Raw genomic sequence first — 135,128 nt, 5'->3', positions numbered from 1 at the left:
ATAAACCTGCTTGTCAGATTTTGAACTTTTAAAAAGTAAATGCAAGCTGCAGTGCTATTAATTTTTTTTCTGCCATATACATATATGGGAGGAACACAATATTTTTATAATATGTTTAAAAAGATTGTTTCCCAATGAATCTAATTGCCAAAATACTGAAACAAAATATGTTGCAAAACTAGATTAAATTTATGAAAATAAAAAGTAAAGGCATGTATACTGGAACAAATATACAGTTTGGCAAATTATAATTTTCCTTTTCAATATCTTAGAAAAGTCTCCTGAGGTAAAAAAAAAACAAAACTTTTTCATTAGCTTCTTTTTTCACTGAGCACTATTAACTATGACAAGAAATCATAACACTTACCCTCACATAATAGTATGCATATCACATATTCCACTAGACTACACAATTACTCCATGTACTGTAGAAATAAAGACTATGAGAAGGTTTTACAAGGCAACATTTGTGTAGGTACTTCTCTAAATAGCCATGATTGGAAACAATTGTGAAAACAGTTTTCTTGCCTGCAGAATCTGAAATCAAAGCAAAAGTGCAGTAGTTGATGGTCTAAAACCTGATTGTTTTTGGAACCACAGTATGGCCAGTACTGCATGCAATATACCTTGTTAAATCAGAGCTGGCAAGTAGAATTTAAAGACAGCTGGTTTCCTGAGAAAAAAAAAACCATCTGCAAGGTCTAAATAATATAAAGGAACAACAGCAGATCTCACAACTTATTTGTGTTAGAAAACATTCTGCTTTTAAAAGGAAATAAAATGGAACCTATCAACAGCTGTCCCCTGGCTCTGTAAAACAATTTGTTACATATTACACAAGATATCTTAACTTTTAAAGTTAAAATTCTGTAATGAATTTTCTGGGAATTGCCTCAATTTCTAGAAAATGTACAACACTGTACTTATTATCAAGGGTTTTCTCTTCTACTAATTGAAATGGATTACTACATCAATGAGAGCTCTGAGTTTTTACTAGCTACTGTTTGTTAACTTGTATAGTGATTCTCATATGATTCTCATATTAAATTCCTGCCATTTTATAAATCCAAACAATTTTTACATTTACATTGAATTGCAAAATTATTGTAACCTTATTTTTAATAATTTAATTAAAACAAATAGAATAAATCATCTCTGCCTACTTTCCTTTTTTACTTTTCAAGGACACTTGGAAGTTTGATTACCATTCAGATTAGTTTTGCTCACTGACAAGATTCATTTCTTGTGAACACAACTGTCAACGCTCTTAAAGAATGTGTCAAGTAATTTCCCATCACTTCATAATTCTCATTTTCTATCAAACAGAATATACTTTAGGTTCCCATTTTCAATGTTTCTTAGCAGGTTATGCTTAATGAAGCCACTGGGCATGTTCATGAGAATTGAAAGCACACATCATTAAAGTTAGTATATTTGTATCATCCTTGCAAAACCTGAATTTTTGATAAAATATGTAACTGACGTTCTACATGGTATAGCAGAATGTGAAAATATTGCTGTACATTGACTGCAGATCTGTTCTTGAAAAAAATATTCTTCTGCTTCAAATTACTGATTTAAATTGAATTTGTTGTGAGAATGAGGAATAGCATCTGCAGTATAAGAGAAAATAAACCTGAAATGTAGTTTATTTAGTAGTTAATTTTGAAAAGATGGCTAATTGATTGTGATACTATAATCACGTAACAATGGCTTGTACTGCAATTTAATTAGATGAGGAATAACAAAATCAATTCTGCTCCATATTAGGGTTTCAGAGAAAACAATGTAAACACATGGTGTTTTATGTTCTGAAAAGTATGCATATAAGAACATATAAAACAAAAAAATTTGGAAAACCTCAGGTACCATCTTCACTCAGTGAATACTTCACATTTCATCTTCCTGATCACAACCTGAACAAAACAGTAATATTTTTCAGGGTTCCGGAGTATTCTGATATTTCAGCAAATGTCTTCCAACTTGAACAAGGGAGCTCCACAGAATACGGTATATGCTTCTTCACCACAGACATAAAATGATACTGACAGAAAGACCTATATTCACAGGTCCTTTAGTTAAAGATCTGATATTGGTACTTGAAAGGTATTTTTCCTGGCGTCTCTATTCCTGACCTCAGACAGTTCCACTCTAGTAATTTTTATAACCTTAGTATACATCATTTAGAGTAATGAGCAAAAACCTATGTAAGATTTAGCCCTCACGGATCAGAGTTTTATTAATTGCTTAATTGATCAATAACCTACAAGTGTTCCCCTCTTCTTAGAAATAATAGATTTAGGATGACCTGTAAGATACACTAGACTGGAGCCTGCCAGCTCTAAGTTTACAGACTGTATACTGCATTTCAATAAAAAATTATATAATAAAAGACAGTTGAGTTTAATTGCTGTTAAAGGGACTCATCCTCTTAGCATTACAATGTGAAAGTATTAGTTACTTTATGCTTTCATGTGTATCAGTTTCTAGCCATTATTTTGTACTATAAATTAAATATTCATATAAATTGAAATACTAATAATGATAATAAACAACTTTATCTTTTATAGCACCTTTAAAGGTGGCTTCCCAAAGTGCTTTACAGAACAACAAGAGAGAAAATACACAAGATATACAACGAGAGGAGACAGTACTGTATATACCTTAATAAATAGGACAAAAAAGATAAATAACAGAACCAGTTAAGTAAAGGCCCTTCTAAAGAAGGTTCTGAGTCTAGATTTGAAAGAGTTTAGGGAAGATGACTCTCTCATATCCTTAGTGATAGAGTTCCAGAGCTCTGGGGCATAACAGGAGAAGGCCCCATCACCCATAGTGTGTAGACAGGATTGCATGATAGGAGACCAGAATTAAGCCGGCGTCACACTACTGTATATGACTTCTCCTACGATTTTCAGTCATAGCCTTCATTTACATAATCATAAAAAAATCACAGCGAGTTGTAGGAAGTCGCAGCGCGCCCATTACCGTCCGTTGTGTAGCGTGACACCCCCGCTCTTAACAACCCACTTGTTAACATGTGCTCCACGTTGATTGGCTGCCGAAATGAAGCGACCTTGCAGTTCTTTTGCGGCGCGATACCAGATTTGGAATCCTGATGAAAAGTCGTGAGGGAATCATGTAATTAAGTCACCCCCTGCTACTCCTAGTCATACAATTTGATACCTTCTAGGACAGAAAAAGCAGTGAGATTCAGCAACTGCAGTTGTTAAATTTGACATACTCTCTGACTAGAAGTCGTGTCGGGTTATGTAGTGTAACGTCAGCATTAGAAGAGCAAAGGTTGTGGGGTGGGGAGTAGGACAATAGTAGCTCAGACAGGTACTGAGGTGCCAAGCCATACAGAGCCTTATATGTGAGCATGCAGATTTTGAAGTCGACACGAAACCTGACAGGAAGCCAGTGCAAGGACTCCAGGATAGGAGTAATAAGATCACTTGCACTACACATGGTCAGGATTCTGGCTGCCAAATTTAGAACATTCTGGAGTTTGTTCAATGTGTATTTAGAAACCCCAGAGAGTAGAGCGTTACGGTAGTCAATTCGAGAGAAGACTAATGTGTTGATCAGCTTTTCGGCCACAGTTAGCGACAACATAGGACATAGTCAGGCGATATTTCTGAAAGAATGATATGTTGACAATATGTTGCACATGTGGGTCAAATGTCAAGACTGAATCAAATATCACCCCTAAGTTTTTCAATTTAGACTGAAGCTCAAGTACAGTACCATCCACAGATAGCATGACTTCAATAAGCATGACTTCAGTCTTGTCACAGTTTAGATGAAGGACATTTTGAGTGTCCTTGAAATCCATGTTTTAATGTTGGAGATGCAATTAGAGGGAATAGAGACAGCCACATCAGTGTCAGGTCTGGTATGGATGTAGATTTTAGTATCATCAGCATAGAAGTGATAGTTGAGGCCATGTAACCTTAAAAGTTGACCAAATTGAAACATGTAAATGCTGAAAAAGTAGGGGGCAAAGTTTTCAACCCCGAGGAACACCATACATAACAAGTCTAATTTCAAACTCCCTAATTTCAAATTTCTGCCAAGAGAGACTAAATAACAGTGATCAGTGAGGTAAGACTTGAACCATTTAAGAGCAGTGTCAGAAACTCCAGTCTCAAGATGAGAAAATAAGAAATCATGGTTAACAGTGGTAAAAGCAGCACCGAGATTAAGAAGAATGAGGATAGAAAGAGAACCAGTATCAGAAGCTACTAGAAATTCATTAGTTACTTTTACCAGGGCAGTTTCTGTGCTGTGAAGTTGTCGGAAGCCAGATTAGAGGGATTCAAAAAGGTTATTTGTAATGAGGCGGTTATTTAACTGAATTGCAACAGGGTGTTCTAGAGTTTTTGCAAGAAAGGGTAAGTTGGAGATGAGGAGAAAATTGTTTAGATTGTCCAGAGCCATGTTTGTTTTTTTTGGCACAGGGAAATGGCAGCAGTTTTGAGGACCATTAGTACAACACCAGTGCTCAAGGATTCATTTATTATAGTGAGGACAAAGATATTTCCTTCTACTTCGCAGACTGTAAGTAGCTGAAGCATTTCTATTCTGAGAACACCTGAACACCTTCTCAATCTTGTTTTTAATCTATGATTCAAAGTGATTATTTACAGTGCCTTGCAAAAGTACTCAAACCCTTTCTATGGTATATCTTTTAGTAATATTACAAAATTATGACTACACATTTTTTTATTTTATTCAGCACCCGAACGCACAATATTGAAGACTTCTAAGGGTAAAATAAGTTACAGTAAATGTAATCAAAAGCTAAAGGGTGAATACTCTTAAGCAAGGGACATTTCAATTTTCATATTATTCAGAACCATGAACTCAATATTTGGTGGAAGCACCTGTGGTAGCAATTACTGCTTTAAGTCTTTTTCGGTAAATCTCAACACAATCAATTTTTGTCCATGCATCTTGGCAGATTTGCTCAAAGTTTTCATGTCTTTCTATAAATTCTCAATAAATTTCAAGTCAGGATTGACTAGACATTCACCATTATATTCTTAAGCCACTCTGTAACTTTGGTCTGTATTTTGGGTCACTGTCCTGCTGAAAGGTGATTTTTTTTGTCCCATTTTTAGGTCTCAAGTAAGTTTTAAGATGTGCCAGGACATGGCACATCTTCTATGATCATATCAGTCTTGCCAAGCTTTATAATCCCTACTAATGAAACACAGAACAATAACATAATCCTGTTTCCTCCATCTTGATGGTGTTGATTGAGTGATGCACTGTTTTGGGCTTATGTTAGATGTAACTAGATTGCATTAGATACAATTTTGTATTTTTTTTACCACAATCCTTTTGCCATGTTTGCAGTATTCACTTAGGTGCTTTGATGACAACCCCATGTGTGATATGAATAGTTTTTAGTTCTATAAAAGTTCTTCATGGTTGAATCCTTGCTTGAAAATCACTACCTGACTGTGGGACCTTATAAAGATAGCTATAAAAGAGTTTTTATTCCAAAATAATGTTAACCACTATTGGCTACTCATCAGATTGTTTGGCTTGTAACTTAACTAAATTAATTTAGGCTTTCCATAGAAAATGGTTTAAATACTTACGCAATCATGACTTTTAAATTTTTCTTTCATATTATCTATTTTTTTAATATTAATTGCTACTAAAGTATGACAACAATGTTTAAAGCAACAAAACCAAAAGTATTAAGAAAAAAACTTTGCAGCTTAATTTTTATGTTAACTAAATGTTTAAGTTTTATTAGTTTAAGTCAAGTCATTCCCTTCCTCTTGCTTTACTTATTTAAAGGATAATCACAAGCATTTTTATCAAAATAGAAAACGTGTTAAGCTTCTGAACATGCATAGGGAAGCCCATTCTTGTATACAGTTTCAGTTCCCTAAAAAAAAATACAAAACTGTTTTAGGACTTATTTTTCAAAATGAAATTACATTAAAAATGTTAGATATTACACAAATCTGTGAATAAAAATATCAACTTTATATGGTTTCAATTACAAGCAATAAAAATGTTCAGAAACAAATTACTGATTAAGAGAGTAATATGACTCATCATACTAACACAAGCAAATACAACTGTCTCACTTTAAGAAATACACAAACAGAAGGCAATTACACATAGTGGCGTTTATTATGAAAAGCTTGAAATTATTTTATGGATTGGCCCCAAGTGTCAATAATATTGATTTATTTTCCTGTAGACAGATCTTCATCATGCCACACATCCTTGGATCTCAGTGAACTGTGCTTTGCTTCTTCAGAGCCCTAACAGTGTCATCACTCTCCTCCTTTCCTCAGCTGTCAGCGTGGGCTTCTCTTCTGCTTACAGTTTCTTTTTGAAATGTCACAGAGATAGATACTGTTGATTACCTTTATCTCCTCTCATTTCAGTTGTAGTATGACCTGTCAGGATTCAAAAAATAGATTTTTGTTAGGTGAAGAAAAAGGTAAGGATGAAATAAACCTAATGAGACACGTATTGTCAGTACCATTATTCTTGATATCTGTCAGCTGTATTTTTGTAAAACATATAGGTAATGAGACTCCAATATTTAAGCATAAAGAGTTTAATAAGTAAAGCCATGTAAATTATAAATAAGAGTTACAAGGTTACATTTGATAAATTGCAGTGTCTAACCATAAACAGAATGATACAAATACAAATATTAAATAGTCAAAAATAATAGTTTCTACAGTCACCCTGAGCTCTGTCTTTTAATAAAAATTCAAGTGTACCTACAGTACCATACCTCCTGAATGTACTCACCCCCTATCCATTTTTTCACATTTGCATTTGGCATTTTTAGTAGCAATCTCAAATAGAAAAAATAATTCTATATAAAATATAGAATAAAATATACAATATAAATATATTTATGAGCATTTTTATGTCATTGTGGAGTGAAAGTCTGTAATTTAAAAATACAAAAATCTCTCAGTTCCATAAATATTTGCCCCATTTGCTCTAACACTCCAAATCCACTTATTTTCTTGTCTCTCTAATATGTGAATGAAGTCCACCTGTGGTCAGTTCAATTGATTGACACAATTTTAGAAGAAATATGTCCATATAAAGTCACAAACTTCAAAGCTCATGTCAGAGCAGAAACCCTACCATGAAGACCAAAGAGCTGTCTGTACAATTCTGTGATAGAGCTGTGAGGAGGCACAGATCTGGGAATGGGTATAAAACACATCTAGAGTGTTGAATATTCCCAGGAGAGAAGAATGGGCAAAAATCCCCAAATCCAGATCTGTAAAGCTGATACAGACATGCCCAAGAAGATGTATGAATATAAGAATGGTGTAAAATGTGTAATTCTGTAATTGTGGGAAGAGGTGCTTCTAAAAGACTCTTGAAAGGGGATGAATACTGTATTTCTAAGACATTTGGAAACAATATTTTTTTCATAATTTTTTGTTACATTATATTTTTGTTCCTTTAAAGTGTTTATTTTGTGTGAAACAAGGAGAACACTGATTTCAATGCATTTAAAATTCTGGTCACAACAACATTTGCAATTGTTGGGGTGAATACTTTCTGAAGAGACAGAATGAAAGTCATCAGAAGTCAACCTTACTCTAAGCCTGAGTATATTTGTCTTTTTTAAAACAAACACATCACTTAGAACATATTTTGACTCGTATGCAAAAAGGAGTATCTGAGTCATTCAGGGGTGAGAAAATTAAATTCTATTTTTATTTTCCAAAAATTCACTTAATTTAGGTTCTATACAGTACCTGAAATGTAATTAGTTCATAATGAAACTGATCCAACAGTAAATATCCTCATGTGACTGAGTCTATGAACCCTTAGATTCAGTAACCTGTGGCACTTCATAAAGCACCAATTACTCCAACTAAACATTTTCTTTAATTGTCTATCATTTTTGGCATCAGCTTTTATCGCATGTGCCATAAAATTTCAATAGGATATAGGTCCAGAATTGGAATTTTAATCCCAAATTCATCCGTTATCTGCTGTAAATCTGCTTGTATGTCAATGTCTTGGTGCATGGTCCACTTTCAGCTCAGCTTCAGCTGAGGAATGGATAGCCTGACATTTTCCTTTAGAATTACAATGTCAAATTAATGTTCATATTATTGATGGTAAGCCTTTTTGTCTTGAGGCAAAGAGACATCACCAATACATGAACTCCCACTACCACTGTTTACAGTCAGGATTAAGTTCTTGTGTTATAAGGCAATGCATGGCTTAGCTTATTGTAGTATACAAAGGAACAAGTAATAGGTTTATTCCATGCTGAAAAAAAGAAGAAAGAGAACACAACGTTTCGGCCGTGGAGCCTTCTTCAGGTGTGAGAGAGACAGGGCAGTAGGCAAAGGTAAAGTAGCGGGAGAACAAAGGTTGGGAGGGAGGAGGAGTGAGAGGCGGGAGCAGGGGACAGAAAGAGAGGCCAATCAAGAGGTGTGAAGTCAGAATGGGTGCAGAGAGGTGTGAAATGAAACTACCAATGAATGGAGAAAATTTAAAAGAACAGTAGTCTGTCGTTAAGGGAAGGGAGAAGGTGTGATCCTAGCTGCAGAATAATTTTAGTTTCGGTGGTCTTTCTGATGTATGAGTTTGGAAAACCGTCTTTGAGAACACAGACGGAGAGATTAGAGTGGTCGTGGCCGTCAGAGGTGAAATGAGAAACAATGGGCTTGGAGAGATCTTTAATCTTTACAGCCCTGACGTGTTCTCTGAAACGGTCTACGAGTCTCCTTCCTGTTTCTCCAATGTAGATGGCTGGGCATTTACTGCAAGAGATACAGTAAATAAGGTTGCTGGAGGTACAAGATGCTGTCTGGGTGATCCGGAATTGTCCTGAGGGGCCTTGAATGAGTGTGGTGGTGGCTGTGTATTTGCAGGTGATACAGCGAGCTCTGTTGCAAGGGAAAGTGCCTGGTGTGGATGGTTGTTGAGGGCGGTCAAGGGAGCTGTGAACAAGGAGGTTACGCAGATTAGGTGGTCGACGATATGAGATGATAGGGCGATCAGAAAAGAGGGCCCCAATGGAGGGATCATCCTGTAGGATGGAAAAGTTGTGGTTAATGGTCCTGGGGATAGGAAGTGTGTTAGGGTGGTAAGGAAGCACCAAAGGAATGCGGATACACAGCCACCACCACACTCATTCAAGGCCCCTCAGGACAATTCCGGATCACCCAGACAGCATCTTGTACCTCCAGCAACCTTATTTACTGTATCTCTTGCAGTAAATGCCCAGCCATCTACATTGGAGAAACAGGAAGGAGACTCGTAGACCGTTTCAGAGAACACGTCAGGGCTGTAAAGATTAAAGATCTCTCCAAGCCCATTGTTTCTCATTTCACCTCTGACGGCCACGACCACTCTAATCTCTCCGTCTGTGTTCTCAAAGACGGTTTTCCGAACTCATACATCAGAAAGACCACCGAAACTAAAATTATTCTGCAGCTAGGATCACACCTTCTCCCTTCCCTTAACGACAGACTACTGTTCTTTTAAATTTTCTCCATTCATTGGTAGTTTCATTTCACACCTCTCTGCACCCATTCTGACTTCACACCTCTTGATTGGCCTCTCTTTCTGTCCCCTGCTCCCACCTCTCACTCCTCCTCCCTCCCAACCTTTGTTCTCCCGCTACTTTACCTTTGCCTACTGCCCTGTCTCTCTCACACCTGAAGAAGGCTCCACGGCCGAAACGTTGTGTTCTCTTTCTTCTTTTTTTCAGCATGGAATAAACCTATTACTTGTTCCTTTGCAGCCTACGCATGCTGACGCAGCTACCCACCTGAACTATTATTGTAGTATATGCACCTTAATAATAAATGCATATAAAGCACATTTTTTAAAGAGTCAAATGAAATTAGATGTAGTTTCATCCATTTATTTTCTACCCGCTTAATCCAATTCAGGGTCGTAGGGGAGCCAGAAGCTATTCCATCAAGCAATAGGAGAAAGTGGGATACACCCTTAAAGGGACGCCAGTTCATCACAAGACAGAGAAGGATGCAGTTCATTCATTTTTTTATTCCAAGTTTAAGGCACTCTCCACTGTCCTCTTTGCATTATATGTTTCATAAGGCTTTCTTTTTCAAACTTTAGGAGTTTGTTCAGAAGCCATTTTTAAGCATCTGAGAAAAGGTTAATCCTTTCATGCCAGTCCAGTCACCTATTGACATTTCTCATGAGCACAAAAAAATTCTAATTTAAATTTTTGTGCTGGTCCATGTTCAACCATGTTATTCAATTCCATTCACACATTTTAAAATGCAAATGTACTTATTCATCTCCACTTGATATGAGACTGGATTTAATTCTAGACTAAACAAGTCACCCCTGTTGTTTTAGTTTTCAACTTATAGTTTATTTCCAGCAACATTAAAGAATTTAAAAGACTTTAGTGATTCAGTTATGTAATAATGGTAACTGAAACATGATTTACATTGAGCCTTTTAGAAACTGAATGAAATTTATATTTGGAATGGTTTCAATTGTTGTTAATACTACAGAAGTTGTGATATTGATGCAATTCTCCCTTATTTACAAATAAAAACTGTATCCAATTACAACAAAGTATGTAAATTATGTAATTATAGACCAATAAATTGACCAATTAGGTTTCTCACATTCAAAGAAGGAATTTACAATATTTTAGTGATTGCTCTGTGTGAACACCTCCATTAAGCTACTGTCAATGGAAATCTGATCAAAATCAGCCAGTGGGAAGTGAAAAATGCTGTCAAAATGATCTAACATTAAGGAGAAATATATATTAGGTATATTTTGGACTTATGAATTTGTTTCTTAATGTTTCACCTAATTACCTTCCTGGAAACCCAAGTGGTCGGTAAATACTTGATTATAAAGAAAAAAAGGGGGGTTCGGTTCCTGCTATCTGTGTTACACTCATCAATGGCTAATAAAACTGGCATATTTCTCCCTAAAAATTAAAAAATACAATTAAATTAATTCTAATTCAATATCTGAAAGTGATAAACTTGTAATGAAATGGTTAATGAAAAATTGAAATGCATAAATGAAAAAAAAGAATTAAATTACAATGAAAGAGCACTGAAAACACTAATGTGTAAAGTACTTAACTGGACATCTGAAAGGGTGGAAAAATGTATGGTATGTGAAGGTGATGAATGAGAGAGGCAAGAAACAGCACATGGTTTCGCATTAAAAAGCCTACAGTAACTTACCATAAGCGTTTTATCTCCTCGCACATCAAACCTAATTCTGAACAGTCTTGTTTTTCCCATCTTAGCTCTTAACTACCTAAATGAACTAGTTTTCTGCCTAATGAAGACATTTCCTTTCATTCTTCCCTAAAGTGGTAAAAAAATAATCTGCTCCACTGTCACCACCAAGGAGCATCTTAGGGCCTTAGGAGGATGATTTTTATTAGTCATACTCATCCACAAGATCCCTTCAGTCATTTTTTTATGTAATTGGATACAACATTAATGTATACCTTCTCTGTAAAAGTATAGTCTTCTGTCATTAAGGAACTTATTTAATTTTGCTTCTGAGAACAATGAGAGCGATTTAAATTTAGGCACAAAAAAGATGTCAAGAACATGTTAACAGACAAGTCCAAGAACCAGCCTGTTTCTGTGATAAAGTATCCTTCTAGTTAGTCTAGGTCTCCTACAGCAAAAAACAATTTTTAAGGGATGCCAAAAGATTGTCTGCACCTGTATATTCCATAACTCCTTGTATTCACCACCACAAATAGTGCAAGGCACTGGGGACTGCTGAGAATGACGTGTCAGAGAGATGGAGAGACAGAGTGTGTGAGAAGAAGAGGCTGAGAGAATTTTGCAGAGCAAAAGTGTTCCCGAGTGAATATGGGAGGATTAAATATAGATAAAAAGACAGCCTTGAAATCTCTACAAAGTATCTGAATACATTTCTGATATATAAACGATGATACACACGCCTACACATAATATCAGGAAAAAATATATATTCCTTTTTCCCTACTTTTAAATAGAAGAGCATAATCTAGATTTTTAACAAAAAAATAAAAAATAAATATGCAGGCTTTGTAGGCTTGCATGGCTGTTTTAATAAATATGGAATTCTGTTTTTCAAGTCATATAAGATTATTAAATGTTTCCTGAATCTGTGTTAAGTTTATTTTACATTTTAAGGAAGTTTTGCAAAAACATAAGAACTGTAGCAGATTAAAGCCCTGTATGTATAATAATATATTTCATTACAAATTTAAAATTCCTCTGCTTTGTAACATTGGTATAAGGCGTCACTTCATACAAACTCAGCTAGTCACTGCTTCAATATATCAGATTTTGCTAGAAAAAATAACCTGGGAGTTTTCAGGCTCACTGAGTTCAGAAATGCTCATTTCTTATGAAAAAATACTGTTCCCTGTGAGCAGTCATCTGGCAAGACTACTCTAAAGTGAAATTGTGACCTTGACCAGAAGAACCATCCTGGGCTCAGCTTAGAGCAGTGGCTGTCAAACTTTTTTATGCCTTTCTGTAATGTAATTCCACACTGCCATTAGCCAAAGAGTGCAAAGATTAGCTACTAATCTCAAAGTTTAATTTGCAAAATGTACTTTCAGAGAGCTGGTTATGTTATAAACTAAAAATTAATTTAGCACTATATTCTCAACATTTAAATAGCAAATGGATGCTGTAGTAACTACAGTTAACAATTTAATGATGACAAATAAAACGTACATAGATGCAAACTGAAACTATTACATAAGACAGAAAGAAGTTACATTGTCTCAAAATCAGAATAAAACCATTGTTTTGATATGCTATCTGAAATCACAGACTGTCAAACTGTCTTACCATCTATAGGCACAGTGACTATTGGTAGGAGGAAATTAACTAAAAGTTTTTTACTGTAAGTTTGTATTATATCTTGTTAACTATATATCCTTTAAGGATATCTGGTCTCAAAAGATAACATAGCCACATGATGCCTTTACGCACAGCTGACATAGTTCTCAGGGAAATGACTGAATGACCTCTCCTGGAACAAAGGGTCAATTCAGCAGAAGGGGCTGCTTGTCATGCAAGCTGGTAGTAAAGAATATATATGTAATGGTAGGCTTTTTAGAATGACCATATAAAGCCACAAATCAAGCAGAGAGTCATGTGGGAGTGTATCTTGTATTGTTTGTTCAACTATATAAAAGAGCACTGTAAATGTTGGTTTTTAAGTCTTGTGCCACACGATGCAAGACTTCCATGTGCATATGAATAAAGATGACTTTCAACACACAAACGCTTAGCTGATGCCATTTTTTCTGGCACAACAATAGTAATGCTCTTACATTTGATTTTAATTGCCAGTAGAAAAAAATCTGAAATTTAACAGACATTATATAAGATATGAATTTGACTGCATTAAGAAATTTAAGATCAAAGTTAATTTCAGACTTACACTATTTTGTTGTCAATATTGTTGAGCAATTAGTATCACATTAAATTAATTCAAATTAACCATCAGCCCATATAATCACTAACTAAACATGATAAATTCTAGATTCTCACAACAACTGTGACTGAATTGGTCCAACAAATGGGCCCAAAGATACATTCCATTCTAAAACTAGTTTTCATTAATCAATAAATATTCCCAAGGAAAAAAAGAAGTTTGGGCAACAAAAATGTTACCTTTTAATGAAATGCATGAAAGGCATGAAATGTCCGTGAAGTAAATAAAGTAACAATCTGTTTAACAAGACAGATTTGCTAATAAGAAACACAAATGGAATGAAACTGAGGTGAATAAATGTTCAGCATCCTTTATGTTTTATTGCTCTACTCTTCACACAACTGTTTGCATTTTACTTGCTCTTTAGCAAATTGCACATGGCAGTTTTTACAGCTCAGAGCTGTCACCTTCAATACCACACACCTACATGGGCCGTTCAACCGGCCATGTCCTTGCCACTGCCAGGACACCTTTGAAAACTGTCAGGGCAAGAACAGCAGATTTCAGCAGTGAACAAAGGCTTAAACACACATCTGCTGCTACAGTACATCCCCAGGCACTCCTTACATCTCATTGGCACTTTATGGATTGCCTGCTTTTTTGAAGGAGCTGACAAATATAAAAAAACTTTTGATAAACTTAAAATAAGCTAGAGACACATTCTGAAACAGTTATTTTCGTACTCAGAAGCTGAATGTCTAAGCAAGCAAATTCAGAAGTTCTTTTTGAAAAGAAAACTCTAATGCTATCCCAATCTACAATATATCACAGGTGGAGTTACTTAAAAGCTCATGTGACGTTATTAATGAAAGCAATCCGATACATATTAATCAAGTTTGTTTTTGTGTACTAGACTTTTGTGTTTCAAGGTTAAAATCTAAGCCACTTTGCAACCCAAGAGACAGGCAAGGTAGAATAAGATGTGTAAATAATATATATAATTCTGTAATTGGCCACTCCCCTGGATTAGTGAAATGGTTATAAGAACAGCTAGGAGGAAAAGGACTGAAGGACTGAAGTCTGTGTCCTGGGTTTAGTAGGAGAGGAAATAGAGTGAGAGTTCCACAGGGAGTTATCAAGTGCTAAAGGTTGAACCGACATACAAAAAGCTTATGGGACTCAACAAGCAAAGGAGACTTGAAAAAAACTGTTTTTTAAGCTGTTTTTTTTCAAGTCTCCTTGAAAAAAACAGCTTAGGCTATACTGAGGGACGCCACAAGTGCTGGACAGAAAGATTCTGTGATAGTTCATTCGTCAAGCGCAACAGGGTTAAAGTGGATTGCTGAGGAACAGGCTTGGTCAGCTGAACCACGGCTGACAGGAGGCGTAAGTTCCTGGAGGGATAGGACAGTAGGGTAGTGGAGTAGCTTCTCCCCACAGATAAGATAGAAAGAGTCTAGACAGCACAGCTGTAGTCCTGTGTAACCCTGTGCTATTCCCAGCACCAGACAGGTGTATGGGTTCAAACAGGGTTTGTGAGAATGAGTGTGAAAGATAAAAAAACTTCCTGCTGCCTTGTCAGGGACACAGGTGGAAAGAAATCAGAGAACTGCGTCCCTGGGCAAACAGCGCCAGCTGGTACAGTTAGAATATTGTATAGCATAGTAGATTGGAGGGTTTCAAGATTGGGCGACATGGACTGAGTTGGATTGAATACTCTAGTAAGAGATTAGTTGAATGAGAGATAATAATAATAATAATAATAATAATAATAAACTTTATTTTATATAGCGCCTTTAAAGGTGGCTTCTCAAAGCGCTTTACAGGATGACAATAACAATAAATAAGAAGACTACAACAATAAATAAGAAGATTTCACAAGATAGGACACAATTATAATTACAACAATACAACAATAACAATAGAGGAGACCGTGAAAGGTGGTATTAAGAAGAGCAGAGGGGTGAAGAATGGAACCAGTTAAGTAAAGGCTTTTCTGAAGAAGAAGGTTTTGAGTCTGGATTTGAAGGAGTTTAGAGAAGGTGACTCTCTAATATCCTTGGGCAAAGAGTTCCAGAGCTTGGGGGCAAAGCAGGAGAAGGCCCTGTCGCCCATACAATGTAGATGGGCTTGGGGGACAGTAAGGAGGGCAGAATTTGAAGAGCGGAGGTTGCAAGGTGGGGAGTAGGGCGATAAAAGTTCAGACAGGTATTGAGGTGCCAAGCCATGTAAAGCCTTATAGGTAAGCATGAGGATTTTAAAGTCTACGCGGAATTTGACCGGAAGCCAGTGCAAGGACTCCAGGATAGGAGTAATGTGAACACTTGCACTAGACCTGGTCAGGATTCTGGCTGCTGAATTTTGGACATACTGCAGCTTGTTCAGAGTAGATTTAGATACCCCAGGGAGTAGAGCATTGCAGTAGTCAATTCGAGAGAATACAAGTATGTTGATCAGCTTTTCAGCCACAGTTTTCAATCACAGATGATTAAGGAAGATATGATGGAGCTAAACACAAGAGCAATATCCCTGAAAAGAGAAAGACGAACCAGATAGTGGTCCCGAGGGGTTGCATCTGAAAGACTGAAAGGCATAACACTAAAAATACAAAAAATGATGGTGACCATAATTATCTGTGTGTATGTCCTGGCATTGCTGCACCAACAATACAATTGTTTATATCCTCCTAAGGTCAATTTTTGCTTGCTTTTCTCTTGTATCTTAATGTTTGTGTCTTATTGTATGCATAGGCCTTTTTAAATCAGTGCTTTCTCTCTAATCAGGGTATAAGCCTCCACTTGCTTTAATGCAATTTAAACAATGACATATGAAAATAAACTTTCCATGAAACAGCAGCTGTTTCCTACAAATGTTAATGATTGCTTTTCACAGTTGTCATACACATTGTGCATGAACCAATTTTTCAATATAAATGCTAAGCATAACCCTCTCTACTATTTCTGCATTCTCTTTTGTGAACTACAAAACACGTGAACATGTGGTAAAATCTGTTTTTATTTAAAGTGGTGCATTCTTTTGCATGTAAATGAATTATTGAAATGCTTTTGTTATACATATTGCATGGATTACATATAGAGTGCCACTGTTCGCTTTGCATGACATCTGCCATTTTGCTTATAGGCACTGACAAGGTTTTGGTATTACTTCCATACCAGTAAGTACTACTACTGTAAGAAAAAAAAAGGGGTTTTGGAGGGGGGGGAGGTGTCTTTCGCTGGAAGACTCGCCGCCTTCTACTTTGGAAATACCTGTGAAACCGGTTTAATTCGTCACACCCAGCACTCCCGCAGAGAGTGATGAAAACCGCGCAGCGCCAGGCGAATGCACATTAATATGTTGGGCTTTTGGGTTCGGGTGGATTTGCGCCCTACAGTTCAACTTGCGGTACCGCTGTGTACTGTACATACAGTACAGTACGAACGTGTTATTTTGAAATATAAAAAATGTCAATATACTGTAGAAGAAATTGAGTATTGGTGTGTATTTTTTCTTTAAAATACCAATAACAGCAACATACAGTTTACATAATATGTTTATGTTCATAAATTAATATCGTTTATGACCTTTATGACCTTCGTTATGCTCCTCTGCTTTTTATGCTTAACTACTAAAATTTCCCTTTAGTGGTAAAATTCCATATAAATATTCAATACTAAGTGGATTAAAATATGCACAGTAAAGAGATTAAATGATAAAATCTTTTCACTAACGACCAATACACCACATTATCTTCCGTGTCGCATTAACATTGTAATGTTTTTTTTACAAGTATCAAAAGAAGCGATACACGACCTGTCTCCTCTATAACTCTTCAGTTTACAGAGAAATTCCACCAGAGCCTCACAACACTGTCCAATAATACTCTTCTTGTGTCTAATTTTTAGTTAAGCAGGATTTGAGCCATAGACCATAACAGACCAAAAAACAGAATCCACCTGCGATTCGGGTGTTAACAAAACGTGTTTACAAAGAAAGTGAAATACAGTAATACTACCAGCTATATAGATACATATGTTTAGATATTTAGATCCTTAAATTAATATCATTATTAATTTCTTTAGATACGTTATTACATATTCTCGATTATAAAACAGATAATTCCGGTCCTGGAATCTGACTAGCTGACACCCTTCTGAAGCGGTACCATAATCTCTGGTATACAGACGCCCCAGAAATTTGACTTTTTACTGTGTGATAAATTTTAAAGACTAATTCTTGGCGTAGATAAGAAAGCGTAGATAAAAAAGCTTGGATTCTAATGTATCTGATGCAAGTATCTTTTGTTGTCTCTTGAGGATCCTTGTGATGTTTTGAGCTCTGGTTGAATGATAGTGATGATCTGGTTGAATGATGATCGCAGTTTAAATAATTTTCGTTGTTAGAAATTATGAAACGCTCTGTTAAAAGCAAGGGAGTTTTTATGTCTGTTATACTAAAAGAAAATGCCCGACGAACTAGGGATTGGACAGTTTTTCAGTGCTTGTACAATCGATGGAAATGTTCAAATAAATGTGCTAAAGAAATAAACAAAAAAAGTAATTTATTCCTTTATCCTATTGGCTAGCTAATGTCCCGTCCTTGTTAGTTAGATCAACGAAATGCTGTGGTGTTACTTTTTGTTGATGAAAAAATAAAGTATTTTCATTTAAAATGACGGTTACAAATAATGTGGAAAAGCGTAATGTTTGTCCAAGGTCATTCATTATTAATACTATTAGTAATATCTTCGGTAAAGGCTTTGATGCATAAAATATTTCTGCATAATTAAAATATTTATGATAAAGGTAGGTTGTGCACTTTTGCCCAACTGAGCAATAATGCTTTCATAAAATATACCAACTTCTTAATGACTGATGATTAACATGCTGTAATACACAGTTTAAATTTAAAAGCTCAAATGCTTTACATGAGAGGTTAAACTTTATTGGCTCCTCCTGGCGGTTTTACAAGGTGATTCCGGATACTTTCCGATATGACGTCATATGACGCGTGATACTGCGTCATGCCGCGTTAGGATGCGACATGCCCACTGCATGGTACCGTGGTGTACCTCACGCGTTTTGAATGGCTGCATCTGTATCTGGGTGACAACAACACGGAATTGTGTGTAACCCATTTCCATGTTTGTTAACTCCTTGCCTGAACACCTGTCACGTGATGTAAATGCACCTGTCTCATGAATAAAACAATCTTTCTGACTGATAAACTTAAAAAATAGTGGAGAGGCAGTGAATTCACACTCTCATTGTGTTCAGTGACAAAACATTTGCATTGCACGTTTTTGCATCAATGAAAAATACTAACAACTACACTGTTTTACCACATTGATATAAGAGATGCTCCTAATATACGTTGAGCAATTTCCATATATACAATACACATACAGTATCTACTGTATGTACAGTATATTAAAAAACTCACCATTAAGAGGAAGATGATTATCCCTATTAATTTGTGTAGCACAATTCATACTACAGTATCTTATTTACAGTTAAACTATTTTTATAAACCCATAGCTTAGTTCAGCTTCTCAAGGCCCTAATGTGAAGCAGAGGCTGGGTTTTGTAGCTCTGGTACCTCTGGGTTTGTAATTTGCCCATATTAAATGTGAGCTCCTGAGATGCAGTTCTCATTTGGCCAAGTGCTCGAGTTGTGTGGTTTTTTAAATGAGACAGGAATTCCTCAGATAACTAAATAATAGCACACTTATAGATGGCTGAGCATCTGTAAACTTTCAGTGTTATCATGGCAGCTGATATCTTCTATCTGATGCCTTAAATTTGTTGTTAGTACTGTAAAGCAGATGGCATGAACATTCACATTTGGGAGGATGCATCCATGTTGAATTCATCTCTCACGCTTATTTGCAGATTGCAACAGAAAGCCAAGAGGATGATCAACTGGGGATTCCAAATGGGTTTAGCATAAAGATAAAAAAAATCTTATTCATATTTAAAAATTACAGCAGAACTACAAAGTTTTAATTACAACTAGCAATTAAAACAAAATAACTGAAATAAGACTACATAATTCTTAATTTTAAAAAAGCCACATTAATGGAGTTTGGAATATTAGATATATTACAAAAGTAAATAAAATATGACCAAGAACCAAACATTTTAGCTAACAGCTAGCAGGTTAACACTAACTGTCCTTATAGAGAGACATGACTTGGTCAAGCAGTGCTTATAATGCCTTCTAGGTCCCTGAGATACATAACAATACAGTATTATGATCAAACGTAGCACTCAGAAGAAGTTAGCACAGTAGATGTAACCAGATCCATCAATAACACATTGGATAACTCAGTTAATAGACTTTTTGTAGTATTTTCAAGACAAAAACAGACTAAAGGGCTTTAAAAGATATGTACTACACAACTATAAATAAAATAAAAGATTCTATTTGTATTTTCAGCAAGCATATTCCAGTTCCCCTTGCACATTCATGTTTCACACCCTCTAGTAAATGTGTTTTCACAGAATTTTTACCCTAAATTTACAGCTTACTTTCTATTACCTATTTATGACCTGTAAAATGTTTATTTCTATTCAGATCAATCCAGAGTTTGTGCACTTATATTGTGCACTTACACAACGTCTCAGGTGGTTATAGACAGTGATTCACTTTTTCTTACACAGCATGTAACATATTAATAAACCCTAGAAGTGCACTGGAGTGCCAGATGTTAGACAATACCCTATCTAAAACACTTATGTGCAGTATGAACTTATGAAAAAAAAGGAGTTTATATTTAAGCATTACTATTTTTAAAAAACATATCTGCACACCATAACAAATAAATGCACAGGTAACTAACTGTACAACTCCAGATCCATATTTAAACCTAAAACTGGACTGATGAGAGGCCCAGATTACCCAATGTGCACTTGCACAGTGCCCCCAGTTCAAAAAGGTGGCCCAAGTACTGAACAGTAGAGAAAAAAATGACGTGTTTAAGCAGGTTTTCACTTGGCGCACTGATGCTGCTGTAGCTCAACTGAAAGACACATACTACTGTATGTAATAACATACAGCACTATTTTATCTTAAAATGCAGTCAAATATACATAAGCGGTTATACTAATTATTCCACACCTCAATTTCCACCAGGAAAAGGAATGGCGTGATACTGTATAGGTAATTTAAATGCCAATTTGTTTTTTCCCTTCAGCAATTTCATTTAATAAGCTCCACACTTGGTTGAGTTTAGTGGAGCTGCCCAGCACCTGGATATATTTGTTAACGTACTGGAGAGATCAGTCTGACGAATTTAAAACTAAAGAAAAGACATAATTCTGTAACTGTAATTCAGACTTATTACAGAGAAAAGAATGAAGCATCCAAAACAAACAGAATCTAGAACATAAATCTGCAAAGTCAGGAAAAAATCTGCGCCATTTACGATTTACAATGATTTGTGTGATGTTTTAGATGTACCCATGGTATATGGTATAGGAGAGCCACTTCCCAGTATATACAGTACATTTTTCATTTTCTGCAGACAGTTCAGGAATGTGTCCCCCATGAATAGAGAGGACTGGACATACCATAATTTATCTTACCTTTAGAAGCCTTCAGTTTGAGCATTCAGCTTTTGAGTAAAATCTTAATTTAAAAAAAATGTCTATGTATCATTTTGCATTACCCATAGGAAGGATATGAATAATTTTTCCAGGCACTATAGATGATTTTTCAGAGATTCTGATTCGGAAAATTCAAATACTCCAAGATATACAGCTTAGTGAATATATTTGATGCAAAACATGGACAGTAGACATGCATTTTATTTGCAATTTACAAATTTAAAGAAAATTTGTGTATACACATCAGCAATGAAAAAATAAAATAATGTGTGAAAAATCAAATTATGCAGGAAATTGCACAAATTCACATCTGGCGCAGCACACAGCTGAGCTACACTTTGGGAACTACTTACAGAGACTATACCATGCTGGTGCTTTCTATATCTTGCGGCATCACACTCAATACGGCTCATAAACCAGAACAAATATGAAAGGTCAAACTAATTCAACAAAGTCAAATAAAACATAAATTTCTTAAACTGCATGTCTCTATACTGATCTAAAAGCACATCTCTACTACAGTATTAGTACCTGGGAGTGCACATCAACGGGAGACTAGAATGGTCAAAGGACACTGAGGCCATCTACAAGGGGGTCTTTAATTCTTGAGGAGGCTAAGGTACTTCAATGTGTGTAGAAAGATGCTCCATATGTTCTATCAGTCGGCTGTGGCGAGCCCCATTTTCTATGTGGTAGTGTGCTGGAGTTCTGGGATTAGAGCAGTTGATGCTAAAAGGCTGAACAAGCTCATCAAAAGAGCAAGTTAAGTCATTGGGTCTGACCTGGACCCCCTGGAGGTAGTGTCAAAATTAATGGCCATCATGGACAACGTCTCCCATCCCCTCTATGACATGCTTGTGAGAATGAAGAGTGCGTTCAGCAATAGGCTGATCCAACCACGGTGCGACAGGGAGCACTACAGAAGGTCATTCTTGCCTTCTGCCATAAGACTGTAGAACTCATCCACTAATGGTCTGGGCAGGGGCAACATTGACATTGACCTGTTTTTGGACTAAACATTAAACTCTCTGCTACATCTGGTTTTTCCTGTTTACAACTGTTTTTGCACAATATATGCTAGGGACTTGTGCAATATATTTTTATATTTATAATGTGCGATACAACTTTTTGTGTACTGTTCTGTTTATTTTTTATATTCTATTCTAGCAACTCTTTTTAGTGCACTTCTCACTGACTACTGTATGTATTGTATTGTTATATTATTCTATCATTTCATTACACTGTGCTGTGTTGGCTGTGCTAAGCTGCTGTTGCTCTGCAATTTCCCTCACGGGATCAATAAAGTATCTATCTATCATCTATCTGTTGGAGAAATACTCAGGAATTTGAAGAACACTGAAGTTTTCAACATCAAAAGAAGAACAACTGAATGGAACTGTTGTAGGCAGAGGGTCATGGATGCTATTACAGTCTCATTTCCATAATTACTTCAACCAAATCCTGTCTGAGGAAATACCCCAAGGCATTAGCAAACTTTAGACTTTTCAATCTATCATCCATTCATTCATCAATAATTCTCAGATTTTCTCTATCTTCCAAAATCTGTGACATCCTCAGCTCTTCAATGCTACAATTTCCACCTCACCTATCGCTCCCCATTCCAATCTTACTAGTTCCCCACATTCTCCTACTTTCACCATTGATTCTCTGTTCTTCGCCATCAATCTCATCATTAAAATCAAAGTCTCAAAGACTGACATTCTTTTCTGCCCTTTCTTTTCTTTCTCTCTACATGGGCCACTCTAGAGCTTTTGCACTTTACAGCACGAAGTTACTATTTTCCTCCTCATCCAAAGATTTTGGTGTCACTCTTGTACTCCCAACACATTTCATTTCTGGCATAAACTTGTTGCTTATTCTTGTTGAACAAGGAGAATATGCTTTTTTATTCTACATACATTGAGTATATAGTTGCATCAGCATGCAAAGGCTGCAAAGGAACAGGTACATGAAACATTATGTCTATTTTCTTTACCTTTTTCTATAAAGTATATTAGTTTATTTTTCAAAACACTTTTTCCAACACTCTCACCTAAATCCTAATTATTTTAGACCACCTCACTCCAATTTAATCTGTATTTACTGCTTCATTTCTTTAATCCAGCATTTGCATTGCACCTTATTTTAGGTTTATTTTATTGTTGTTGCGTGCTATCATATTCATTCTTTCCTTTGTACTTATATTTAATGCATGTTTGCTAATTTTATTAACAAGATTCTGCTAATTTTATTAACAATATTGATAATAATTCTCCTGAACTGTGGAGCTCACAATATGTCAAATGACAAATGGCTCTGACAGAGAAGGTCATGCACAGGTCCTCAATCTAATTGTGCTTTGTCTTCTTAAGTAATGTGAGAAGGGAATGCAAAAAATAAGCTATGCTAACATGTTCTAACATGTTGTACCATGTAACTTTTTCTACCATAGTTATAGGAGGTACTGCTCTTTAAAGAGTAGAAAGCATGAGAGTTGAGAAATTCCACACAGAACAAAAGGAATATTTTGGAGATAAGGAAGGAAATTATGAAGGAGAAATTCCCAGATCAATTCAAAACTTTGATCTCACTCACCAATGATATTCTAAAAGCTATACTGCATCACAAATATATAAATATATTAAACGTAGGTTTAGCGAGACAGTGAAGAGACGAGAATCCAGTTTAGTTACTACAGTACCTTACATTAAGGTTCAGGGCTACCTTACATTAAATGTAGATGGCATGAAGCTTAGCTTACAGCCATCTTAAATCTATATTTTTAAGATAACTCTTGTAAAATGCTTAGTAAATTAACTACATTAATATGTAAGCAAATGTTTGAGTGATTGAAATTAATCTTCTTTGGTTATTTACAGTGTGATGACCCCCTAAAACTCTTTTTAAAAAAAGGGTACCTTGTTTGCTGCCTCCAATGAGTTTATTAAGTTCTGCAGCTCCTCCCGATTCATTTCTATGGACAGAGGCTTAAGAACTCCATTCTCTTTGATGTCCAAATCAAGGTTGAGCAGCGGTATCTGCAGTGACGAGATCTTATCACTTGACAGCGCCAACTAGGCAAGAAAAAAAAAACAATAAATCATTATTCAATGGAGTCTCTAATGTACCAGACACAAATCTAAACATTTAGCAATATTGTCTTAATCAGCACACAATGAAACAATAACTGAAGTAACAGAATCAACAGTCTACATTACATAGTAAGTCACCTGCAGGACTTTTAACTGTTGTCTTCATTTTACATACAGCTGTATGTTACCTTCTGTGGTTTAAGACTTACGTATTCCAATAGGGTGGCACGGTGACACAGTAGTTAGCATTGCTGTCTTGCTAGCCCTATGATTTCCAATTGGTTTTCAACCAAGTCTGATGCCCACATCCTCCCAAAACACATGAGTTATAAATAAATTTTTAACTAAAAGCATTAACATAGGCCTTTTTTCATTTGGTTGAAAGTAACCAATTCCTTACAATCTTCTAAATGTGTGGTACAGTACCTTTAAAAATTAACTTGTATAGAAAAAGTAATGTAAAAATGGTTACTAAAAAAAGATGAACAGGGGCTCTTGCAGGGTGTTTAGTTTAATATTCTTGTCAGCAGAAATGTTATCATCAGAATATATCTCTTCATAAGATTGCGTAATAGCACCGTCTAATATAGATTATTTTATCTTGCCTTGCAGTAGCACTAAGATACTTTAATGTTGCAGAAATCCATTAGCTACAAGAAATTCATTTCCCTCTTGTGCCAAACAGCTACATGTTCTTTTCATAACAGAGTGCAATGACGTGAATAGGAAAGTAACGCTTAGTGGATGTGGCAGTAATTGATGAATTAACCAAAGATTTTGCCTAGTTATGTTACTTAACCACTGCATGACTAACCTTTGCATTTCAAGGTTCCATTACCCATGAAATCCAAGTTTTCATTAATAAACTTAATTCCTCATCAAGCTACTGCCAAGTTACATTTTCAGGACTGCACCCTGAGGATACAATTCAGCTATTAAAACTTTCCCCCTTCTTACAATTAATCAGAGTAAACATGACCACATGCTTTTACCGACCAGGTGTTAAATGACATGACCACACACTCATCCAGCTGTTGAGAGCTTAGCTGCTGGATTCATTTTTTAAATAAAAAAAGGAAATACTTATCATAGATACTGTAACTGTAACAATGCAATATGAAAAGATACTTTATTTCATAATAAGCAAAAAAAAAAATACCTTAGTCCAAAACTATCAAAGCTTAGAGAGTAAGCCCAAATAATAAAAATGAGCCACAGGGTAATGTTAACAAATTGATGATGTTATGCAGTAGTTTATCTGTTTAAAACTTTGGTACCATTACCATTTTTTAATATTACAGCTTCAATGATGATGAAGAAAACAATCACATTTCATTTTAGTGCATCATTTAAGGAGAGGTAATTATAATATTTTATTAGGTGAATAGCTGACATCAGTAAATATTTTTGGTTTCTACAACGTGTAATTTCCAAGTGTTAATATTGAAATTAATGGCAGACTGTGTCTCCCTGTCATGTACATAGATATCTTTCAGCCACATCTATCCTCAGTCCAATAAATGATTCACAAAGAAAAAAGCCTCCTGGCTTATCTTTAAAATTAAACATGTTGGTAATGCTTGGACAGGTTGCCATGGAAGCAGAGAGAGCATACTTTTCATTTATTTCTGGTGCTCTTTTTGGAGGGAATAAAGTTCTTCCAAATATGGGGGGAAAGAAGTCATTTGGGTGCCACTAGTGATGCGTAAAGACAAAAATCTTTTTTTGGTAGGGTCCAGAATTAGAAAGTTAGTTTACTACAAAGAAAAGTACATTTCACTTAGAACAGTAAAGCAGAATGTTTCCAAAATACCAAACTATTCATACTTTCCTAGCTAATGTTGTTTGTTCAGTTGTCCTAGCTTACGTATTAATTATACTCCGTTTTTTGTCTGTGTCTATTTATTTCATAAACTATTTACAATGAACAAACAAGTGCATCAAATATAACTTTTTGGCAAAGACAAGAAATCGCAGCACAGATCAGTAGACCACATATTACAAATGCAATGTGGTTATTTAAACTTAAAATTTTATTTTCTTCTGATTGCTCCATGGCAATTATACCAGTAAACTTTGACCTGATGCAATTTTTGAGTTTCTGTTACAAGCATATCTTGTGACAAACATCGTAGCTAAATCTAAATCAACCCATTAATTGGAAATCATAGAGGGAAGAAGAGAATAAGGGGGTTGAGCTGATTCTCGCTTGCCTGCTTCTTTAATTCTGACATGAATCACTTTTTTTCCCCTTATGACCCTCCTAATTACGAATTACTCATTTTTCTTACCGACACAGGGACACGGGGGAGATGAAGGCAATAAAATGTATATTGGCTTTTCAAATCCCCTTCACAATCTCTGCAGAGCCCCAGCCAGTTGTGCACCACTAATGACATGAGCCAGATCCGAATTACTTATCTCTTAACTACAGGGCTCAATCTTTACTCCTAGAAGAAACCTTTTGTAGACTGTGCTACTTATAAGCCCTACAACATTATTTTATGTGGTTTTCTAAAATAATCTGAAAAAAAAATAAAGCCATGCACTTTGTGTTTAAAGCTTTGCATCTAGTGACTGCCTTTCCTAGTTTTTCCACAGACATTTCTATACTTTCTTGAATCCCTCTGCACATGGTGCTTAGGAAAAACAAAACAACAATTGACAATGTTGATTTTCTGCAGGACAAAAATTCACTTTTTACCTACCATTGATTGTGACTATTTTCTTGGCAGTAATAAAACTAAAATAGATCGCAGTGTCCCTCTCTATAACACTTTGTCATACATGAAACACTAATTTCTCCAAATAGCTTATTTATCAGAATTCCAGTTAAAACACCCCAGATAAGCACACAGCAAATATCCAAAACATGTTTTTAAGTTAACAGTACTTTTTTACTTCAGTATGGCTGCATAAAGCACCTGAAGTGTTTATATATAAACCTTTTTCCACAACTAGAGCACTGTTTGAATGTGTTCAGCCACTTCACAAAACACTTGGAATGAGGGGAACACTCAGGAGGAAAACTAAGGAGTGATTTATTCTGTGCATCTTGTGTCATCTGTTTCGTTGGGATTTGGCAGTAGACCAGTGTATACTTCTTTAGTTATCATGAACCATAACAAAAATTGGATGAAGAAGATGCATCACCTTGTATATTTTTTTCTAGAAAAAAGAGAAAATGCCTTCAGGCTGCCCTGAAGCCTGAGAACAGACACATCATGTCTGAATGCAGCAAATGGGCTGTGAGCTGATTCTAAATGTTCTTGTGACTTTCAGCATCAAGGCTTTTGTGACCTTCAGCATCATGCCATAATCTATCCTTTCTGCCACTAAAAAGTAAGAACGAAACATTTATTTATTATTATTTAAACAGACTGAGCTTTTTTTCAGAACCTAAGCATCCTATTCCATTACTTTCCTATTTGCAGCCTTTTGGGTTTTCTTCAGCCCTTTAAAAATAAACTTAGGTGGTTTTCAGTAATATCTTTTAAAAACTATCAACAATTCTATGCATAAATCTTTCAGTGCATTTCATGGAAAATGCAAACATCACCACCACTTTGATAACCTGATTCCATATACTTTTTTCTCACCAAAATAATGCTTGTTCATAATAAACAACGTACATACTTATGAAATTCTCAATTCCCTTACTGAACTCCCTAATTCAGAACATTAGGTTCTAACCCTAACCAGAAGAGGTTACCAATACTGTATATGTTATATTACAAATAATTATAAACAGCTACAAGAAAACTGAAAACCTTCACAGGGACGTTTTGACAGAAATAATCTTTAAATATTAATGCTTATTTAGCAGAACTGTGAAATGTATGGAAAAACTTTTTTTTCTTATAATTAAAACTTTGCAATCACACAAATGAAGAATTCAAGAGCTTCTGTAAAGCCTCATCATCCATAATCAGAGAAATATAAGGGTTATAGGACACAATGTATTGTGAACACAAGTTACTACTCCTGTTTCCTGTGCTGATTTATTCTAAAATATTAGGTTCATCACAATAATTTTAAGTCACAGGCTTTGGGAACAAAAATGAAAATGAACCATGCATACAAAGTTAAATAATGTGTCACCATTAGAGATTATAATTATAAAACATACAAAGATTTATCAGATTATAAAACTAACAATAAGCAAGGCTTTTACCTCCTGAAAGTTATGGGGTTGCAGTGTTCTTACCACTGCTTTATGTTGACATGTTTAGAACCACAACAATGAGAAAAGACTTTCTCTGCTTAGCATTTTGATACACTGGAGGTTGAAGAAGCTAAACTCTTCTACAAATTGGAACAGTTAAGTATAGTGTAATACCAGTATCAGAATATTTAATATGACAGTCAATTCATATCTATCTGCCATACTGTATGCATATTAAAAACAAAAAACAAAACAAATAAACTGTCTTATTCATTGCCTACATAAATCTGTTGCAATGGGTCTTATATGTTTCCGTGAAACCCATACCAGTACTGCATTAAGAGAATATTATGATTTACATTTCTATGACTCACTTTTAAATGTTATTTAGCATGCTAATTTGAAATGTACAGTGGTGTGAAAAAGTGTTTGCCCCCTTCCTGATTTCTTATTTTTTTGCATGTTTGTCACACTGAAATGTTTCAGATCATCAAACAAATTGAAATATTAGACAAAGATAACACAAGTAAACACAAAATGCAGTTTTTAAATGAAGGTTTTTATTATTAAGGGAAAAAAAATCCAAACCTACATGGCCCTGTGTGAAAAAGTGATTGCCCCCCCTGTTAAAACATAAATCAACTGTGGTTTATCACATCTTTGGAAAGCTGAGTTCAATTTCTCTAGCCACACCCAGGCCTGATTACTGCCACACCTGTTCTCAATCAAGAAATCACTTAAATAGGACCTGCCTGACAAAGTGAAGTAGACCAAAAGATCCTCAAAAGCTAGACATCATGCTGCTATATATAACAGTATATAACAGTATATAACAGTAGTAGACATCAAAACTTTTGTTTCCAGCAATAACTTCTGTTTCATTATTGAATTATAAAAAAAATCATGTTTGGGAAATTATTGCAACCTTGAAGCTTTAAGGTTACATGTTTAGCAACAAATGGAAGGGAAGCATAACAGAATTATTAAAATATAAACAGCTCTAATGTTTGTAAAGGACTGGCATGATCATTCAGTAGTTTCTCAATAATCAATATAACCAGCACACAGCATTTGGCCATTATAAAGATGTCCCATTTGTATCCAATTGACGTTCACCAGTCTATTTTAAGGTACCACTTGTTCAGCAATAATTACATAATGCTGGTGCACTACAGAAAAGAAATTCAAGAAACCAAATAACAATTTAAAGTGCTCTGTGGACTAATTCAGATAGTATGCAGACACTGCATTTTTGTTTGCTTTCTGCCTAGCACGTGGATGTATTTTATATGTGCAGGCTTGGTCCTTAACGGTGGACTCTTTTTCATAACATGACAATGCGACAGCATAATCACATTCCATTGGGCCTTTGAAGTCACAATAACATTACAGTTTGTAGGGGTTTTGTGCAGTTACTGGGACAATTAATTGTAGCAGTAAATCACAAAATGATTCTTCGATGGCTATTAGAAAACCGACCTTGCAGAACAACTCAGCAATGCACACACGGATAGCAATACATGAGAATACATTTATTAATACATAAAATGTGCACATAAACAGAACAGATCTCATAGTGAGGGTTAGCAGAATACAAAACGTATATATTCAATCACGAAGAGTTACAAATACAAAGAGATACATACTGTACATTCAGTATACCATTCTACACTAGATACTCAAAAACAAGTACATCGCTGATATGAATTAAATTGACATTAACTGGGATGGAGGTAACAATTGAATTCTCGAGCGGCAATGTAGAAAGTTAAATACTCATCCAATTTATATGGATTCAGATCTCCCACGGACACAAAGGAACAGCGACATGCTGTTGCTGCGTCCAACAGGCCTCCTCTGGCTTGGTGACAACCAGTCCTGGTGAGGTTGGAGGTGTGGGAGAAGGAGGGAGAGATTCCTGCTGCGGTGCACTGGCAGTGCATATTTGAGGACCTGGCTAGTTAGTCCTGGCTGAACTAGCAGAGTTTGTGCACATGAAAAGCGACTGCGGGTCTGAGTAAGTCACAGGTTTTAGACAGGAAGAAGACCTGATGTAGCGCTAGTCCTGAATACTAAGATTCAGCTGTCGACAGTTCCTACGATAGTTCACTCGTTGATCAGGTGAGCACTCACAGTGGGTTACCGGAGGTTCACAAGGCTTGCTGCTGGGCTATACTCAGGCAGATCCTTTGGTTACGCACGGACTTAGAACAAGGTAAAGTCCTGGCATTCAGATACACTGGCCGTCATGTGATTGTCCGAGCTGAGTCTGAGAATGTCCTGGAGGGGAGCCCTCTGGGCCCTGTGCTGCCTCTTTTATCTGGAGGAGCTACAGTCGTTCATTGGTTGAAAGTTTCATGGGCATTCGAGACCCACGTGGGGTTACCCTACTCTACCAGTTCATGATTGGCTAATCAAGGTGGAGGATGAGTAACAATGCTCTCTAATATTAGGGCTGTAAACAACTTGGGATGAGACTTTCCCTCAGAATCTCCCAGACAGAAAGGCGCCAGAGGTGACCACTCATTAAGGTGGCTGGAGAATCTCAGCCTCGGGAGCTGTTCCTTATCAGAAAACTCTATCAGACAGAAAAACACCTAAACTCTGAACCACATGGAATGGCCTCTCTGTGTCCAGCACCACAGAGATGAGGGAGAGAGACCGGAATTATAGCATTGCTTCTACAAGTTAATCTCAATAGATAGATCCAACTAAACTGGGAATTTTTCAGTTAAATACATGCTTCATATGTCTGCATATTAAAGTGCATAAATATGTCAAAAGGCTGCTTTTCATTAGATAGGTCTTAATATAATTCAAAGTGGATTTATAATCACCATTTAATTTAAATCAACAGCAAAAGAAAACAGAGCCATGAAGATTCCAGGCAGATGTCGTAAAGATTTGGAAGGGGAAAATGTTTGCAGTTTTGATGTATAAGATCATTTAAATCAGAAGTGTAAAACTCAACTCCTGAATCATATGGTCTTTTAAATTTGTTTAAACCACAATTCCTTTTAAACGATTGTCCTCTTATTTAATTACCTGGAAAAAATATCAACATTTTCATCCCAAGCCAAAAAAGGATGAACAGCTATTGCACCTTGAGTCAAGTGCATCTTTCAAACCTTTCAAGCCCAAATAATTTCCTTTGACATACATGTTTAAAACTGCACAAAAAAACACATTAGAAATAAATGTTGAAAAAATTTTTTGGGAAGATAAATATGCCAAATGGCATCATAGGGGTGTAACGTTCAACTTTTTTATTTTCTAGACCAAAGAATTTTTGCATTCCCGCTTCCAGTTTGGTAACAAAATAAGCATTTTAACTTCATCATTATGATTTGATTCAAAATTATTGTTAAAATGGTTTAAACGCATCTAAAATATATCCTTTCATCGATTTTTTTTAAAAACACAACTATAATGATAATGATAATGTTGCTTTATTAGCCCTATTCAACTTCTTGCATTAGTAATTCATCTTTTCGCACACCCCAGCTTGCTCTCCATGAGACACAGACACACAGACAGGGAGAGAAGCTTGGGGTCAGAGTGCAGTGTCAGCCATTGGACAGCGCCCCTGGAGCAGCTGGGGTTAAGGGCCTTGCTCAGAGGCCCAACAGAGTAGGATTCCTCTGCCGGCTGCAGGATTTGAACCGGCAACCTTCCAGTCACAGGCACAGATCCTTAGCCACAGAGCCACCGCTCCGCTATTTCTCTCTTTCTAGAGAGTGTAGTACTTGACAAGCAATTTCTATTGCAGGTTATGTGGAGGACCGCATTGCTTTTCTTGCATCTCATTTGGGAGCAGTTTTTTTTTATGCACAGCTTAAAGCTGCTTACTTTCCACTAGCTCTGGCCAGTAAAGATCTGATCCATGCACGCATCTGCAACTGGGCTGGGTGCTGGGGCACCTGTATGCAAAGTGGCTATCAAAACATTTTAAGCATCTCGTATCTAAAGAAATTATTAACTATATAATTATATTCAGGTACTGTAGCACAAACAGTAGTATAAGACTTTCTATTGATATGTGTACGGCTGTTTCACTGCTTGCAAATTTCTTTAGATACACGATTCCATATTATATTCCCTATTAATCAAATTCTAAAAGTATGCTTTTGTTTACTCTGATAACGAGTGTATTCGCAGAAAAGGTTAAAACTATCACTCTTCTCACAAAGTATATAAACGTAATATGGTCAGGAGGAGCACGTAAAAACGTTTCCGAAATAACCACATGTAAGACTTTGATGCTTAAAATGTTTAGGGAGAAATGGAATACTGGTGTGTATTTTTTCCTTAAACTACCAAGACCAGCAATATACAGTTTACATAATATGTTTATGTTCCTAAATTAATATTGTTTATGAGTATGTGAAAGGCATGGTGAATCAGAGATTCTCAAAACTTACTTTGTATGATTGGAAATGAATATGTGATTGGATCAACGAAATGCTGTGGTGTTACTTTTTGTCAATAAAAAATCATGTATTTTCATTTACAAAGAAGGTTACAAAGAAACTGGAACAGAGTAATACTTTGAGTTTACAGCTTGTCCAAGGTCATTCATTATTAATACTATTAGTAATATCTTCGGTAAAGACTTTGATGCATAAAATATTTCTGCATAATTAAAATATTTATGATAAAGGTGGTAGGTTGTGTACTTTTGTCCAACTGAGCAATCTTGCTTTCATAAAATATACCAACTTTTAAATGTTTAATGATCAACATGATGTAATACAAAGTTTAAATTTAAAAGTCCAAAGAGTATACAACTTAAATTCTTAATTGAATAAAGATTGTCCCTCAGCAGTGATCGGGATTCGAAACCGGATGTTTTCTGGTGACAGCTCCACAATGCTGTACATGAGAGGTTAAGCTTTATTAGCTCCACCTGGCGGTTTTACAAGGCGATTCCGGATACTATTAACATCATCTAATTTGCATGCGGTAAAATGTAGTATGACGCGAAATGACGGGTTATGATGCGTTTTGATGCAACACGCCCACCGCGTTGTACCGCAGCGTACCCAGCTCGTTTTGAATGGCTGCATCTGTACATATCCCCCAAAGCACAGTAAAGTTCATCATAAGGAAATTGACATCAACAGTAAGCGCTACGTTTGGCGCAAGAGTAACAGTGATCATCAACCCTAGAATACTTCAGTCCCTACTGTGAAGCATTGTGGTGGCAGTGTAATGCAGGGGAAGTTTTGCTGTATCAGGACTTGGAAGTCTTGTGACGATAGAAGGAAAAATAGATGCAGCAAAGTACAGAGAAATCCTGGAGGAAAACCTGCTGCAGTCTGCAAGAGACATGGAACTTATGAGAAGATAAGATATTCTTCCAGTAGAACAATCCCCCACAACATACAGCCAAAGTCATGCAGGAGTGGTTTAAAAAGAAAAAAAAAAGTGAAGGTTCTGGATTAGCCAAGTAAGAAAAAACAAACCTCTACACAATCAAGAATCTGTGGCAGGAGTTGGAAAATTGCTGTTCACCAACAGTTCCTATCATTCAACCTGAATGATATTGCCTCAAAGAGCCTAATTAGGTGTGTCACAGCAAAGGGGGTGAACACTTATGCAGTCAGTTATTTTCCATTTTATATATAATCAATTTAAGAGGATCTGTAGGAATTTTGTATTCACTTCTGTAGGTATCCTCTCACGAGGCACCAGTAAATGCAGGGGTTGTGCTTAACTGGGACAATTATTAATTGTGGCAGTAAGTCACAAAATGATTCTTCTGATGGTATTAGAATCCAACCTTGCGGGATAACTCAAACAACACATACACACGGGTACTAATACACGAGATACATTTATTAATACATAAAATGTGCATATAAACATAACAGATCTTATCGTGAGGGTTAGCAGAATACAACAGGTATATATTCAATCACAAAGAGTTACAAATAGCAAGAGGGACATACGTTCAGTATATCATTCATTTAGTTTCGTAAATGAACTTGGTTACAACTTCTACACTAGATACTCAAACAAATACATCACTCATAGGAATTAAATTGATATCAACTGGTTGAGGTAACGATTGAATTCTCGAGCGGTAATGCAGAAAGTTGAATACTCATCCAATCTCTGGGGATTCAGATCTCCTGTAGACACAAAGTGGCAGTGGCAGGCTCGTTGCTGTCCAATCGGCGCTCTCTGGGTTGGTGCCAGGCAGTGTTGTTGCAGCTTGCGATGTGGTGGGAGAGATTCCTGCGATGCGCTGCTGATGCTCTCTGAAGACCAGCTAGTTCGTGTTGGCAGGTCAGGAAGAAGACCGGTTCGTTCCTGATGAAGCGCTAGTCCTGAATCCTTAAATTCAGATTGGGTTCACGATGCTTGCTGCTGGCTAACCTCGGTTGGATCCTTTGGTTACTCGCTGGCAACCTCCGTTCTCGACTCTTAGAACAGAGGAAAGTCCTGCACTCGGACACACTGGCCGTTATGTGGTGATCCGGGCAGAGTCTTAGGATGTTCAGGAGGAGCCCTGAGGCTGAATGTCCAGCAGGCGCGCTGCGAGAATGTCCTGCTCCTGGGAACTGTTCTGCCCTTGGGAACTGTTCTACAGGGGAACTGTTTTGCGCTCTGTGTTGCCTGTTTTGCCTGGAGGAAATGCAGGTTGTTCATTGGTTGAAAGTTTCATGGGCATCAGAGACCCACGTGGTGTTAACCTGCCCTACCAGTTCCTGATTGGCTGATGATGAGTAACCATGCACTCTGACCTTAGAGTTGTAAACCAACTTTGAATAACACTTTCCCTTGGAATCTCAGACTTTAAGGCGCCAAATAACATTTATTAAGGTTGCTGGAGAATCTCAGCATTTGGGGAGCTGTTCCTTATCAGGACACTCTATCAGCTAGAAAAAACACCTTAATTGTGAACCAAATGGAATGGCCTCTCTGTATCAAGAACCACTGAGATGAAAGAGAGAGGGACTGGTAAGGGAGCAGAAAACTTAATTCCTGTATTTTAATAAGCCTCGCCGCTACACTTCAATATTATAGAGTGTTTTCTGTCAATCAATAGTAAAATCTCCCAGTTAAATATATCATGAATCCATATTGTAATACAATAAAATGTAAAAAGTGGGGTGGAATACTTTTGTTAGGCACTGTACTCTTTTTGGGCAGCCATCCATCTTTATACAGTCTCAACAATAGTTGAAAATACATTCCGTTTTCAATATAAAAAATAGTATCCGTTCTATGTAACGTTTTGTGTTTTTGAAGAAATTTGAAAGCTGCATAAAGAAAATAAATATTTCTTTCTATAAAACTACAAAAACACATTTTTCTGAATACCCAATTACTTGTGTTTTGGTGGTAACTGTATGCAATATATTATTAATTTATGCTTACATTGATAAATAATATACTTAAATTAATGAAAGTATGCAAGTTTAGTCCAAGAAATCATTTCAATAAAGCATGCTTTGCACTAGGTAACAGAAAATAATGCAGGAGAAGATATCACTGCTTTTGGACACCATGCAGACATCTAAAAAATTACAAAATTACAAAAAGTTCTCAGTTTACTAATACTCAAGGTCACTTGTAAATTGTAACACTGAACTATATGTATTTTAGGCTGGAAGGTATTTGTGAAAAGACAGCTGGTAATCAGAGATGTCCATACCTTCAAACCAAGCTGTCCTGAAACGTGTTATGACTGAAAAAACCTCCCCCACCCCCAACTATTGGCTAAATCTTAATAGTGGCTTTCAATTCTAGTAATGTCTTCATGTCATGTCTTAAAGCAGGAAATACTGAAAAACTGTACTAAAAATGATGAGGCAATATGGCATCACCGGGCCAAAATGGATAAAAGACCTAGGAAAATGTTAGATACGTTTGAGCAAATATTTGCCAGTTTTATATTGGAACAACCTTAAATCTATTTAAATAAAATAAATAAAATTAGTTCCCATAAATTTATTAGGATCCATTTAGAGAGGCTGATTTAGTCCTGACAGAGATCCATTTTATTTATTAGAAACAAGTTCTATCTTTGCCTTGTAAGGTATTTAGTGTCTATATTATACAGTAGAATTTGTGGCTTTCGACATTTGGGGAAAATCACTGATTACTCAATGACCTGTATATATCTGTTCATAATGTTCATAATGTGTTGCATAACTGTGTTATTGATTATTTTTTTTTAAATGTCAATCCTGGTCATTACTCTTTTATCAAGCTGCTCAAGAGTATAAAATAACTGTACATAGTGCTACTGTACATAGTTCTTGGCATTCCTTGACTTAGGGGAAGAAAAATTCAATTCATCTTTAATTTTCTTGCATAGAAATTAAATCAATAATCTTATATAATAGTTTTTATCTTAGTTCATTTATATGATTGATTCAATAATCATTATTGTGCAATTATAACCATCTATCTCATTGCAATTGGTTACATTAGTTATTACCTGCCATTATTTTTGCAATAATATCAAAATGACAATGAAGAAGAATTATAAACTCTATGATGATAGATGCTTTACTCAAGCTTACGGGTACTCTGTAATCCCAAACAGACCTGGATCAAATACAGTTCTTTAAGTATTTCAGGATTTGAAATACAGACAGATATGTTATTCAAATATACTGTGTATTTTTCTTTGAAATATGTTTCTTCTTTAAATGTAAAATTTCCAATTTTCTCTGGAGTTAGAAAAAATAAAGTGACTACATGCATAGAAATTAAAAAAATGAAATGAGCAAAGTCAACTGTATCTGATAAATTGTGAGGTATAGAAATTCCACCAACTGACATGTATAAATTAAGCAACTGAAGTCATTCAAACACAATATCATACAGATATTGCCATACAGATATGGTTTTCAAATGCATCTTTACATATACCAGATAACTGCTACTTTTCAAGTATAAGTCATAAGGTATTTTGTCCAAGGACTAACATTTTAGTCCTTGTAAATTCAATTTAAAACAGTATTTGACAGTATTTCTCAAGAGTATTGACACAGGCCTAGTTCCAATGTACACAGAATGTATCTCTTATTTTCAAAGGATTAATAATACAGTATATACAGTGGGTATAGAAAGTCACCACCTCCTTTCAAAATTTGTACCTTTTGTTGTATGACACTGAAAATAAAAACAAATTCAATTAGACTTGTTCCATTTTTATTTACACATAGTAACCCACATTCTTCTTCTTCGCATTTTCCCACTTTTGTGGGGTCTGCTTGTTTGCACCGATTTTTCCACTTCATACGGTCTGCAGCGTCTCGGCAGGTGACTTTTGCGAGGCGCATGTCGTCTTTCAGCCGATCCAGCCAGCGCGTAAATGGTCGTCCATGGGGCTGGCGGCCTTCCACATTCTATTCGAGGGCAGTCTTTGCCATTGATGTGTCATTGCTGCAGAGCACGTGTCCATACCATCGCAGGCGCGATTCCCTCATTTTCTCAGTGATTGGGGCGACTTTGAGTGTTTTTCGCACCTCTTCATTCATGGCATGGTCTAGTCTTGTCAAGCCGAGGGTCCATCGCAGCATCTTAATTTCCATCGTATGGAGTGCCTGTTTATGTTTCTTTGTCGTTGGCCAGCATTCAGTTCCGTATAGGGCCACTGGTCTGACCACTGAACAGTTGACTTTGGATTTTAGGCGCAAAGGGATCTTCTTGTCGCACAGTACTCCAGTGACCTGCCGCCATTTCATCCAAGCGGCGCTGACTCGCGTCTTGGCGTCCTTGTGTTCCAAGGAGCTTCCATACTTTGGCTGGGATGTTGTCCGGGCCAGTTGCTTTGCCACTTTTCATCTTGTTGATGGCGGTGGTTACTTCTGCGATTGTGATGGTGGGTACTGGGCTGGAGATGGTATCAGCTGCTGGTAGTGGAGGATGCGGAAATTCCTCGTTGCACATTTTCTCAAAGTAGTCCTTCCAGCGCCGGAGGATGTCTTTTGGCTTCTGCATCATCTGCCCATTTTCATCTTTGATGTTGATAACGTGTCCTAGGTCTTGTGTGGCGCGGTCGCGTGCGCGGGGGAGTTTTTAGATCTTGTTTGCCCCACCAGGCGTGTCCAGTTGATCATAAATTTTGTCTGCCGCCAGGTCTTGTAGGTGTCCTTTTTTGCCTTGGTTGCCTGCTGCACATCGTCTTTCCACCACCAGGTCTGTTTGTCGATAAAGCACCGGTTTGGTTTTGTGGTTCCCAGGGTGGTTGCGGCGCATGTCTTGACGCGTTCAGCCAGGTCGTTCCAATCTTTACCGACTGTTGATCTTGGATTGGGCACCAATGGTCCTAGTGTCGCCTTCACAACAGCTCGATGTTCTGGTAATTTCCACCATTTGATGCATTCAATCTTGGTGGTTGGTTGCGCTGGGGTTTGGACTAGGAGGACTTTGGCTTCCAACACCAATAGCCGATGTTGTGGGGCGATGCTGTTGTACGGGATTACTTTGGTGTCAGTGACCATTTTGAAGTCTCGTCGTCTCACCATCCAGTAGTCGATCTGAGATATTCGACCCACATTAGCCAAGTGAAAATAAAATTCTAAAACATTCTGAAAATTAATATTACAACAGTAAAATACCTTATTAATAATACCTTATTTGGATAAGTGAACACCCCTTACAATTGCATTTGTAAACTTGCTCAGGTATAACCAATCACCTTACAGGTCACACAACAAACTAATTGGCTCCCACCTGTGATCAATTGTGGTGATTTTTGATTAGTTCAGAATAAAGGCAGCTGTTTCTAGAGGATTCCAGTGCTTGGAAGTGCATTTCAAAGAAATCGACTATGGGCAGAATCGACTATGGGCAGAAAGGTGCTTTCAAAAGAACTTCAAGATGAAGTTGTAGAAAGGCACAAGTCATGAGATGGATATAAAACGATTTCGAAGGCTTTAAGTATCCCATGGAGCACAGTCAAGACCATCATTAAGAAGTGGAAGGCGTATGGCACCACCTAGACCTTGCCTAGATCAGGCCGCCCTTCCAAACTGGATGACCGATCAAGAAGGAGACTGATCAGAGAGGCTACCAAGAGGCCAATGGCAACTTTGAAGGAGCTACAGGCTTTTATGGCAAAGACTGGTTATTGTGTGCCTGTGACAACAACATCACAAGCGCTCCACAAATCTGGCCTGTATGGGAGGGTGGTCTTGTTTATGTTTTGCTAAAAAGCACCTTAAAGATTCTGTGGCCAAGTGAGACCAAAAACTAACTTTTTGGCCAGAATGCAAAACTACGTCTGGCGAAAACCCAACAGATCTTACCATCTAAAGAACACCATTCCTACAGTAAAGCATGGTGGTGGCAGCATCCTGTTGTGGGGGTGTTTCTCTTCAGCTGGGACTGGGGCACTTGTCAGGATAGAAGGGAAGATGGATGGTGCAAAATACAGGCAAATTCTTGAAGAAAACCTGCAGCCCTCAGCCCGGAAGTTGAAAATGGGAAGATGGTTCACCTTTCAACATGACAATGACCCAAAGCACATCGCCAAAGCAACCATACAGTGGCTGAAAGATAGGAAGGTGAATGTACTTGAGTGGCCTAATCAGAGCCCCGACCTAAATTCCATTGAAAATCTTTGGAATGACATGAAGAGGGCAGTCCATCAACGGTCACCACGCAGTTTGACTGAGCTTGAACAATTCTATAAGGTGGAATGTGTAAATATTCCTACCTCTAGGTGTGCAAAGTTGGTAGAGATGTATCCAAGCAGACTCAAGGCTGTAATTCAAGAAAACGGTGCTTCTACCAAGTATTAACTCGGGGTGGGGGAGGTTATCCAACCCAGTTAATATATTTTTTTTCTAGAAATTTTGTTTTCTTTTTTCACTTGGATGTTGCAAGGTACAATTTGTAAATTTGAAAAAGTTGGATTTTATGCGTCTTCTTTTGGGACTTTAGGGCAACAAAAGGTGAACATTTTGAAAGGGGGTGTTGACTTTCTATACCCACTGTATCTATCATGGTACACACAGTACATAATAATGTAATTAAGGCTGCTTTGCGTGAAATGCTACACATAGCAGTAACAGCACAGCAGAGCACTAACAGAATATATTACTAACAGTAACAGAATATTTTGAGTTACTGTATGCATTAATTTAATACTATATCTCACATTTACATTCACCTGAACTACACAAGCTTTTTAAGATGCAAAGCAGCTTTGAGAATATACAATTTTATTTAGGAAATATATTTAATGCCAATGAAAGACAACTGAATGAAAGATATAATACCAGTTACCTTACATTGGCACTATTTCGACATTTATCTTTTTCTGTTATTCATTTAGCTGCACACATTTATATTTTAACTATTATTATAACTGTTATAATCTGTATAATAATTATCACATGCGGTTTCTACAGAAGGGCTCACAGAACATGAATATTCTCATTCTTATCTGTAGTGAAGTTGACTGACTTCACTACTTTATACATTTTCTACTCTATATTAACTAGAAGACCGGCACCATATTAATACATTTTTAAACAATAATGCAAAAAACTGCATTTACAAATATTTATTTAACTGCTGGTCTTGCCAAATCCAAGTATATCTGACTATGATCATCTCCAATGAAAGATATCCAGTGGAGTTTTAATAAGCTTCAATGTTATATTATTTCTTACCTACAATCATCAGCAATTAGCACAGACACTGCATTTAAAATTAGCCAGATAAACAGCATCCAGCACTAATGAATGCTTCACATTGCCTGAATTATTCATTGCGAGCTGTACGTGTAATGCAATGGCAGCACGATGCACACCACTAGTTCCCTAAAGACTGAAACTGTCAGGATAGTATTTTAAATACGATCACGAGTTCAACCCAGACCTAAAACAACAAACAAAAATGACAAGCAATTGTTGCAAGTGGTAAAATCCCTTCAGATACAGAAAACTATTTTTCAAAGCTGTGTCATTTTCTGAAAACAAAGCCGTTCAAAAACATTACTGTTGCATTATTACTAGCCCATTTAAACACGGTAGATCTGCATAATGCTAAATTTGGCAGGGCAACTCTGCATGTCAAGCAGACTGGAACAATCAGCACAATAATATCCACTTAACATCTGTTCCCACTGCGTGCTCTCTTTTCCCGAACATTCAGGTCTCTGCAGTGTTTACAATTTCCTGACAAGTGTAAACTACAGCGTTAGATGCTTGCAGCATAACATTTTTACCCCAGCCCTTAATATGGAGACCTTTAGTTAGCTTGTGAAATCAATATAATCAATTTGAGAAGAGATGAATATAACCTTTATAAAAACACGCCATTCCATTTTTATAATGCCATACAAAATCTGCAGTATGAGAAGAAAACAACAACATTAACCCAGCAGTCAATGCTTCTTATTGTGCTTCCACCATGTACACAACACATGCTCCATTTTAAAATTACTAACAGTTCAAAACCTGTATCCTACCTTTATCTGCCAGTCAAAGTCCTGCAGCTGTGTTGAAGAAATTGCATTTGTTTTTTCAACCAATGCTTGTCGGATTTCCTCCTTTCTGCCCTTCAGGCAAGTCAGAATTGCTTCTTGATAGCCGATGTCAAGCCAGTTTATTGATTGCTGCACCTACACATTTAACACACACAATAATTGTATTTTCATTTTATTGCAACAATGTGTATTTTAAATCAGTATTGTCTAAAGATTTTGTTAGCACAGTGCAGCCACATTTCTGTTTACAGCTATAGCTATTTAACTTCTTCAGCAAGGCTTGGATAAAGACATTTTCCAGATAATCAATACATTCAGAAATATCTGTTATGCTATGTCTGTATTTAAATCTATATTTAAATTTAGATCTCTAATTTCTATTAAAAATACCCTAGCCTAAAGTTTATATGTAAAACAAATACTTCGACAAATGTGAAACTAAATTTCTGTCATTAATGTAAAAAATCTTAAAACTATACTCATTTTAAATATAATGCAGGCATTGTGTTCTCGGAAAATAACCGATTGTCACAGGTGTACATCAAATACAGTTTCATAAGTAAAATGGCAGAGATAAAAAAATGCATTTAACTCAAATAAATGAAGCTGTCCTCATTTTCCAAAACACTCCTAACCATCTGAGTCAAGACAATTGAGTAATGTGACTAATTAATAATTGACAGAAGCAACACAAGAAAGAATAGCTTCCTGCAAGAACATAGACAAGGCAAAGGAAAGTTTCACTCTGAGAACAGAACTAAAGGTTTATAGGGTTGACAGGGTTCTGTGTGACAAAATGACAGGCACAGTGGCACGGGTTTGAGCATCTGTAGACAAGCAGTTACACTCCAAACAGCATTGACTGTAAGCCAGCTGCTACAGTGATTTCTTACAGTGGTAGTCCTGGCATGGTTAACAGAGCCCCCAAACCCTACACTTTACTATAGTACTGTATATAGTTAACTATGCACTTAGCATCGCCAGTTTGCCATTAATACCAGCACACTAAATTTACAGTATGGTCATATTTTTTTCTGTTATTATTGGTATCCTATTATTTCCCACTATACCTTATACTGTGCTCTAACTCATGACACAATCCATCTATTTGTGTGCATGTGTTCAAACTAGTTTAAAAAAAGGCAAAATATAGTGTTGAGCAGAAAAGCAGCTGGTCCACTCCTCTTGGGATTCACAAAGACCACAGAAGGACAACAGAATGAACACTAGTTTAGGGAGAGGAGAACAGAAACATACCCTCAAAGTAAACAGAAATGAAGGGAAAAAAAATGTTCTGAAGAAAAGGCATTTGATCATTGTGGAATTTGAACATCCTGGCTTCTGGTATAGTAGTTAAGGACCTTTGTACTTTGTTATGGCATTTATGAGAGAACTAGTACCATAGGCATAAGTGTATCCAAGTCATACTGTGCATAAGAAAATTTCTGCAAATGAATGCAACCGTTTAAAAATTTTGCCAGCCATTAGCCATCACTTCAAGGGTATCTCAGCTGCCAAACAACCTCATTAGATTTTTTTGGCTGCAATTGCAGTATACCCCACCAGCAAAAGACTCCAACAGTAACTGGAGAGTCATCATTAAGCAAGAGCAGTCGGGTGCTCAGTCACTCAGTCATAGCAGTCATATTTGAAAGCACTTTAGAAGAATACACCCAAAAGTGCTTTATTACAGAACACTCCCAAAATGTGTATCGAGGGACCAGGAACAATGAACGTATTTCATTGTGAAGATTTAAGTGATCAAATTTGTATCTTTGGAAATAATTACTTCTTGGCAATCATATACTCGGAGAAGAAACAGAGCTGATTCTTTCAGGTTTAGTGATCACACAGTGGTTGTTTCACCTCTAAGCCAGGAAGATGAGCCCCTGCTGGAAATGATTCAGTCTGCTAGTTCAATGGTTAGTTTGAATGCACACCTGCCTTCACAACAGTAATATAGTTCCAGTGAGCACTCTGCCTTCTGCATCCTAATCACTATGTTGCTAAGCCTTTCCAGCAGCACTTCCAACATTTCAGGTTGGTGTTTACTAGCACCTTCCATTACTGTTTCTGTTTGTTCTTTTTTAAAAACTAGACAGGAGGCTGTACTAATCAGAGAAAATAAAAATCTCAATGAACTATACATGCACAAGTTTTTCAAGCTTTTTCAGGTGGTTCAATCTGGCTTATTATGACACACATTTTGAAACCTTTTTCAATTTTATTCAGCAGGACTCCCAAATGGCTTAAAACATAAAGGCCTCCTTTTCCAGCAAGGTTGGGCCCTACATCTCAGATTCCACTACTTTTAACTTGATGATTTGCTTTGCAAAGCAGGTGGTGTGACCCTGTACATTTCAGAAAACTAAAGCACCTACCCTTCATCTCTCTTGTGCTGACTGTCAAGGCCAACTGCTGGATCCCAACTGAGGGTTTGTAACAGGAAAATAATTAGCAATGCTAAAAATAATACTGATATTCTCACCTCCTCGTCAGACATTTTCTTTCCAATTGCTGTTCTGAATACTGAAGAAAGTGTATCGACTAACTCCAGCCATTCCCTCAAGCTCCAAACACTGCTGTAGTCATGCAGTCGAGGAGGATCTCGCCCACACACACCATCTATTACTCTGTGAAGAAACTGGAAGAAAAAAAAAACTGTTAATCACATCCCAGCATTCTTAATCCTCAAGGTTACACTGTCCAACTGCACTCTGACAGTTATGGGTCAAGGTTTCCTTATTTAACCTGAGCTTCATCAAAGGCAAATTGTGAGTGGTGCTGTGGACAGATTTTAGATTTTCTTTGCAGATGAATTTAAAGTATCTCAGAACCTGTAAGGCAAAAGGTGAAGCAGGCAGCACCATTTAAGAAGAGATAAACAATTCCCTTCTAGAAAGAATCTAATTGGAATATCATGAAACCTTAGATTCAAATAAAATTGTTTCTTACAGCAATACATCTTGTCTTATTTTCACTTTACATTGAGGAAGACATGAAAGATTTTACAACACACTAAGAGGCTTATTATGATCCTGAAGCATTGTGTCTCTCATTTTGCTATGTCTTATTCTGTTAAGGAAAAATTAGTGTTCAGTTTTATCACCCGGCACATGTATAGCAAGAAAGAATGCACGTGAATGTCTTTTTTTTTCAATTTGCAAGACCTTTCATTTTTTGAGTGAATATCAGCTAAAAAAAAGCAGTCAGCTATTGAACATGGCTTCACCCTGAACCAGAAACATAAATTCATTTGATCATGAAAAAAAAACAAAGGAAGAAATGCAAGTAGAACAAATTTTTAAAAATCTGAGAAGAACAAAAATAAATATTGAAACATAGTGCAAGAAAAAGGGCTGCAGTTGACATGGCAGCTATATTACAAGGCAGTTCACGGACATCCCTCATCAAAGCACATCTGCAAAGCATGGCAAACGGTTACTATGGCAACAGCTTTGGCAAAACATTCACTTAGACAATTACTTTGGAGGTTAGTATTTTCTGTTATTAGGGTCTAATTGGGTACTTTATGAACATTCAATTACTTGCTTATGTATCATAAGTTTAAACTACAGTGTATTAATATTACCAATAAATGACACCATGTGCAAATTAAATAAAATGTACAGCAAATACTGATTTCCAGAAAGTGTAACTATATTTTTACATTTTTTAATAAAATAACTTCTTTGTCAGACAGTAACTATGATCCTGTAAATAGTTCTGACAGTAGTTTATGAGTTAAATTAGTAAATAAGCATATAAAGCACGTATCCGAATTTAAGGTGCACTACAAGCATAGCATGCTTCTTCACATTTTTGTTAACATTATACAATACTTTTTTTTAAGTAATTCACTATATTATCCTTACTGGAAAATCACCAGCAACATTAACAGCTGTTAAAAAGCATTCTTAACAAATAATATATATTAAAATTTAAAAAGATTACTATCCCATTGACCATGATATATCTTGGAATATTCATAAACAACAAAAACATCTGACATTTGATCTGGGTGTGTTGGTGGGGCTTTTAATGTTTAGCTGACACAGAAAAAAAATCCTCAATTAAAACATCAACTCCTACTCTGGGAAAACTAAAAGCCTAAATATGTTTAACAATAACCATTTTATTTTTTAATTCATGAAAAAATAGTGCTCCTTTTGAAATGCTTCACAGTCACTACATTTTTCAAAAGATCACTTGTGCCCCCTAGTGTTTTCACTACAACACTTTGGTAAATATAAAATATATACTGATTCTGCTATTTCTATTTCACATCCTACTTTTATTTAATTCAATATCTTTCCAAGGGAATGTTTTATTCCTATAAAAGCTCCTATTAATTAGAAAAAATCCTGACAATCATAATGTCTACTTTAAATACAAGCAGTTTGGATATGGCAAAAAAAAAAACACTTCCTCTCTCCTAAAAATATATGACTTTTGCCCTATTATGTAACCCCATTACTGTAAAGGGTAAAGAGTAACAAAATGCCATTTGCTCAACACAGATCTCCCACTTTCAATACTTTCCGTAATCTAAAAGATATCTAACAAGTTTTGAAAAATCCTAAAAAAGGAAGCTGTTTTCTTTCATATTGTTACAGTTAGGTGGGAGGGTAGTCAAACACCTAGCTAGTGTCAACATTTCTGGTTCTCTTCAAAGCAAGAAAGAAACTGAAGTGATAACAGAGTTGTATTGGGCCTGAGGCACATTGATCAAAGGAATCCTGTTTACTTTGGTTGATTAAATTTTTGGTAAATAATTAAGGGTCTTGCTATTTTGTTGTTCTTAGAAAACTCTGATTTCTGGTTAAAAATGGTCTCTTCTGGTCATTGGATGCATTTTTAGAATAGATTTCCGTGCATTTTGTAGCATCCAGATTTATCTCTAGATTGTATTTTGTATGGTATAGAATGCATGTTAATTATCCCTACTTTTGGCCTGTTAGTCATTATGTCATGTTTGTAGAGTAAATTGTATGTTGTGTTTTGTCTTATGTGTTGTTTAGTGTGTCACTGTCATTGTTAATACTTGTTTAACCCAGTGTGACTGATTTATTACTCTTTTCAACAAAACTGTGCCAGAATTTGGGTGCCTGGAGTAAATTAAAGTAAAGATTGTCTGGCATTACATGCGAGGGGAGTGTTCAGTGTGGAGGCTAAACACAGCTGCACTGGCTAAATCACTGATGAGCCGCAGCTGTGAAGGCTCTTTAAAGGCACAATGAACACCCCCTGAAGGACGAGCAGGGCACCCCCAGAAGGGGAGGATCATTACACCGGCAGTCCCGGAGGTGATTATACCCGAGCATGAGGCAGTATTTCTTCTTTTTATTTTCTTTTAGCCTGTCCCTCTTTCTTTAAGCCTGTACTGTATGTCTACTGGGACAGGCTGACCTTTTCCCACAATTTGAATTTTTATTTGGCCTTGGCCTGCTCTCCCAGACTGGACCCCTTTAAATAGGGTAAATCCAGTCTGGTCCCCACCGCCAAGCGGAGTTTTTTTCCAGGCTGGACCCCATTAGATAGGGTAAGTCCAGTCTGGGCACCGCTCTTCATGATGGTGCAGTGCCACACTTACTTAATGGCACATTTTTGTATTTTTCCTTTTTGTTTTGTTTTCTTCTGGTTCTCACTAACCACACATGTCCCTTCAGACGGGGCGTCGAATTATACCGGTACTCGCTGTGGCTTCTCCAACTCCTGCATTGCTACAATTGGAAGAATCATTACAATATGGTGCTTATGATTATTTATTTTATGATTTTATTCAGATTTTAATTGTTAATTAACATGCTCAGTCTTTTACTGGTATTTTGTTGTATTCTCCATTTTCTTAACCCCCTATTTATAATGATATATTCATGTTGGCTGCTTCTTCAGTAACCATGCTGTCTGATCCCTGCATGGTGGTGTATCTGTGTTCCAGCAATGTACTGATCTGATCCAGCTCTCTTTCCTTTGACCATGGGCCTTTTTGCTGTTTTAATTGCAAATTTCACCTTCCCATTACTCTCTGGGTACCCTGATGATGATGTTTTGGGTGTGAAATGCCATACTTTGCTGAAGACTATAAACTACTCTGAGTTCCAAACCACTGTCTGGAATGCCACGTCTTTCAAAATTTTAGACTTTCTAACAATTGCCTTTGTGTTCTTTAAATAGTTTCCCAAAAAAGTTTAAGAACTAGTCCACTATAATCAGATTGTTTTGACAATCAAATACAAATAAGTCTGTTCATTTTCAAAAGGAAAAACCACTGCAGATGGTGCATTGTTCTATGTCTGACTGCAGTTGTGTCTCCATACCTAGCCAACAGACACATTCATATGCTCTGTTCAAGCAACCATCCATGAATGTGTGATACCTGATGACTGAATTCTGTGCGTTACATCTCTTCTGAATGAAGCTGGAACAACCACCCTTTATTTTTTAAAGATTAACCTATTCTGCACACAGAGCTCATCTCTCCAGTTGCAATACAGTATGTTTTCACATACCTCATATTTCACATAACTCCAGTAGTATGTGTTTTTTGACCTCAGGCTATCCCTCCAATATCATCTTCTTTGGAACTTGGAGTTCCTTATTCTGTTCAGTGACCTTCTGGATGGACTTTAAAAGCTTTTTTGTGTGTGATTTGCTTCAGTGGCTCACATGTCTCTAAAATGTGGCTGTAGAATTTGGTAGCTCACCTTCCTCAGAAACCGTCAAATCCCTTTTACATCTATTGGTCTAAGGCATCTGTCATCTGTCAGAAGCTCTTTTCCTCTGATCAACCAAGGAAAGGGCAATTCTTTCAGTTGGAGCCGTCAATTTGCATTCAATTTAATTGTTCACCTGCTGTATCTGTCAAGGAACCTCCTCTTTTTCATAGCTGAAACACTGCGTTTTCTCTCTTTTCTTTTTAGCATGGAATAAACCTATTACTTGTTCCTTTGCAGACTATGCATGCTGATGCAGCTACCCACCTGAATTACTTCTCATCTACATGCCAGAAAATGTTCTTCACATCACAAATGGAAAACATTCTGATTTTACTCAGGTCTGGTAAAGTGTCTTCAATTACTGGAAAGGGATAATGATTTATTTAAAGGTGGTTTGAGGTTTTATTATTTTATCATTCATCCACCCTGAAAGCTTCCACACAATGACCAAGCTGCTGATCCTGTTTGAGCTCTTTTCAACTGCAGATTTCTCTTTTCTGTAGGCTTGCCAAATCTTCCCTGAAACATCTCTGTCTCAAATTGTCCATCCACTTCAACAAAGTTCAACAAAGGTCCTGTTCTCTGCTTGACTGCAGTTTTGTTTTTTTGTTAAAATGTTGTGCTTTGTACTGTGATCAGATCCATAGTCTTTATGGCAATACTTCCTAGTATAGACAGGTGCATATTTATGTTGACTACAATGAATAACAGTTTGTATTCTCTGTTGTTGCAGGAGTATTAGTATAAGAAGCTTCCCAACATGCTTAAGGGTGCTATTATATATCAATAAGATCTGTTTGCACCTCTCCAAGTGAAGCCTTCTATCTAGTTCACTGAAATAACATTACAGCTGACACCATAAACAAGCAGGCAACAAATTGACTTGTTTTTCAAAAGTATGATTGCATAAAGAACTGATAAAAAAAATAATTTACCAAATTCTGTTGGCCTTTGAATTTGATTCCTGGATTGTGATAACACTCTCAGATTGAAGTTTCAGGGTGACACAGAGGTCTCTCATCAATATCCAGTTCTGTTGCTTAAATATTTCATTGCTAGAATAATTTTTCTTTCTCGCAGCATCACTTCTATGTAGTAAGTCTATGACTGAGTTTTCTACAACACCTATAAAATCTATCCATATGCTGGGCATTTCTCATTCTTCCACTCATGTTTTTCCATAGTATTTGCACTGTTCAGGACTAGTGAGGGTGCTACAGACCTGTTGTCTCTTTTGCTACTGCTTACACTTGCAATGTTATTTGTTCTTCCCAAGATCACCTGAAATTATATTGACATACACCGTACGTTGACATTACTCCAAGACCTGGAATCAGTCAAGACTTGGAAGCTCAAGGAACAACCTCCCAGGTTACCACCATCACAGACAAATGAAAATCAGGCTCCAGTCAAAAGATCTTCAACCAGTCAGTCAGTGCCACTAAAAACAGTAGAAAAAGAGAAGTGGTGGTTGTTATAGGCTCTGTTCTCAGAAACACTGCTCCTGAGATTTTTAATGGGAATCATCAACTGTATGTAATGTCTCCCTGGAATTATGGTGGCTAGTACTCTCCAGAGAGCAAACAGGCTTTTAAGAGCAGGTAAAATCCCTGTAGTCCTTGTTCATGTTGGGACAAACCACACTGATATAGAACCAGCATGCTTTCTATATGAAACAAATTAAAAGACCCTACATGACTACCTGAATGGCAGGATCAAATCGGTGGCGATTTAAGAGATTGTGCCTGCATCATGCAAGGGTGAAGAACTGCAAACACTAATCTAAAAAAAAATGTATCACATCTCCAAGAGCACTGTGTGCTTGAGAAGACTTCAGCTATGTCAGTCATTGAAAATCTTTTTATACTAAAGCAATGGATGACATACAAATCAGCTTGGGGCAAGGATCTAAAAAGAAACAAGAATGGAAAATGGAAAAAAAACTGCAAGACAAATACGTTATGAGTAAAGACAAAAAAGAATGCAGAAGGACTACTGTAGGTGTTTAAGTATTTGGACCCCAATGCAATCAATGTTAAGAATAAAATGCAAGAAACAGAAGCTACTGTATTATCTTGTAACTGGAATTTCAGACACATTGCTAAAGGAAAGTGATGACAAGGAAAACAGCATTAATGGGTTCATAGCCTTTTGGAGAGACATTAATGTTAGAAGAGGTGGAGGTGTAGCAGTATAAAATAAAAACAGCATTCAGGCATACTGAAGAACTTAAACTAGAGGAATCAAAGGCCTCAGAATCTATTTGGCTCAAACAAACCAGAAAATATTTAAATCATCCAGTGTTGGCATGTTACAAGCATGCATCAGTTATAATGATGTTTTATCTGATGAAAGCCAGAATATACAACATGTGCAAAGAAAGAAATGGTTATCATTGGATATTTCAATTTTCCTCACAATTTGGGTTGGGAGTTGGGACAAGCTATTCAGGATTTCAAAAACTGAAATTGAAATGCAAGACCTGACTAATGACCTTTTTTTTATTCAGCTACAGTGTAAAACCTGGAAAAGGATAAACCTGTATTGATCTAGTGTTTTCAAACACTCAAGAATGGGGTGTTAAACACCTGCTTGCACCTAAATTTAAACAAAATGTGTTTAAGGAATGGTTTTATGAAACTAATGAAAACATGATAATTTTATCCTTAAAATAATATTTTACAATATCTTTACCCATGAGTATATGTAACATGTTTAGCTTTACTGTGCCCCGGCCAGGATTCAGCCTAAAAGCTCAGAGCCACATAGTGCCACTCTCTAAGCAGCAGTGAACTCCACTTTACCAGAAGACATCACCTTTATAATATGTTCACTACAATAAGCCCTGTCACATATGCATTGTAGGCCAGTGGAAGATCATACAAATTCTAAAACCTTACAGACCCAATGACAGGTAAGTCAGAGTGCATGTTTCAAAAATAGATTTGGTCTAATAGCATATGATTGTGGTATTTAAAAAATAATAATTTATAATTGTTAGGTTACCCTGTTAGTATGTTATCAACAATGGTGGCTTAAAAATGCATATTGATGTCAATCTATATGCAAATATCCAGGTAAGCACTCTAGTACTTCCAGTCCCATTCACATGCCTGCTATCTTCCATTCACACTGAGCTTCGTCACATTGTGATTTAAAAATCAATCAATGCAATTTTTTGCCCATTCTTTCTGTCAGAAATTGAGCAATTTTGCCAATTTCTTTGGAAATTGCTGATGGATTGCAATCATTGAGTTTTGCAATACATTTTCTATTGAATTCAAGTCAAGACTTTGATTGTCAAGGCTACTTAAGGACATCCATCCTCTTTATGATCTTCTTGTCAAATCACTATCAGCTAAGATAAAAATACTGACTCAATTTAAGATTTGAAGCTTATTTAAAGTTTTTTCTCAAGGATTTGCCTATATGCACCACCCTATTTCTTCACAATACTCAAAAGCTTTCCAATCCCTGCCAATGAGAAGCATCCCCATAACATGATGCTGCCACCAGCTGCTTAATGGATGGATTTCAGATGGTGTTGACTATTTGATGTGTTGGGTTGGGCTTGCACAACATTCTAAGCTTTAGAACAAAACGTTCGATTTCTGATTCTTTACCACAAATCCTTCTGCCACCTGTATACAGTATCATTTACTGTCTTTGTTGCAAAGTCCATATGAGATTTTAAGATGAGCCAGCCATACAGGTCTGCTTTATGTAAGGACCAGAAAATTGTTGTTGTATGAACACTCTTATCTATGAATTGGCTTCATTACCTTGCTGTCCTCTCCACTGATAGCTGATGTGTGGTGAGCGTTCTGGCGCACTATGGCTGCCGTCGCATCATCCAGGTGGATGCTGCACATTGGTGGTGGTGGAGGGGAGTCCCCATCACCTGTAAAGCGCTTTGAGCGGAGTGTCCAGAAAAGCACTATATAAGTGTAAGCAATTTAGTATTATCTCTGGGACCGAACACTATGTTATAAGTGTAAATTCTTAAAGATAAATTCATTGCACTAAAAGTGATAATCAGCAACTTCAATTTTTTTTCTTATAACTTTCTTCTGGTCATTGCCTCCTAACACTTTCTGATGTCTTTCACAGATAGTGTGTCATATCACTATGAAAATTGTAACTTAATATTTGATTATCTAACTGAAGAACTTACAGGACCGTGCATTAACTGTGAAGTTATGTTAAATCACTCTGACTACACACAGAGAACTTTGCACTAATTTTCTCACCTTTCAAACTAAGGTTTTGACAGCACATTAATATAGGGTTGCTGTGTTAAGACAGTTACTATCTGCATCTTTTAGCTTTATCAGTTTGGAGCAGACTGTGTAGATTCCAACAATGTACTATTTGACAACATCTTAATTGCAAATTCAGGTGGCAAGATAATACAGAAAATGTGTAACTGGGTAAATATTTTGCATATAATGTGTAAAAGTGAGAACAGCACGTACTCTTTTCACATAAAGGATTGTGGGTGTCTTTCAAGAACTGGGTAACCTGTCTAATGTTATCATGTAAAAGAAAACCCAGGAAATTTTTTTTCACAAAGTGCCTAAAGGTTACAACATTTTGTTACACGGTGTAAACTTCAACTCATATAATGTGAATACTTAATACTCTTTCCTGAAGCCATTATCTAAATAATATTTAGCAAATATCTGTCATAGAACATCAAGAATGTCAGACCGTATGGCAGAATGTATATTTTGCATATTGCTATCATTGTTATTTCAAGTACAGATAAGAAAGCTAACATTCAGCTAACCTTGAACCATGGCTAAATAACCATTCAATTCATTTGACTCACTCAGTGAGTCAGACATTTTGGATAGCCACTTTTCCATGAACATTTAACTACCAGTATAACATTCAATACTAACACTTCAGTTATTTATAGATAGGCAACCCGAGAAATGCATGACTATATGCCTCAGATTTGTTCTGCAACGCTAACCAAATGAAAATAATTCTTCATGCATGACCTGCAAAACTTCCAAGACTTTACAGCATACAGTGATGCACAAATCAATAGTTTTCATTAGTATAAGATAAGTTGGCTTGCCATGACAACACACGACATCATCAATCAATTATGTTTTCTAAGCATTATATTTAATTTGTAAAATGGCCTCTTGTTGGAATTAAAGAAGCCTGGGTAACTGAGTTTTAGAAAGTAATAACTGAACATAAAGGAGGATGCTGGAACCTATCCAGTGCACTACTTTTCAAAATCACACAAATAGTATTTCAATTACTCCTGTATTGTACTTCGGCTGCAATGCACTCCCACAAATTCAAGTGCTCTGCAGTAGTATGAGGTAGTCCATCATGCAATTAGTTTTTTATGGTAATGCAGATTTAAGTCAAGGTCAAAACTGCTTTTATTTTTTTAAAGTATTGGGTGAATGTCTATAGAGTCAGATTCCTGACAAAAAGTCTTGTAAATACTGAGGATGAGTTTTGAGGATGGAAACTGAATTAGAACTTCAATCTTTTCTCATACAATAAAATCAAACTATCAGTTGAAGTCATAACTTAAAAAAGCAAGAAAGAAACAATACTCTGGAACAGTACTGCTGGCATTTTCATAATGGCTCATCAGGCACTTTAGTGTATGTCTTATGCCTTAATTATTGGGTAATGTGAACCAAATGTGAAAACTCAACATTTTTAGTTTCTTAGTGACAAGACTAGTATTTTATTACAAATTTATGGAGATAGAGTATTATTATCAATGTCTTCTAGAAATTTCTTGTTTTTTTCCACAAACTGTAATAAATGCATCAGATTGTCATTTAATGCCTTTAGTGGTTTGCTTATTTAGTCAACACACCTGCCTCCATAATGTTGATTTTATTGCGCTAATAACACTTTTATGCATAGTGCTGTAAAATGTTATTTTTTCTTTGTGTAAATTACTACTTTTATACATTTAATAAACCATATTTACAAAACACAAATATCAATATTATGTAAATATCTTCTTGTGTTTGTAACTGTGTTGACATCTAGTGGTGGTTTTGGAAGTTGCCAGTGATCTGAACCCCAGATATAAAGAAATTTCCTGATCAAGACAAAAAAGCAAAGATACATGAAACGTTACAGTATTTATTTCTTTTTTTACTTTCCCAGGCTGTATTTCCTTTTTGTGTGAAATCTCAAAATTTTCACATGGGAAGGTGGCAAAGAATTTTCTGTCAAGGTTCTTAGTCTTGGTGGCACCTTGACAAATGACTAAATGAATAGCACTGTTCTTTATGTTTCCATTAGACTTCCATCATTCCACAGTTGCTGAAGTTTATGAATGAACTACCTGTCACTGTAGTATAACAGATTAATTGTACACATGAGAAAGGATAGACACCGTTAGGCCATTTTGACTGCTCAGGATGACCCGGTTACAGTGAATTATCCAAGAAACTCCACCTGGTTTAGCTGCACACTTTATTGCTGAGCAGATACCACTTAGCAAGGCCTTAGAACACTGAATTAGACTGAAGCTTGACATTTTTACAGTAGCCGTTTCCAGCATTTTTTATTGGGATACCTTTGTGACAAACATGAGATATATTTTGAGGGACATGACTTATGGCACCTAAAACCTGTACTTCACATGCTGTCTGCATGGAGTTTGTTAGTTTTCCCTGTGCTTGCATGGATTTCCTCTGGGTTTTCTGGTTTCCTCCCACAGTTACAAGATATACTGGTAGGTTAACTGCTTCTGGGAAAACTGTCCCTTGTGTGCGTGTTTGCATGTTTGTGACTGTGTGTGCCCTGGGATAGACTCACATCTCATACATGGTGTATCCTGCTATGCAAACATTGCTTTTCCGGGGGGGGCAGTGACTATCAAGACCCTGCATTGGATTAAATGATTAAAAAATGGATAGATGGATAATAAACTCAATTAAGCAAATAAGGTTATAAGATTTAAGGGCCAAAGGCTATACTTACTCAGCTGGTACATTCTTGTATATGTTCATACATTAGTCATTAGTATTAGTATTGAATAAATGCTCATTATGTTATTAAATATTGGAAATAATTATGGAAACAGTGAAGAAAGTGGCACATAAGTGCTGCATACAAGCCCCTTAAGAGGGTTTATGTGACTTGTACTGCTGACAATAAAATTGGTTTATGAAGAAAACCAAAACTGATATAAAGTCCAAGAGCAGATTCTATACATGGTATGTAGTCCCGTAGACATCTTGCAAATGACTTTGCTGCATATACAATTGTCAACATTTCTTTGAGAACATGAGGAAACATTTTAGTGCATTGAATTTAAAGGCTGAGCAGATGAAAACTTTACTGAGAAGAAGCAACAAAACTTTGCCAACAGATATAAGTAAATGCACTGTGATGATCAAACATGGAATAATGTAGCAGTTTGTCAATAATGAACAGTAGTATGTCTGAAGCTATACTGCTGGACAGCAAAATATTAAATGTTCAACATCTACAGTAAAGCATAAGTGTATATTGGGCTGCATTCTCAGCAAAGTATGTGCGTAGTTGCATAAACAGAAGATACCCTGGCTTGCCTACCAAACCTTTTTTGCTTAGTAGGAATTTATATTTACAACATGTACAGTAAACAGCCCCCAAAACACAAATTAATCTAGGAACACAAAGGATCTAATGGAGTACTCACAAAGTGGCCTACACAGTCTCGATATAAACACCATCAAGGCAACATGAAACTGGATGCTGAAACAGTTAAACAGCAATAAAACATCTTGGATGAATTGCAGAAGGTGTTACAAGGTATTTGGCAAGACATTCCAGAGCTCCCCATAGTTAAACTGTACAGGGGCATGAAAATGTCAAGTTCTGTATAATGCAAAAGACTCACATTCTAAATAGTAACGTTCTTAACAATGTATTCTTTTGTCTTTGTTTATTTTCTGCAATATTGCATTGTTCTTATGTTTGTACATATTTAGTTAATATGCACCCACTTTGTTTTTCAATTCCATGTACCATATAAAAGTAAAATAGGCTATTGCTATGTTTAAGATAATCTTAACAATAATAGTGAACTACTGTATACAAACATCAGCCACAGTCCTACTGCAGTAAACTGTCTCTTCAATTTAGGGAACAGAAAATAAAAGTCCAATGTCTCATTTCTACAATATAAAAACTTCAATACAGGGTTTTGTAACTGTGGTACTAGAATATCACTAGGCGTTTCAAATGAGTTATAAAACCAATAACCTGAAATATTCTTTTTTTTATTTTAAGCTTCAAGATGCCTGTAAAGAGTTTGTCCAAAAATACATTACCAATTCCAGAACATACATAAATACATTTTCCAGGTATTCATACATAGCGAAAATAAAGCTCTGTCTTTCCCACGTAAGCAGCACTTATCAACTATTTGGCCACAAGGTGGCAAACTTGGCAATGCAAGCTTACCTCTGAGCATTAAAAAAGACAATTATTTGAACAGATACATACTTTTAACTATTGAGTTTACAAAAATATAATTTTTCTTACATATACAAAGACATTAAAAGCATGCTTTATGTATAGATATTTGTAAATTACTTGCAAGAATTAGGCTGCAGCATTACCACCTTGCATCTGATTCTTTTATATCTTAGAAGCTAAACAGACCTGGGCCAAGTTAGTACTGAAATGGGATATTTCCAAGGAAATACTCTTTGGATGAGGATTTCAAAATCAGTGCTCCAGTACGGTGACTTGGGACAATATGCAGTAGGAGCTGCTGCACTTCTCAGAAGGGTAAATTTAACTGTGGGTTTGTACAATCTGGCCTTCCTAAAATCCCTCCTTAATTCAATTGGTGGGGAAATTTCTCACATCTGTGTGTGATCTGTTGAGCTGATGGTGAGTAATGGCTGCCACATATTACCCAGTGCTACATTTTATGGAAAGTTCATCTGTTTTAATGTCTTTTAAAATGCAGATGACTATAATGTAAGCAAAGACTGCTGAAGAGAAAGGAACAAATTAAAACAATGTAGAAAATGGTCTAAAAAGAAGTCGCTGACCACCTAATCTGCATAACCTTCTTGTTCACAGCTCCCTTGACCGCCCTCAGCATTCATCCACACCAGACACTTTCCCCTGCAGCAGAACTCACTGCATCACCTGTAAATATATATATCCAATACCACGCACATGCAAGGCCCCTCTGGACAATTCTGGATCACTCAGATGATATTTTGTACCTCCAGCAACCTTATTTACTGCATCTCTTGCAGAAAATGCCCAGCTATCTACATTGGTGAAACAGGTAGGAGACTGTGAGACCGTTTCGGAGACCAGGTTAGGGCTGTGAGGATCAAAGATCTCTCCAAGTGCATAGTTTCCCATTTCACCTCTAACAGCCACTGTCATACTGATCTCTCTGTCTGTGTTCTCAAAGATCAGGTTTTGGTACTCCTATTGCAGAAAGACATGTGAAACCAACATTATCCTGAAACTATGATCACACCTTCCCCCTTCTCTCAATGACAGACTCATTTCCTTCTGATCCTCTCTATTCATTTGCAGGTTTTGACTTCACACTTCTCTTCACCTTTCTCAACTTCACACCATTTGAGTGTCCACTCTGCTTCGCCCCCTCTCCACAAGCAGCTTTTGTTCTCCTGTGCTTTATCAGTTGCTGATTTTCCTCTCTCTTACACACCTGTGGAAGACTCCACAGCTGAAACGTTGTGTTTATTATCAACTCAGATCACTACTTTGAATCTTTGAACTAGTACAGGAGAGATGAGGTCAACATACACCTGCACTCAGTTTTCACAATAACAATATGAACAACAGAACAAGGGTTTTAGAGGTAGGACAGAGAGAGCTCTCACCAAAAGCACCATAAGATTATAGCAGCCTTGAAATCCACGGGGGTCACTGTTTGGAAGTAACTGAAACACACAAAACTTTGCTTTAGTTCTGTCACTTGTGTGCTGATGTCTGAGAAATCTTCTTCACTCTAAGCCAGTGGTTCTCAAACTTTTTGGACCAAGTACCACCCCTGATCAAACAAAAGCATCCAAGTACCACCTACAAGTCATCTTCTCATAGGAAACCCAGAAATTCGCAATGACCAATAGGAGCGTGCGTGTGCGCACACACATATAACACATATAATATTATAATAATAAACTTTATTTGATATAGCGCCTTTAAATGTGGCTTCTCAAAGTGTTTTACAGAAAAAAAAACAGGAACAACAACAAATAAAAATACATAATAAAAAAGCACCATTTCAGTGAGAGGGGTGAGCCCGTTTAGTCGAGCACAGCAGATGTGAATTCGTTTTTCGAGCCTTGATACAGTTCACAACAGAGTATAACAGATTTTAAATCGTCAGGCATTTTCTTGACGGCAAAGGTCTCCCGGTGGATGTTGCAATGCGTCCATTAATTTCTGGAGCAACCTCTCTAATTCATGCAACTACACCGCTGTGTCGGCTTGTCATCACTTTAGCACCGTCTGTACAAACTCCGACGCATTTTATCCAGTCGATGCCATTCTTTTCGATAAATTCATTCAGAAGCTGAAATATGTGCTTTCCTGTAGTTCCTGTTGGTAGTGGTTTACAGAACAAAAAGTTCTCATGGGACGTACCCTCAAACTCGTATCTAACGTAAATGAGCAAATTGGCCAAATCAACTACAGACTCATCTAATTGCAGTGAAAAGTATCTGCTCATCTTAACGCGCTCTGTCAGCATACTTTTGATATCATCCACCATTTAAATAATTCTATGAGTGACTGTGTCTTTCAGAGGGGGCAGCAGGTCGAGCTGTTTAGCAGCTTTTTCTCTACACATAAGGTTGTTCAAAAATAGTGTGGGGCTTACCTGCTTTAGCAATCCGCAAGCTTGCATTTTTCCCCGTTTCAGTTTCAGGAGTCTGTCTCAGAAGTTAAAAGAAGTTTTTATTTCATGCGCATGAGAGCGAAACACAGAGACGCTCGGTGTATTTTTCTCAAATTAACCTAGAACAGTTCTTAAATAATTTTCTGTTATCTATCACGCTTTCCTGTGCTCACAAGATTACCAGCGTTCCTAGCACGCACATCTATGCATTCCTGTGTTTACAACATTGTCATTGTTCCAAAATCATTTGCTAGAGATAAGATTTTTAAATACAATTGGTCACTTACGTTCTTAGCACACATTCCTATAGAGTGGTATAGAATTACATTGTAGCTCTGTGTCCACTCAAGTATTAGCGCGTGCTGTATCGTTGTATGTAGGCTGCGTATTCGACACGTCTTAAAATTAAAAATATGAAAACCCGTCCCAATTTTTCAGTGCACACAACAAAGTTCCAGGGTCATATGGCATACCAGCTGGTGGCGCGCCGTGTACCACTGTTTGAGAACCACTGCTCTAAGCTAATGACATAGCAGAGAGTCTTAACAGAGATGCCTACGTCTGTGCTTTAAAGATGCTATTTTAATATTTTAGGCACACAAATGTTAACTTTTATTATGCAGACTCAAAGTTTCAAGTAGGAGGGAGGCAGACTAATTCCCCATAAGGGTAATTATTAAGGTTGGGTATCACCTCTGGAAAACATACCTCAGTATACCGCAGTACACATGCATGCACCACGGTATACCATGAACTATTTTGCATGTTTATATATGGAGACTCTCTCATAGTTTGATTTCATGATTACTAAGGCATATTGGGTTGTATACAAAATAAATTAACGGTAATTATGTTGTTTTGTTGTTTAATTGGAACCAAAGAACTAGAAATAACACTGAACAGTGTAACAGAACAATTTAACAACATGCAGATTTTTGTCAATCGTTAAATGATTATATCTTTTTTTTCATAAGGTATTGGAGGTTAATTTTCCATTGCAAGATAATGTAAAATTCAAGATATGACAGGTGCTTAAAGTTGATATTCACAACCTTATGAAACGTTTAGCATGTTCGATTGCCCTTGGCTATTTCATCTAAAACTTCAAAGAATCCTCAATACTAGCTTAAAACACTGTTTTGACGAGACATTCTATATTGACTTAAACAAATTAAGAAAATCTTACTTTCAAAAACAGAAAAAAAAATCATGTCTAATGCTAGTAATGGAATTAACAACATGATCAAGAATAGACTTCCTTCCCAACTAGAGTTACATTAGAATCAGAAAAACTAGAAAAAACAGCACATGTTCAATGCGTCATTGAAAATATATAACATGTACCATTAACAATGTCAATGGTAAACAACCCTTAATATTACAACAAACGTACCCTATGGATTTGTAAAGGAGTATTTGATGATAATTTTCTCTGATTCTCCATAAAAGTATATGGATACTCTTAGAAATTAGAATTCCCTCAGCAAGACAATTCTAAAAATAACCATATGTTTTTCAGGAGAAATAAGAAAAATAATCCCGGTGTTATCATCAAATTCTCCCCAATTCAGATTAATTTCATGTGATTTCCAAAATCACATCATATTTCTAAATTTACTAGCCAATGATATGCGGGAAATACCTTTAGTATGACTTTTTTTACTCACCCATTTGAAGTTAATGGCATTTTTATCGCAGTCAACAGTAAAAATGTTTGTTAAAATAAAAAAAATAAAACCACTGACAAAAATTGCAGGAAATTACCGAGCGTACCGGTAGGGTCTTAAACGAACAATGGTACGTACCGTATGACTAAAGAACCGCTGTTTACTGGTATAACAGTTTTATTGTGCACCTCAAGTAATTATCCCATAAGGGTCAATCCAATCACATTTTTGTTTATGTGTGCCTAACATTCATATGCTATTCCTGTTATGTGCCCACTGTAGTCAATACTGCACTGGACTGTTTTTTTTACACTTCAAGTCTACTGTTATGTATCTAAGCATCATGACACACAAATACAAAAATCAGCTATATAATGCAAAGTAAATATTTCATTTTTTCACCATGTAATGCTAATATGGTGTCCCAACAGCCCAAAAGCTCCCAAAAGTTATAGGTTGCTTGAGGGACCAGTCCAGTCTATTTGCCACTGGTTTCCCTGAGCTGCAATTTGAAAACCTGCGACTAAAATGTGTGACCAGTTGAAGATGTCATGGACCAAATAAACAATGGTGATGTGAAACCAAGTCTCATATCATTTGTTTTCATTTAAACATTTCAAGAATCTATTGAGAACAACTTAAAAATTATTTCTCAAGTAGAGAAATACAAAGCGCTCTATGACACCAGCAACAACACAAATGATATGGTAGAGAATATGTTATTCCTTACACAGTTTTGTCAATATCAATGCTTTATTGTTGTCAAAAAGAAAAACAATGGCAAATCTGGTAAGTAATTTGTGTTTTTTGCACAATAGGCAATTGGAGATGCAACTAGTGTAGATTACTAGTATGGACTGTAGTTATCAAAAACATTACAAGAGCAAAACACACATCTAAAGCAGTGTATATTCAACTTAAGTCTCAAAATGCAGCAAGAGTAGAACAAGCAAAGTCAATATCTAGAAGGTCAATTTTACTCAGTAATGTCTAATAAAAGCAATCATTCAAAATCAAGTTGACACTGCCTTTCCTTCAAGGAAGACAATCCATAATTCTCTCAAAACCTAACTTTTACTCGATTGTCTTACTCTATATTCCCAATCAGCTAATCATCTTATGTAGTGTCTGCCATTTATACCACTGCATTGCCCTAAATAAAATTTAAAATAAGCACAAATCCCAGAGGTTTACAATAATGTTGTAGTGCAGCTCACAACTGGCAACCCACTGAAGCCAACTAGGTATGAGTCTGGTCAGTACCTGGATGGGAGACCTCCTGGTAAAAATTACATTGCTGCTGAAAGAAGCCAGTAGGGGGCACTCACCTTGCGGTCTGTGTGGGTCCTAATGTATGTATACAGTATACTGTATGTGTACATCCTCCTGTGGCATGGATTACACAGTTGTAGGAATATAAGCAAAAATGTTCATTACTATGTCTATGGTCTATGTGGATCCTAATGCCCCCAGTATAGTGATGGGGAAACTATACAATAAAAAGGTGCCATCCTTCGGAATGAGATGTAAAAGCTAAGTCCTGACTCTGTGGTCATTAAAAATCCCAGGGTGTTTCTCCAAAGAGTAGGCATGTTATGTTACCCCGCCGTCCTGGCCAAATTTCCCATTGGTCTTTACCAATCAAGGCCTCATAATAATCCCCATCTATGAACTGGCTTCATTACTCTGTTCTCCTCTCCACTGATAGCTGGTCTGTGGTGATTGTACTGGCACACTATGGCTACAATCACATCATCCAGGTGAATGCTGCACATTGGTGGTGGAGGGGAGTCCCCATTACCCATAAAGTGCTATGAGTGGAGTGTCCAGAAAAGCGCTACAGTATGTAAGTCTAAGGAATTATTATTTATATCAACAAGTCAACTGTGCTAACTTTAACCAAGCCCTGTATTTGAAGCACATGTTCTTAATGTTGTGAAGGTGTTTTGTTACAGCATGCTTTTGTCTTTTCCAGACCGGAGTATTCTAATGCAATGCCTGCTGGTGAATCAACATACAGTATGTGCTTATTAAGTTGCAACATGTTCAGAACCCAGCTGCACATATCTTAACTATAACTAAAATACAAGAGCATACAGTACATCTCCTGTTTTAACCCAATTACACTATTGCCCTGTAGATTTAAGAAAACAAATCAAAATACTGTTACTCCTTTACAAGAGTTTTTCTCCTGACTACATCAGTGAACTGCTGACACCCCTTATAATCTCACATTGTTTGCTATCTTTGGATCCTGGCCTTTTTTTCAGTTCCCAAAGCCAGGCTTTAACCTTTTTCTTGTTCCAAGGTTACAGAATGATTTCCCAGCCTTTACTAGAACTTGCATCTCAGTCAGAACGTCCTAATCATGTCTTAGAACTCTTATTGATACTTTAGCTTTATATTTACTTTCCTGTTTATAACCCCCTAATAATCCCCATCTACTGTATGAACTGGCTTCATCACCTTGCTCTCCTCTTAACTGATAGCTGGTCTGTAGTGAGTGTGTGCTCCTTAGAATTATGTATTTTTACCAGCATGATCACATCATCACATCACTTCCAATAACCACTTATGCTATTCACAGCAGCCCAGAGCCTCTCTTGGGAAGCACTGGGCACAGGGCAGGACACACTCTAGACAAGACACCACTGCCCACACACAGACACAAACACGAACATGGAGGTTAAACTCCTGATTTGGTCAATTCAAGTTTAAATGCAAACATGATGTTGATGTTTTGTATATACTGAAAAAAACACAAGATATATATACAATAGTTGTCTTACTACCATACTTTGGCCTATATTGTTACAGAGAAAGTCAAAGTATGCAGATATTTAACCTGAGCTCTGCCAGTGCAAAATGATTTGTAGTTACAAGGTTCTAGGTGTTTGTATATACCTTGAAGTAAAAAAATAAAGATGTATTCCCTCAAGTCATTAGAAAAAATACTACTGTACATATACATGCAAATACTGGTTGAGGGAACCTGTTTGTTTATAGTTCTTGGAACACCCAGTTTTTTTTTGTCAAATGGCAAACTATTTGTAAATGAAAAAAATCTTGAGTCATCCTGAAAGAAGCTTTTAAATTATTGTATTTCCAGATTTGCAGGTCTCCATTTGCACTTTGCTAACTTTGTAATGGTTTCTTACTAAAATGCATACAGTTAAAAAAATACAAACCTGCTTTTCATCTATTATACCAATGTAATGAATAAAGAAATATTTATTGTTTTAAAAAAATACAAACCTGCTTTTCATCTATTATGCCAATGTAATGAATAAAGAATTATCTATTGTTTATGTATGTACTTTTTTAATAATGTACTGTATTTGGGTTTCTTTGGCAGACCACTATTGATTACAAATGGATACCAACACTGAGGATTACTAAGTATTACGGGGACTAGCTTCAACCTTTACAGAATTTAATATTACCATAGCACTAAATATGGAAGGATGTTCCATTCCAACAGCCAAAAACTTCTAAAAATCTATAAGAAGCATTATACTGGAATTGTTTTGCTTTGTTGTTACTCTGCTACTTAATCTGTTGAAAAAGCAGTAAGAAAAATATTATTTCTGAAGCAGACTTATTACAGACTTTTTAAACCAAATCTCCTGAATTCAAAACAAAAACCTTAAAAAAAATTAAATCACTTCAATCAGTCCCACAGCTTCTGTATCTTTTGATGTTGATGAGTGGGCAGATCACGTTACAGATGCTTTACCATAATAAATACTATAATAAACCCTGACTTTATTTAAAACACAATTAACTCCTTGTGCAGCCATTAAGCTATTTCTCCGTTTCCTCAAAGTCTGTAAAATATTATTACGTCATGGGGATGAAACTCCTGCTAGGAAACAACAGATTGAAAATTCTTGGTAACCTAAAACTCAGTTTGACTGAAAACAAAAGCAGGAAACCTAATTACAGAAAAGAAGTAGAGCATGGCTTATCTCAGCATACAACACAACCTATTATAAAAAGAAGATTAGGCGCCTTTTCATTTCCCTTTTTATGTCTATTTTTCCTCATTTTTCTGCATCATTTAATGTTACAACACGTAAATAAGTAATGGAAATAAAAGGCTTTACACATCATGTAATTTGTAGAACAGAATGTTTAGACTTGCAGAAATTAAATTAAGGGATCATACTTCTCTATCAAAAGTTTATAAGCCTAAGTCTTCAAAGACTAATGTGTAAACTGTGCATTATTTTATGGCAAGCCTGTCTTTGCACTATTTTGCATACTTTTCTCAACAACATTCTCAATGGGCAGATTATCATCACCACCAATTTCAATAACAGCTTATCCTATTGAGGGTCACGGACGGTACACTCTGGACAGGACACCAGTTCACTGCTGGACAAACACAAACACACACTCAAACCAGGGCCAATTTTTTAGAGGCCAAATAACCTACAAGCAAGTCTTTAGATTTTGTGAGGAAACTGGAGGACCTGGAGAAAACACTACCAAACATGGGGAGAACATGCAAAATCCACTTATATAGCGCCCCAGGAATTGAACCCAAGGCCCTAGTGCAACAATGCTATCCACTGTGCTGCCCCAGGCAGTTTATCTCATGTACAAATCCCAACAACTGTTTCTTATGAGCTGGACAGTCAACTGAAGAAATTAGCCTCTACTTTCTAGTACAGAGCTGCTCCTCTTACATTACAAACTGTGTCTGTTTATTCTATAAAACATTCACTTAAACATTTTTTTCATTATAGCATATCATGAGGCAGCATGGTGGCATAGCAGTTTTAACTCCTGCCTTGGGTCTTTGGCTTTAATTCACCTGGAGCACCATCTATATAGCATATTCTCCCTCATGGGGTTTTCACTGGCTGCTTCAATTTCTTCTCACAAGCTGTCTAGGTTAATCGGCATCTCTAAACTGTCTAAACTGCATTTAGAACTAGAAGTTCAAATTTTTACTTTCTTATTCTCAAGCCATTCCACATTTCACTGTCCTGCTGAAAGATGTGCTTTTGTGCCAGTTTGAGGTCAGAAGCAAGTTTTACTCTAGGGTTTGCCAGTACTTTGCTCCATCTATGTTTTCATCATTACTCAGAGCCAGCAATGGGTGACTATTGAGTTTTTCTAATTGCACTCAATATCCTTTTTCACATATATTTCTAAAAAAAAAACTGGATCGAATCTTTAGTTGTAAGATTTATCACACGAAATAAATGTGATTTAAGAAAATATATTGTGAAACATTTTAATGCATGCTTTGCCACTAACTGTAGATGTATATTAAATATACATTTTTTCACTGTCACTTTACATTGCAGTTTTTTTCATATTATTTGTATTTATAAAATGGTCCTAAGTTTTCAATACTGAAACTCAGTTAATTATTACACATAATATATATATATACAGTACACAGCACCATTTATATACTTCTGAACAATATTCACAAAAATGTTAGTTCAAGTAGGTAGCTGCATCAGCATGTGTAGGCTGCAAAGGAACAAGTAAAGGTTTATTCCATGCTGAAAAGAGAAGAAAAGAAACAACTTTTTGGCAATAGAGTCTTCTTCGGGTATGAATAAAAGTTAGTTAAGTACTGTTAAGGTAATGGTCATATTTTAATGTCCCACCTATAAATAACCACGAATGTGCATTGGCACCTATTAATCTATTGCCAAATTCAAACAGAAAATCCTCAGGTATAGCAGTAAGCAGAAGTGTTTGTGATATACGATTGCTTACTCCATATAACATCAGGTTAAAACTGCAATTTTAAAAACGTCTAACACCAAATTTGAACCTATTTTTGTTGATCTGCAAACCGATTGGATTTTTCAAACTCCCTTTGGTATTAAGATTCGTTCTTTTTAAAAATAAAGACAGGTTTATTTAGAGTTGATTATATTAGTAGCAGTAACAACTGAAATGCATGTAACGTAGAACTGGAAAGATGTTATTACTATGCATCATATACGGTGCTTGCACAACCAAGCCAAGATGCACCCTAAAAGAAACCAAACACAGTATTTCACACTAAAGTAAACAGCTAAGAATCAGTGCACGAAGTGTGTGGACATTCTAAATCAGCAACAAATACGGTTAACAGCGAACCTGTACAGTGCTCACCAATTAATTACAAATGTTCGATCTCTTTCAGTGAAGCATTGAAGTGCAGGGCGCTTTTATTACAGAACTAAACAGAACGTGGAGCTCAAACTCCCCTTTTCACTTTATTTTACTTCGTGTTATGTTACTAAGAACATGTTACACAAAGCGCTTTTTACTCACTTTTGGGCATTCCGTTCTGGGTAATTTTTCAAGCAGTTTTATCATATTTTTTCTTAACTTTTCCTTTGCTCCAAACAGGAACAGCAATGCCTCGGAGTCGATCAGCTGACACTTAGTGAAGTCATGTGACCCTTTATTATTTTTCACTGTTTCAAACCGCTAGCAAGAAATTCTGTGGGTGTATGTGGTCTTTTCTAGTGCAATGTACGTATACGAAGAACACAAATAAATGCTTAATCGGTACTCTTTTCTATATTTCTTTATGATATACAGATACTTCGCAAGTCTACTTTATGGCTATAAGTTTTGTTATGGCGGAATTAGCTTTATCATTTACTGAATGTTTATCATGTCAATCGTCTAATGAGAGCCCATTTGAGAGAACTTTGCTCTACGTGAGAAAATATTGCTCTCGGTCTAGTTCACTATACTACATACAATAACATGAAGCTCTGTATAGATTATAGGCATTGAATTAAAAATTGGTTTGTATACTGTACACTCTGAGGTTAACATTTCTTGTTATGTACTTAACAATGACAGTAGTTCAAAGTACCCACAGATAGCAGAGCGTTTAATATATGTATGGTATTCAAGCTCACCTTTAAATTCAATAAAATTGTATTTGTAGAACTTAGAATGGAAATGATAAATATGTTTTTTTTAAAGAAAGTATGGCATTCTTATGGATGGATGGATGATTTTTCAACTAAACTTAAATTTGAACTGGAGAATTTAACAAACCAAAATGCAACTTGCCAAATAAATATGAGAAATATGTAACACACGTTATTATTGTAAGACTTTGAGACATTGTGAGATGTTACTTCATAATATGCTATCTTTAAAAAATGAAAAAATTCAGTTTCAATTTCTTTAATTTATTATGACATTACTGTGATATTTATTTTTGGAAACATCTTATATGATCCCCAAAAAATGAAAGCAAAAAGCATTGCTATAATGTCAAACCAAGCAAAAAATAATGAGATACGATATTTACAGTAACATAGGCTTATTGTTACGTAGAGTGCTGTAGGTGTAAACACAGTACTCTTTTATTTTTGTCTGGGGGGGCATATCCACTCCCACACGTTACCGGTGAAACAATGTAGCCTACTATTTATTGTTTTACTGGCTCAGAAAAGTTATCACTATACCATGAAACCAAATGAGCCTGATAAGCCAGTTTATGCACAGGTAAATCAAAGGATGAGTAAAGAAATATTCGACATACTGTCCATTCAGACGACAAATGTATTTTATTACAGAAAAGATTGACAAATAATGTTGGTAATCACAGCGGGCTTGCATTAACAACAAATTCTCACATTACTGAACACATTTTTATTTTTTGCCTATTTAAAATGTAACTCATATTATTATACTGTAAGCACCACCTGTCCAGTTTCCAACTGGACTGACCTGTTTTAGTGTGGAATTCAGTTACATTTTTCTGACTGTGTTTTAGGTGGGGTTGGAATGCATCTTATTACAGTACATTTCTACAGTATTGTGTGGTGAATACTTTATCTGGTTAAGGGGGTTGCATTGTTTTGTGAGCGATTCATCCATCAATTTTCTAATCACCTCATCCTATTTAGGGTTACGGAGGAGCCTGAGCCTTTCTCATCAAACAAAGGGCATAAAGCCAGTCCATGACAGGGCAAACACACAAACATGCAGACAATCACATCAGGGCCAATTTTCCCAGATGCCACTTAACCTACCAGTGTGTTTTTGTACTGTGGGAGGAAGCTGGAGCACCTGGAGGAAACTCACAAAAACATGGGGAGAACATACAAACTCCAGGCAGACATCTACATACTGAGGGTCAAACTTATAGACATTTGTGCAAAATCCTAATGAACTAACAACTAATGTTTCTAAATATACTGTAGAATCAGCATAAATGGTTAATTTGTCAAATGAAGAATCAGCTATCTCTAATATAAATAAAATATAAAGTAAAACAAAGCAAAGCAGCCTTATTAGAATGAGACACTTTCTAAACTGTGTGTACTTCAGGCATATTTATGCAACTGAAGTTTTTAAAGGCTGATGGCCTATTTGTATACCCCAGTGGGCCTCAGGTTCTTTTGGGAGATCCAGTCCCTATAGTGTTTGCGTCTGAACCAGGATGCATTGGAAGCTAATGGGCAAACTGGGCAGCCACCTGGCCAGTTAAACTGTGACAGACAGTAGTGGTTGTATAGCAAGCAGAAGCATCTTTGTGATTGATGTATCTTAGATAGGCACCCTTAGACCCTCTTCCTGGGTAGGTCCATGAACTGTGACTGATTGAATTTTGGAGGTGCAGTATCTGATTCTCCACCAGTGGTTCTGCACTGCAACCAGCTACAGCTGTGACTTTACCAGTGGTGTTGGGACCTTAGCTCCCCAATAACCAAGAGTAGTTGCAATTTGTAGAAATAGGTAATAAAAACCAGGATCAAATAAATCACTAAAAAAGGCTTTAAGGCTGAAACATGTTTATTATTGAAATGTTATACTGGAAATACTAATTATTTCAAAAATGTTTAATAAAATATTTTAAAGCATTTCTTAAGAAAGAGAGTGTGAACCATTCCTGAAATTCTTGAAATTATATTTACTAAAATGAATTAACAAACAGTTTCAAATGTTATGTTCCTGACAAGTGTTAACTGCTCTTAGCAAAACAAAATACAACACAATGTCTTGGTAACATGTTACTTCCTGGTAACCTCTTTGTTGGGATTATCAAATATAGAATTCAATATAATTGATTTTATTTGAATAAATATTAGAGACCACATACTGATTTGAAATTTCCAAATATGAAAAATTGATTTTTGTAATGACATTTTTAAAAACAATTTCAGAAATTGCCTGGATCATTGCATAGTAGTAGTATCTGAGAGTTCTCTGCCCCAAGGTTATTCTGTACAAACACTTGGACAACTGTTAACACCCACATGACAGTCAAGTGTTTAGTGGCCCCCAGGTTATTTGAAAATCTGTGTACAGCATCACTCAAGGTATTTTAAAAGACATTTACAAAGTATGGGATCTTTATCTTTTTTATTTATAAGGAAATAACAGCAGTATTAACATCCTTCTGAAAAAAACCTTCTGAAGGCAATATACTGTATATCATGCCTAGCAAAGGAGGACCTGGAACTGGGAATTGGGACCATGCTTTCAGCTGTAAAATACAGAGCGAATTGATTAATGCCAGATGATTTGCACTTTATTATGCCCTAACCTGCCTTCTTCAGTTCATAAAGGGATATACAGTGCCCTCAAGATTTATTCATAACCCTGACAAAACAGGATCAAAATAGCATAGGACAGAGAAATGTACATGTTGGATCATGTTTTTGTTGAAAAAAAAAATCATACTGTAACTTTAATAGCTTTCCACGGAGTCATATTGTGACATTACAGTCATAGTAGTCATACATATTTTTAGTTCAGAAATTGTAAGAGTCATATACACACCTCTGTAGTTTGTATACTGTATGTATAATTAATAATAATAATTGCTTACACTTATATAGCACTTTTCTGGACACTCCACTCAAAGCACTTAACAGGTAATGGGGACTCCCCTCCACCACCACCAATGTGCAGCATCCACCTGGATGATGCAGTATACATGTATACTGTAGTTCAGGTGGGTAGCTGCGTCAGCATGCGTAGTCTGCAAAGGAACAAGAAATAGGTTTATTCCATGCTGAAAAGAGAAGAGAGAAAACATAACGTTTCGGCTGTGAACCATTATACTGTATGTGTACATCCTCCTGTGGCATGGATTACACAGTAGTATTGTAATGCCTATTATGACATTTTCGCACTTCTAAGGAAGTATTTTTCTCGAGGAAAAGGGGCTCTTTGAGGATCTACCCTCTTGACTTCAGACCTCAAAATGTACAACTGGATTAAGGCAGCCAAGTGAGATTATTTATTTTGTTACTAATTTCTCTGTTGATGTATATGTATACTCAAATGTCAATAGTGGAATGTGAAGTTTTGCACAAGCACAGAATTTGAAAGCAATAAATTAATTCTGATCTTATATAGCGATCTTCTAGGCTGCCTGGTCTCTAGACACGAGCAATTGCAATAGCGGGAAGAAAAAAATTATTAAATTCGCCACATCCTCCAGTTCACGTTATTCATATTTAAAAAGAATAATACATTGTAATTTTATATTTCCATTTTCTTCCGCATGAGGATGTGCCTTTCATTTAAAAGCTGCTGCACGTTTGCAAAACGCTCGTCTTCAGCCGCTGCTCTAGAAACTGAAGCTTTGTGCTGATTAGAATTGAGAGAATCTGGCTGCTGGAAAGTTACCCTGGTAACAGTGATCGCAACTCAGCGTTTGATTAAGTATCCTGGCACCATCGTGAGCTCACTTAAATCAGTTTCTGGGTTTCTTTCATTTTGTCAGGTTCCTTCTGCGATTGCTTTTGGGGAAGTATGAGAGCGAAGCTAGAATAATCTGCTGTTCGTATTCGATGTACCCTTTTATCCGGAACAGTGGGGGAATTTCTGCTGCTGTTAAATACTAAATGACAATGTGAATCGAGCGGGGAATTGATTTCTGAAAACGCTACAATTCCCGGAGATTCTTATGGACACAAGTTACTGTAAATGCTACTTTTTACATCAGTTTGATGCATTAGCGGCACACCAGAACTACGGATACTTACGGTACGTACAGTATACATAATGTATCATCAGTCGGGTTCCGGATAAAGAATCTCCACATGCAAAACTTAAAATTTGTTCACAATGATTGAGAACGGGAGTAGGTTTCACACTACACATTACTCTTAGCAAACTTTTGAAAAGGAGCTTGTGTTGATTATATGTTCGTTTTTACTACGTACAATCTGTCAGAATCGTAAGTGCGTTAAAATAGTATTGGTACCAAAACAGAATTATGTAAGTATTTAAAAGTAAGACTGATTTTAAAATTGTTTTTTTTTTGGTCTTCTATGTATGCCCTTTTCGCACGTGTACTCCTCAGAAATGTAATATTCCACATTATTCTCAAATGATTCAAAACTAAACTAAACAAGCACTAAATTGTCTTTTCTGAAAAAATACCAGTATCAGGTAGAAAGTTTTTTTTAAACTATTTTTTTTCTTTAACCACTTGCTAAGAATGTATTGTATAGCAGTTGTACATAGGCAAGTAAATGTCAGGTCACTTTTCGAGGATGAGGAAGTGTGTTACAGTTTTGATTTCAGCATTCTTAGTATTACAGTACCATTATTTCATTTTTTACCTCTAGCACCTGGAATATGAGTCTGCAGGCCACTACTTTGCTACCTCATACAGTAAGTTGACAGACTGGTACAAATTCTAGAGGCTTTTATAGATAAGAGGTTCTTGTACATATCATTACCACCTTCTAGCCTGATCTTGTCAGATCTCAGAAGTTTGGAAAGGTTGGACAAAGGCAGTACTGCAATGGAAGTCAAGAAAAAATAAGTTGGTTATTTTAGTGGTGTTTGTGGACTGGTAGGACTACTGGTGGCACTCCTTTCTTCTGCATCCAGAATTTAAAAACCAACATCCCACTATGGTGACAGGGGTCACTGTATTGTAGCAGTTTGGGTCCTTGCTTTGTTTTCATTAAAGATTCAATAAGTCTGTAAGCTTAGGGCAGCTAACCCCAGTGTACTCACTGAGATATACCGACTCAGTTTTATCACACAATTACTAGAAGTGTGTTTTTGTATTAGAATTTGGTCTTCGTAATACATCACAGAAAAATAAATATCAATATGCAAGAAAATATGTTCTCTTGCATAATATTAACTTATATTTAAACTATTTCAAATCCAGACTCAAAACCTTCTTCTTTAGAAGAGCCTGGTTCCATTCTTTACCCCTCTGCTTCTACTTTTCTTAGTACCACCATCCACAGTCTCCTCTGTATATTGTATTTTATTTAGTATTCTTTTTATTTATTGTTGTTGTCATTCTGTAAAGTGCTTTGAGAAACCTTCTTTAAAGGCACTATATAAAATAAAGTTTATCATCATTATTATATTTTGCACCTAAAGTTAGACAGTGATTTCTCATCTCTTGTCACACATGAATATATGTATAGTATCTTACTTTAGTATAGTATCAGCAAGGCTGAGTATTATAATTAATTGGTTTCATCCAGTCTTTTACTTGTTTCATCTTTTACCAACACTAGTAATTATAGAAATGCTTTTTACTCTTCTATTATATATGATGTAGTGTTTGAGCCTTTAACATTTGGCTTGTAGTACAAAGTAAAAACTTTGTATTAGTGGCAATGTGCCTCATGGAGGTAAATCCCTAGTCCACTTTGTGCACTAGGCAATAAAAATAATGTATCTACATCTTTAAAAAGCAATTGAGGTGCTGGGATTCAATTAATCTGCTCATGTAAAGTATGTACTGTAGGTAGATAGGTCCCTTCAGGTCATGAAGGCCCCATGGGGGAATGGGGGCAAGGGCCACCATTTTTCTTGACCATCCAACACTTGGAAGTGGAGGTGATGTGGTCCGCATCACGCTCCAGCTGGCCTTTTACCCCCGGAAGGATTAGCCCTAGGCAGGCTGTGGACCTGGGAGCCATCTGGAAGGAATTAGAGCAAGTGAAATCACTTGCCCCTACCTGGGATTGAACCCGGGACCTTCCAGTTAGGAGCTAGACATCCTTGTCATCTGAGCTACCACGGCTCCCATGTAAAGTACTACAAGGCATCTTAACAAAGGAAACTTAAGAAAAAATTCTGTGCTTTTTACTTTCTGTTTTATCTGCATCCAACATCACATCCTCCACAGATAGTACAATGCCTTAACTTAATTAGGCTCTGGTGTCATGAAAGACCAGTGTAGATACTGAATATTTTGCAAGTTACCAGAGATATAATTTATATATAAGTCAATCACTAGCCAGGAAAAATAAAGTTTTAGAGAATTTCCAATAATATGTAAAACTGGAAGAGGGGGTTTTATTTAAACTTTATGGATAGTGATGAATGTAATAGAGCCATTGTTTAAGATATACATACAAGAAAGCACAGTTGGGGTTACTAGTTGAATGTGATTAATTCTTTGTAATGATCTCTTCTGATTGTGCTAGCGAGTGTAACCTACATTCTCAAATTACAGGTATAGGTACTGAAGAATCCACATATTAGAATTAAAAACTAGTTGAAGGGTAGAAAATGAAGAGTAGATGTCAGGGATGAATATTCAGATTCCAGTTACATGGGGCTATGTATTAGGACACTGAAGATCTTAGTTTATGTAAATGATCTAATTTATTTAGTTGATAAATTAATTACTCAGTTTTGCAGATCTTTCAAAATGGAAACGCTGTAAAAGCTATAGAGGACATACATGTATGGAGGAAACTAAGTACTTGGCACACACCTGGAAAATGACATTTAATGTAAACAAGTTCAGAAAATTGTATGCAGGTTGTAAGTAATATATAAGATTGGAAACAATCAGTGTAAAGGGAACTGCATAAGAAAAAAAATGCTTGTTTTTATGTTGATGCATCATTTTCATTTTCTAGATAATATAAGGAGGAAACATAAAGTAATCTGATATTAATTTCATAGATTTTATTGTATGTCAAATTGTGTGATGTCCTGGTAATATATCAGTTAGGATATTGTGTACAAAGCTGATCAACATGCTACAGAAATGATGTTGGTCTGAAATCAGCCCAGTCCAAAAAAGAAGGAGCAGACACATTCCTGGATGTTAAGAAACTGACAGAATTAAAGGAAAAGACTATGAAGAGAGGTTCAAGTATCAAATATCCTGCAAGGCAACCCACTGGAGTCTTTCAGAAACGACAGTGAAACATGAACCAGGAGGACACAAGTAGAAACGATAGGGAAGTGAATATGAAATGAGGTCAAGAGGCACTTTTTATATATTGTTGTAGTCTGTTTTGCCACTCTATTTAATTTGCAGACTTTCTTATATTCTTATGTGTAGAGTGTTCTTATTGCAGCACATAAATAATTGAGATTCCTCTTCATTTAAGATTATGTTGTGCACCATAAACTTACTAATAACAGCTACCAGGTTCTATTGCAAATGAATTACCTTGGGTAATTCCTTGGGGAATTACCTTGGGTAATTCATTTACCTGGGGAGGCAAACTGGAACTGCCGACTTTTGCAATGCATTTCACTTTTGAAAAAGCTCACACAGAAACCAGTGTGGTCTGCACTGCAGATATCCCATAGAGTGACATGTACAGCCCCTCTCTAGGTAATGTAAGACTTGACATGCAGTATAAAAATCTCCAGTAGGTCCCATGAAATTTTAGAGTCACTGAAAGTTTACATTAGAAATGTACAGAGCAAGTTGTGTGGAACAAAGAAAAACATAAATAATATAAAAGCAAAAAAAAAAGAAAAATCATGATTGGCAAAATCAGTACAAATATTAGAGGAAAACGTGATTCAGTCCTAAAATTGGAACAAAAACTTAACATTTTGCAAGACAAGTAACCAAAGCGCAAGGCCAACACTACTCTGAAATGGTTTAAGAACAGGGAAGTGTCCCTAACTGGTACAGTCAATGGGTCTGAATACTTATGCAATCATTTTTTTCTCCTTAGTTATTACTAACAATTACTATGACATCTTACTCTTAGAAATCTTCAGGTTTTGAATAAAATATTAAGCATTCAGCATCAAGTCTTGAATAAAATATTACATTTATAAAATGCATATGCATGATTTTATTTTCCAGAATGGGACACTGAATACTTTTGCTATGTAATATATGTATATCATTTGGTAAAGGTCTGAAATGAAAGTTATATGTGCTCTGTGGTGAGTGATAAGCATCACCTGTAAACACTGCTTAAGTGTCTGATAAGTGCAACATATACTGTGATGATGAGTGAAGAACAGCTCACTTTGTTTCTAAATTATCAGTTTGCGTGATTAAAAAAAAATACAGAAAATATAGGAAGTTATTTATTTGCTAAAGAGATATACGAAAACACCAAAATAATCACTTCTACAATTATTTATATTGCTATATATGTTATTTTCTTTTCTTCAGTAATTATTACTATTTTAAAAAATCTCTCTTTGAGATAAAAAAACCCCACAAACTACAGTTTCAGTGAAACCAATGGTGTTTCAGTTACAGAAGTTGATCCAGAATTTGGAGAAGGAAGTATGCTCACAGGTCTTGCATTGTCTTTTTTTCCCAGCTTATAAAAAATGATGCATGTAAATTACAGTGTTGCGAGACTGTTAGAGTAATATCATCAAGGGTGTTTTGTATGGGGGCTATGCAGCTATGTATGGGGGCTATGCAGGCTCAAACTGAATTCTGGCTGATGGCTCTGACAGGACCTACCATGCAAGCCATATGTTTGAGACCCCTGCCTTTTAAAAAATGGGATAAAAAATGGGATAATGTGAAAAGTTAAAATTGAATCATTTTGCTGCCTCTGACAGGCAATGATATAATTTACTAACCAATTAAACCTATGCAAGTGTTTTTAAGGGCGGCACTGTGGTGCAGTGGTCAGTATTGCTGCCTTGGAGTGCCTGGGTCCTGGGCCTGGGGCTGCTGTCTGCATGGAGTTTGTATGTTCTCTCGGAAGAAGATTTAGGAAGATCATTTGATGATTAGGTTTCTCGGAGTCTGAGATTTTACCTTTTCAAATGACATCCCAAGAAATGGCCTCATCTGCAGAATTCAAGTAGCTATAAAGATGTACATGAAACCTGTAATGAAAAGCCATAAATAAAAGACGCCGATCTCTTTGAATTATCGTTAGTATCAGACAGGTTGCATATTGTGTGTGTAAACAGTTCCCCCAAGATGCTCACTTATTTACTAACATTTAATACAGTTTCAAAAGTATACATTTTAAAGTGAATATTTTAATCAAAAAGTAAATGCTCAATTGCATACTTTTATAGTATTTGATAAGTTCTCCAGCGTTTGGCTTTAGCTGAACTATTCTGTGTTCCGTCTAAGCTGCACTTTCATGAATGAATGAAATTCAATGTCAGGAAAATGGCAAAAGTAGCTGCGTCAGCATGTGTAGACTGTCTGAAAACACCTAAAGAAGGCTCCACAACTGAAACGGTGTGTCTCTTTTCTTTTCAGCATGGAATAAACCTTTAGTTCATCCTTTGCAAAAAAAAATCTATGCAATCAACATATTTTAGTAATCACCTCCTTTTCTGTGCAAATGTACATTAATTTAGGTGCGACAAATTACCTTAATGAGCCACAAATTAAAAAGGGTTGATAGACAAAAGTATGTGTTCGTTTTTCTGCATCAAACTCGGAGAAAGGTTAAAAAATGCAAGGCTCATGTCAGTATTGACCTGAGTGTCTGACTGGTTGACATGTTTGTATAGTTAATTAGGAGTGCCAGTCAACATTCCTTCAATTTTGTTAGAGTTCAGATGTAACAGTTTTGTTTCTTAATAGAAGTGGAAGCTAATGCCACACTTGTGAATAATATGATATACTGCTAACATGGATAACAAGAATGTTACCAGGAATGAAGTCTTACAGGATGCTAGATGTGCCCACATTTGTAAAGGAGAAACAGTGTTTAATTTGCACCCACAACAAAGTTGTTACAGTAATTACAAAAAAAAACAACCATCTCCAGTGTATTCAGCAAGGTGCTATAAAAAAACCATGTCTTAAAGGGAATATTGATTACTAGTAGAACAAGAATGGTTAAAAAAACAAGGTTATCAGCAGTCATGAGCATATCTTTGGCAACTGTAACAAGAGGTATTACATTACCGTGCATTAATCTGAACCCAGAATTAAATGATTTGTACAGCTTATTTTCAGCTATGTAACATTGTAACTAAACAGCAACAGCCTGTTCTAGAACATTGGTACTGTAAATTAATTATAATTTGCTTTATAAAAATTAAAATAACCTGACGTTTGCAATGAATTCCATTTTTCCATTCCATTTTAAATGCTCACTTTATAAAACAATGAAATAATATTTTTGGATTACCTTGAAACAGTAAGAGCCTCACAGAAATAAAGGGACAGTTTTTGGTTTAATTATCTCTCCAGACTGGATGATATCTTCCCAATTAGATGAATAGAACACTGAAAGACTCCTGTCTACAGTTTGGAAACAAAGTTTGTCCCAAGAAGCTTGATTTAATCTGACAATACAGGGTTTAAATAAAGTTAAGAGACAGAGTTCTCCTGATAAGGATGTGCTCAAACTACTCAGAAAGGCCTAGTATCAGTCCCTGTACTCAGCTATAATCTCTACAATAAATGTTGTTGGAGTTATAGTTATAGGGTTTGTCTGCCTATCAGGTTTACTAGTTCTTTGAAGTTCACAGTTAATAATGTATTCTGTGCATTAATCCAGCCATGTCTGACTATACTTTATTCACACTCCAGTGCAGGGTCATTTCTCATTACCACTTTGGTTCAGACAGGGAGAGGCAGGTATGTGCATGCTTTGCTCGGTCAGGGCATTATCTTATCACACAGAAAGTACCTTAATTTGATGGCTACACATGAAGGTATATTAATACTAATACATTTATAAGTGTTTTAAAAAAAATCAAAACACTGTAGTATGGTACATCCATACACAAATTTGACTTTGCTTTTGTGAAACAAGGACAAACCCACCACATTTGTTAGTGCCCTGTTTGTGCTGGTTTGATCCATTTAAAGTAGCTTCCCAACTGCTTTTGTTCCCAAGATTAAGGTTAATTTCTATTTTCAGGTGTGACATCTCTCAGCCCTAGGGCTAGCCCTGGAAATGGCCATGGACCCCTTTAATCAACACAACACGTTTTTTTTTATCTATACATTCAGATTTTTATGCAAAAAATCTCTATAATTGCTCTTTCTGTTGCTGCTGTAAATTATCCTAATGGAAGCCAAGCCAAAAAATGACCAATCATAATTAAGGACGTAATGTTTCTAAAGCACAGAAAAGGGAGCTAAGTAATCTCAAACCAGAGGTATGCCAAATCAAGTAATTGTAAAAATGTATAACTCAAAAGCTACTTTCACAGGCACAAACCAGCACAAACGGGGCTCTAATGAAAGCAGTGGGTTTCATTGTTTGTGCTGTTTGTAGAGGGACCAACTTAATGGAGCTATAAAAGCTCTTCCTCAGGCAATATCATGGGTGGCCTACACCTTTGATGAATCCTATATAGTAAAACTATTTTTTGTGGTAAAAAAAACATCTTGTTGAGGATAATATTGTTCAGCTTCAGCAATAATATGGCTCGCAAGATATTATAGTAATCTAGCTGTTAGATAGCTAGGTGGAGGAGTGGAGGCTACTACCTGGCATATATTTTTTTTCCTGTGAGAAAACCCTGACCTGAAAAGGTAAATGTAGTATTCTACACAGACTCAATATGTAGCCCAGTTTATAAGTGATGAATGATTGATAAATCCACACTCAGACCTGAGTTACTGGATTTTACAAAATAGCCATTTCCAGGAGAAGTAAGATCATTCAACAGAAAAAAAAATCTGTTAAGTGCCAGGGTGACTCCATTCATGGTGAAATAGACATGAACAACACATTTTTCCAAACATATAATTTGTTATGATTGATAGTTTTAACATTTTCTACTGGTTTTTGCTTTTTTAAAAATAAAATTAAATGTGACAATGTAAACTGAAAATGAAATGTGAACTTACTAACTGAAAGGATAATCATCATAAGTTTATTTTTATTCTAGTGCCCCATAAAACACTTTTGGATTATAAACAAATACCATGATAGTTGTGGCAACATTTTCCAGCAGTTTCTTGATAAATAAGGCAGTGACACACAATTGACTTTCTTGTATCAAGGCTGAGGTGATCCATTTTTTTCTGTACTAGGACATCTACTTCTCAACCATATATGGACCACCATCAGTAGTAAGAGCACTTGAGTTTTCAAAGGATAACCAAAAGCTACAGACATAGCATTCTCAAAAACAATCTTCTTTAGTAGTAGTGACAAGCAATGCTAAAGCAAATCTTCTCAAATCTCAAAAACATATAATCTGATGCAGAACATTAGCCAATTAGAATTGGGTTTATTCTCATCATCTATTCTATAGCCAAGGGAGAAGAGCTTATCACCTGTAGATTCATTCAGAGACAATACAAATCATTAGGTTAGATCTGAGATTGTCCAGAGATAAGATCAGACTTACAAATATTTTAAGTTTCTTTGGAGCCAGTAAGGCTATGGTTGCAACAATGCACAGCTTTATAAATTCTGCTTCTGATTGTTGGAACCCCAACTAGAGATAACGAGCAATGGGTGTTTTATTTGTTTTATTCTTATGAAGATTTTTTTTGTTGTTTCTACAGAAAAAATGGTGAATAAGTACATTCATATTTGATAAGTATATTCCCTCATGCGATATGAATGTCTGGGTAGACTCATGATGTCACTGAAACTACTCCGGGTGTTGCTATATATCTCGCTGTATATCTTGCTTGTTGTTGTTATCTTGTTTACATTCGCCACTGACATGGCTACTTAGACAGGTGGTCCTGCTTGACAACAGAATGATCACAGATAATGACCACATACACAGTACAAATAACAACTCAAGAATGACAAGTAGCTCATTTTGAAGTGATTTTTTTTACATTATGGAGTTAACTACACAAAACAAATTGTATATTTCATTGTATGGAGATTAATGTATGTGCAGTACATTTCTGATCCTGCGAACAAGGGTTAGCTTCGTGTTTAAACCTAGATTTAGACTGTTCACACAAGGTGATAGAGACTGCAGTAACTGTGATCCTTTTTGTTTCTTGAAGTATAAATTTGTCATTCTCGAGTAAACTTTTTTTAAAATAGTTTTCCATGTTTTGAAGCAGCTATCTTCTTCCTAATATGGAACAAGTAATAGGTTTATTCCATGCTGAAAAAAAGAAGAAAGAGAACACAACGTTTCGGCCGTGGAGCCTTCTCCACCTGAACTACTTCTTCCTTATATGATGGGATGGCAGGTTCAGACATAATGGTAGCTTGTGTCTGAACTACATTCCCCAAAAAGCTGTGGGGAGTGATCTACCTTTCTCACATCTGACCAGCTGGAAGAAGACAATAGGCCAGGTGATGATTTAAAAACCAGGAAGTGGTTCCCCATCAGTTATCTGGAGACAGAGCAAATCCACTGCAGTGCTGGATTAGTGCAGTGCTGAGAGAACAAGAAGCGAAAGAACAACTGATAGATGGGTCAGTGGACGTGTTATGTTTTAGGGGGAAGAGAATCTTGAGAGAAACTTTGGTTTTGCAAGTAAACAACTTAGCTAGGTCCCTAGACCTTTATGAAGAGGGTCTTTATTAATAAAGACATAGGGTTATAGCTCAAAAGAGGAACTAAGTTTTTGTTTTGTGGTGTTCGGCTGTAGTTTTGTAGAACACTACTTTTTTATCTTTCAGTTTCCTTTGTTTATCTGTTTACCTTGAGAATTTTTTCCTGTTCATTTTCCATGCCCATTTAAATATCCTGTTTTGGCACCTCACCTCTGAGTATGCCATACTTAATTAAGATTTTTCATTGTGGATTTCTAAGATAATCACGTTTGTGTCTGATATAATTGTGTTTGTGTGACGTTTATAGATCTGCTTTGGTCACTAGTCTGTGACAAAAATTTGAAAAAAATATGACTTTAAAATACCTTAATAAATATGTAATGAAAATAAATGTGATTATCTTTTATTTTGCAAGACATCTTACACTTTTTAACCATACATTGTACACATTTCCTTTAGATGAGCAAATTATATAATAGCAACAAACACCTGAAAAGAAAGGTGTGTCATTTGCAGTAGTGCATACAAATTGCTTGTTTTGTGTTCATATGTATTCATGCAGAAGTGCTGATATTATGTTGGCAGAATACAGCCGACTCTTAGAATGTCACCTTTGGTTGATCTAGATTTGTGTTAATGTTTTGAAGTTGTTTTTCTTTTGCCTGAAATGAATAAGTCAAAGAATATTACATCTTAACTACACTGTATATGGTAGTAAGTTTTGAAATTATGCTCCTTACCTTACGGAATTGTAAAAAAATAATTTTATGCTGAGACTGAGATAAAATAGAATACAAGTTTTAAAAGGATGCATGTTGATTTCATAACAGTATTTTTCATTTAACAGGAACAAACATCAGTAAACTTAAAAAGCCTTAAAATGATTTGCAGGAGTCAGTGCTTTGCTGTTTTTTTAACAATTAATGAATATTTACTAAAAATGATAACCTGAAGCACAAGTATCCTGTGAACAAACACGAGTAAAGATCACTTAGCTATAAGAATTTTGGCTATTAGGTGTCGGTGAGTGTGTGAAATTCAGTTCACCTAATCAGTGTGTTAACTGAAGACATTCCTGAAGGTTATAGACCTAGAACACTATAGTGCTTAAACTTAAAGCATTCAATTACCAGTAGTATTAACATATTATTAGAATAATATAACATATAACTAGACTAAGGTGTAACTTAACCTTAATCTAAATATAATAAGTTTTATCTAAACAAATTATTAAAGAACAGGAGCATTTTAAGTTTTAGATACGTTGTTGAGATTTAACTATGTATTGCATTTACATAAGGTAATTTCACATTGAGCTATCATAAATTATGTATTGTAGGTACCAAACGTTTTAAAAACTGTAGTATTGCATAGTTTGTTTCTGGTTTGAGAACAAAAAGAATAATAGTTTCTGCTTGTGGCTATCCTGTTTCCTCTCTGTATGTCAGTATGAAATCTGATTATGAATTTGTGATTAATCCTTGTATTCTCTCAGAGAGGATCCTGTGCTACTGAAGTCTTACCTTATTCTTGTACCCTGATTTAAGCTGCATAGACCAATGAGTAATTTTTAATCACCAAGTCAAATTTAGTAGGTCACTAAATCTAAGGTTTAAATACCTTTACAAGTAGGAAGGAACAACTGATGAGGATAAGACAAACAATTCATCGTAATCATGAAGCATTGAGAAAGTGTTACTTTTAATGCCATATTTGTTTATAAAGATGTGACTCAAAGAACAGTACTTAATTTAAGTAAGAAATATGTTGAAACAAATTAAAATTATTTGAGCTATTTGATGCTTAGATGATTACATAACTGGTGTATATAATATTTACATCTATCACTTTCTATAAATAATGATATCCTAACAATGGACAAATCCGGAATGCATGAGTTTGAATTTGCTAATTTTGGCTGTAGTAGCTAAAGGTATAAGCTAATTAATACACCTTAAGTGAGCTTTCACATGATACACAAAAACCTGCTTTACTGGCTTAGCCATCGTCTGTCAGATTTTTGTAAACAAGATAGTCAGTAACTGAAAGAAAATTCCACATTTCCCAAACCCTTCCATTTCCTGTTTATATTACAAAAGAGGTAGAGGTTACAAAATTATGGCACAGGAAGCTAGCAGCATATTTGAATATCTAAAAACTATGCTACAAACTCTACTGGGCTCTATTTTCCTCTGTCACAGCAAGGTTTATGATGCTGTCAAGTGACTCTACCAGCTCTTCTGTCAGAATTTTATATGGGCACACACTTCTGTAAGCACCATGATAAATTCCAGAGCAAATCTTTTCATGGGATGAGGCTGATGTCTTCGGAAGGGACTTATGCTACGCCCACAAAAATGAACTGATAGCATGGAAAAATGTTACTTTCTACTAAAGCATGATACTGTTTTGAAAGTTTGACTTACTCTAGTATCTGACCATGAGGACCTAGTTTGTAAACCACTAGTGGTTTTCAACATAAATGCTGAGTTTGCTCAGCAAATGAACTCTCAACATGATGAAAGCTTTGGTGTGCTGTGGGTAAAAACATTTCCCAGGTGGCTTTTAATGAATTAGAGTAACAAACATATCTTGGCTAGATTTTGAAGTGCAATAACAATCTTTTAAAATCATTTTCATATGTATGCAATTATACTATTTTATATTTTGTCTATATTATGAGTAATTATTACAACCTTTAAAAGTAATTTACTGCCTGAATTTTCCTTATTTTTTAATATTGACATTCATTCTAAATAGAGCTTTGTTATAAGTTTATTAAAAATAAGAAACCGCCGTAATAAGGATTTGTTTCATTTATCACATGTTACTAGTGTTACTAATTATAAATTACAAAATTAAATTCAGAATTAAATTAGAAGAATTTAAATGCGTCTACTAAAGGAATTTTATATAAGCTGTTGGAAGTTCATGAGGACAAGTATATGTTAGATTCAGACTTTTTTAATGGACAGTTAATGGAAGCAAGTTTTATGTCATATACATATTGCAAAACAACACTTAAAAAAAGAAATGCATCCTTTGACAATAGTGTAATCTGCTTAAGGCAAGAAACTTCTACTTTAGAAAAAAAATTAAGTCTTGTGTCTTTCCTTTTACTGTTACAGAGGATACCTTTTGGATCAATGGGAATACTCTTTCTGCACATTAGAATTAAGTTTTGTATTAGTGCATTTTTGTTAAAATATTTAAGGTCTTATCAAGGTATAAATTTGTTTGAATTCACAAACGTAGGAACATTTTGTACCCAAACTGTGGTCAGAGTATCACAGTGTCTCACACTGGCATGGAAAACTGTGATATCTAGCTAATCCACAAATTATTTGGTAAAAATAAGGTATGATGCCATTACCATCTAAACCTTTACTTTTTTTTTAGCTTTGTAAGCATTATAACAATGCACTCCACTGGGCTACTCATTACATTTCTATAAGTCCTGGTACAGTATGTATACTGGTGGGTGCATTTTGGAGTACCCTCCAGCTTGTACATTCTGTTACACAACTAATAGATAAACCTAGTGATATAATCACTGTATATTTCAGATTTTATTACTGCACTTTCTAATAATCTGCATATAAGCACACATACTACAATGCTTACAAGTGATAAGCAGGTCCCTTTTTATCATATTTAGTAGTAGCAATACATAAAATGAATTTGAAAAATAATTGCTAATACTCATTCTATGTATTTTGTTGAGTGTGTTAATCTGTACTGTATATATGTTCCTTTAGGAAGACCTAAAGGCTGTGATAAGCAAGAGATCACTTTATTATCCATATACTGTATAATTTCTCTCATTAGGAATTTGTCTTATCACCTACCCCAGCTTGCTCTCCATGACACAGAGGCACACAGACCGGGAGATAGAAGCTTAGGGTCAGAGCGCAGGGTCAGCCATTAATACAGCACCCCTGGAGCAGTTGGGGTTAAGGGCCTTTCTCAGGGGCCCAATAGAGTAAGATTTCTCTGCCGGCTACAGGATTCGAACTGGCAACCTTCCTCCCACAAGTTGGAACCTTAGCCATAGTGCCAATGCTCCACCTGGATGATGTGTAATTTTGATGATGTGTGATTTTGCTATGCATTAGAAACTAAATAAGCAAAACGGGAATTAGTGTGGGCCCCCTTATTTTGAGAGACACTCGCAACCATAGCTCTCCACTCTAACCTTTACAAAAGCATTAGTTTCATTTGATAACAGTAAAACTTGTCTAGGATTTCAAAGGCAGGTCTGGTGTGCTCTGTAAATCTGGATTCATACTGTACCTTTTTTCAGTGTCAATATTTCATTAAGTACAATCTTCTGCTTGTCTTCTTGTCACATTGAATTGCTATACTCCCTACACTCTTAAACATGGAAAAAGCAACATCTGACTAATCATGATTGTATGCAGTGAAGTGCTGACTATTAGATTGCTGTTCTTTTCAATTACCTCATACAATTACAATTAAAGATATTTTTTTAAAAGCTTCTACCATATTTATTTAAACATAATCACAGCTCTGCTTACACAAGGCTACAAGTAGTAAAAATTAGTTTGTAATATCCAATAAAATATTTTTTGGTGTATTAAAATAGAAATATTTGAAATCTTAAATTTAAGACAAAAGAAATGTAACAGGGAGCAAGAGATGTTTAATATAATGCCTGCCATTTTGTTTTTTGAGGACATACAGTACTAAAAAAGAGGAAAGATGATTCAAATGGAAAGTGCATTTTTCAGTACACTTGTTTAAGTTATGCATTTGGAAAGTTAAATGGTGTATTATCCTTAGAAAAACAGTTGTTTGTTTAACGTTTTGGAAGCAGTGTTTAGTTTTAAGAACCCAAGTTAGACTGGAATGTGAGGAGACCATAAATTGATCACTGTGATTTTGCAATGCAGTTTTCTGCAACCGGCAACCACATTACTGCTTTTTTAGTATAACTATAAAACATAACACATTTTACATATCTGTACCTATTTTACAATCGTGCATTATATGTACTATTATAAATGTTTTGAAAGTAAAAATAAACAAAGTGTATTAGGCTTTCTTTGTTCTCTAGTCATATGAGATGTAAATGTTTTGCTTTTGGTATTTCATTTTAAATTTACAGTTCCTCTGCCTGATTTCTAAAGGGAATAACCCGTTGTCCATTTTTGTACAGTAGAGCACATTTTGTGCCAGGTAATTTGTGATTAAATTCCAGGCTTTCACCTTCATCTACTATTGTTAATCAGCTCATTACTAAACTATATTTAAATTGTTCGAAAAATTAACTGGTAGTTGCCCATTGAGTGCTTGATTATAAATATAGCGTACGTGTTTATGGCTAAAATATTTCAGATGTAAACTATCTCGATGTTTATGTTCATAATGAATTTAATCAGTTAGATAAAAATTGAAGTCTGAAATTATGGTGTTACTGATTTGAACTTGTATAAGCATGATGCCTTGCAGCTTATAATACTGGCACCAAAAACTCAGAACATTTTTTAGTTTTTTATACCTTTGTTGTGTTTTTCATGTCCTCTTTTTATACGCTGCTAAAGCTAATTACTTTCGTCTGCAGAACTTGTTTTTATACTGAAAGTAAATACAGAATAGACAGCTCACTATATTGCCTGGCAACCACTTCAATTAACAGCAATTTCATGCTGGCCTGCTTTGCCGAGAGGCTTTCAGTAGCTCACAATTGTCTTTGATTGAGGAGATATATAATGTCATGTCTTTGTCCCTTAAATATATTTTGCAGAATATGAAAATATAGTAGCTTTGTCCTTTTACTTACAACATATATTTAGTATGAGGGTAGTATTATAAATAATTCAATTTTTGATGGTATGACTCAGTGGTTATAATAATAATAATAATAATAATAATAATAATAAACTTTATTTTATATAGCGCCTTTAAAGGTGGCTTCTCAAAGCGCTTTACAGGATGAAACAACAATAAATAAGAATACACAAGATAAAACACAATTACGATATATATCGGGGAGACAGTGGATGGTGGTACTAAGAAAAGCAGAGGGGTGAATAATGGAACCAGTTAAGTAAATGCTTTTCTAAAGAAGACGGTTTTGAGTCTGGATTTGAAGGAGTTTAGAGAAGGTGACTCTCTGATATCCTTGGGGAGAGAGTTCCAGAGCTTGGGGGCATAACAGGAGAAGGCCCTGTCACTCATACAATGTAGATGGGCTTGGGGGACTCGGTCGTAAAATCCCAGTAAAACGGCAATAATCGAATGTGTCTTTCACCAGGAAGTAGCTTTGTTTTAGTTGAAAAAGTTGCAGTGCAGTGTACCTCAGAGACATGATCGATGAATCCAAGACGGTGTAACAGTGTAAGGAGATCCAAAGTAAGGCGGTAGCAAGTGGTGAAAGTCTTCAGTTGAGCAAATTCACAATGCAAGTGGAAGTCGAAATCGAAATTAGAAATCAGTGTTGCCGAGAAGAAAAGGGAAAAGAAGAAAAAACATAAATAGGTAGATAAAAAAATGAAAAACTGGTGAGAGGAGTGGCAGCCAAACGAGCCAGAGTTCCCTCTCGACCGGAACCGAAAAAGTAAATCCGGTTCTTAGATTTTGGTCCTAGAAAACCCTGTATTTGTTATTTGTTCCAAATGGTTCCTTATTATAAAGTTTCATACTTGTTTAGACTTTTTACTGAACTTTTCTTGGTTTCACATTACCCTAGTTCAAGTTTTTTTTTTCAAAAGCATTAGTACTCAGATATTTATGCAGTCTCTCCTGAACTTTTCTAAACATTTTCTACTTTTTTTATAATTAAACAGCCATTACTAGATTAATCGATAATGAAAAGGTACACACTGGTTGGTATACAGTATCAGAAAACCCAGAACAGTGAGACAGTTTTTCCTGCTTAAGTCCAAACTCTTATATTTCAGCTAGCAGACATGAATGAGGTCATCCATTCAACTCTTTAATTAACACAAGGTTCATACCAATTGCAAATCATTCAGCTTTTTATTTTTATACATTTTCTGTTATTTTTAATATTTTGCCTTTTCTGAATTCAGACAATGAATGAGTCAGGGAGATTGTGTTTTCACAAAGAGGTAACGGTATCACCAGCTAGCTTTACGCAATTATTCTTCATCTTATCTTGTGTCTTCATTTACCATGATCATGATTGCAAAAATCTGTACCAGGGTATTTTTTAAATCAAGGTCTAAGTACAGAACAAAAATCTAAACTAGCAAGCAAATCAATTGCTGGAAGCAATTAGCATTAGTAATTAAATACCCAGACAAAATCTAGAAGACAAAATCTAGAAGACAGGACCAAGACTGCTGTAGTTTACTTCAACTTCAGTCTTATGAATGAGCTGGATATCCTACTCTGGGTTTTTGCATTTGGAAATCTAGAGATTTTCTTCACTGGACTTGCAAAACCTTACATGGAGATGTGAAATACTAAAAACAATATTGATTAAGAAAGACCCTTTTCCCGGATGTTGTTCATGACATGCTCTTTACAGACCTCACAAAGACCTCACAAGAATTCACAAATTCCAGGTCAAAATTTCAAAATCATTCTGTAAGCAGGTTAACAAATTTCTGTTTTGGGAGAGTGCATAAGCAGGTAACCATAATGGCTCAATAATTTGGGAAAAAATACACCTGGGCGGAACAAGGTTTGTGTTAAAGCCGTAATTGTCAAGTTGTCACAAGGAAAAGGAGAAAAAAACCTTAGGGCATGACATAACACAAACTGAATTGATTAAAAATATCATAACCATGACTGAATTGCTCTTTGATAATTTCCCTCTATTTCTGGCAAAAGAGATTTCTTTTGCATTTTAATTTTTTTAAATAATTTCAAATTCAAGATGAATTAAGTTTCTAGGGCCTCTTTGTACATTTATGCAGTTTAGCAATCACAGCAGACAGGATTAAACTTAATTGTTTCAGAACCACTGTGCCTGAATTAAGCTAGTTTTTGAAAGGCTTTATTTTGTAGCCTTATTATTATAAGTTATTATTTTGTAAAATAATAAACAAGGCAGTAGTCACTAGGTAGGTCCTTGTGTGCAGTGCCCAGCAAAACTATTCAGATACTTGCACAGTTCTCACATTTTATTGCTTTAAAGCATGTAGTCAAGATTCTTTGAAGTAGCAATTACTATGTACAGTATACAAAATGTACTCCATGTATTCACAGCAAATAAGGACAAACCTGAGCAAATTATTGAAGTGATACTTCAAATGTTGAAAAATGAGTTTGAACTGGAACTTTTTTGTCTAAAAGTGTTACATTTGGCATAGGTCCAACTTAACATGATCTGAAAGATAATAATCAATAAATCACATACACAATCAACATATTACATTTTTTTCTGATTAGATTTTGCAGATATTAACTGTAATTTTATTTTCCTTAAAAGCCTTCTGTTTGAACATTCAGGCTGTGAATAAAATCTTACTTTTTAAAAACGTATGCAACATTTTGTAACTTCACAAAATGGGACACCAAAGGAAGGTTCTGCATACTTTTTCAAGGCACTGTATACAGTGTGGACAGCTTGGAAATAATACAGATTGAGTTATGCTGAAAATCATAGTTTGGATCATGTAATGTTACATTAAAGTTACATCCATTCACAGGTCGATTAATTTAAGTTATCTGTATTGAAATCGATGTACTGTATGTGGGGTTTTTTCTTGATTAATATTTATGTGTGAAGGCCATTGCTAAGAAAATATATTAAATGTTGGCATTAGACTGCTGCTTTACACGTTAAACACCCTTGGAAAAATACAGATCTAAGAGTATTATACTATTAATTTATCAATATGTTCAGTTGTGCACATTTGCAGGTCAAAGATAGACCTGAAAAAGGACTCTCTTAACAAACATGCAATAAGCAGTTCACAAGCTGAACATCCAAAAACATAACAGTGATATACTGTACCAGTTAAACTAAAATAATGTTAATAAGTACTAATACACATACTGTACAATATTCACCTATAATTGGATCTAATATGCTGTATGTCCTTGTTGTCTCATTAAAGTAATGTATTTCAAGTAGGTAGCTGCGTCAGCATGCGTAGTCTGCAATGGAACGGGTAATGGGTTTTATTCCATGCTGGAACAGAAAGGAAACACAACCTTTTGGCTGTGGAGCCTTCTTCAGACGAAACCACACCTGAAGAAGGCTCCACAGCCGAAACATTGTGTTTCTTTTCTTTTCAGCATGGAATAAAACCTGTTACCTGTTCCACATTAAGATAATGATCAAAGACTTGCAGATGTAGCTTTCCTTGGTACATATGCCAAATTTGGCTTGGCAGAACGTGTAATCTGAAAGACTGAGCATTCCCCTGCATTCAGATCTGTTTGTGTTTGATTGTCATGAATAACATATTTTGAAGTAGCGCACTAATGCACCCTGCTGTATTGTTTGGTAAACTGCAATAGTCATGGTGTTTCTAACCTGTGTATGCTTCTGACATTAAACCAGTCCACAGTGACTGCACTGATACCGTCTGACAGTGCCTGTAGCAAATACATTTAAAAAAGAGTAGCTCTAGTAATTCTTACATTTTATTGATTAGTTGCCTTTGATAAATAAAAATGTGAACACTATATTAAATAAGGTTTTGTTACTCATTTCAGCAGTGCTACAGCACCGTATTTTTTGTTGGAAAGTAAAAAGATTCTAATTCATACTCAGTGCCTAGATATACCCTACTGTATATGTAGACATGCTCTCTTTTTTCATTTGGCTTTTGATGGAAATTAAGGGAATTGACAGTGATTTTTATTTATTTTTTTCGTAGGAAACTGAACAATTCTGAATATTTCTTTCTTTAGAGAAAGAAGAAAGATTAAGAAATGAAAGAATTATATTTCTTAATAGAGCAATACTGTCCATATTGGTGAAAATATTAGGATTTCCCAATGAGTGCATTTGGAAGCAGCAAGAATAGTTGAATATTATCGAACATAATTGTAGGTTTTAAAATATTAACAGAACAATTCCATTCCAAGCTTCTTGCAGAATTTTATTCAGTTGAAGATAATGGTGTGTGGGGTTGAAAATCCTATTCCACCACTGTAAGCAGTTATGAATTGGTTTGAGATCTGTAGATTGTTTTTGACAGGTGAGGTCATAGAAGTCTATTTCATATGCCTCAAGTCAGCCACATATTACCTGTTACTGAGAGAGTTTATTCCTTTGACTGTAATTCTAAGATGTTTTCTAGTGATAGTATGTATGTAGAATACAGTAATAAGTGTCATTTTGTAGTCCGTTAGAGGTGTATAAACAATGCATTGGGGCAATGCAGTAAATATGATTAATTAAGTATAAAGTAGTGCATTATGATGAAGAAGGTTCAGGTGAAAAATCAATAATAATAAGAAATATGGAATGAATTTTCAAATGCTTCATATTCAAGACTTTTGAATCAAAATCTTCAAATCCTTACAGATATGTACTGTATTAAAGGATTTTGTTTTCAGTGTCTTCTTAAGTTATTAAAGCTCTTTACCTGGGCAAAGAGATAAGTTGATCATTCTAAGGTTGAATTATATACATTTGTCCTTTTTCCACAGCCTTCATCTGATGGTAATTTAAAGAGATATTGAAAACCTGTTGGATTCTGAACCCCAAGGGCTAGGGTTAAGAATATTTGCATTGCTTTTAACATGTTTTTTCCTCCTTTTCTAGACAATAAGTGTGTGATTCTATAACAGCAGGGCTTTGTTCTTTTGCAGCTGAGGCTGGATACTTTCTTTACCTAAAGGAGCCTGCTGGACAGGTACCTGGGAACTATGGAAGAACGGGTGCAATGGGCCCGTTTCCCGTGGCAACGGCTGGTTTCTGCTAGGGCCAGACACCACCAGGAATACCCTTCACTCCAGTCTAAGAGCTTGCTCTACCAGTCCCCAAAGAGTATCAGCAAGCACAGAACCGTAATCCCCTGCCTGGGCCCCTTCATAGAAGAATATGAAAACATTTCCAAGACCTATATGGACAACAGTATAAGGACAACCAAATACACTGTATTGAATTTCATTCCCATGAACCTCTTTGAGCAATTTCACAGGTAGGTTATGAGGAGTTTGGTTTTAATTTCTAACTGGTGTTCTCTCTTCTGTGCAGATGTGTTTGGTATTACTTGGAAAAATCATTTGTGTTTTTCCTTTTTATTTTCTTAGAATTAATTTTAATTTCATCAGTATAATTATTACTCCATTGTTATCAGTTTCGGCTTCTTAAACATTAAATCTATTTTAAAAATACTGAATGGCATTTATATCCTTAGATGAGTACAGGATATTTCTTTTTTCAGACCCCCACACAATTTTGAATCACCATTGTAATACAAATTTAGTTTTACCTCTTTAACCTTCATGCTAACACTGACAGAACGTAGACTGTACAATTGCATAATGAAATTATACATTTTCCATATTGAAATGTTTTATTTTTAAATTTTACTGTGAGGGAAATTTTAAGTACTTTTCTTAGTCTTGGACAAAATAAGTACATCAGATCATTTAACTTATTGGTTATATAAAACAGTCATAAAAGATGTTACAGTGCCTATAGAAACCTATACACACCCTTTCCGAACTAAGACCTTTTGCAGCTTTATAGCCTGAAATCAAGACCCATTCAATCATAATTTATTTTGCTTTTTTTACACAATATAACAAAGAACCTCCAAGTGAAAAACAAATGCTTAAACATTCTGGAAGTAATTACAATTGAAAACCTAGAAAATAATGCCGTTCCATGGTGCTATATGTGTAACAGGAGTAAATTGGCTTCATTAAAGCCATATCAATTACTCACTGTCGTTATTGTATCTCATGCCTTTGTGTTTCAGGGCTGCCAATCTGTACTTTCTCTTTATTGTCATCTTGAACTGGGTGCCTGTGGTTGAGGCTTTTCAAAAGGAAATCACAATGATTCCCCTGCTTGTTGTCCTGATTGTCATTGCCTTTAAAGATGCCCTGGAAGATTACAGAAGATACACTTTTGATAAAAAGATAAACAGCAACATAACTAAAGTTTACAGTAGGTAAGTTGTTAAATTCATGATTGTGTCCATGTGGTAGATATCACCCCTAACTCTCATATCCCTTCAGAGCAATTATTTAAAAAAATTTTGGAATTGACTATAGACATTCAGAGACCAAGATAAATAGGTCAGTAATGTATGACAAAAGGACTATGCAGGAAAGAGTATATTTAAACAGCAGCACAGTGATGATGTTAGAGCTACTGCCACAAAGCTCTTTGCAAAAGCACAGTTGCAAAAGTACGCTGGAGCATCTTGGCTGCCACATCACTACAGATTTTGATTTTGACTTTGATTTTGTATCAGTTTTTTACAGTACAATGGTTATAAACTAGTATTGCAAAAACCTAATAATAGGAGGTTACTAAAAAAGAAAATCGTGTCCTGACTCTAGCTAAGCAGATTATGAAAGTTAACAATTGCATACTCTCTATTGTCAGGAGCAACCTGTGATACCTATAGGCTGCTTTCTTTAGTTCTCTGGCTGAGGTAACAAAGTAATAAACCAGGAAGCTCAATTTACAAAATGAGCAGATTTTTATTTACAAAACCAGAAAAACACCATGTCAAAATGTGCTTGGATTTAATTAACTGGTCAGGTACTTTTTTATCTGTTTTAAATAAAATTCATAAAGGTGCTTCCAGCTAAACTGCAGTGCAATTAAATGAATAATAAATATGAAAGGCATGTGGGACTTAGTGACCTTTCTTCTGCTTGCATCAGTCACTGGGGTATTAGGAAGTATGAAGATTCTAAATAACTGCAGTTTTAAAAGGCTTTCTTCTTCATCAAATCAACCAGCTACAGTAAAATATGCTTCTTACAAAATCATCTTTACTTTTCTTTACCTGGACAACAGTTCAATACAACACAGCTGTTTTTTGTCGGACCGTGCTCCTTACTAGTGGTAAACTGTTTTTTGAGTTTGAGGCAGATTTCATTAAAATATTTTGGTTAGCAAAACTGTTGTATGAGCAATTCAGTGTTGCTACTCTTTATGGTACCTTTGTTTTTTTAATAAAAAGTGGCTTTAGATTTATGTATGATGTAGTGTTACACTAAGCAACCTAGAATTGTTATACAGTACTTGAATGTATTACAAGCTGAACAGGTCTGATGTCCTGGCTCAGTGCTAAGAGTAGGAGGAGTCACATATTTTACATTAGTACATAATTAACAGACTGCATACACTTTCAGAGACTATAAAGCAGAGAAAGTCATAAGGTGCTCAAGAAGAGAATGATTTAAAAGGAATAAAAGCTTCAGAGCCTCAGGAACTTTATCAAAGTTTGCATAAAGATCCAATATAATTTCTGGACATGAAACAAATATATCAATCATGTTTTTGATGTAAAGCTTTCAGTGGTGGAAATGGAAACCTTCTGGCAGAAAAGGAAAGTACAGCATGAGAAGAACCACAGGAAGAAAAGAATTGTAATTTCCAGAGAAAATAACGATGAGGTCCTCCGAAGGATGTGTGAGTCTTATGCTGGGAATAAAATCCGTACCAACAAGTACACAATTTGGTCATTTATTCCCAAGAATCTTTTTGAACAGCTTCACAGATGTGCCAACATCTATTTCATATTTCTTTCAGCTTTGAATTTTGTGCCAATTGTAAATGCTTTTCAGCCTGAAATTGGAATGATTCCTATAGTGATCATTCTTATGGTTACTGCTGTGAAAGATCTTTGGGAAGATTACAGGAAATGCAAGTCTGATAAAATAATCAATAGCCTTGTTTGTAAGGTGTACAGTAGGTAAGCGACTACTCAAACAATTGAACATTTTACTTTAATTATACCACTAAGTTTTGTTATCTCTGGAATTTTTCAGAAAATAACAGGATTTTTTTGCTTTGTGTTAAAATAGTCATAACTCAGATATGTACTGTGTGTGATAGCTGTTACCTAGAACAAAATTACTCCTTAAATGGTAATGTGTCTGCTATCTGCAAACTTAATTTATTTCCTGTTTAAATGCATTATGAACAATTTCAAAAAAAAATTTTGCTGAGTCAACTTTATAGACTGGAAGTGACATAAAATATAGTGTTACTAAAACCATAGTTGTTCAGCAGCCACAGTAAAAATCAGCATTAAACAAAGAAATAGGAGAACAAATACAGAGAACCTACACTATGAATAAAAGTAGGATAAGGGAAAGATTTAAGTTTTTGTTGTTTCTGTTTCTTTGTGACAAAATGTTTTAAATCCAAATTTATTAGGAATCTCTTTTCTTTTCAGCATGGAAATAACCTTTACCTGTTCCTTTGCAGTTTATGCATGCTGACTCTACCTACTTTGGTTTCAGTTAGATACATGACACTCTTTCTCAGAAAGTAATACTTTGACATTGTAATTTGTACTGGAGACTATAATTCAAAGGCATACATTTGCATGTTGTAGTGTTAGGTGATGTTGCCTCTTACTTGTGGTCTGCAAACCAGCAAAAAATTAGGCCATTGAAATATGACAAAAGAATCAGCTAAGTCCACAAATACCATATCCACTTCTGTCTTTTTACTGCTTTATCAGACAATTTGAGGATAGCAATTGCATTATTATCCTCTCCTGGTGTACTGTTGTGTTGGAGAACAATTTCCAGAATTTGTTCTGTCATCAAATTATGTTATAAGCCAAGTGAAACATACATTCTTGGTTCAGTTACGGCTGCTCAAGTATAAGTTTCAATTCCTTGGTTGGTGGAAAATCGATAAACTTTCAGTTCAGTACAGTAATCTCTCTGTAAATTAGATATTTTGAATTGAGCAAGAGTAATGTTGTGTAACAGACATTTTTGACTCAGTTACCCTGAATGAGGAAAAACTCCTTTTTTCTCTTCTTCCTGGAAGGTTATGTACTTATCTTCATATTTTCAATTCTTATCTGTCACCATTTTGTTGTGTCCCTTTACACTACGCTACTAAGCAGCATTCTGCTATTCACTGCTTTGCTTGTGATTACATTACTACTGTATATTAGGGTAGCTTTAACAAATGTCTCTGGCTAGTCGCGCCATCGAGTCAATAAAGGTTTAGTTTAGCGTGTTTAATCCTACAGTATCATCACTTCTCTTTTTTAGGCCTAATTAAATACAGATCTATAATTGGGGTTCAGCAGAGTACAGACTGTACATTAACTATACACTAATCCATATAGTTGTGTTTAATACCCCTGCCATAACAATACAATGAGTGAATTAGTTAATAATAGTAGGATTTTAACATCATTATCATAATCATGATTAAGCATATGGCAATAACTAAATATAGTACAGTGCTTTTCAGTTGTTAACCTTATACAAACTCTACAAGTTTAATAAAAACCTTGAAATTCTGTCAGTGAAACACTGAATGAGAAAGACAAGGTTATGTTTTTACAAAATGTACACCAGCACTATGTGGGGCAGTACAAATAAAAATGATCACATCTTGACATCAATTCTGTAACATATTCATAGAAAAATATAACTGTTTCATAAAATAACAGCAAACAAGAGCATCCTACTGTCAGAGGTGGGAGTGGTACATTACATGTCTTGGTTCTGGCAAACAGAAGCTGCATTTCATGAGTTTTAATCAGCTGTTGACCAGATGTAAGGTTACCTATCCTTCACAAACAAGGAGATCAATATTTTCTCTGAGATATGGTTGGTGGAATCAAACAAAATGGAAAAAAAGAATGCTGGGTTAGATTGTTATGTAACATTTTTACCCATAGATTTTAGAGAACAAAGTTTAGTTCTGTTTCTGCTCATACCAGTTTGTTAAGTGCTGAATGTGGAATCGAGATATGCAGTAAATGTAAAACTTTGAAGCATGAAAACTAGCAAACAATTAAACAAAACAAAAATTCCAGGTACAGCATATAAGTGTAGTTATACAGTATATAAGACTAATCTTGATCTTTGACTGATCAAATCTTTTACCTTTAAAATGTATCTGACTTATAATGGGTAACATGGGTCTAAATATGAAAACCTTAACCACATTCTTTAGGTGTGGTTTTATTGTCTTTTGGCTCAAATTCTCAAGTTCTGTTGGTCTTCTACAGTTTATTACCCATTGATTGTACTCACTGTTGATTCTTGTCCAGCATGTTTGTACACTGTCAGTTCTTCCTCCTACTCTTGTGTAAGGACTTTTTTGTGACTACAGTATTAGGAGGCAATGTATATCATAGTTACTAGGGAAGTATATACACTCTTGATAAACAAGCACTTTACTAACAAGTACTTGCTAAAACAATCCATCCATACACATAAATTATTTTTATTATATAAGGTTACTCCATCTGCTAAAAAGACCTCCAGGATGTAGTTCATTGCTCTATTCTTTATTTTTCGCTCCTCTCATCTGTTGCCTAAACTGTCTTTAAAAGAAATGTAAGGTAATTATACTTATGATGTAGAATAATATTGATTCGCAAGTTTTAACATTCTATACATTGAAATGTTTTATATTTAGTTTTATTACAGTACTGATATCACCTAACAGCTTAAAGATCTTACTTTTACAGTTATGGGTTTTATTCCGTCTTTGTACATAGTTACTAACAACTAAAACAAAGTGTTTAGTAAGAAATGTTAATTAGTTTATATTTATTGTTCATGTGTACTATAGAAATCATGTAAATTGTATTTCTCCATATACAATAATTGCTTCATAATGCATGTAAACATAATGTCTTGCATTAAATAGATGTGTTGGTTGATATAACATATACTTGGCAATTTATCATGCCAAGCTATTTAAATACATCAGATATATACCTAACCTCAACAGGTTTATGTCCAGTTACAAGCACCTGGAACAAAACAGAGACTTGTACATGTATTTTAATAGGAATTTAAATTTTCATTTAATGAATTTTCTTCTACAAACATAAATTTTGGAAATAATGGGTTCGTATAGCGAGGGGTAAATTTGTTATATAACATATTGTTGAATATAATTAATGGGACAGGTCTGAAAACTGCACAGTATTTCACTGGATGTAGCTGAAATTAACTAACCAGTGGCACTTAATAATAAATGTTGTTTAAATTAAGTGCTGGTGATCCCTAATGTTGTCATGAATTTGAATGGATTTGTCACAGGGGCTTAACCAGCAAGATGTTTGTCCTGATCGCAAGTTGAACTTTATGCTCCAAGTGTTCATATTTTGAACCTGGATAGCTAGCCCATGTTATCTGAGTTTCTCCAAAGAGGTGCAATATTGCCTCAGTGCCACCTGAGGGTAGGGTTGAACTTAGTTGGCCAGGGAGTTTGTGGCCAAGTTAATAGTAACTCTTGTGACTTCCAAGTAGCTTTCAAGCTTTTGGCCATGTCAGTCAGGTACACATCACTCTTCCAGAATGAATGAATGGTGTCTGTATTTTTCTAGTTCCTTTTGTGCTGTGATCTGAAGTGTAGATACACAAATCAATCTCTGCTTGGTGAAATTATATAAAATATATATTCTAAAATAAAAGTTGATTTATAGTACAGGTTTAAACCCTGTGGTCTAGACATGGCTATTTTCAGTCTAGGGTACCTGGTCACTTATTGGCTAAGCTTGAGATGCCAGGAGTTCCTCGGCTTAGTGCACATTAGAGATACTTGTGATTTTGTGGAGGGCACTTTACTCTGTGCTGGTTTAGGCACTGGTAACTGAAGCATGAAAAATAGTGGGCATCTCTGACATAAGTACATATTTGGATTAAAGTCCTCATGGTCCTGAACGCTGTCCTGCTGCTACGATAGCTACAGCAGTAAAACTGATCAATGCAGGCATTTTCTTACTTGAGGGGGAGGGAAACAAACATTAATTGCTTATTCAGATTTTTATCAAATATTTTAATAAAAATAACCTTCCTAGCTCAAACTTTTGTGAATGCATCATGACAATACGGAACATGTTTATTTCAGTTTTTCAGTTGTTATAGGTTTATAATGTATATGTAGGTGGCATTAAGAGTTGCTCTAGGCCTCTTACTTATTAAATTTTTACTCACATTATCATTCCTGCTTGTTAGTTTTCCAGAGCTCTTGTTATAATCTTGCACTGTGATAAAAATAATCACAACTGGTGGTAAAGATGATGAGAAACTCAGACTTGTTGGGCACATTTGTAAGATTTTCAGTTACTGTTGTAATGTTTCATAGCCGTTCAGGGATGCCAAATACGTAATCATAGTGGCTCTCTGAAGGCACCAGTTCTGTAGGGTTTGGGCATTTACTGAGACAATTATCAATTGTAGCAGTAAATCACAAAGTTGATTCTTTTGATGGCTTTAGAATCCAACCATGCGACATAACTCAAACAACGCACACACACAGGTACTAATACACGAGGATACATTTATTAATACATAGAATATGCCTGTAAACCTAACAGATCTTATCGAGAGGGTTATCAGAATACAAAAGATATATATTCAATCAGTTATGAAGAGTTACACATATCAAGAGGACATACGTTCAGTATATCATTCATTTAGACCGTTTCGTAAATGAACTTGGTTATAACTTCTACATTAGATACTCAAAACAAGTACATAACTCTTAGGAATTAAATTGATATCAACTGGTTGGGATAACAATTGAATTCTCGAGCTGTAATGCATTGAAGTTGAATACTCATCCAATCTTTGGGGATTCAGATCTCCTGCGGGCACAAAGAAACAGTTGCAGGCTGTTGCTGTCCAATCCGCGCTCTCTGGCTGTGTGCCAGGCTGTGCTGTGCGGCTTGCGACGGTGCGCTGCTGATGCTCACTGACCGGCTAGTTAGTGTTGGCTTTAACTAGCAAAGTTTGTGCACAGGAGAAAAGATGACTGTGGATCCCAGCAAGTCAGGAAGAGGACCGGTTCGTTCCTGATGAAGAGCTAGTTCTGAATAGTGATTCAGCTGTCCACAGTTCCGACCTGTTCACGAGGCCTGCTGCTGGTGCTAACCTCGGGTGGATCCTCTGGTTATTCTCTGGCAACCTCCGCTCTAGACTCTTAGAACAAAGCAAAGTTCTGGCACTCGGACACACTGGCCGTTCCGTGGTTGTCCGGGCTGAGTCTCAGGATGGTCAGGAGGCGCGCTGCGAGAATGTCCTGCCCTTGGGAGCCTTCTGCTCCTGGGCCGTCCTGCCCTGGAATTCTCCTTTGAATTCCCTTTAGAACAGTCCACAGAATCCTCTCCAGAATCTTACTGAATCTCCCGAATCTGAATCTCTCAGGCTCTCTGTGTTGCCTGTTTTTACCTGGAGGAACTTCAGCTCATTCATTGGCTGAAAGTTCCATGGGCATCAGAGTCCCACGTGGGTTACTCAGCCCTACCAGTCCCTGATTGGTTGATCAAGGTGAGATATGAGTCACTTAGTCCTGACACTTAGTAATGCAGTCCAGATGTCCATTCGGCACTCCCTAGACTGATAGGCGCCAATGGATGACCATTGATCATGATAGCCAGACTTAGCTAAGTGCATCCCCCTTTGGGAGCTGTCCTAGGAAACCTTAAATCACCCTGCACTAATGGTCTCTCTGTGGCTGCACCACAGAGATGAACAGAGAAATGGGGCCTCATTTGGGAAGCTCAGAAACACTTAATTCTGCCTTATTGTTAAGCCTCGCCGCTACACTGTGTTCACCTATTTTATTTAATTCAGGTGTTACTGTATAATGTGAAACATTAAGTTTGGACTGTTATCCTGTAGACATATGGGATTAAAATGCTAATATCCGTGTTTTCTAATTAGTAAGCTAATTTAATCATTGTTGGGTTTCAATATTTTTTATGTAAAAATGTGGAATTTAACATTTAAATTCAAGTTACCAAAGGTACAGTATTTCTTTGCATTTACATTCTGAAAATAATGACGAACAACTTCTATAATTGTTGGGATCATTTCCAAATTCTTGTTAAGCTTTTTAGTTATTAGAGTTAGTCAGATCTTCAAACTTTTCTCATTTCAGAAAACATCAAAAATACATTGATCAGTGTTGGAAGGATGTTCATGTTGGAGACTTTGTTCGCCTTTCCTGTAATGAAATCATTCCTGCAGACATGGTGCTTCTGTACTCTTCTGACCCTGATGGCATCTGTCACATAGAGACCGCAAATTTGGATGGAGAGACAAACCTAAAACAAAGGCAGGTTGTCAAGGGGCTTTTGGAACAGGTAAATGTGGAACCACTTTTAATAACACATCATGAAGTGGATGAACTTTAAGTTTTGATTCATTACACAGAAAAAAAGCTAAGTTGTATAATAAGGGTGAAAATAATAGGGTATTTACATCTAAACCCTACTAGGACCTTCATTTCGGTTGCAATAGTACATCAAAAAGGGAACCTCTGTATCTCATAGGTTCACTGAGATCCTGACTGGCAAAAATATTTTAATTAAATGATTGAGCATGTTTCGGAGCTTTTAGCTGAACAGTGCATTGTACTTTTACATGCAGAACATAGTGTGATTTTTTTTCTGTTAAAGGGCTGTGAATTTAATCCAGAAACATTTAACAGTCGAATTGAGTGTGAAGGTCCCAACAATGACCTAAATCGCTTTAGAGGGTTCATGTAAGTAATAAGTTTGCTTTATTTCTGAAAACGTTATTGTTTTTTTAAAGTATGTTTTGCTCCTATTTTGTCAAGTATTTAAAAGAATGCAGAATGCATATTGAAACATTTTATCTGTCAATCAGAAGACACAGAATATTTTGCAATAAAGGTATTTGTATCAATTAATTTCCATAATTTTAGTTGATTCCCTGTATGTTGTCAGTACTTCAGAATAGGGTTGGGCGATATATCAAAAAATTATCGATACCCACGTTAAGAATCTCTCACCCACTTAATTTTGCTTATGCCCTTATGTTCGGTAAAAGCTTTCCCTACTGTGGGCTTTCATGAGCAGTCCTCTTAAATAAACTACAACACCCAGTCGTTATATCCGGTCACATGCTCCTGCCTCATCCAACCTCCGTTCTTCATTCAAAATACAATCGTGCCGGGCATGAGACAACACGAGCGCTTATGCAGAACCCCAGTCAGGCAGGGATGACTCAAGTACAAATTAAGATGAGTTGGTATCTAAAAAAGATGCAGTGTCGATCGTTTGGTCATTTTTTGGCTTCAGCAAACAGGATACTGAACAAAAAGAAGTCAGATGTAAACTGTCGGAAAACCAAATGTAACACGAGCAACATGTTTTATTGCCTGAAACACAACCATGTCGTGGAATACAAAGAGTGCATGGCCAAAAAAAAAAGAAGTGATTCCTCCAAACAGCTGTCTCTAACACAAGCATTTACTAATGCCACTCAATATGCAAAAGATTTGCACAGATGGAACGAGATAACGAATGCCATTACATACTGCATAGCAAAGGATATAGTCCCCATAGCTACAGTGGAACAGTGGTTTCAAAAGACTCATTTAAACCGATGAAAAGAGATACGTTGTGTCCTTGAGAAAATATTTTTCTCAAACTGCGCTGCCCATTTTTTATGATGTAAGACACTTAGATTTAGTTTGTATTTGAAAAATATTCAAAGTTCTATATTTTTCATGAATGTACATATTGTGCAATATGTTAAAATGTTCAATAAATGTTCATTAAAAGTTATTCTGTTTGTGTTTCCATGAATTATGTCCTTAAATTATTGTTCTTAAGTCATTGAGATAAGATGAGGTGTGTGCAGCTTTAATAGTTTCACGTATTTAAAACATGATCTTTCATGTAAGCATATAATTTCAAGGGTTTAAACAAATATTGTTCATTTATAATTATTGTGATATTGATTTGAGGACATATCGCTCAGCCCTACTTCAGAATTTCCCTTTTGTTTTTTTCCTAACACTCCTAACAATATTAAGAATGCATTCTAAATTCAGAGATTTGTTCACTTTCCATATTTGTCAATATTTCATTTGCCATGATTAACTTTATTAGTGCAGTTTTAACTTAGTTGTCTGTTAACTTGTACAAGGCAGCAGGAGTCAGGGAAGTGTATAAAAGCTTGATGAACACCAAATGTTCTAAAGATTAGAACTTTCATTAGTCTATGTTTTTATACTACTTTCATTAAATATTTGTTAAGGGTATATTTACATTCAAGTTAATAAATATTTAATGAAACCACTAGCAATTCTTATGTACTGTACCTAAAATAATAAGCAGAACATCTTTATTTGCAGTTAATTAAAAGAAAGTCAAGTAGGTATTTTTTACTTTATTATAAGGAGATGAAATATAATTTGTCCAAAATTTGGCTTGTTTTTTATTTTTTTAGGGAGCATCCCAATCAGACACGTGTGGGTTTACATAAGGAAAATCTTTTGCTTAGGAGTTGCACAATTCGAAATACAGAAACTGTAGTTGGCATTGTTGTTTATGCTGGTAAGTATATAATTCCATTTATGTAATACTGTGCTGCCATACACACATAGGTGTAAGCACGTGCACTGTGGCAACACTAGCATATTCACCAATCTGCCAGCCCTGAATATTTTTTGCATTTATGCATCCATTCATTCAAATGGACAGAACTTCTAGCTTTTATAGTTCTTTCCCTCAGGAAAGTCTGTCCTGCTGTGTGTCATTGTTCTCTCTGTGTTTCACTAATATAATCATACATTGGAGTGTTCTACCCAACCCCCCTCTGTCACCCAGTAACCCTCTTTACTAACTACTGAATTTCTTGGGTTTTTTTTCAATTCTTCATCATTTTCCCTAACAACTGATCTTCACCCTTCACTGTTCTCACTTCTAGCTTTACTAGCTGATCCTGTTTGGATGGGATGGGGCCTAACCAACCACACTAGCACTCCTAACACTGCCAGTTTGTTGTTATCTCTTTCTTGAAGACTGCATACCTGTCTGCTATTGATTACAGCTAGAGTACTCAGCACTTCCGCTGGGCTACTAGACTTCTCTCTCTTTCTCCTGTGGGGTTGCCCTACTTGTCCAGGTGCAATCGCCTCCCGTCAGTCCTGGTACAGCAGGATAACCCTGTTCTCCAACAGTGCACTTCAACCTTGTTGGGCCTGGCAAACAAAATTTACACCCTAGGAATGTAAGAGCTTTTGAGTCTGTCCGGCAAGCACCTACTTTCCCTTACCTTCAGGCTTGTTGTGATAGCCTTCACTGCTTCCCTCACCTTCAACAGGTTGTTGGGACCCCTTTCTACATATCATGCAGTCTCCCTGTCCACCAACCGTGGTGTCCCTCAGTATAGCCTAAACTGTATTTTTCAAAGCCCTCTCATTTGCTGAGTCTCCCGGACCTATAAGCCAGCTCAACCTATTGCTATTGAGAACTCCCTCGGGAGCTCTCACATTCCTGGCTGTTCTCAAGCACATTCCAGTTAATCTAAGGGAGTGGCCAGTTCCACATAGATCCTATTCTATATGCTCATCTCACTCATATACAATTTCATGTCATCTGGATGTCAATTATTCAATTAGCCCAGTTGTGTTGTGTGGTTCATTTTACCTGTCTATTCTCATTATTGGGTGGCTTTCTTCCAAAGCCACCTCTCACTTCTTCACGATATTGCTGAAAGTGCATATAACATAAAATCTTAAAGTTTAATGCATGTAAAGATAAAGTGAAACACACAATCTCAGTCTTTTACTGCAATCAATTATCTACATACAATTATGTAACATTTTAAATGAAAAGCACACAATTCTCTTTACTGATAAGAAGAAAATAGTAATTATATCATGAAATTAAAGAATATGGTATTAAGTTAATTTTTTTCTTAAAAAGAAACAGTATGCTTTTTAAAAGTATTCTTCGTAGAAAGTTTCAAAACGCAATCCTAATCAAGTAAGTTCAGTGAACTGCTAAATGTTTTAATTAGTTTGGAGTTGTGAAAACTCACAATAATAATTAAAAAGTTTCTAAGGGATCTAGTTGCTGTGTTTATGTAGAGTCCAGCTAGGGACTGATTGTAAGTTTCTCAGCTTAAATGCATTAAAAAATTAAAATCTACCCCACATTTCAATAATCAAGAATTACATTTTATTAAAACAAAGAAGATGCCAAAAATGTGATGTGTCAATTGCAAGACATTCATCAAAGTAGTCATATTAATTTGGAAAACATGAGTTTTAGGAATTGTAGCTGATATTCACTGGAGCTGTTCATTTTTATTTTTAAGGGCATGAGACCAAAGCAATGAAGAATAACAGCGGCCCTCGGTATAAACGGAGCAGACTGGAGAGAAGACTGAATGTTGATGTCCTTTGGAGTGTTGTTCTGCTTTTCCTAATGTGCCTCACTGGAGCTATAGGTATGCTAAAGCACCTATATTAAGATCATTAAGATAAGGGTATGCTGAATTTAGCCTTAATTGCTGTAATTTTGTGTCAGCGTTGGGGAAAATGTGGCTCCATATGGATATAGTTTGGGAAAATGTGAGGTAGGTCTGTCAGTAAAATCAAAAGTGTAATCAGTAATTAAATTAATTTGTAAGCATTTGATTTAACAGTTACTTTTTCAGCATTTGTTCAAGAAAGAAAAAAAAATAACTTTTGAGTTTGATGTGACAGGTTACAAAATAATGCCTCATTTTAGAGCATGAGAGGCACTTTTTTCAGGAACTTACTTTTGAGTTGTCCAAAACTTATATTTGGACATCTTGTTTTTCCATTTCGATAATTGTTGACTTTTGAGTTGGCCTGAAGTCAAATTCATTTTGAACAACTACAGTAAGATAAATACAAGATATAATGACTTCAGGATTTTTGTTCATAAAAGCCTAAGAAAGCAATAGCTTCCAGTTCTTTATATCCTGTAAGTCAGTTGTTTGGTTGCTAGTATCTCATTGATCCAAACTTCTTATCTATGTGTTTTCTGAAAGAATCCAAGCAACATAACCTCATAGCTTGTTCCAGACTCCAATAAATATTTTTATAAATGATTGCCTCCAGTTCATTTTCAATGGCACTGATGTAATATCTGTGATGCTAAACAGATAACAGTACCGATATGCATTCTGCAATACTTATGCCATATTTATGTGATGTTAAATCAATATGCTGTAGCTCACAGTTTTCAAGTATTTTTCTAGAGGGTATTTTTAGGGTCCTTGTGGTGATAATAATAATAATGATAATGTTTCTTTATTAGCCCTATACAGTTTCTTGCATTAGGAATTCATCTTTTTGCATACCCCAGCTTTTTCTCCATGAGACACAGACACACAGACAGGGAGAGAAGCTTGAGGTCAGAGCGCAGGGTTAGGCATTGTACGGCGCCCCTGGAGCAGTTGGGGTTAAGGGCCTTGCTCAGGGGCCCAACGGAGTAGGATTCCTCTGCCTGCCGCGGGATTTGAAATGGCAAACTTCCAGTCACAGGCGCAGATCCTTAGCCACAGAGCTGAGGATACTGTATGTACCCTTACATTTTTTAACTGTGTATTTTAGTTTCAGCTGTCCACTCCAAAATACCACTCCATCCATCCGTCCATCTATTAATGGCAAACAATAGGTATAAGCCAGGATATGCCCTGGACAGGATGTCCAGTCTATCACATGGGCAGATGCACAGACACGCACACGCTCGCACCTAGGGACAACTTGAGTTGAGTACCACCACTTTACAACTGAAATACAAAAGTTTTGATAGATAGATACTTTATTGATCCCGTGAGGGAAATTGCAGAATCTTATCTTGTTTTGTAACAAGATAATGAATTGATTGTACATGCAGAACAACAATTGCTAGAAGACGTTCGAATTGTCTACTTTTTTTTTCCTTATGCAGTCTCCAGAGTGGAACGGAATGCAAAGTTACGGGGTGTGTCCTGAACTTTCATACCTTTATCTGTAGAGAAAGATATTCAAATTTTACACCAGGTCAAGTAGGACTTAATTATCCTGGGCATATTGTGTAACAGATAAACATGATCCTTTATTATCACATTTTCCCAACATGGAAACAAATTCAGTTTGAGGCAGAGGTTACTAGCATGTTTTAAGAATGGTTAGCCCTGTGGCTGAATTGGAACGTGCTCTCAGAATACAGCTGATAAAATCTCTGAGCCTGCTCAAATTTGGAAAGCAAGATGGATTGCAAATCGCATTCTTTTGACAGTATTGCAAAAGGGGTATTTTGTTTTAGAAAACAGATGTAGAGATTATGTAAATTAATTTGTTTTTTCTGTTTTAATTACTGCTTTTATTGTCATTAAGGTCATGGGATCTGGCTTAGTAGATTCAAGGATCCCCTATTTATTATTCCTGACGACACACCCCCTGTCCTGGCTGGATTCTACATGTTTTGGACAATGATAATTGTTCTACAGGTAAAATTTCAGGTTAAGGTTAAGCATAAGAAAAGCTGTGCTCTATTTCAGCTGAATTTCACTGTTGATATCACTTGTCAGCATTACACTATTTCTCTTATACAATGTTACAAAGTATTTGCTTCTAAATTAGTGCAGCTAAAAATATTCATTTTGTTGTACTAGTGAAACTAGCATATTTCTGCATGTAAAAATATGACAGGCTTTTGGCAAAATCATTATGGCATTTACATGTAACATTGAAAAGGCTACCATTATTAGGAAACTAAGTCAAATTAGGCTGTCAAATGAATATCACATTCATGGACATTCATGAATGTGTTATTAATTTGAGACTTCAGTCAGGGAGACTTTATATGTTTTTATATGGAAGTAAATATAAACTAGGTACTGTGAAACAGAGACTTCTTTTCATACTTCTATCTGAATTCATTCAGGTGTGGCCATTATTGTTTATTTCTGTCAATTGCTTCTTTGTTTCTCATTGTCTTATACTACAGGTGCTGATTCCAATTTCCCTCTATGTGTCCATCGAAATTGTCAAGCTTGGGCAGATCTATTTCATTCAGAATGATATTGACTTCTATAATGAAAAGCAAGACTCAACCATTCAGTGCCGAGCTCTAAATATAACCGAGGACCTTGGTCAGATTCAGTATGTCTTCTCTGACAAAACAGGAACTCTTACTGAGAATAAAATGGTGTTTCGTCGCTGCAGCATAGCAGGTGTGGAGTATCCCCATGATGAAAATGGTAGGTTCATTGTCCTCATAGATTAGCAAAAGTCTATTATTGAATTTACATATTTAACCAAAGGAAACTCTGAGCTTTTAAGTTACGATACCCTAATTGTCATGTTTTTTTTCACAGTCATGATCTCAAAGAACTTCACAATAAATCCTAAGGTGAATCAATAGTGTGCATTGATCAGGTATCATAATCTGGATTTAAACTTTGACTATAACTGTACAGTTGCTAACTCCCCTTATACTGGACCTTCAGTGTCAAAAGTGTGGACAGGGATTGATTTAATGTCTCATTTGAAAAGGGCACCTTATGCACTTAAGTGAAACTAGAAGCCACCCACAACGCTTCCAGCAATAACCTTCTTTTGAGACTTTTTATCCAAGCACTGACTAGCCCATATTTACTTTCTAAGATTACTTGGTTTCTTATAGAAGTGAATTGCTGCCACCAAGAAAAAAAAATCCAGAGTTATCTCGTAATTATGAATTAACAGATTATCTCTGAATTACGAGATGGCAATGATCATGTGTGTGTATGAGCAACCTTTTACAATGTTTCAATGACAGTACCTGCAAGCTATCGATAGGTTAGCTGGCACTGTGGGTTTAGTGTTCCTGACAATGTACATGCCACGAAATGTGCTGTCCTCTCAGGTTTATTCAGAATGAAATGTTACAGTTTGTACCTCGTGTAAACACAGTTTTAGAGAAGAAGGATCATCTCCAATTCCTGATGTTTCAGCATTTGTTATCCTAACATCCTCTTCTTTAACTTATTCATTACCATTAAAGCAGCAATCCCTTGACCATGGTGAAATTTGTGGGCTGTCTGTTATAACTTTATTGCAAACCTTACAACTTATTTATTGAATATACTGTATTTAATGATTTTGGATTTTTTTAAAATAAAACATACAACATAAAGCCCCCATGTTTATATACTACTTTTTATTTGTTTGTTTGAATGGGGTGGTGACACAAGCCAGTGAAACTGAATTGTAAAATTTAACTGCCGGTCCTGTAATATACAGTAGCTGTGTTACTGGAGGTAGTACCACTTATATTCCAAAAGGTGTAGTGATCAGTGATCATTAATCTCAAGCATTAAGGACTGCATTTTAAACACTGCCTGCAGTTAAATGTTCCTTACCAACATAGTTTATAAGGTAACCATTATTTTGTAATTTCCATGCTCCCATCTGCTGGTCCACCACCTCACTGTAGCAAACATAATTTTACTTTTATATCTTCTGTTCAAGTACTCATCATTTTCATACTTTCATATATCTTTAAAGATATAATAAAAACAAATTTCAAAAAGCTGGCAATAAGTAATAATAATTGTGCTAAAACACATTTCCAAGTACTTTTTAATGTGCACCAGATTTTAACTTATTATGTTTTGTCTATGCAGATCACCTTATCCAATTAGTTTTTAAAAATATTCAAAACAATTTTAAATAATATTTATTTTTGTCACAGGCCTCTAAAGCCTATTAAATAAAAATAAGAAAAGTCTTACATCTGATAAATTTAACATCTTGTCTTCTTTAACATAAAATTTAACATCATATAACGTGATAAATTTTATCTAAAATTAAAAATGTGGCTATAGTTCTGTGTTTTTTGTAGATCACATTTGTACAAATACTATAAAAATGTAAAAATACCAAAGAGAATTGGGAAATTATGAGAGAATGACAGTGACAAATTGCCCAACTGTGTTAAAGATGAAGTCAGTGTGTGGATGAAGTCCTTTACTTAATTTATTAAAATATATTTAAGAAATGCCTTATTTCACAAATTCCACGATTTTCTCTGCTGGAGTGCTCTTTTGAAACATTTTAAATTGAAATTGCTTTTACATAAGATAGTGGCATTTATACACTCAAAAACATTTGTTTTCTCTCTACAGCAAAAAGACTGGAGTTATATCAGGACCAGGATTTGGATGATGAGGCATACCAGAGTGTGAGGGCAAAATCCAAATCCAAATCCAGCCTAAAGTCCCGTAGCTGCAAGTCATTAAACTGCAACCGGAGCACCACCTCTCTCCACACACTTGCCTCCAGCAGCTCTGACCTCGCAGATGAGGAGGGGGACACACACAGCCCTCGCCATACTGCTTTCAGCAGCCGGATGGTAAGCCAGCTTTCATCTCGCTTAAATCCCTGTAGGGGGTGCAGGTGTCATTATAGTAGATGTCAAGTGCCTTGCTTGTTCACGATGATGCACTAATATTACACCTGGTTTCTACCATAGGACAAGAATTGGCTTTTGTCACCTAATTATTAACACAAAATCAGCTTATGTGAAATCTCTAAATACTGTTATGTTTTAATATAAATCCTTATGGTGCTCAAAAGCTGTCTTTGTGTAGAACCAGTTACAGAGGCTGATTTTTCACACAATACATATAATCTTGAGAAGTGTATACTAAAGAGCTATCTTAAACATAAAGATAAATGTATAAATCCCTTACCCACCATAAAAAGTGGACTTCTAACCACTTTATTCAAAACAGTGTCACTGGGGGGCCTCCTCTTACCACAGAAAGCAGTGGGCACTAGGCAGTATACATCCTAGATAGGACACGAGTCCATTGCAGAGCAGACACTCACAACAGGGCAGTTTTCCCAGAAGCCAATTAACCTACCAGTATGTCTTTAAACTGTTGGAGAAAACCTATGCAAAAACAGGGCGAACATAGAAAGTCCACACAGATAGCATCCCAGAAATTGAACCCAGCGCCCCAGTGCTGTGAGGTAGTAATGCTAACCACTGTACCACCCACATTGCAGTCATTGAAGCTTGTTTTATTGTTTCCTACAAGGAAAGAGATGTGGTGCCTGATGCTCAGCTCCTTAAGAAGTTCAACCAGATTGTCTCTCCCTCTGTAATGTTGGAGGATGCATCTGGAGATGGATCGCTGGAAATGACTTACATTGTAGACTTCTTTCTCGCCCTTGCCATTTGTAATACTGTTGTTGTATCATCACCAAACCAGCCAAGACATGTGGTAGGTACCCACATTAATTTTTGGGTTGAAGCTCAAGACTTAATTGAGTGCACCAAGTATTCATCAGTGTTCTCCTCTTTTGTTGACAGCATACAATCACAAACACCTTGTGTTACGTTATGCATTAATACACTTAGTTAAATGAGTATAGTTTATAAACCTGTACATTTTAAGTGTTGGTTAAATAATATTTCTAGATTTCAGGTTAATTAACTGAGTTCAGTTAAGGTATGCCAATACTAATGTCTTTTAACTAACAGATCAATATAATATTGTTACGAATAGGGAGCTACGAATCAGGAATTGACCAAGCAGTTTAGTCAAATTAATGAAGTAAAATTGTATTCATTCTTATAACTTAATTATTATAAATTCATGCTGTCTAGATTTTTTAAATTTCCTTTCTGCAAAATATACAATTTGATATAAATAAAGGGATTTCTTGCTAAATATTTTTCATTGGATTTTTGTGATGGGTGGAAGCTGAGTTTCCCATATTGATTGCCTTACACTAAAGGTTGGGAAAAAAAAGTTGGTATTATTTTGCTTTATTTACATAGCTGTCATTGAACCATGAGTCAAGTGAACATGGAGGAAGACAGAGATGATCAAAAGAAGACCTAATAATTTACTCATGTTAAACAAAATCACTGTTAAATTATTATATCAGCCGTATTAAAACATAAATATTAAACAGTAACCACATCATGCTTATTGAGGTCAGTAAGATAGCCTCCATAAGAATGAATCTAGCCTAAATACTGAAAAAGAAATAAGGAAGAAAGGTGAAGGAAGAAGAGAGGAAGCAAGGTACATGTGTGGAAGTATCTTATGTAGTTATAATGCATATGTAATGGTGACTTCTAATCACCCATTCATGTTAATAACAGAGATGACCAAAGATGTACTCAGACTAAAAAACTCTATGGTTCATACAGATTATGTGGGTCTTCTTTGGTGTTCTTCAAAAATAGCCTTTTTCATCACAAATTAAAACTTGTTTCAATCATTTGCTGAGTTGCACTATGCCTTCTTGCATCTCTACAATGAGATCTCCTTTAGATCAAATTTATCTTTTGTCCTATTAAAATGTGTGACCTCATTGACAGTAATTTAAATACAGGAAAACAATATCCATTACTCAAAACCTTCAAAATAAGGCAATCAAAATGGGAACCCCAAACAAGCTAATCCTAGATGAAACTTATCTGCCCTTACTTACTGCAGCAATACATTCTTCATAGATATATTATTATTATCATGTAACTGAAATGCTTATAGTCTGACCTTTGTCCACGGATACGGATACTTAAAAAAGTGTCTGAAAAACAGTTCAGAGAAAAAAGGTACATGAATAGTGGGATCAACAGTGTCACGACCAGCTGATGGTCAAGCCAAATTAAGACAGTACAGAGAAGGAATATTATGATGGATTAGTGTTCTGTCCAGTGATAGTATTGTCTTGTATTGTGTCTGGCTTTGTACCCTATAGTTCAGAAACAGGCATCAGCTTGCTGAGAACTTTACAGTGATAGGCAAATTACTGAAAATGGATGGATGGAGTTAGAAGCAACAAGTACAGAATTAGTGGCAGGTAGCACAGCAGTTTCTCTAGAATGTGCAGGATGGAATCCAGACCAAAATTAGGTAAGCAAAAGTCAGTTTTGTATGCAGTGTGTATATTTATAATAGTAGTTCAGATGGGTAGCTGCGTCAGCATTTGTCAGCATCCCCTGAAGAAGGCTCCATGGGCCGAAACGTTGTTTTTTTGTTTCTTCTCTTTTCAGCATGGAATAAACCTATTACTTGTTCCTTATTTATAATAGTTATAAATGGAAAACAATTAGCAATAAGTAAGTTTTACCCCTTGCAGTCCAATTGTTTTGCACCTGAAAGCCTGGTCAGGTCAGTTCTAAATTAATCTGGGGAAATATTGTCTGACCATATACTTTTGAAACTGAATAAAAGCAACTTTACTGCAACAAAACAGTCAGAAATAACAGACACCCAGAAAAATAAAATAAAATTATAAACAAAAAATTATTTTAACATAAATTTTCTGTTACTGTTCAACACAATATTCTTGAACTGAAGTGAAATAATAGTTAATGTTTTTATAATCTTGTTTCCAACTTTATATAAATAGCACAGCTGTATCAATTGTAACCTTTTTGCTATTAATATTGCTACAAATGGGGGGTTTTGAAAACAGTGAATTTCAGGAATTGAGTGGATTATTCAATAAGTAAAATAAATATTCCTAACCCCCATATTGTAAGCGATTTCTCCAGAATATACCTGAGCGGTTGGTATAATTAGAGGCATATGAATTTTTGGTTCTCTGGCACAGCTTTGGTGAAAAGAATAATAATCAAGGCACACTTGGCTAAACAAATGTTTATTAACAATGATAAGACAAACACTGTACCACACACAACAAAAAATACAACAAACAAGTTACTATATTTACAGTACGTACAGAAAAGCATTTCAGAGGCCTAACATCCTAATCATTGAGAAAACCCCAGACTGCAACTAAGTATTGTACTCTTAAATAATGGCTTATTTACAGATGCCAAAATAAGAGATAGACTGTCTTCTTAATAAATGTGATACAACTTGCAGTTACTTCTCTGCAAACCTGGATGCCACAAAATAAATCGGAGCCTATCTCTCTGTTCTAAAAATGCACCCACAAGCAGGAAAAAACATCTTTCCAAACCAAATTATTTTTTATCGGGAAACTCAAGTCCCTAAAAACATAGAATATCAAGTTCTCTCTAGAAAGGTGCAGTTACTTAGCTCCAATCAGGTTTTGTTTGGATGATCATGGAGTGGGGGCTCTTGTCTGGAGCAAGCTTCGAGTTCCAACTTCTCCTGACTCCTCTGTTGTGGTCTGACCTTCTTCCATTCCTCTCTTCTCTCTCTGTGTCTTCTCCCCTCTTCTCTTTAGTTTTAATGTGATATTATGTGGTGTGTTTCTGGACTGCTCATTATCAATCATTTACCCACAATTTAATTAACTAGGTAAGCAAAAGTAAACTTTCCAATCCATTTGAGCAGGGGGCTTCCTACATCTCAGCAAAAATCCCCTGGCAATGTGTATACTGCCTTGTGTTACAAATGTTATCTAAACTCTTAGATACTCCTCCTAGTCCCCTATAGCTGTAACAATATAATTTGAGGTTTAAAAAATCTTTAGGAAATGTTTGAAGAAACTCAAATGCAGTAATCAGTCACATTTAAATTAGAAATACTTTTGAATCATTGCGACACAGTGCATAATCAAATTTAGAACAAATAAATCAGAGATATTTGTTTTGCTATTTATATAAGATGAACTTTGCACAAGCACATGTTCGGCTTCATCTTAAGTTTGCTCTTCTAACTCATCAAGCAGTGATAAATTCACTTTACATTGGATTCTACGTAATCCTAATATAAGTAACTTTCTTAGTTTTTTTTTCCTTCTTCAGACAGCAAAGTACACCATAATGCATACCATAATATGTTACTCTGTGACTGCACTTTCACACATGTTGAGATTATACATATCAGATAATATCTGACAGAAGTGCAGGCTATCAGAAATGTTGTAAAACTGATTTAACAGTCCTACAGGTCACTTTTTAAATCATATGTGAATGTTGTTTTTTTCAGACCCAGATCCCTGATGTTTCCAGAAGTCCCCTAAAATCTCTGGAGGAGATCAAACAGCTGTTTCAGAGGTTCTCTGTTTCTCGGTTCAGCTCATTTTCACCCTCTAGTGGCAAGGGTTCTCCCACAGATAGTCCTAGCAGTTTCACAAGGAAGCTCAGATATTTCAGTAAAGTAAAGCCATCGTCGCCAAGCGTGCTCAAAGAAGAACAGCAGAATGTCGCAGGATCAGCTGTGGAAGACCAGTCTGATGGCAGCCAGTTTCTGAGTGATTTCACAAATCAGCCACAGGTCGAAGAAGCTGCTGGCAGCATCCTGTCTGATCCTGTGGCTATGCAGCCTGGTATTGATGAGCTGAATTATGAGGCAGAAAGCCCTGATGAAGCAGCATTAGTACATGCTGCAAGAGCTTACAAATGCACTTTACGCGCCAGGGCCTCTGACCAACTCACTGTAGAGTTACCTGGTGTTGGAAACTTGAACTTTCATCTTCTGCACATTCTGCCATTCGATTCTGTTAGGAAACGAATGTCGGTTGTGATCCGACACCCCATCACTAATCAAGTTGTGGTCTACACCAAAGGGGCTGATTCAGTTATAATGGATCTTCTTGGCAGCTCCCTTAAAGGTAAATATTTTCTCATAATGGAGGTATTGGAATGAGACATATTTGAAGTGTTACGGATTGAAGGGGTATATACTGATATGTTATACTATGTCATACACTAGACACAAAGAGACTATTGCCTAAGAAAACTGCTGTTTATTATTTATATACATACCTCTGGCAAAATGTAGAAGGTGTCACCCTTCTAGGCATAAGACAGCTTACACTAACACAATGTGTAGACATGATTGGACACCATCCCTGGTACAGAATGAATCCAAAAGAGGATGTCTGCTTTTCACAGAGAATAGGCAACAAACATTTATTGTGACTGGCACTGATGATGTGACCGTTTCCAGTTTTCTAGTCCATGTGCCACTGACCTGAACTGGGATACGATTTTCCATTAACTACAGCCCTCTATAGGCATAAATGTTTGTGATTAATTTTGATTTATGTGCAAAAGACAAAGATGTAGGGACCAAAGCAATCATGAACAATGTGATTTACTGTTTATGTTCAACATGAGTTATAAGTGCATCCAATAGTAATGCTATCTAGTTTTTCCCCTTCTATAATAAGCTCAAAATGTTTTCAGCCATACTTACACTTTGTTTACAGGGTGATTTGGCTTGCTTTAGAATAATATAGATAAATAATATTTCAGTTTTTTTTGGTTACCTCTTGTAATCATGCGATTATATGCTATCAGCCTGAGAGTGCATTTTACTGATTTCACTGTGTTGTGTGGCTTGAGTAATTAGTAGTGAAACAGTGTCATGTTTTACTTTTTCTAATACTGTAGATGTGTTTCTCATGAATTTAAATAAAATGCCTGTACTATCTTTTTAACGTGTATTAATTTTAATTTCAGATGATGTTCTGTCAGGAAAAGAGCAGAGAAAAATTAAAGAGCTCACACAAAAACATTTAGATGACTATGCTAAAGACGGACTGCGCACTTTATGTATAGCTAAAAAGGTACGTAATAGTACATTTGGTGAATATTGTTTTTTAGTATTTTAAGTTTTTTTATCTATAAATTGTGTTCATGTTCTTTGTAGCATTATGAAAGTTGAAGATGTTAAGGTTATGCTGTATAATAAATGAAAATGGCCACTCTTATGAGAACCTGAATTGTTGGTATATTGTATTGTTTTAAATACAATTTTGATATTGGAACATTGTGAAATGTTATTTTGAGGAGTCTTTATGAAGAAACGTGGTGGGGGAGTATCAGTGAGGAGGAAGGGGGGTGGGTGAAATGATTGGGGAAATATATTCATATTTTATCGAAAAACAAAACCAAAAGGATCACATGGAAAAGAAACGGGTATAAATGTGTTTATTAATTTAATTTTAGTTTTCTTAAGTGGGACAAGAATAGTGGAAATTAAATGACTAAAAGCGTTTATTAAAAAAACATCATTATTCAATAGGTCCTTCGTGAAGCTGACTATGAGGAGTGGTTGAAGCATCATTACTTGGCAGAAACCAGTATAGAAAACCGAGAGGAGCTCTTGATGCAGTCTGCATTTAAACTTGAAACAAATTTAATGCTGCTTGGTAAGTTGTTGCCACTGGCATAAGATAAAATGAAACGGGGATGCACTATGTACTTTTCCCACAAGTAACCCTCTTGTTTATCCCCTTGAGACTTTTTTTTTTGCTTGCCGAAATGTTTGAGAGTGTGCAGGTAGGTCTCGCTACCTCACAATACAAAATATGTATTGTTTCTTAATTTATCACACTTTGCTACAATCGGCAACAGGCAACTTTTTTTAAGAGTGTTCGAGACAATATACTCTGTATGTACCCAGCTATGCACCCAGATTAACTGATTCGCTTGAGTGACACATGGACAGGTGTTTAAATTTTTGTATGTGTTGTTCCAGCCATTGTTAATTTCCCTTTGTCTCATACAGTAATTTCAGAGTATATATGTCTTAGCATATACTTTATAGTACCAAGAAAAACTCTGTTAACTCCCTGTATTGGTCTGTACTATCTTCAATTGTAGACCTAAAATGTAATTAGATCTTCCTGATAGTCATATTAAAAGATAAACAAAACCTGATTAAACACATATGACAAATATATAAGATATATTCAGATTTAATTGACATAATGATTAAACAGTACATTTCCTTGTGTGAACTAGTATGTGATCCCTTAGATGCAATATCTGGTGGCACCTCCTTGAACAATGACTTCAACTAGACATTTCCTATAACTGTTCATCAGTATCTCATATTGCCTTTTATGTGTCGATGCTTTAAGTCATGATATTTGAGTATTTCCTTGCATGAGCAGCTGGCTCGTTTCTTGGCATAATATTTGGGGTTTAATTCTAAACTTTGTCCTTGCTAATTCAAAAATGTAAGATTTCATCTTCTTCAGTCATTATTTGGTAGATCTGCTCTTATGTTTAAGGTAATTATCTTGCTGACCAACTATTGGCTTAGCTCCTGTTGACAAATGGTGGGCTCATCATTCTCCCCCAAAATTTGCTGATGCAATTTCAAATGCTTGGTTTCATCAATGATGGCAAACTATCCAGGTCCTGAGGCAGGAAAGAAGTCCCAAACCATACTCCCATCACAATGCTTGATAGTCTGCACAAGGGTCTTCCTTGGAAGGCAGTGTTTTGTTTTTGACAAGCAATATGTTTGTGACCAAAGAGTTTAAATTTTGATTTCTGAGAGAGCCCTGCAGACTCTTAGATATTACACAGGGGTTTTCTGTGATTTGCTAGTTGACTTTCCAGGTTGCTCTTGGGCAGAACTTGACAGAACAACCATCATTGAATTTGTTCCATTAATAAACAATCTTGCAGTAGATGGATGGACCCCCAGGTGTTTAGAAATGATTTTTATAACCTTCTTCAAATTAATGAGCATCATATACTCTTTTTATGAGGTTGTCTAAAATCCCTTTTAACATGACATAAAATGTTTCCACTAAACTGTGTAGTGAACACCAAACTGACATTTTTTCTGATAGGACTGCCCAAACTCAGTTTTAATTTACTTGTTACTCATCTTAGACCCACCCAAATAATTAACCATCTGCTTCTAAGTACTCACTTAATTTAGCTAACTAAGGGTTCACTTATTTAACTTACACTGAATCAAATTAATTTCTTTTCTACTTCATACATCATTGTGTCTAAAAAAATAATTGAATTGGTTAATCTAAATAGCTCAGTGAAGTTGGCCCCCCTACAAACAGCACAAATGTTGAACCCACTGCCTTTGTGCCAGTTTTTGCTGGTGAAAGTAGCTTCCCAGCTACTTTCATTTCCAAGACATCCTTTGTCAGATAAATACGTGACCATGTAAGTGAACTTGACCAATAATAACACCATCAAGCACATTCAGACAGTTCAAGCACTGAATTATTGGATACGAGGATAACAGTCTGCAATTTAGTTTTTCTGTTTGGCAGAGGAAACTTCACAGAGCTAATCCAAACCCAAATTATTTTTAAAAACCTGGTTGGGACTAAACAATGTTATCATGGTAAAAAATGTATATTTCCTTAATTATTTTACAGGTTTACAAACTTTCTCTTAGTACTATATGTTTATAAATATGAAATTCAGAAAAACCTAAAAATAAAACATTACTTCATAGTCATTTACAAAATGAGCCCTTTGACAGTTTTCATCATGTAATCAGGTTTCAAAAGCATAAACATTCTGTCAGCTAGAAGTAAACTAATATGCGTGATGATGCATAAAATATGTGTCCCACCACTAAAAACATTCTTCCCTTCACATTGTAGATTAACGTAAAAAAATCATTAATAAAAAGTTAACACTGAATTTGTCAGGAATGCATCCTCTTGTAAACTATCTGTATTTTACACAAGGCAAAACACTTCAGTTGTCTGGTTATGGCTCTATAAACCATGCAGCATTACAGTATAGCTTTATTACATCTATCACAACTGAGTACATACAGTAATAGGTAATTAATAAATTCAATATAGTACAAGTAATATTTTATTTTGCTTTCCTATTTCATGTTTTTTTGTACTTCCTAAAAATGAACAAGCAGAAAACATCATTTTTTCTATTTGTGTATTGAACTTTCCAAATTGTCTTTGATAAAAAATACAGCCATTAACATAGCCATTCAACAGAATGGTTACAATTAGTATTTTATAATAATTCTTTGTCTTTAGGACTACTTTTATTCTTTCATGTACATTTTTTTTTAATTTTACAGTTTTGTAAATTTCTGATGTAAATTTTGAATTCCCTTTTGACTAAAAGCTATAGCTATGTAACTGTTTAACCTGTATTTTTCTCTCTGCCAAGGGGCCACCGGTATTGTGGACCGACTTCAAGAGGATGTTCCAGAAACAATTGAAGCTTTGCAGAAAGCAGGCATGAAAATTTGGGTCTTAACAGGAGACAAACAAGAGACTGCAGTCAACATTGCTTGTTCTTGTAAACTGCTGAGCCCTACTGATCAAGTTTTAACTGCAAATTGCAATAGCAAGGTTAGTATATTTCTTCAAGGTTCAGTACCATTTCCTTTTTTCATGTTGTAACAGATACAGGGAAAACCACCTTTTAGCAGAGGTTTAGTGGCTAGATATACAGTATTCTGTCACTTTTAAAAATGTCATGGTTACAATTTGACATTACTACATTGAGAGGATACTTAAAACAGATATTTATTTTGTAATCCATTTGTTAATCTCAGGAATGATAAGAAGTTTGTTAACAGATGAATAAACAATCCTTGACAGTTTCATGCTTACCATGTAATATAAATAGTATGCTTCTCCAGGCAGATATGTCACATATGTGCATGGCAGTGAACATTTTTATTTAGATTCATTTTGTCTCAACTTTTAAATATGCCTCTGTATAGAGATATGTGGGCTGGCCAATGAAATTACAGTAAGGGCTTGGAATACAGTAGAAAAGCAAAAGGGAGATACAAAACCAGTTAAAAAAAAAGCCTTTCTGAATAAGAAGGTTTTGAGTCTTGATTTGATAGTTCTCAGGGAAGGTAACTCTCTGATATCCTTAGGGATAGAATTGCAAAGCTTTGGGCCACAGCAAGAGAAGGCCATGTCACCCACAGTATGTAGATGGCCTTAGGGCACAAACAGAAGACCAGAATTAGACGAGCAAAGGTTCTGTGGTGGAAAGTAGTCAAATAGGTACCGAGGTGCCAAGCCATGGAAAAGTCATGTAGAGTCTTATAGGTGAAAATAATTATTTCAAAGTCGACACAAAACCTCATAGGAAGCCAGTGTAAGGGCTCCAGGAGAGGAGTAATGTGATCACTTGCACAAGACCTGGTTAAGATTCTGGCTGCCAAATTCTGGAAGTACTTAAGTTTGTTCAGTGTGGACTTAGATACGCGAGCACACAGATTGTTACAGTTATCAATTTGAGAGAAGATGAAAGTGTTGACCAGCTTTTCAGCAACTGTTAGCAACAACATAGAACATAGTCTGGCAATATTTCTGATGTGATAGAATGATGTTTTTGCAATAGGATGTACATGTGGGTCAAATGTCAAACCTAGATCAAATATCACCCCCACGTTCTTCAAGTTAGATTGAAATTCAAGTACAGTGCTATCCACAAATAGGTTTACAGTCGATTTGAGGTACCGAGAAGCATGACTTCATTCATTTCACAATTTAAATGAATGAAATTTTGAGTCTGCCATGTTTTTATGTCAGAGATGCAATAAGACAGTGCAGAGACTTTAGTGTCAGGTTTAGTATGGATGTAGATTTGATTATCATCAGTGTAGAAATTATATTTTGGACCATGTGATCTTAATAGCTGACCAAGTGGGAACATGTAAATGCTGAATATTAGATAAGATAAGATTTTATTGTCACCTGATGGAAATTTTTTATTGAGACCCAGAACTCTACATTTAAATAGAATGCAAACAAAAAAAAGAAAATAAAATCATTGCACATTAGGGGGCTCAGTATCGAGCTCTGAGGAACACCAGACCGAACGGGTCCAATTACCCGTTAAAATCGTACAGATACATTATTTCACTTACTACACATTGGTGTATTATTGTTATTTATGCAGACTTTTCCAAATATCAGTTTAGTTTTAGAGTATCATTTGTCCTTTTGAAGCACTGTTTGAAATAACTGTTTCCATTGCATTATAGAATTCTTTGATATATACACAGGACAAATCATTTCCAACTGATGGAAAAAAAAGAACAGTTTAAGGGCTTCTTCCAATGAGTTAACCTATATCTAATCTGTTCCTAAAATACAGCTCACAGATTTTTTTCATTTCTTCTGCCAGGAGGCATGTGAGGCCTTGTTTCATCGACTACTTGAAACAGTCCGGGAGAGTGAGCCAGGGGAAAAAGCAGTAGGCACCACCTTCACACTAGTCATTGATGGCAGAACCCTGGATTTTGCTCTGCATAAAAGTCTGGAAGAGTCATTCCTGGAAATCACCAAGCACTGCCGAGCTGTCATCTGTTGTAGATCTACACCACTGCAAAAAAGCCAAGTGGTGAAACTTGTACGGGACAAACTGAAAGTAATGGTGTTGGCTATAGGTAGGTTCTGTTCCCTTAGGTATAGGGTACGCATCTAGGAAAATCCTGACAAGGTTTGGACTAGCCAGTAGAACACACATTATCAAGCCGACCAGTTACATTTATTTCAAATTAGACTTTTTTCTAAGTTTTTAATGACTTGAGAGCAAGAACTAGAAATTCTACTAAGGTTTGCATTTTCCACTTATTTTAAACTTATAACTAAAGATGTCTAAAACCATCATATACTTCCATTTTAAATTAAGGTTTATTCAAAGTAGAAAGTTGTGACTGATCCAGTAACTCATTTGAAGTTCAGGTTCAAGTGTGGGTTATGTCTGTAGTCAAAAATATTGCTAAGCGCTTATGCAGAACTGACTTAATATCACCAATGTTGGGTGATGTTTAGAGTATTTCTGTGCTTTCCATGCAACTGTGACTGCTGTGGGCCTTTCAAATTTCACCTCTTAATTTTAATCTAAGGGCATTTCAGGACTCAATAGGTGTGAAAAATAATAGGTGGGTTTGACTAGTGCACATGTTCACAATCAATATCCCATGGATGTTTCACATTCAATACTTTGTTGCCATAACAACCAATTGCATGGAGTTTGGTTTGGTGAGCTTATACAATTAAAATGAGGACATGCAATACAAATATACAACATAAGGCCAATAATAGACAGCATCCACCCAACAGATTCACATACAGTACCATCCTAAATACACACCAGTAAATAAATAACAGTGAGACCTGATAGAATAAGAATTCGCTGTGCACAAACATATGCTTTCCTGTGGTTCTGTAAGCAGAAACATTATCTTATGTCATGCTCCTGAATAATAAAGAGCACTAGGAGGGACCCCATTTGCTGTCTAGGTGCAGTCCACTCCATGGTGTTTTGTGCATTGAAATTGCAGTAGAATTCGTCTTGCTTGTCATTGGTGATTAGTTTATTTTCTAGCTGATATTATATTCAGCTTCGTTCCTCTTTATTGCAGGTTGGAGTTTATATCTGCTAGTTTTGAAGTCTTTGAAAGCCTTGTTTTTCTTTTTCCACAGGGTTAGAAACAGGGCTTCTTTGTGTTGTATAGTGTTTGATTTGCAAGGAATGCATACGCTCTCACAAAAGTGAATAGATGATGCCATTGTGTCAGTGAGTTCATTAAGATCACAACAGGCCTCTTTAAACATGCTTAAAAGTTAACATACACTACATTGTCAAAATTAAGTGACAGTATTTTATGTATTCATCAATCAGATTTATTATTTATAAATTTTCATTTACACCTAGCCTCTACCTAAAGGTACCTATAAAGTACTTAAAAGTCAAAGACTGGGGACCCAAGATCATATTAGCATCTTTTTATTTATGAGATTGCTTTTGCTTTGTGTTGTTTTCAGCCTAATGCTGGTTTAAATGTGTTCATAAGCACATAAGAATGCATCAGCACAAGTGCTTTTCCTCTTTCTTACTCTAGATGAACGGATTGTTTGTGGCTCAGGAGCCTATGCTGAGTGTATTCATTTGAGCTTGACAATGTGGTGTTATGAAGTTTTTTTGGAGCATACAATTATTATCCAGTGGCATAATAGATTGAGAACTGCAGTTTGCTATTATTAGTTTTAATATTTCTTTGCAGTGGATTTCCAATTTAAGATTTGTCCATTCTTTGTAGGTGATGGTGCTAATGATGTCAGTATGATCCAGGTTGCAGATGTAGGAATTGGAATTTCAGGACAGGAAGGCATGCAGGTATTCACCTGAAGTGATTATTTTATCTTGTCTCTTGTTTGCATTATTTCATTAAACATTTGATTTTTCTGGAAGACCAGGTTTTCATATATTAATAGTATATACTATTCATTTTTAAATGTATTAATTTTTGCAAGATAATATGAGACCATGAATTATTCCTGTCACTCCTTCCTAAAGCTAGCTCATCTCAACCTTATCATAAGAGTAACGTCATATTTTATTTCTTGCAGGCTGTGATGTCCAGTGACTTTGCAATTTCAAGGTTCAAACATTTAAACAAGTTATTGCTTGTCCATGGACACTGGTGTTATATAAGATTAGCAAACATGATTCTTTATTTCTTCTATAAAAATGTTGTAAGTATCAACTTATGAACTGAACTTTTAGCCAAGTAAAGTTTCTAGTTGAAATGTTGACCTATCTACTATTTAGCTCTAGGTAGAATTTATTTCAGCTACAGTGCACTCAAAAAGTATTGGGACAGCAAATTCAGAACTGTTATTTTTGTTTTACAGTCAAACAATTTAAATTTAAGACCAGAATATTACTATCAACAATACAAACAATATAATATTTCCTTTGGATATTTCCATGAATACTAGAGATCTATAACACTAGTTCACAGAATTTGATCTAGAAGAATTCATGCTTTGTATTTAACATATTGATTTCAAGTGACCATATTCATACCCTTGATGAAATGGGAACAAAAAGCATCATATAGAATAAAGAGTTAATAATTGCATAATGTGTCTCACTTAAAACAAATCTAATAGATTTATACTGTAATCATGGTACTTTTGTAAATTGTTTTTATCATAAATTGTTAAATTCCAGGAACATGTTTATTAACTTAAAATATTACTTTAAATACATTTCAACAAAATTAAATCTACAAACATTTTGCTCTTTGGAAGAGCAGTGGAAGTCTCTAGAATTATATTGAGGTCTCAGAAGGTTTCCTTTTTCTCTGGAGTATAAAAGGAGGTAATACATGGAAAACATTCAGTAGTTGCATGCATAATCCAGGATAAAGTCAGAGAGCTTTTTGTAGACTTCTGACAAATGGTCATTGAACTCCACAACTTGTGAGATGGCTAAAAAAGAATTGACACAATCATTTTCTACTGTAGTGTCCATTTTAAGAAATTTAAGGCCACTGGTATAGTGGCCACCCCACTAGGCATAGGATACAAATGTATTTTGCCAGCACGGGCTACTAAACCAGAGGTTTAGGGATGCAACTATTAAGCCAAAAGTAATAGCTGGAGATCTAATATATGCTGACAACATTGAAATCGGTGATAACTCAAGTTGGTAGATCATTAATGAAGGTAAAAGGCATGAAGGAGAATTCAGCCTACAGCGGGATGTTCATAATTCCCCCTCACAGTACAAGCACAGGAGGTGTCTAGTCAGTGTAATGCTCGCCAGCAAAGGTTTTATAAAATACTAACTATAGGGGTGTTAATGCGGCACTTGTATTTTTTAGACTTTTACTCTGTGCACTGCTTTTAAGATTACATTTTTGAAATTTTTGAAACACAAAACATGATCCATTCTTGAAATGGATATTGTTATTTCATTTTTTATCATTTGATCAAGAGCATGAATACTTTTGGAGGACTCTAAGTATTGGGGCTGTTCTGATGTCTATTTAGCATGTAAAATGCATTTAGAGTTTATATCTTGAGACTGACACAGGTAGTCTAAGATTTTCTGCTTTTTTCATCTAAAGAACTCCTTGGTTGCATTGGTTGTAAGTTTTAATCCATTGTCATGCCACATGATGAAGTTCCAGAGGAGGCCATACATGCTCATACCATGGCATTACCTCCACCATGCTTCACAGATTAGGAGTGTTCTTCAGAGAAACTCGGTTTCTCTCTCTACACTTGAATGTTTCTATCAGTTTTGGAAAAGTATTGGTATCTTCTGTGCAAAAAAAAAGTAGCTCATTTGTGTAGTAGGTTCTAAATTAACAAAGTACCTGACATCAAACACTTGACCAAGAGACATCCTCCCAGTTATCCCATTTTTTTTTAACATAAAGGGGTTCAATGCTGTCAATTTTTTTGATTGGCACAAAAATTAAATTGGCCCATATAACTGAATATAGTTTTTATTTAAAAATACTTAGTACTCTGTTCATGAGAAATTAGTTATAAGAGCTCAATATAACAAAAATTGGCCCTGGCCAATAGACTGGCGTCCCATCCAGAATGTATCACGCCTTGCACATTCAAATGCATACAGTTAATAGTATGTGTGACCCTGAAAGTAAGATTTTGTAGGACATGATGATAATTTTGCAATGCTGAATTTAATACTGAATGCTTTGCTGTTTTCCTAGGCTTATGTGAGCCTCCTGTTCTGGTACCAGTTCTACTGTGGATTTTCAGGCAGTACAATGACAGACTATTGGATACTCATTTTCTTTAACCTGCTTTTCACTTCGGCTCCCCCGCTTATTTATGGCATCTTGGACAAAGATGTCTCTGAAGAGATCCTTAGAGACATACCTGAACTTTACAAAAGTGGCCAAAACTCAGAGGTAATCAAACATATGAATGGAAAGTGTTCTCTAAGATCTTCACAGAGTCCTATAGAATACCTTAGTAGAGTAGTAGAGTAGTTTATTGCCAGATGTACACAAACATTGGAATTCTTAATCGCGCTGATCTCTCGGGACACAGTACAGCAGCCAACACCACACAATGTTGACAGTACGTTACAAACAATAATAACAACAGGAACAATAAATATGTTGTGGACAGTGAATATGTAGTAATAAGAAAAGAACATGGTAGACCATGCAAAACATGCATAGTACAGATGTGTATTGAATCTGAGGCCCTGCAGTTAGCTGTTGAGGATGCATACTGCAGTGGGATAGAAGCTGTTCTTGAGTATAGTAGTCTGTGCTTTAATAGTGTGGTACCACTTGCTGGAGAACAGGGAGGTGAACAGTTTATGGCCAGGATGAATGGTGAAGTGGTCTTTATTGTGAAAGCAGATATAGTGAATCTCAGCGATTCACATATTATAATCCTCTATGCTGTTGCCACAACCCTTTGTACTACAAATTGTAGTGCATGTCCATCATGTATTGGCTTATTGCTATACCACATACTTTTTGAATTTTCAGTTGTAGGACTATTTTCAGTTTCCTTTTTATTAAAACCTTAAGATGCAAAATAGACTTTGGTTAATCCTTATTTTTTGGCGATCTTATCTCTTGTTTCCTTGAGAAAGCCATATAGTATACATGCTGAACAAGTACAAGCAGCAAATCCAGATTTATGGTGTCAGTCTGTAAAACATTTTTTTTAATAAACAGTCATAAAGATTATTCTAACGTTAGTAAGGGATATAATGGTTTTAAATCAAATTATCATTAGTTATAAGACCTTGTTGCAAGATGGTTTTAGACACTGTAGATGTCTGACTCTTTTTTGTACCCTCCTTACAGGCCTACCTACCCTCCACTTTCTGGTTTACCATGTTGGATGCACTTTATCAAAGCCTTGTTTGTTTTTTCATTCCATATTTGGTGAGTACACAGCTTAATTTGTTACCTGTTTCTGAAGAAAATTAACAGAAACTGTTTGTTGCTTTTTAGAACTTGTTACTTTTAAAGCTCCTCTTTCCTGTAAACTAGAGCTTTTTTTTAAATGAAGAAACTTTTGGCCATCATAATAGTTTTGACAGAATGTGCATTTTGGCCATTTATAACCTAATGATTTTCTTTTTCAGCACAATTGCTTTTTTGATAGGTATGTTATTTAGTACACAGACTAGGTCATACACAGTTTCAACAGATCTCCGTACAGTAATCATGGATCATGAAGGCTTGTTAACACAGAATCCAACACCCAGATTATCTAGATGGCATGCCATGACAGATGTTATTTTAGGTACATTTCTGAAGTTCTTTCTTCAGAAGTCTCTGATTATTGATCATTGGAAACTAAATTTGCTTTGCCCACAAAACGTATTTCCATAGAATTGCATAACTGTAAATGCGAAGGGCTAATTGCATCCTGAAAGCTTTGCATCCAGAATGCATTAGTTCTTGCTTGGGTGCCTGCCCAACATATTGAAAATATTGAAGAATTATTTTAAGTTTTGTTTTAGACGGTTTATAGGATTAACAGTATTTTGCTATTTAAAGCTAAAATTGCTTTGCAGGCATATGCTGATTCTGATATAAGTGTCTTCTCCTTTGGAGTACCAATAAACACAGCTGCCCTCCTAATTATTCTCCTGCACCTTGTCATAGAGAGCACAACTTTGGTAAGTGTCAAAGTAACATTTAAAGCAATATTTGGATTACTGTATTGGCACATCTGTCTCAGCTAGCCACACAGCATAGAGATCACCGATTTGGATCTGAACTGTTTTATTTTTAACATTTTGTGTGAGACTAATGTACATACTGCTACTGATTCAAAGGTCTTTCTTTCCTCCAAAACCGAAAGAAATCCTGGTATTGATCCCTGTGTCATCTAGTACATCCTCAGATACAAACAAACATCCTACTTAAAAAGCTAAGAATGTCTCCACCCATGCTTATTATAGTTTTTTACATAATATCGATTTCCGTCAGAGGCCTTTGTTGATGGGTCTCTTATATGGGAGGCATGTTTTTGGCCTGTTTATATTTTGCAAAATGTAGCTAAAATATTGTCTCTGTTTTAAATGCTCTGACCTTTTTCTCTTTCAGACATGGATACACATAATTGTGTTTGTTGGGAGTGCACTGTTTTACTTTGTGTTTGCACTGAGCTTTAGTGCCACTTGTGTGACCTGCAACTCTCCAGCAAACCCACTGGGGATCATGGAACAGCACATCTCAGATCCCATCTTCTACTGTGTCTGTGTCCTGACCACTGTCATGGCACTCCTTCCAAGGTAACTGAAGACACCAGCTACTTCCTTCATAAGGGTCTTCCTGCCTAAGTACAATTATGATCTCTATCACTATACTTTGGTGCTTTCTGATTAGAATACTAAATTGATGGAATTAGACTATCCTATCTAAACTGTTACCCTGCTTGATAGATGAATTGGTGCTGTGTCTCTGCTACCCTTATTTGGGGATCTTATTGTTTTAGACACTTTTCTCTGCTGATCAACTCAAAGAAAAAAAAAGTATGTAAACACTTTTTTTTAAATAAAGTTAATTTAATCCTCAGTTTTGGATGAAGGATTTGTTTTAGATTTTCTATTTGTAACATTAGTTTAGTTTGCAAGATTATCCACAAATATATTTGTTTCATAGTTTAAGGGAATTAAAAGAAACTGCTAAAAGGTTTTTCACAATCATAAATAAGTTATACTGTATATATTTCTATTATAATATTGAAATTTATGACAATTATAAGTCCTAAATATTATTATCCATTTGTTCATTATTTCATATAACATCAATCTATATATTTTTTCATCAAAATATCTGTCACTAAATGCTATTAGCTTTCAAAATTTTACTGGAAAGCTCTCAAGTAATTTATTTTAATTATATGTTGGTTTAGGAGTACTTCTCATTTCAATTTGATAAATATTTTCATTTTTAGGAACTGGCAGAAATAATTTAGGATATTTTTTAAGCTTTATTTTAAGAAGCTGTTTATTTTCTTAGTTCATGAAGACTTGGCACAAGAGTGAAGATCATCCTGTATTGTCATTAATCATTGAAAATCATTAATGTTTTCTTCCATAAAAACTGAAATTTACAAATGTTCCTCCACAGAAAAATGAGTGGTAGGACATTCAGAGTAGTTGCTTCACTATATTTCTTTTTTCCCTTTTTTCACAGGATTCTATATCGAAGTATTCAAAACAGTGTTTTCCCACCAGACATTATAAAAGCTGCAAAATTTGACAAGCTTAGCCCAGAGAAACGTAGGCAAAGAATTGAGAAATGGAATGAAATGCAAAAAGTGAATGACCTGCTCCTTCCAGGAAACATCAGGAACACTAAATTGACTGAAGGTGGAGTGTCCATAAGAGAATGCAGTATGCATAAAGAATCTTAGTTAACGTGACTGTCTTGCTGAACCAAACCACTGTACAGTATATTGTAAATGTATGAGGACCTTATAACTCACTTGGAAAACACGAATGCTATACGCACCAAAGAATAAGCAGGGCTGTGGAAGTGACTATATGACATTCTTTTTTGCGCACTGAATGGGAACTGAAGTAAGATTTAGAGCTTTAGATTTCCATTGATATGCAAGACCGCTGCCCCATAAAAACAAACACACCAAATTCAATCTCTAATTTTTCAACAATATGTGTTTGCCTTTGGTATAAATAACTAATAAATAGCTATATGAACAACTGGACTACATTTTACAGGATATACTGTACGTGACCTGATTTACAAATGCTATTGTCTTTGTGTCTTCTCCATTTTTGGATGTTGAATCATGTGCCTGTCTTAAAGTCAGAGTTGTCAAATCCTGTTCCTGAAGAGTTCAATGTCTCTGAGTGTTTTTAGGTCTTTTTAAATAATTTGTGCTTTAGAAAACATTAAATTGGTACAATTAAGTCAATAATATGTTGATATAACTTCATAATACCTGTGTTGGACTGAAAACTTGAAGACACTCTGACCACCCAGGACCAGAATTGTATTGTAATTCCCGTTAAATGTCAACCTGCTCATTCCAGTCTGTTTTGTATGCTTTACATAAAGCTGAACTGAATGACCAGTTTTCGTGAAGAGCTTACAGTCTTTATGTTGTGCTGTTCTTATTCTGCACAAATGCTAGTAATCTAAGACTATACTGCCTTGTAATCAAGGATTGTGTTTACAAGCAAACAAATTAACTGCAGGATTACAACAAAAAAATATTTTAGTTTATATTTGTGTTTTTTACACATTTGAGTTGAGTCAAAAAAGAACAAAACCACAAAATAGTCAATGGACTTTTGACTTTGTCCTTTTGAAAAGGATTAAGAATATGGTATACTGTAGCTACAGCTGACAATTTCAAAACAAACTTTTTACAGTTCAATAAATATGAATGACTGTAATCTTTAAGACCTTGGTCTTTGCTGTTTTAACGAATGATATTCATAATTTGCACTCACCAAAAATTGTTTTAAGTGCCAAAAGTAATCTTAAACCATGTCACTGTACTTTATCATGGCCAGTCATTGTGAATGTATAGAAATTGAAGTGTATGTATTTGCAAAATATTGAAAAAAATCATCCAACTGAATTTAATGCATTTGCCTGACAACATACTGTACCTATGATCTTTAATTTTGTTAGTTAACAAAACCTCTATACATGTAGATTATTTTACCAAGTTTTAATCTGTATTTCTTTTTCCTTTTGACTAAAACTGTTTATGTGTTTTTAAGTGCATCTTGAATTACCAGGAAAGTCATTTCACTTTTGAGACACAATTACAGTACTTTCTGTATTATAAAACTGACTTGTTTATATTTTAAAGAGAAGAGGTGATAGGAGTTTTACACTATGACACAGAAATTAAAATTAAACTGCAATAATCATGAGTGCATCTGATTTAGCTTGTCAGTTATTTTTATTTGATCATTTTAGCATTATTTTTCCTCGGCAGAAATCATTCAACAGGCAACTGACATTAAATATTTGTATTCATAGAGGAAAGTTAAGTTGCAGTAATTCTTGTTTTTTTTTTCTGTAAGACATTCATGAACCTCTAACTACAGCTTAAAAACGGTACATGGCTCAAAATTTAAAAATCAGGCAGGAGCCCAAATGTAGCACGGAGAGTAAATATGAGAAGTTCATGAATGACCCCAAATAATAAAAAAAAAACATTGGATGGAATAAATTTACAGTAGCTTATTTCAGAAAATTGAGGCCGTGACAGTGTTTCATTTATTGTAAGTATTTTATTCACAACTCTCATCTAGTGTGGGTCACACGTAAGGTGTGTCATACTAATGATGGTCTCACTGAATGTAATTATGCTGTTACATGTTGCACTAGGTCTCTTTGCTTACAGCCATTTCCTTTCGACTGTGGTGTTGGAGTGTTGCAATGGCTGATAGATAGACCCTGAATACCCCATATACTGTATGTGCAACATTGACATATTGTACTGAGCTGTGGCTTTGTTTCATATCGATTTAAGACCAGTACAGTAAATGTGTTCCTTTTGTGTATTCATCATGTTTTGTACATTTTTTTTTAAATTCACCAGAACACAAAATTGTACTGTGTGTGTTGTTTTGTTTAGTGATTTCATACCCATTCACACACATTGTCTTCACATTTCACTCTCTTTAATAATAGAGTTATCATACTATTGCTAATAAGGCTATTATTAATAAGGAGAGATGTGTGCATTTCTAAAAAAACAAAGTATCATGTTGTTACATGATGTCTTGAAATGTGTTTTATAGTATAGAAAATTATGGAAAGGAAAAATGGGTATATAGTGCAAATACATATTAATAATAGCTTTGTTTGAAATTAAATTTGACCTAATACTATATCATACTGACATGTTATAATGGCTTTGGTTAGCTGGCAGCCCAAATCACATATATAAGTGTAAGCAATGGTACAATTGTAGAGTTTTAAATACAGTACATGGTGACTGTTGTAGCACTAGGAAGGGAAATCATGTAATAAGTGTATAAGTCTAGATTTTAAATAATGAAGGCTACTTTTGCAACATTACAGCCCAACCTACTTTTTACCCAGTACTTTAATAAGAGAGAAGGTCACTTTATTGGCCATATACAATTTCTTGTATTAGGAATTTGTCTTTCCACATATCCCAATGTGCTTTCCATGAGACACACAGACAGGGAGAGAAGCTTGGGGTTAGCCATTTATATAGCACCCCTGGAGCAGTAGGGGTTAAGGGCCTTGATCAGGGGCCCAATGGAGTAGGATTCCTCTGCCGGCCACGGGATATGAACCGGCAACCTTCCAGCCACAGAGCCACCACACCTCCTTTATCTGAGGAGGTTGTTGTAACTCGTACCATTACAGTAGTGGTGGTAAATGAGAAAAGCTCAAACTCCAAAATTGATTCCTCATCTTAAATTCTGTATGTGACGGGTAACAATCCAGTAAAGATCTAGAGAATAACCATGCTGTAGGTACACGTGGTTAAATGGGTCCTTAAATGAGGCCAAGCAACCTATTTTAGTATATTTGTATTTGTATTTTAGTATATATGTATATTAAACTGTGAACACTTTAATTTATTTGCAGGACTGTATGATGTACAATTCAAATATAGATCTACAGTAACATCATGAATTTTAAAATGACTTTTTCTAAACATTTTTTGTCACTGTAAACTTCATATGTTCTTAGAGCGACCTAAATGTGTTTTTAGATGATACCAGGCAAGCTATAGATAGATTTTATTTCTGCAACTAGTATAAAAGACTGTATATGATGTTTTATACCATTTTATTTAAGTGTAGAGCTATACTGGTGTAAATACTTTGGAATGTATGTATTGGATGGAAAACTTTAGTAAAAGATATTGATGCCAAAAGATCGCTTTTAGCAAGTGTTAATTGTGTGGAGTGTTTAAATGACTACAGTAATTATGTTTAAAATAATTCTGAAATCCTGAAATGCTGTTCAGATTTTTAGTTTTACTTCTTGGTTGGTTTTGTTCAGTTACCTGGGCGAAATACTGTATCATATATAGTATCAGGTATTAATTGCTAGCTAAACTAAAACAAACTAGCCTTGTGTGATAAATAGTACAAATATTTCAAGGTTTGGAATAGATACATTATAATCTTTTAATACATTTCTATTGGTTTGGACACCAGTCATGTCCATTTCTGCATGCTCCTTCTTTTGTTCTTCTTACCAAACCCTTTGCTTCTTTTTCTGTTTCCACAGTGGAATTAGCTTCTAAATATTCCTTTGATTGATAATGGTTTCATTTTTATCAGACTTATTAGTAACAAAAAGTTTATTCAATGAGCCAATTAGAACTTAGTACTAAAATTATGAACCAAAATAAGTCCCAAGGTCAAACTCTCAGTATTCTGAATCTGCATTAGAAACCAGAAAACACTACTAAGTTTATGAACCAGAATAAGTCCAAGGTCCAACTCTCAGTATTCCGAAACAGTATTAGAAACCAGAAAACATTGGAATCTTAAGGACAAGATGAAGTTAATTTCTTAAAATAATCAGATACATCTACAAAATTTGCATCATTTTTTACAATTACATGTGTGAGGTCAAGGAAATCTTTCTAAATCTTCAATTTCAAAGCTTTAATGCAAAACTCCTAATTTTGAAAAAATGTATACTGACTGAAGACTTTTAAGGAACTGTTGTAATACTGAAAGTGTGTTAATTGCAACATGTCTTCCTTACAGAGTTACAAAACAGAGTAAAGTCCTCTTTTCCTTTTAATGGGCTAAGAATACATGCAAAATCAACAATTATTTAATGTTTTCTCTTTTTTAAGAGTACAAAATTATGACTGAAAGATTGTTAAGAAGTAACTGCTGATTTAGTCATCGAAAAGTGACGCCTTAAGAACATAAGAAAAGTTAATGAATGAAATGAGGACATTCTGCACATCCGGTCTATGTTGTTTCTTGTAGCAAATTGAATAGAAAAATAGCATGCACCTTGGTTTTAAAAAATGTTTGGACAGAAATAATAGATATTTGAAGAATCACTTAACACAGGCTGTTTGTAACAAATATGCATATATCCACATTCATTCATTAAATTATTATGTCAAAGTAATATATTTACACTACCTTTGTTTTTT

General features: G+C 35.6%; 2 protein-coding genes across 4 annotated transcripts; one reads left to right on the top strand and one right to left on the bottom strand.

Annotated features, from left to right (window-relative positions):
• Positions 1–6,143: 6,143 nt before the first annotated feature.
• Positions 6,144–67,437, bottom strand: commd8 (COMM domain containing 8). The gene is made up of 5 exons (XM_088910474.1): positions 67,317–67,437; positions 44,249–44,404; positions 41,743–41,895; positions 23,960–24,115; positions 6,144–6,431 (listed from the first exon to the last, which is right to left on the bottom strand). The coding sequence occupies exons 1-5, from the start codon at positions 67,359–67,361 to the stop codon at positions 6,411–6,413; spliced, it is 531 nt and encodes a 176-aa protein (XP_088766600.1). The 5' UTR covers positions 67,362–67,437; the 3' UTR covers positions 6,144–6,410.
• Positions 67,438–71,763: 4,326 nt separating this feature from the next.
• On the top strand, positions 71,764–132,522 carry atp10d (ATPase phospholipid transporting 10D). Of its 3 annotated transcripts, XM_088915695.1 has the most exons (23): positions 71,764–72,014; positions 92,408–92,739; positions 93,526–93,720; positions 101,667–101,871; positions 102,187–102,272; positions 103,988–104,094; positions 105,863–105,994; positions 107,898–108,010; positions 108,511–108,763; positions 110,672–110,898; positions 111,590–111,775; positions 115,436–116,060; positions 116,914–117,020; positions 117,479–117,605; positions 120,364–120,548; positions 122,350–122,611; positions 124,271–124,347; positions 124,581–124,706; positions 126,704–126,904; positions 127,823–127,903; positions 128,542–128,646; positions 129,077–129,264; positions 130,172–132,522. In XM_088915695.1, the coding sequence occupies exons 2-23, from the start codon at positions 92,465–92,467 to the stop codon at positions 130,389–130,391; spliced, it is 4,083 nt and encodes a 1,360-aa protein (XP_088771821.1). In that variant the 5' UTR covers positions 71,764–72,014; positions 92,408–92,464; the 3' UTR covers positions 130,392–132,522. The 3 variants fall into 3 exon arrangements, with proteins under 3 accessions (XP_088771821.1, XP_088771829.1, XP_088771825.1); XM_088915703.1 differs by lacking the exons at positions 71,764–72,014; positions 92,408–92,739; positions 93,526–93,720 and adding an exon at positions 94,955–95,198; XM_088915699.1 differs by lacking the exons at positions 71,764–72,014; positions 92,408–92,739; positions 93,526–93,720 and adding an exon at positions 95,371–95,481.
• The last annotated feature ends 2,606 nt before the right edge of the window (positions 132,523–135,128 follow it).

This window comes from Atractosteus spatula, chromosome 1 (genome assembly GCF_055471065.1).
Source record: "Atractosteus spatula isolate fAtrSpa1 chromosome 1, fAtrSpa1.hap1, whole genome shotgun sequence".
In the NCBI taxonomy this organism is placed as follows: Eukaryota; Metazoa; Chordata; class Actinopteri; order Semionotiformes; family Lepisosteidae; genus Atractosteus; species Atractosteus spatula.
The sequence above is the reverse complement of the archived record's forward strand: the minus strand, read 5'-3'. Positions and strand labels throughout refer to the sequence as shown.

Coding starts and splice junctions, on each gene's coding strand:
- atp10d (XM_088915695.1), top strand. CDS start 92,465: ATGGAAGAACGGGTGCAATGGGCCCGTTTCCCGTGGCAACGGCTGGTT. Junction 101,872..102,186: donor TCAAGGGGCTTTTGGAACAG/GTAAATGTGGAA, acceptor TTTCTGTTAAAG/GGCTGTGAATTTAATCCAGA. Junction 108,011..108,510: donor CAATGATAATTGTTCTACAG/GTAAAATTTCAG, acceptor CTTATACTACAG/GTGCTGATTCCAATTTCCCT.
- commd8 (XM_088910474.1), bottom strand. CDS start 67,361: ATGATAAAACTGCTTGAAAAATTACCCAGAACGGAATGCCCAAAA. Junction 24,116..41,742: donor ACTTTGACTGGCAGATAAAG/GTAGGATACAGG, acceptor TTTCTTGCCTAG/TTGGCGCTGTCAAGTGATAA. Junction 6,432..23,959: donor CATTGGAGGCAGCAAACAAG/GTACCCTTTTTT, acceptor GAATCCTGACAG/GTCATACTACAACTGAAATG.